The sequence below is a fragment of the Mus caroli genome, unplaced genomic scaffold (genome assembly GCF_978045245.1).
Source record: "Mus caroli unplaced genomic scaffold, Mus_caroli_1 scaffold_7, whole genome shotgun sequence".
NCBI lineage: Eukaryota > Metazoa > Chordata > Mammalia > Rodentia > Muridae > Mus > Mus caroli.
Window position 1 is genome coordinate 35,604,241 of NW_028227262.1, and position 144,179 is coordinate 35,748,419.

General features: G+C 40.3%; 2 protein-coding genes, 1 non-coding gene and 2 pseudogenes across 18 annotated transcripts; 2 read left to right on the plus strand and 3 right to left on the minus strand.

The window, feature by feature from the left end:
* Positions 1 to 7,091: 7,091 nt before the first annotated feature.
* Positions 7,092 to 81,902, minus strand: Setd5 (SET domain containing 5). 11 transcript variants are annotated; one of them, XM_021164232.3, is made up of 23 exons: positions 55,832 to 56,018; positions 54,815 to 55,039; positions 50,963 to 51,068; positions 50,428 to 50,579; positions 50,283 to 50,323; positions 50,029 to 50,087; positions 49,431 to 49,609; positions 45,946 to 46,188; positions 45,355 to 45,503; positions 44,909 to 45,026; positions 44,096 to 44,205; positions 43,391 to 43,640; positions 42,657 to 42,743; positions 41,401 to 41,658; positions 39,845 to 40,165; positions 39,194 to 39,436; positions 32,155 to 32,284; positions 21,744 to 21,991; positions 15,953 to 16,423; positions 12,321 to 12,619; positions 10,477 to 10,610; positions 9,975 to 10,063; positions 7,092 to 9,511 (listed from the first exon to the last, which is right to left on the minus strand). In XM_021164232.3, the coding sequence occupies exons 6-23, from the start codon at positions 50,081 to 50,083 to the stop codon at positions 8,903 to 8,905; spliced, it is 3,993 nt and encodes a 1,330-aa protein (XP_021019891.1). In that variant the 5' UTR covers positions 50,084 to 50,087; positions 50,283 to 50,323; positions 50,428 to 50,579; positions 50,963 to 51,068; positions 54,815 to 55,039; positions 55,832 to 56,018; the 3' UTR covers positions 7,092 to 8,902. The 11 variants fall into 11 exon arrangements, with proteins under 11 accessions (XP_021019891.1, XP_085696307.1, XP_029334601.1 ...); XM_085840181.1 differs by lacking the exon at positions 50,283 to 50,323 and adding an exon at positions 50,732 to 50,868; XM_029478741.2 differs by lacking the exon at positions 50,283 to 50,323 and adding an exon at positions 50,732 to 50,868 and having other exon boundaries at positions 50,428 to 50,636.
* Positions 81,681 to 88,957, plus strand: LOC110296227 (uncharacterized; annotated as a pseudogene). The gene is made up of 2 exons (XR_015047577.1): positions 81,681 to 82,107; positions 87,934 to 88,957. The product of XR_015047577.1 is annotated as an uncharacterized LOC110296227 (transcript).
* On the minus strand, positions 88,888 to 114,001 carry Thumpd3 (THUMP domain 3 tRNA guanosine methyltransferase). 5 transcript variants are annotated; one of them, XM_085840184.1, is made up of 10 exons: positions 113,881 to 114,001; positions 112,569 to 112,855; positions 110,909 to 110,986; positions 104,102 to 104,578; positions 100,297 to 100,427; positions 97,154 to 97,223; positions 93,646 to 93,761; positions 92,451 to 92,561; positions 91,945 to 92,068; positions 88,888 to 91,661 (listed from the first exon to the last, which is right to left on the minus strand). In XM_085840184.1, the coding sequence occupies exons 2-10, from the start codon at positions 112,821 to 112,823 to the stop codon at positions 91,509 to 91,511; spliced, it is 1,515 nt and encodes a 504-aa protein (XP_085696310.1). In that variant the 5' UTR covers positions 112,824 to 112,855; positions 113,881 to 114,001; the 3' UTR covers positions 88,888 to 91,508. The 5 variants fall into 5 exon arrangements, with proteins under 5 accessions (XP_085696310.1, XP_085696311.1, XP_085696312.1 ...); XM_085840185.1 differs by having other exon boundaries at positions 113,898 to 113,963; XM_085840186.1 differs by lacking the exon at positions 113,881 to 114,001 and adding an exon at positions 113,853 to 113,871.
* Positions 99,583 to 99,688, minus strand: LOC115031477 (U6 spliceosomal RNA). Its single transcript, XR_003837094.1, has one exon. It is a non-coding gene; the product is annotated as a U6 spliceosomal RNA (small nuclear RNA).
* A 10,897-nt stretch (positions 114,002 to 124,898) lies between the features above and the next one.
* On the plus strand, positions 124,899 to 124,994 carry LOC115031475 (U6 spliceosomal RNA; annotated as a pseudogene).
* Positions 124,995 to 144,179: the final 19,185 nt, after the last annotated feature.

A 144,179-nucleotide genomic window follows, 5' to 3' on the forward strand; every position in this document is an offset into this window, starting at 1 on the left:
ACACCCATTCATGATAAAAGTCTTGGAAAGATCAGGAATTCAAGGCCCATACCTAAACATGATAAAAGCAATCTACAGCAAACCAGTAGCCAACATCAAAGTAAATGGTGAGAAGCTTGAAGCAATCCCTCTAAAATCAGGGACTAGACAAGGCTGTCCACTTTCTCCATACCTATTCAACATTGTACTTGAAGTCCTAGCCAGAGCAATTCGACAACAAAAGGAGATCAAAGGGATACAAATTGGAAAAGATGAAGTCAAAATATCACTTTTTGCAGATGATATGATAGTATATATAAGTGACCCTAAAAATTCCACCAGAGAACTCCTAAGCCTGATAAACAGCTTCGGTGAAGTAGCTGGATATAAAATTAACTCAAACAAATCAATGGCCTTTCTCTACACAAAGAATAAACAGGCTGAGAAAGAAATTAGGGAAACAACACCCTTCTCAATAGTCACAAATAATATAAAATATCTTGGCGTGACTCTAACTAAGGAAGTGAAAGATCTGTATAATAAAAACTTCAAGTCTCTGAAGAAAGAAATTATAGAAGATCTCAGAAGATGGAAAGATCTCCCATGCTCATGGATTGGCAGGATCAACATTGTAAAAATGGCTATCTTGCCAAAAGCAATCTACAGATTCAATGCAATCCCCATCAAAATTCCAAATCAATTCTTCAACGAATTAGAAAGTGCAATCTGCAAATTCATCTGGAATAACAAAAAACCTAGGATAGCAAAAACTCTTCTCAAGGATAAAAGAACCTCTGGTGGAATCACCATGCCGGACCTAAAGCTCTACTACAGAGCAATTGTGATAAAAACTGCATGGTACTGGTATAGTGACAGACAAATAGACCAATGGAATAGAATTGAAGACCCAGAAATGAACCCACACACCTATGGTCACTTGATCTTCGACAAGGGAGCTAAAAACATCCAGTGGAAGAAAGACAGCATTTTCAACAAATGGTGCTGGCACAACTGGTTGTTAACATGTAGAAGAATGCGAATCGATCCATTCCTATCTCCTTGTACTAAGGTCAAGTCTAAGTGGATCAAGGAACTTCACATAAAACCAGAGACACTGAAACTTATAGAGGAGAAAGTGGGGAAAAGCCTTGAAGATATGGGCACAGGGGAAAAATTCCTGAATAGAACAGTAATGGCTTGTGCTGTAAGATCGAGAATTGACAAGTGGGACCTCATGAAACTACAAAGCTTCTGCAAGGCTAAAGACACCATCAATAAGACAAAAAAACCACCAACAGATTGGGAAAGGATCTTCACCTATCCTAAATCAGATAAGGGACTAATATCCAATATATATAAAGAACTCAAGAAGGTGGACTCCAGAAAGTCAAATAACCCCATTAAAAAATGGGGCTCAGAACTGAACAAAGAATTCTCACCTGAGGAATACCGAATGGCAGAGAAGCACCTGAAAAAATGTTCAACATCCTTAATCATCAGGGAAATGCAAATCAAAACAACCCTGAGATTCCACCTCACACCAGTCAGAATGGCTAAGATCAAAAATTCAGGTGACAGCAGATGCTGGCGAGGATGTGGAGAAAGAGGAACACTCCTCCATTGTTGGTGGGATTGCAAGCTTGTACAACCACTCTGGAAATCAGTCTGGCGGTTCCTCAGAAAATTGGACATAGTACTACCGGAGGATCCAGCAATACCTCTCCTGGGCATATATCCAGAAGATGTCCCAACCGGTAAGAAGGACACATGCTCCACTATGTTCATAGCAGCCCTATTTATAATAGCCAGAAGCTGGAAAGAACCCAGATGTCCCTCAACAGAGGAATGGATACAGAAATTATGGTACATTTACACAATGGAGTACTACTCAGCTATTAAAAAGAATGAATTTATGAAATTCCTAGCCAAATGGATGGACCTGGAGGGCATCATCTTGAGTGAAGTAACACAATCACAAAAGAACTCACACAATATGTATTCATTGATAAGTGGATATTAGCCCAAAACTTAGGATACCCAAGATATAAGATACAATTTGCTAAACGCATGAAACTCAAGAAGAATGAAGACCAAAGTGTGGACACTGTGCACCTTCTTAGAATTGGGAACAAAACACCCAGGGAAGGAGCTACAGAGACAAAGTTCGTAGCTGTGATGAAAGGATGGTCCATTTAGAGACTGCTGTATCCAGGGATCCGTCCCATAATCAGCTTCTAAACGCTGACACCATTGCATACACTAGCAAGATCTTGCTGAAAGGACCCAAATATAGCTGTCTCTTGTGAGACGATGCCGGGGCCTAGCAAACACAGGAGTGGATGTTCACAGTCAGCTATTGGATGTATCACAGGGCTCCCAATGGAGAAGCTAGAGAAAGTACCCAAGGAGCTAAAGGGATCTGCAACCCTATTGTTGGAACAACATGATGTACTAACCGGAACCCTGGAGCTCTTGTCTCTAGCTGCTTATGTATCGAAAGATGGCCTAGTCGGCCATCAATGGAAAGAGAGGCCCATTGGACTTGCAAACTTTATATGCCCCAATATAGGGGAATGCCAGGGCCAAAAGAATGGGAATGGGTGGGTAGGGAAGTGGGGGGCGCTATGGGGGACTTTTGGGATAGTATTGGAAATGTAATTGAGGAAATTATGTAATAAAAATATTTAAAAAAAAAAAAAAAAAAAAAAAAAAAAAAAAAGAAACCAGACCACATACTTCAAAACATTTAATGGCATAGGATATATACTACCATTCTGAAATGGAACAGAGTAAGGAAATGCTGGACCAGAGCAAAATTTAAAACTAGCTGGACAACTCCAAACTCTTCATCCACATGTTTGATGTCAAAACATTCTTTGGCTCTCCAACTCCTTTCAGCTTTGTTGGCTGCAACATACTTCTTTATCTTGGGCTGGTTCCACTCCAGAGTTGTCCTCTGCAGGTACACCACGGCTCTGGCATTTCTAACATCTTAGGGTCTCTGAGGCAATCTAGGCTTCACTTTCAGGGCTTTATGCAATGCCTCTTTAGGCTTCCATGCAGGGACACCCCTGCCACACAACTGGCCTCAGTAACTTTCTTTAGTTTTGCTGCTGGCTGGGGCTGGAAAATGGCCCCCTTGTTCAATTACATCTTCACCAGCTTTCTGGTTTCCTTCACTGCCCAAACTTGGGTATTTTGGGACTTTTTCTGTAGGCTGACCTTGAACTCAAGAGATCTGCACGTTTCTGTCTCCTGAGTGCTGGGATTAAAAGTGTGGAGTACCACGCCTGGGCCTAAACTTTTCTTTAATCCTTTTTCACAAATCAGAAATTTAGCTGGGTAGAGCTTGCCCTGATCACCATTCCCTTTATTCAACACCCAGTTTTTCTTTAATCAACTTATTTCCTTGAACACAGGATTTAGCCACATTCTTTGGATGCCCGTTTTCACTATAGTCTTTATAAGCATGACCATTTATAACCACAGGCTGTTTTGAAATCTCCTCTTCAAATGCAATTAATCTCCAACCCTTTAATTTAGCTTCAGGCAGATTTTTTGAACACGGACAAAAAGTAGTTACAAAATATCACAAGAATGATCTCTAGCTAACATACTAAAATTCTTGTCCTCTGAAACTTGAGCCAGGCCACACAGTTCAAATCACGCTCAGCACCATTGTCTTCCATGTTCCTACTAGGAACATGGCCCGCTGGGCCTCACTTAAAGCATTCAACTGCTTTTCTAATCTACATTCCCAAGGTCTAACATTCCTCCGAACACAAGCATGGTCAGGTCTATCACTCCTGGTAGCAAATTCTGTCTTGTTTTGGGTTTTATTGCTGTGAAGAGACACCATGATATAGCAACTCTTAGAAAAGAAGTATTTTAATTGGGGCTGGTGTAAAGTTTCAGAGGTTTAGTCCATTATTAATCATGAAACAAGACAACATGCAGGCAGACATGGTACTAGAGAAGAGTTGAGAGTTCTATATCCTGATCCAAAGGCATCAGATTGTGTGCTACACTGGATGTAGCTTGTGCATAGGAGACTAACAAAGTCCACCCCTACAGTCACACATATCTTCCAACAAGGCTACACCTACTCCAACAAGGCCATACCTCATAATAGTGACACTCCCTACGGGCCAAGCCTTCAAACAGCTGTCATAGGTATGGAGGCCACACCTATTCAACCCACCACTATCTGCAATCAAGAAAATGTCCCATAGACAATACCCGCAGGTCAGTCTGATGGAGGTAACTCCCCAGCTAAGTTTCCCTCTTCCCAGATATGTTGACAAAAATTAGTCACATATATATTTTTCCCCTAATTTGTAGCTTCGATTATCTTAGGTCAGCTTTTTTCAGTTGTAGCTTTTGTTGTTCTCCAGACTCCTTGGTGCTTCTGTTGAAACCCTCCTGTCAATGATGTCTGTGCTAGCTATCTTTAGTATTTGTCACTTAAACAAGCTTTATTTAAAGCAGGTTTAAATTCATGGCATAGATGATGGAAAATAGTCTTCATATTCCTACCTGATGCAGAGCCATCCCCACCAAATAGCATCCTGGACAGGTGCAGTGGTTGGAATATGCTTGTTTTAAAGAGAGAACCACGTGACCACCTATTTTCTTCTTATTCGAGGCAGAATTAAGTGGTGGATGGTGACAGGTATTTTAGGTATTCCTAAAACATCCACTCCAAAATACCCAAGGGATCCTTAGCTTCCAATTACCTTAGAAACAACACAGTTACCATGCTTGAATACCTTACATGCACACTCACCAAAACACAGCTGGTTAGAGGTATTGAGTAAACTTCTGCCATTCAAATCTACTGCCAGTTTCCTGGCATGTAACTGCAAAATATATCTGACTTCAGGTACTTTTTATCTGTAGCACTGCCATTTTAACAAAAGGTCAGGGTTCTCTAGAGTAACAGAATCTACAGAATGAGCCTCTTCTATATAGAAAGGGGATTTATTAAAACGACTTACGGATAAGGTCCAGCTAACCCAACAGAAAGTCCAAGAATCCAGAAGTTGCGCACTTCACGAGGCTGGATGTCTCAGCTGGTCTTCAGCGTACACTGGACTCTTGAAGGAGGAGGCTCTAGTGTCAAAGGATGGATCTGCTAGAAAGGCAAGGAGGCAAAGAACAAAGCTCCCTCCTTCCGTATCCTTCCATGGGCTTCCGGCAGAAGGTGTTGCCCACGTTAAAGATTAAAAGGTGAGTCTTCCTGCCTGAGTTCCAGATTAAGGAAAGGCATGCCTTTTCCCAGCTCAAAAGATGAGTTAAAGGTGTGCCTTCCTGTCTCAAAGATCCAGATTTGAAGTAGATATTCCTCCTTCAAAATAAAAGTCTCTCACAAGTGTGCCCTCCATTTTTGCATTTTAGATAGTGCCAGATGCAGCTAAGCTGACAACCAAGAATAGCCATCACAGAGGCCATTGCATTGTTTGCCTGAACAACTGTTAATGTTTGGGAATGGTTTTCTCAGTTTCTATTAACTTTTCCCTTAACAGGATCAAGACAATCTTACAGAGAGTAACTGTAAGAAAACAAGAACCAGTAAACCACACAGTAGCTCATACCGCTTTTTTGCTTAAAATCTTAACAGATTATCCCGATTGCTGAGAATATGGATTTCCCATTTAGGGACAATAAGCTACAACCTACAATGCACATCTAATCTGCTACCTGTTTTTAGAAGTGCTGTTTTACTGGAGTTGATCACATACTGTCTGTAAGGTAACACAGACAGGACTTACCCCGTCTGGTCTAGTCCACCACCGGACTTTCAGCTCCATCTCAATCAAGCTTCTAACGGAGCTCACACTTTCTGAAGTAACTGGCATCACCAGTAACGCTCCCCAGTCACTAAGGTCTCAGTTTCAGTGGCAACTCCTTGGAAACTTTTTCTGACAAACAAGTGTGGCCCTTTTAACCATAGTGACCTGTCCAGGAAACAGTAACACTGACTGAGGTGTTTTCTAATAGGGATAAAGTATATACCTTCAGTCACCTAGTCTCTGGTACTGCAACATGATGTGGTTAACAAGTGTGTTGGGCCATACTCATAGCTATCCCAGGATACATGCAGCATGCAGGGGCTTTGGATGATCCCAACTTTGCCTGTACCACCTAATAGCACCAGAGTCTGTAGCCAGTTGGCTGTTGTGCTTTCTTTTATCTGGCTTAATCGGGGTACCAATCAAGGTCACAGACCTGCTTCACAGCCAGTTTCACCTGACATTACTGCCCCTGACACTTACCATTAAAGACAAGTGCTGCCTCTTTTTCATGCAGGCTCAGTGTCAGGGGACTATGATTGCTTATTTTTCCTGGGGTGCTCTTCCAAGGCTATATGGGGTGCTTCTAGAGTGTCTTGGGCTGCTGAGAGGACAAGTGGTGACAGTTGGTTTATCTAGACTGGGGTATCCTCCAGTAATATGCAGGTGGTCTCCAAATGCAGTTGGGGTTTGGAAAGTGTTTCCACTTTATGCTTTTGGTATCACCATGGTGAAAACAAGCACAATAAACTGGAAGTGAATATTAAAACTACACACTAGTGTTTACCTCTCCCCTATACAGAAGTTCTAGGAGAGAAGAGACCTTGCTTTGTTCAGACCCATTTCTGTTTTAATCAGCATAATACCCTTTTACCACAGATAATGGCTGGCTTTGCCTTTAAATGAAAAACATCAATGTTTCATAACTGCAGAGCAGACAACAAGTCAGCTTCCAGAGGTATGTCCTAATACTGCAGGTTTGTATTAACACTGGCCTGGTATCAAGCACAGATGGTCAGAGGAAGAGGAGTCAGGGTTTTTGACCCCGTTCTAGGCAGAACTCCACTAAGAGCAACTCAGGACACGGGTCCACCTTGCCTTTTGTGAGGAAAGGTTAAATCAGGGAAAGTGATGTTCCAGAAGTGAACAAATACATTGTTAACATTATGATGATTATGGTTAAGAATTTTATTATCAAAATTATTACATCTCTTGTGAAAGTTCAAATGTTACAGCAAGGTGTAAACACTCCACTTGAGGAAGAAGCGGCGCTCCTTCCCTTCCAAGAGTCCCCCCTCCCCCCACCCTCCCCCCCAGAGGTCTGGTCTTGACAGCACCCTGCCCACACAGAGTGGCTGGGGTCTCTGCACGTGCCAGGCAGGGTGAGGGCCGCCTGCCCGCTGGCCTCTCCCCTTGGCTTTTAGCCAATGGGAGAATGCAAACCCCAGCCCAAATGGAGAGACATTTACATACGTTTTATATAATATACAAAGAAACCAGCATCCCAGGCAACATGATTTCCACTCCCAATGCTCTCCCAGACTGATGGGTTTGTGGGGAAAACAACAGAAAGTACTATGCCGAGGGTTCAGCATTAAAAACAAATAAAACCAAAACAAAACAAAAAAAAATCTCCCCTCATTTGAGCAAACACCTGATTTCAATTTTGAAAAGTGAAAATTTGTAACAGTCACACACAAAGAGAGAAGACTGTGCATATGATAGTTGTAGGTCAGGGTAGAAAAGGAGATGAAAGAGTTTAGGGAATGGGAAAGAAAACAATTAGAGGTAAGGAGGGAGACTCACAGTATATCTTGTCCAAAAGAAGTACGGTCCACTGCAGCACCAGGGATCACACTGTCATACACTCACTACCCTACCATGGTTATAGCTGAATACAAAATTAGATAAATAAAAACACGCCAGGTATTACAGTAAACAAGTGAAAGAAATAAGCTGGCAACCATATGGAATTTAAAAAGATTGTGTACCCCACCTGGGCTGGCTTCAGGGCTCCTCCAGGGGTGTACAACAGGCACAATGCACTGATGGGGAGAAGCCAGTCTGCTCTTTGTCTCTCCTACAGAACAGTGTTAGGGGTATGGGTGACTTGTTAACTCTCACCTGCTCACTGTCATATAAGCATTCCCCATAGAAACGTAGGGCAGGCATGCCCCACACACAATCACAGCCCTGTCGGTGCCACTCCGCAACCCTATCTGTCCCATTCTTACCCTGCAGTCATGAGTGCATGCTTTTCAGTCACGGAGGCCGTCCTGCTCTTAGGACAGCAACTCCTGATTAACTGGGAATAGGGAAATTAAAATTCAAAGATTACCCAGACCACTGGATGTTTCCTAAACTGGCCTGCCTCACTTCTCTACTTACTTCACAGGGCTATCATTAAACTGTGAAACAACTTGGAAGGAGGACTGGATGGTAACAGCTGGAGCCCAGTCCATCCCAATCTGCTCCCAAATACTCAGGAGCTCCTCCTCTCAGAGAGCCGGGCAAGCCTCAGTCAGAGTAGGCACCCACATTCCTCTCCCTGCCCATTTCCTGGTGGCTTTAAGACAAAGGCAGGGAGCACTCCAGGTGGACACACCTTGACCATGCATCTGCATTAGGAATGGTTGTCTCACAGCAGACATTTACATACCTACCTTTTTTTCCCTTAAGTGCATAAAACCCTAACACTACTCAGATGGCTTGGGGCTTTAAGATTGGCTCTTTCCCACTTTTTTCTTTTGAAAAGAAAAAAAATTTATTGAAAAAGATGTCCTCACTGCACAAGTGACTACAGGCTACAGGCAAGGATGGGAGACATAGGCTTCAACACAAGTCATTGCACTTAGAACCGTTACTAACCGAAACACCATTTGCTTGTTAACAATGTACCCTTAACAGCAGGGAGAAACTTCTTTATAGTCTCTGCTTCAGACAAGATTTACATCTTTCTCCAAGGCCGGAGGCCAGTCATGACCACAAGTCTCATTTCTTGCTGACCAGACCCATTCCTCTGGCACCTTGTACCCCTCTTCCCCAGCAATATGCTCGGCCTTGATTCCAGAGGCAGCTGGAAGGAAGCAGCTATGGGCTCATTAAGTTCAGTTTGCCCATATCCAGAAGCCCTAGGAAAGTCCTGTCTGAGTCTTGACTCCTGACCCTTGCAGTGGCTGGAGTCGGTACTGGTGTACACCCCCACTACCACGATGTGGGTAGTGCTGTGAATTGGAAACCGCAGATACCCTGGAGGCCTGGTAGGCAGCTGACTGCCCAGCACTGGGCAGACTGATAGTCCGTAAGTCTGATGGCAATGAAGACCTAGAGTTCTGAGGAAAGGAGGTGGAACTCAGAGTTCCTGTGCTGGACTGAGAAACCGAGTCTGAGGTCGGTGAGTCTGAGGGGCCCTGTGGGGTAGGGCTAGCAGCACTTGAAGAACAGCTCCTCCTTGGAAGATTGCTGCCAGTGCTGTTTCCAGAATGCGGCTGGCTGCTGTAATACCCTGGAGTCCCCGTAAATGGGGCCAACGAGTCTGTAGACACAGGGTGGGCAGGGCTGGGGTAGGACGTGGAAGAGAGGGAGGATTCTGAAGAACCGTGAGAGGGAGGGTTTCCAGGTCTCAGTGCAGTAGTTCGATAACTGTATCCTGGAGATTGGGTGGGATGTCCTCTAAAGGGGGATGAACTCTGCTGAAGGAGGCTCTGTGATTCTGTCCGTGGACTGTCACACTGCAGGAGCTTAAAAAGAGTTGGGAGAAAAGCATAAGGAAGTTTAACTTAGTCCCTTCAATAACTTGACCTGCTCGTAACATTCTTTTATTCTGCACACTAAAAAGGTTGTGTGTGCATGTGCATGCATGCAAGTATGTGCTATAACAGTAATGTGGAGGACACAGCATAACCAGTAGGAGTCCATTCTTTTCTTCTACTGTGTGGGTTCTGGGGATTAAACTCAGGTCATCAGGCTTGATACAACTGCCTTTACTCACTGAGCCATCTTAGCCTGGTCCTCTTCCCCCCAAAACATTTTAATGGCTAACAAAAGCAGTCAAACATCGGTTTCTGATGCACACATTTGCTTTACTAAGATCCCTGAGGTGAGCAGATGCCTGACTTAACAGGGCTATACTATGCAGACTTTAGCAGCTGACAGTGTGTCACGACTAGGAACACAGGATCTGAACTCCACAGGCTGACTTACCTGGTAGCTATATCTGGAAGGGCTGTAAACAGTTGCTCCTTTAGAGAGTGCTGAGCTCAATGGCTCTGGGCCTTCTCCATCTGCAGGGTCTGGAAGGCATTATAAGAATCAACTTGGCTTCTTAGAACACATAGGAAATAGGTATCATTCAGTCAAATCATCAATACATGCTGATCTCTGTGAAAAAATGAGCGCAGCATGCCAGAAGGGCACAGTAAGTGGTTAATTATGCGCTAAATTTTAAATGCCTCATCTTATTCTTGTCTCCTTCTTTCTCTTCATCCTTCATGAAGGTGGAGCTCCGGAACATTGGAGATGAGAGTTACAGAAAAGTATCCCTTGGGAAAAGAGCAGACAGAGAGCAAGCAACGCTAGATCTCACGTATACTGCAGCCCAAAGAGTAAGACTGAGCTGGAAGCTAGCATAAAGCAGAACCTGAGTAGGTCAGAAACTGTCTTACTTTATCCCAACATTTGCTGTGAACTGCAGACCTTAGCTCACCTGACTCTTTCTCTGTGATGTTACTTTCCCACGTTGGAGAAGGCTCTCCCTTCTGGGCAACTCTCACACTGCTTCGAAGAACCTTAGGGATGCTACCTCCTTCTCGGAGTCGTTCAACTGATGTAGGAACCATCCTGCAAAGGTGCAGAAGCCACAGAGGTTAGGGGCTAAGAGTCTGAAACAAATCACCATGATAAAGATGGTGCAGTACAGACTCCTAAATCATCCTTGCACTGTTTTCTCCAGGACCCACTGAGAACAAGGCGTTTCCTCTGCTTCACACTATGCAATGTGGACAAGCAGGGGCAGTGAGAAAGCAGTCTGTGAAAAGTAGATTAAAGATATTAACTTTTAAAAAACTCTGTCTGAATGTGAAATTTCCTCCTCTGAAACTGTGTTCTTGAAATAGCTTTCCTCTCTCTCTCCTCTCTCTCAATTTTTCCGAGACAGGGTTTCTCAGTGTGGCCCTGGCTGTCCTGGAACTCAACTCTGTAGACCAGGCTGGCCTCGAACTCAGAAATCCACCTGCCTCTGCCTCCCGAGCGCTGGGATTAAAGGCGTGCACCACCACGCCCGGCTTTTAAATATTTTTTATAGGATTCTTAGAGATTAAAGAATATAATCCTTTGAGACCTGTATCTTCTTTCCCAGGCTCATTTCAAGATCCCATGCCTGGATCCCTGGAGCTTACTGGCCAGAGACTGGGGATTAATCAGTGAGCTCCAGGTTCAGTGAGCAATCCTTTATCATAAAGTAAGGTGGTCTTGAGTCTCTAAATGTAGACACCCCACCTCTGAAAAAAGAAAAGAATGAATGCTGTACTCCTAGCTGTGATGCATATTTATAACCCTAGGACCCAGAAAGCAGAGACAGGTGGATCAAAGAGTTCAAGGCTACAGAGACCTATGCCAAAAAATTGCAAAAGAAAAACAAAACAAAACAAAAAAACAAACAAAAGAAACTATCTCATTCAATACTGAGAACTTGTCATTAATATTACTTATTTTTTATGATATCTTCTAACCTTGACAAGTCTATATATGTACGTACATATTTTATTTATGAGTATACTGTAACTGTCTTCAGACACACCAGAAGAGGGCACCAGATCACATTACAGATGGTGGTGAGGCACCATGTGGTTGCTGGAAATTGAATTCAGGATGTCTGGAAGAGCAGTTAGTACTCTTAACCACTGAACTATCTCTCCAGCACAAAACTGTGAGATGGTAATTATTTTATTTTATGTGCACTAGTGTTTTGCCTGCATGTATGTCTGTATAAGGGTGTCAAAGATTGGAGTTACAGACAGTTGTGAGCTGCCATGTGGGTGCTGGGAATTGAACCTGGCTCCTCTGGAAGAGCAGTCAGTCTTTTAAGCAGAGTCGTTTCTCCAGCCTCTAAACGAGACAACTCTTTTCAGATCGTCTTGCTGCTCTGTATATTCTAGCAGCATGGGATACAGTTCCTTTTCAATTTGAGAAACCTAGAGTCAAGTAGGGAAGAACTATTTCCTTTAAGTGTTCTCTGACCTCCATATGCATGTATGAGTGACCAAGAGTGCATACATGAACGTGCGCCAAGGGGAGGGGGAGGGGAGCGATTTGGCTGGACTGTTTACTTACCTCTCATCAAAATAAAATAGTGCGTAGACACCCCAAACCTCCTGTTCAATGAGTCTCTGAAGGGAGAAGATTTGGCTTACACTAACTAGCTGAACAAAACAGATGGCAAATTAACTGCCTGCCTTAGATAAGTGCTCCAAAAATTTTAGGCAAAACTGTAAACGAATGTATAACTTCCTACCTGAATTTAATTATAAAGCTAATTAAACATAAACTTACCACCTACTGCTGATGTTTTCTTGAGGTCTGCAGTGAGAGGAAGAAGTGCCCCTGGAATCTGACGGGCTTACCGCCTCCAAATGTGATGTAGAGGAATGAGACGGGGAAAATTTTTTGTGAGGGGATGAGGGGGCTCCGGCTGAGGATCCCTGCACACCATGGGCACCAGTGTCAGAAACAGAGTTACTGCTGCCTTGCCCAGCTCCTGAAGACTTGCTTTTGCTCTGTGAAGAGTCATTTCCCCCACCAGAATTCTCCTTAGCTTCTTGTTTTCTTTTGCGGTACTCTAGCAAGGATACCTAGATATGAAAAAGAAAATGTATCATTAGTGAGTGGCTTAGGTATCAACTGTGACAGCCTTTACTGTATTTACAGCTGTGTGTGTGCGCACATGCTGAGTGCAGGAGTTGGAACACCACTGGAGAGGAGAGCAGCAGGCAGCTGGAGCCATCTGTTGTGGGTGCTGGGAACTGAGCTCTGAATCACTGAGGGGCCTTTCCAGTCCCTATATAACAATCTTTTCTTAGGTATAAAAGAGATCTGAGCAGTGCTACAGACTCAAGCCACTCAGAAACTGGTGAGGACAAAAAATATTCTATCAAACAATGGTGCTTAAATAAGACTATATCCTTTTACTTTCTTCAGAGAAACTTGTGAGATTACTATCACCTTGGTAACCTACAATCAGTTATATACCAAAATGGGGGCATCTATAAGAAGTGTGGCAGAAAAAACAGAATGCTTTTGTATCCTGGAAAAAAGTTCTTCATTCCTTAGGAACACTTACTCCATTAAAAACGAACAAAACCAATCCACAATAAATAAGCTATCACACCAGGAGGAAAAAGCCAGTATTTCAGGGTTCTTCATAATATTCAAAATTTGAAGACATACTATGGGACTTAAGACTACCTGTATTACATATTAGGGAAGAGAGGTATTAAAGAACTAAAGTAAGAAGAAATTATTTTGTTTATATACTTCAGCAACCTGTCTACAACCTAGAAACTTTTTCCTAATCCTCAAACTACCTTCTAAATATTTACTCATATATCCTGCTATCAGAAACAAACCTTTTCCTATCCATCCACTACTGTATTCTATTGTCTATTAAATCTACTGTAGAATCTTGTTTTTTTTGGTTAATCTGTAAATTATATTATCCACTCATTCATTTTTGTGAGACAGGATCTTTGTAGCTCAGGCAGGTATTGGACTTAGGATCTTCGTACCTCAGTCGCCCGGGTCCTGATATTACAGGTATATGGTATCACATATATGCTTTAGCTTTAATAAAATTAAAGTTAGCTTTAATCAAAATTTAATTAAAAACCAAAACCAAAACAAAACCCCACTTATTAACTATTATATGTAGGTCAAAGGACAACCTGGGGAAGTGGTGTTTTCCTCTTACCGTGTGTCTTTAGGATCAAACTCAGATTTGCCAGGCATGGCAATGTGTTTAGCCCTAAAAAATATCTTATTTACCCGTAAGTATGTGCTTCCAGAGGGAAGAAGGGGATGTGGGCTGTCTTAGAGCTGGAGTTATTGGTGTTTGTTAGCTGCTGCATATAGGTGTTAGGTCCTCTGACAGAGCTGTAAGTGCTTTTTCATGCAGAGCCATCTCTCCAGCCACCCAGTCCTTAGCTTTTTACTGTTAACATTTAGTACAAAAATTTGGTATAGCACAGGTGCCCAAATATTTTAGAAATATTTCTGAAACAAATTCTAACTTCAATTACCTGTATATGTAACAAATGAAATTAGAAATGCAAAGATATATCATGTTATATAATTTCAAAGTCAGTACTGCTCATGTAAGGAGGAGCCCCATTGTCATCCCTATTGTGTGCTAGTATTTCCTTTTCCTATCCAAGGTGCTCTTAGTTTTGTGCCTAGGTGTGAAATATCACAAAAATAACAGTAAAAATAATTTTGTGTGTGCCTTTTTACATATAATATTGGAGAAGTTAATAAACTTGGATATTGAAATAAAGTCACAAGCAAGCCTTTATTTCTATGAGGATATAACTAGTTTCTCTGTAAAACTGTCATACACAGTATACTCAGCTTTGTGAATCCCTAACAATAAATTCATCCAAGTCACCATGACAACCCCGAAATACTCCCAAAACAGTATTTAAGGGGGTAAAAGCAGCTGTTAGGTTTTTTGAGTTTTATAAGCCCCAGGCCATGACAAGCTCTCTAAGGTCTGATCTACCCACTGCTCTCTGCACCTGCTTCCTGGTGCTCCCTGGCATTGTAACTGCTATCAGAACCCATCTGTACCCCAGTGTAGTGTCACAGACTGACTGCGCAGGAACACCTTCCTCTCGATGCGCAGGCTGATTCCTACTAATCATTTGAAATGTGGTTAAACCTGCCGCCTTTCCATTTCTACCCCAAATAAGCGAAATAAAAGACTTCTTGTTCATTCCTTAACTTATCCTCTGCTAGATGTGAACAACTCCTTTGGAGCAACTACAACCACTGTAATTCAGAATCTCCTATTGCAATTTTCTAGGGAGGCTCTATTAGTGCAGACTCTAGGAGGCAATCGAATCTAGCATGTAATATTAACAACTAGATCGTGTAATCTGGAATCAGAATCAGGACAGTGCCTTTACTCCTTTGTTTATTTGTTGTTGTTTAACAAGCTTCAGTTTTCTCATGTGCAAGATCAAGGACATTCCCTAATTATATAACCGCTGTGATTACAAAATGAATTACTGAAACAAAACATGGGCCTCTATGTGGCTTGGATTGACAAGTACCCATGAAGGCCAAAGAGGTCATCAGATCTCCTGGAGCTGGAGTTCTAAGCATTGGTAAACACTTCCGGCACTGGGAAGTCAACTTGAGTGTTTTGGAAGAATAGTATATGCTCTAACTGCTGTCTCAGCTCGTTGGCCTCTGGCATAGAATTTCTCAATCCTTCTGCCTCAACATCATGAATGGGTGCTGGGATTACAAACAGGAACAACTATATCTGTCTGGGAAAACACATCTGATGGTCTTAAAGCTATGCCCCAAACGGGGTTCTCTGAGTAACACAGCTTTTGGTATTCTTCCAGAGTGCTAGCCTTTCAGCTGCATACAACAGTTATGTAAAATTTGCTGTGTTTAAAAAACCTGGGATAGCTTTAGCTTTCTAATCCCACTTCAACCTCCAGAATGCTAGGCTCACAGACATGTGCCACTAAGGCAAGCTAGAGATTTGCTTTATTTGTATTTGGGATGCTAAAGATGGAAGGCCTTACTCATGGCTACACTCTTTTACTGACTACACTTCAGTCCTGCCGGCTATTCACAACACTTACCAGTTATACTAATAGAGTCTACTCAATTGATAAAGGCTGTGGCTGCCAAGACCGACAACTTGAGTTCAATCCCAGGACCCACATGGTGGAAGCAAAGAACTGATTCCCACCAGCACTCTTCTGATTTCTATGTATGTGCCTTTGGCATGTTCCTGCCCCCACTGCCATAAGCCAAAGAAGTCAATGTAATGAAATAAAAGAACTTATTTTTACAGGTCATAGCAAAGAGTAGGACAAGTGTTATGCACTGGAGCTTACAAAGTTCTGAATTATCTGAGTAGTATTCTTTAAAAGAGTAACATGAATACTTACCTTTTTCCTTTGCGGTGGGTTCTGAGGAGCAGATGGGACTCCTTCACAGGTCCTTTCACCACCAGGTGACATGGATCCCCGAGAGAGGTCTTTCATAAAGCCATGTTCATATCTGCTGGAAAAGCCTTCTGCAGGGGAACAATATCCTCCATCTAAATGTAAAGGCTTCCTGTCCCCCACCAAGGGAGACCCTCTATACAGTCCATCTGCTCGAGGCATAGCATTCAAAGGGGAGTAGGCGTACATCAAATTGAACTCTGTCCTAAACGCCTGGTCTGAGTTTCTCAGCAATGTCTGAGGACCATCTCCACTCCTGCTTGGGAAGCCAGCCTCGGAGGTGGGAACAACAGAGGGATGAGAAGCCAGGTCAGGATGATTGCAGTTGAGCAGGGAGGGCCTATCAGCGCAGCTGTGAGTGCTGGAGTCTGGGTATCCCACTTTTGTCAAATCTAGGTCTTTTCGGTGACAAAGCTGAAATAAAAATCAACAAGAGATATGGGACATGGTAGAACAGAAAAAGTCAAAGGGCAAAAAGGGAATAAAGGCATCAGGCAGTTCTGCAGACACGACTACTCTGCTCGGCCTCCATCATCATATGACAGCATATGCAGGGCTGGCAGTGTAGCCAGGGATGTATCTGAGCCCCAAGCACACACCACAGAAAGGTCTTAAGTTGCTGGCTTCTGATGGTATATATTATTAAATTAGTTTCAATGGAAGGTGTAAGGGAAGGTGGAGGAAAGCCAGGCATGGTAAATTACTCATTAGGAGAGCAGCATTAAAGGTTGCAACTAATCCATCCCTTATTCACTTGTACCTTGGATTACGTTTCTCATGCATCACCCTGTTCAATTCCGTGTCCGCTGCTGTCTATCAATCTATCAAAGAACTGCTAAAGCCTACCGCCAAAGAGCATATCAAAGGCTGAAATGCACCAGTGATAAAACCCACCCACGACTGCTTATCTGTATCGCTTAACACCAACACTTCCTTTACTAGACAGATCAAGTATCAAAGCCTTTCTATATTGAATCTTTAGCAACCAAAGACAGAGCAATCTATACTTTCCCAACAAGATGGACTCACAATACTCAGGAAGTTAACAATAAACTAGTGGAATATAATCTTTTCAGTTTCATGATGATCTATAGAATATCCTACTGACTGAGAATTTGGTGATTAGTCAGGGAGTAGGGCCCTAATTATTTTGGAAAGTGAGACTAAAGGCCAGTTAATTTCGAAAAGGTACAGAGAAAAAAAGCTCCATGTAGATTTATAGGGTTAATAATTAATAACATGTCTAAAGTTTATTATAAATGCTAACACTGAAATCATCATTTCGGATCTTTAGGGTAGGAGGGTTTCCAAGGAAAGTACTGAAATTGGTATCCTAAGAGGTATAAATCACTGCACAGAAACTGTATCCCAGCCTCTGCACAAGAGAAGGTTTGTAACCTAGAGTGTGGGCTTAAGCTTCCTTACATACTTACACCCAACTAGGCACTCCAGAGGAAATGAAGGAAAGCCAGAGAACGCTGGATTCCTAAAGGAAGCTGCTCATCTGTCACCCAAAGCCCAAACACCCAGCCATGTGACCTGTCAGTTTAACCCCAATTATACATTGCTGACATGATACTGAGACAGTGTCTACCAACTCCAGTTTCCTTGTTAACAGGAGGATGTTATTCATTACTTTCTCTAGCAATGCTCTCATGCACATAGAATCTACATCCTCTGAAGATTCTCTTTAATGAAAGTCTTCAGCCATTCCTTCTCCCAAATGACAAAAACAAAAGCAACCCCACAACATAAAAACAGCTACTCATTTCCCCATGGTCCTGTGCAGTCAGATTTTATATAAGATTCGCTCTATTTGCTGTGAATGAGAGGCCACCCTCCAGTCCAGCCCCAAGCCTCCAATTCAGGACCACCCTTGTGCACTCACTCTCAGCCTGCATGTGATTGAGATGGTATGGTAACTACCTCTGGTGACAGGGGCTTAGGCCTATGTGCAGGGGAACCCTCAGGGGAGGAGATGTTCTAGAGGAGGAAAAAGTATCTTGTTATTTATCTTCTCAGAGTCAAGAAGCAAAACAGCTAGTAAAGGTAAGCATGGCTGCTAGCCACACTTTTTAGGGAGGGTTTGGTGGTGAGGATGGTTGATGTGTAACTGCAGATCTCACTTCCACAAAGTGGTTAGTTAGGCTAAACGCTTCCTGGTATCTTAGAAAGGACTTATAATGTTTCATGCTATCAATGAACACCTCAATTAGAACTCAGGAAAGAATTAGGTGAATCATTTTAGAGGGCTCACAGTGTTTCTTATGGTGGGGCACACCCTATTCCTTACTCTTCCTAGAGGAACTCTCTTTCTTCACCCCACACTTCCTCTGATTATAATCTTCCTTTATTCTCTTACTAGCTTTAGGGGTACACCTGTGAACTATGACCAGTGCCTCTCACGTGACTGTTATACACCTGCACACATCTAACAGAGTTAAAATCCATTGTACTTACTGGATCACAAAACAAACAAAGTACCCCACAGCCTCCCGCCCCAATACCATGTATATGTGTATTTTTTCTGTGACTTTCATAGGACAGAACATTTAGCTGAGGTAATACCCCTCTAACACATGGGAACTGGAGAGTGAGCTCTTGAGGTGATGGTGTGAAGGGTAACATGAAAGTGATGATAGCAGCTATGACAAGGACTCTGTACCAGGCACTGGGGAAAAGGGAAAGTTCTCAATATACAGACTATCAACAACTGAGGCCCAGAAAACAGACATGGGCTATGCTATGATAGGATATATGTATGGAGCTGCTTCAGTAAAACAAGGTGGATAGCAATGTTTTAGAATTGGGAGGGTGCTGGGTGTACAAAGCACAGGGCTCTGTTTTCCTTCTAGATTCTTTCCCCTCCTTCTCTGTGACTTTGCACCTCATCCCCTCAGTTCTAGATATGAACACACTTCTTATTCAAGGTTTTTCCTCTCCACTTGGAGCTGGTTTTACTCCTGACATTTACTGCTATTTCACTGCTACTTTATTTCTCACAATTTTTTTTAAATACTATTTTTACTTTAGGTGTACAAGTGGTTTGCCTTCCTGTGTGCCTGTGTAAAACATGCACACAATGCCAGGAAATATCAGAAGAGGGCATTAAATCCCTAGAGACTAGAGTAACAGATAGCTGTGAGGAACCGTATGGGTGTTATGGGAATTAAAAATTGGGTTCTCTGAAAGAATGGCCAGTGCTCTTAATGGCAGTCATCACTCTAGTCTGCATTTTAATTTATTTTTTTCAGCTTTTTTTTTGTTTTTTGTTTTGTTTGGGTTTTTCGAGACAGGGTTTCTCTGTGTAGACCAGGCTGGCCTCCTGTCTCTGCCTCCCGAGTGCTGGGATTAAAGGTGTGTGCCACTATGCCCGGCTTTTTTTAACTTTTAACAGACAAGTGTATTTCAACATTTTCTTCTTTCAAATAATAATTTTATATTTAAAGAACAATATGGAAACAAATTTTGTATTACATCATCTTTCAATATAATATTTCCTTTTAAAAGACAGGGTCTTGCTAATGTAGCTCAGAGTGGGCTCAAACTTTTGGTGTCTTCAAATAATAGTTGTATGCCCAAAGCACCCAACCCCCTGCTGTAGTTTCTGATGAAAAAAAAGCTTGCAAACCAACCTTTCTGTACTCAAAAATAGGAAAGAGCCTTGCTATCAGAATGATGGTAAGACTGTTAGGATGGCGAAGCTGTTTTTATGAGAATGGTGACATTGCATTATTAAATTAGTACTTTATAATCACACATTTAAATTTTTCGCTACTTAACATATTTCTTTCCTTCCTATCTTTAAAAAATTATTTCATTTTGCATTTTTATTTTATGTATATATATGTATGTATATATGTGTGTGTGTGAGTGTGTGTATTATACCTGCATATAAGTGTCTGCACACTATGTGTCTGGTACCTATGGAAGCTAGAAGAGGGCATCAGATCCCTGGAACTGGGGTTAGAGGGTTATGAGTCACCATGTGGGTGCTAGGAATCAAAGCCCAGTTCTTGGCAAGAGCACAAGTGCTCTTAATGGCTGAGCCATTTTCTAGTCCCTAAAATACTTCAACTTACTTTAAAAAATGACGCATGAATGTGTCTTTGCACATGTGTGCAGGTGCCTGAGGAAGAGACAATACGGAGTTTCACCTCTTAAGAAGTAGTTATAAATCATTGTGACTCTCCCAACTTGGGTGCTGGCTATGGAACTCTGGTCCTCTTCAAGAGTAGTACAAGCTCTTGACTGCTAAGCTATCTTTAGTCCCTTGTTTCAATGTTTAAAATTTACATTTATTTTATGTCTATGTGGGGAAGTCACTTGTGAAGTTGGCTTCCTACCACGTGGGTTGCAGGGTCTGAACTTAGGAAGTCAGGCTTGCAGAAGTGCCTTTACTGCTGAGCTAGCCTGCTTCCTGGTGTTTAAACATTATTCTTAGACTGAGATTCACTAAAATCTATGTCCTCTATCTTAAAATACCTTTCATTTGCATGCTGTTTTATAGTTATTAAAATGCAACAATGGTAGGAAACGTATAAAACTATTTTGGAAGACTTCTAATTTTCTTGCCATGAAAAGGTGCAACTCTATCTTGATAACTGATTGCACTACAGGGACAACTTCTCTTTGGATACCTTACCATGAAATTCTAATTGCTAACAAAAGCTTAACTATTAAATCTGAATTCTTCTTTAATAACCAATTAAAAAGGACACAGAAATATGATAATTTACCTAGAAAATAAAATGTAACCAGGATGGTGTTTTTCCATACCAAGGTCTGCTCTGCAGTAAGTTACTCCTGGACTGAGTTAGAGGTAGAGCAGCACACTCGTGTATTCTCAGCTGCTAGTGCCTTTACAACCCAGGTACTGTTAACCCTCACAGTCATAAAAATCTTCAGAGAAGTGTGATCTGCTAGATATTCAACTTCATCAACACACCATCCAGAAAAGTGAAAGCCAGATGTTTAGTGGGGAGATCAAATCCTCCCCCCCCACGACAAATATCCATTTAAATGAAGCAACATACAAATGAGTTTTTTAAAACACATGGATTATATATTCATACCTGCCACTTGAACTTCAATATCAAAGTGATTGAATATAACAATTTTAGAAACAGTTAATACATACATTTCTAATGTAATCCAACAATTAATGTGTGTTATTAGCTTCTAGTCTACTCAGTCCTAATACACTGTAACAGAGAGGGGAATAAAATCAGGTGAAGTAGGAAAACAGCCACAGCACCACCACCATACTTAGAAACCCCAATGTTTCTAAGACTCTGTTTCCCTGAGGCCACAGGAGAGCTACCAAAGAACCTGGGAAAGCCACTTTACAGTTAAAGGCAGGTCTTGATACACAGATGTGAGCTCACTGTGTAGTCTGAGCTTCCAGGCTCGTGAAACTAATGGGTATCAGACACCCAAACACCTCTGTTGACCAACACAGATAATAAAGATCTTGTATGCTTACTCACTCAAATATGATTGAAGGACTGATTGTGAAAAGAAGGCTAAAGGGATCATGGCAATACTATTACTATTCTGGCAGAACAGGGGCTGCCAAGACAAGAGGCTACAGCTACCAGCCCACAGTTATCCCAGGTTAATCATTCTCATAGAGATGAACGAAGACAGTTAAAAACACCTGAAATTATATTTGAAATGAAGAGGTATAAACAGTGATTTTTCATATCAGTCCCAACAACAAAACCCCAATCACCTCAAACTGCAGAGGAGTGTTGGAACGACTAGCAGTAGTAAGAGATGTGATTGGTGAGAACATGAGGCTGTATCCATTTCGACACTCCTCTTCTCCTGGGTGAGTCTGGCCAGGTGTGGTCAGCTGGGGACTCTTTGAGCCTGAGCTGGGTGGGGGTGGTGTAACTGGAGACAGAGGCTGAAGCAACTTGGTGATATTCTGCTCCATCAGATAGCGAGACTTCCATTTCTTTAATGGGCTCAGTAAGTCTGTGAAACACAAAGCTTTGATGAGAGCTGAATCATATCTTCCTGAAGGCTAGGTAGCAAAGGCACTAACCTCTAATTTGCAACAGATCCTATACCTCATCCCATTAAATACCCTCTGCTAATTAGGCCAAAAGTGTAAACATACTTTTTTGGGAGATGTGGGGGTTTTGAGACAGGGTTTTGCTGTGTAGCCCTGGCTCTCCCATAACTTGCTTTTTTAGGTCAGACTGGCCTCTAACTCACAGAGATCCACCTGCCTTTGCCTAGGATCAAAGGCATTTGCCACTACTGCCTGGCTGCCTAAACAAACTTCTAATCACTTCCATGAATACAACTTATGAAGCATTTCATGTCCCAGAGAAACTCAACATGAATATAGACAATTTTAATGGTCAATGCCAAGGGCATTACTTTTTCTTCTGGAGTGAAATATAGGTTTCCTTCCACTGAGTTTTAGAGAATCATAAACTTGTGTTATGTTGTTAAACCCACTCTTTACTTCACTTCTACATTATCACTTGCTAGGCTGTCATACTTATACTGTCTCTTCATATTTATTGATGTACTCTTTCGGCAGCTCTTCTAGCAAACACTCATGAATAGGAGGAGACACACATGATCTTGTATCTTGTATCCTCATATAGCTCCTAGTGTCCAAGTACTGAACAAACACTAGGGTCTAGAAAAGAAAATGGTTTCTATTAAAAAAACAAAACAAGACTCCTGATTAGGCTAACTGTATTCTTTTTTTTTTTTTTAAACGCTTTGTGCTTTTTTTTTTTTTAAAGGTTTATTTATTTATTATATGTAAGTATACAGGGCACCAGATTTCATTACAGATGGTTGTGAGCCACCATGTGGTTGCTGGGATTTGAACTCAGGACCTTCGGAAGAGCAGTCAGGTGCTCTTACCTGCTGAGTCATCGCACCAGCCCCGCTAACTGTATTCTTAGGTCCCCTTTAAAAAGCAGGTTACTATATTAAGTATTTTACTGACCATATTTTATGTACTATCATTTCTTGTTTTTAAGAGGATCTTCAGGAACAAAACACACCTCAGAGGAAAAATATACTTAAGTAAAAGTGAGTAAACAGTTAAAGATCATTCATTTACTTAGTATGTACTATATGGCAATGTTATGTATGTAAGGGCTACTGCACATTCTATTTTCAAAGAGCTTAGAGAAAACATGCAAAATAATGTTTAATGTTAAGTTTCTTATTGGTTAAGCTTGACTATAACCCTACCACTTCTGAGGCAGAGACAGGATTATCTCAAATTCTAGGCCAGCTTAGTCTACATAGCAAATTCTAGGCCAGCCTGGGATTCATAGTGAGACCCTGCCTAAAAATAATTAATAAGTGGCTCCAATAGTTACAAAGAAGAGGCTTTTGGGATTATTTGACAAGGTGCTTGCTATCCAAACCTGGAGCCCACATGAAGGTAGAGAACTGACTTCCAAAAGTTGTCTTCCGAAGTCTGCATGCGTAGGGTGGCCCCTCAGGAATGATGATAAACACATAAATAACCTTCAAAGTAGGTCAAGTGAGATACAGTGTCCAAGGACTATTTTCTCAGCTACTAGGGGGACTGAAGTAAGAGGAATACTCAAGTCCAAGAGCTGAAGGCTAGCTTGGGCCTGAACAACACTATGAATTCTATTTCTTAGAAAATAAAACAAGTAAAAGAACATCACTGTTAAGGTAATGTTTACCAGGCACTGTATGGTGTGTTTGATATGAAAATTAAGGTATCTATAAATCCAGCATTTCTGTTATTAACATCACCCTGTATAAAAGATGAAGATTCTGATGCATATAGAGACACTAGACATGGTAGCACCCAGTCCATGTCACCTGCCTCATATGGTGCTGGAGATCAAATCTGGGGCATTTTATACCTTAGACTGGCACTTTTATCAATTGGCTGTCATCTCCAGTCATTTGGCAAATGGTCTTAATAAAAGCATGCTAAAGTGTAGCACCCCGGCTTGGTGGAAACAATGACAATCATGCCAGGCCTTCAAGGCAAAATGTGGACCATGATCAGGGATGTGCTTAGGAAGATTTCTCTGGTGCTGTAACTACAAGTGCAAAACTACTGGAGTTAGGAAAGTAGCCAATATAAAGGTGTGAGGCACTGATATATTTAAATAGATTTGTTTTCTTGTTTCTTAGGATTTTTCATTTCCCTACATTGAAAGAATACTTTTCCTCTTGTTCTTTATAGCATGTGTTGTTTTATCCTTTTTAACATGCCTAGGTACAAAACAAACAAACAAACAAACAAACAAACATGTAATTCAAGACTAATCTGTAAAATAATTTTTAAGCATTTCTAAAGACTTCAAACCCAATCTTTAAGAACTCAGTACTGAGGGTTCAACAATGTAACTGTTAAATACATTTTGTGTATTACTGTAGGAAAACTAGAAGGAATTACTACACAAATGAATGTGATCTATATTTGATATTCAATGAACACTTAACATGCTATACTCAACAAACCCAGCGACTGCCTAAAGGTCAGTTGGTAGTCGTTGCTATTTCTTTTTGGTATAGTTGTCAAATATGTATTAACATACACACTCATTTTTAAAAACCCCGCCTCAATACTTCAAGATTATGCAAACTCATACATTTAAACCCATGCTACCCATTATACATCAATTAAAATGATTTCCCAGAAATTTCTGTTAGTGAATAAAGTTTTATAAGTTTCTTTCTTTGGTGGTAAGCATGTTTTTGAATAGGATCCTATCATTGTAAACTGAGCTGTCCTTGAAGTGGCCATGTAATCCAGGCTGGCTTCAAACTAGCATCCTCCTGTCATAGGCATGTGTTAGCACACCTGATTTATGGATATCTTTTAAAAAATGGGTATGTGACATTAATATTGCCAAAATTTAACCTATGTTGAATTATTAAGTATTTTCCTGTATTGCAATTGTTGAGTCTACTATGATAAAAAACTGTTCTCTACTTATTTGTTAGGACAACTACAGGACTTTCCAGTCTCTCTCTCAGTCTCTCCTCTCCCTCTCCTCTCTCTCCTTTAAGGTGGGAGTTGAACAAGCTTGAGAATGTGAGTTTGAATCACCTATACTCACGAAAGGCCAGCTATAGCTGCACTTTAGCCTGTAACTCCAGTGCTGGGGTGGGAGCTTGCTGGCTGCCAACCTAATGGAGGTTCAGTGAGACAATGTTTCAAAACAGCATGAACAACAAAATACCTGATCAATTCCTCTGATCTCCATGTATGTACATCCACACTTACACATGCTTACTATCTCTGTATTTACTGTGTGAATGATTTGCAATGTCTAGCTCACACTCTATCAGTATGCTAGTTTTTAAGAGTTATAAATTGACCTTTTCAGTTTCTCTTTTTAAAAAAGGATTTATTTATTTTATGTATATGAGTACATGATCACAGTCTTCAGACACACCAGAAGAGGGCATCAGATCCCATTACAGATGGTTGTGAGGCATCATGTGGTTACTGGGAATTGAACTCAGGACCTCTGGAATAGTCAATGCTCTTAACTACTGAGCCATCTCTCCAGCCCCAGGCTCTCTTTTTTAAAGTGGCTTTTCTAAGAGAGTTTCTCTGTGTAGCCTTGGCTGTTCCAGAACTCATTTTGTAGACCAGGTTGGGTGCTGCCTCCCAGGTGCTAGGATTAAGACCTGTGCTACCACCGTTGGCTAGTTTGTTTTAAAAATGTATTTAACAGGGCTGGAGAGATGGCAGTGATTAAGAGCACTGTCTACTCTTACAGAAAAACCAGGTTCAATTGCTAGCACCCACATGGCAGCTCAGAACCATCTATAACTCCAGTTTCAGGAAATGTAATGCCCTCTTCTGAACTCCATGGGCACCAAGCAAACATGTAGTACACATTCATATGTATAGGCAAAACACTCACATACAAAAATTAAATCTAAAAATGTTTTTTTTTAATTGTCTGTTTTAATGGCTTTAATTAGCAGAATGAATCTAACTAACGAACTTGCAATTCTATCCCTGAACTACGAAAATACCGCCCATTGGCCTTTAGTTTTAACCTTTAGGTTTAACATTTAATTCTTTAGTTTTTAAAAATATTTTATTCGTGTGTGTGTGTGTATATGTGTGTGTGCCATACATGCAGGCTATGCCATGTAGTTGGAAGTCAAAGAACAACTTGGTGAGTTGATTTTCTCCTTTACCATGTGGGTCTCAAGGGTTGATTGAGCCCAGGTTGTCAGGCTTGGCAGCAGGCCCCCACTTTTTTTTTTTTTTGAGGTCTCAAGATGTAACCTAGAGCCGGGCGTGGTGGCGCACGCCTTTAATCCCAGCACTCGGGAGGCAGAGGCAGGCGGATTTCTGAGTTCGAGGCCAGCCTGGTCTACAAAGTGAGTTCCAGGACAGCCAGGGCTATAAAGAGAAACCCTGCCTCGAAAAACAAAAAAACAAACAACAACAACAAAAAAGATGTAACCTGGACTTGTCTGTAAGTCAGTATGTTTATGCTTTGTGTCTGAGACTGGTCTCTCACTGTGGCCCAGAATGCAGTCTAGGCTGCAACAGTACTCACTGTTGGTGATCCTCCTGCCAGTCTCCCAAGTTTTGGGACTGTATGTATAAAGCACCAATACTATCTTGTTTGAGGATTGAACTGAGGGACAACCACACATGCTGTGTAAGCACTCTACCACTTAGTTATATTCCTTCCCTAACTTACACTTAAGAAAAAAAAAGTGTCCATGTTTGTAAAGTGTGGAGACCAGAGTTGGTGCACTCCTTGTTGGAGCAGAGCCTCTACTGAACACCGTATTCCAGGTTAGCTGTCCTGTGCTCCTCTGGCCTATGCACTGTCTTGCCACAGCAGTGCTGGGATTAGTCACACTTACATGGTTTGGAATCTGAATTCCTCAGGCTTGAATAGCAAGCACTTTTACTCACTGAGTCATCCCCCTGACCCCTTAAATTATACTTAAACTCTTAAGGAAGAAGTATTACACAATTAACTTTAGGGCATTGATTCCTACCCCACCTTTCTAGTAGCAAATGCCTACTACCTTTGAACAACTCTTATCTTTCTTCACTGAATTAAAAAGAATCTTTTCTCCATTAGACTATTATTATACATTTTTTTGGTCCTTGTATATTTTAGGAAAGTACTTTACTACTGAGCTACAATGCTCTCCCCACTAGCTTATTCCTATTGGTTTTTAAATATACAAGCCTTGTTTCTGAAAGTTATTCTATTTCTCGTATAATATATAATTAATATTAACACACACACCCCTTTTTGGTGAGACAGAGTCTTGTAATGTTGCCTAGGTTGGCCTCAAATTTGTGTTTTTCTTTCTCAGCCTCTCCAGTACTACATTCTAGGCACATACCACATCTAGCAATACTGATATTTTGTCTTTTTAAAAATTGGCTAAGAAATGTTCCCCACTCTATTTATCCAAAATATTTCTGGAAAGACTAGCACAATATTCTTATCATTGAAATATAATAATTAGACAATCATGTGCAAATTATAAGAAAACCCCTCTAATCTCAGTACTTTGGTAATATAACTCGGAGAGAGCACCCTCACCAATGACTATGCATGATTTCTTTTAGCTATTCAAGCCTTGATTCCCTCCTCCTGAGAGCCTTCGTTTCCGGTGTTCTCCACTTTTTATACTATTGTGAATAGGACATATCTCTCCATTTGTCCATCTTAATGTTATAATGAAATGTTTACATACTGTTCCAGCCAATTTTCTCAGCTGTTCTAGGAATCTAACTGTATTACTTGCATATGATGACAGCCACCCCTCTTTACTAGTACTTACACATCCTTTCCCTTTGGAAGTGGCAAGTATGCTTATAGCTAAAAACTCCAGAATATGTTAAATAATAATAAAACAGTGGAGTAACCTGATAATTCACATATTGTTTTTTAATTTTGGTAGTGTGTGGCATATGTGTGTGCGGTAGTGTACCAGTACATGCAGAAGCCAGAGGACATTAGATGTTCTATGTTAGTGCTTCCACTTTGTACCTAGAGACAGTCTCCCACTGGATATGAACCTCACTATTTTGGCTAGCCAGCAAGCTCTGTTTTTGCCTCCCAAAGTGGTTATTACAGGAATATGGATCCATGCCTGGCTTTTTTAAATATGGATTCTGGGAATTCAATTTGTTCAAATGTAGGTCCTTAGGCTTAAAAAGTGTTCTTGCCCACTAAGCCATTTTCTTAGCTTTGAATAGCTTACTTCTGTACCCCTCTGAGACAGGGTTTCTGAAGTCCTGGCTGTTCTAGAACTTGTTCTGTAAACCAGGTTGGCTTCCTTCCAGAGATCTGCCTGCCTCTGTCCCGAGTGCTGTGATCAAAGGCCTAGCTTGAGAGCTCATATTAAAGATAAATTCATTAAAAATTATAAGCATGACAACTTATTATCAAATTCATGAATGGCTGTTACATTCTTCTCTCCATTTCAAATGTTAAAAAAACAAATTATCAAGCCAACTTTATAGTTTTGAGAGAACAGGTCATATAATTATCCTTTAGTTCTCTTCAAGATTCAAGAAGATAAGTAAATCTAATTTACATGTAATGCTATCCTTTTTTTGTGGTCTTAAATCAATTTGATAAAACAAAGGTAAACTATTTAAAAAACTGTGGAACCAGAAATCAAACCAAGGGTTTTCCTCATGTTAGGCAAGTACTATCATTGAGCAACAACCTCAAATTAATAATACAAATTAAAAGGGCCCATTCGATGGCTCAGAAAGTGAAGGCTTGCTGGTAAGGCTGATCATGATTACTTAAGTTCAATTCTCAAGACCTACAAGATAGAAGGTTCTGTCAGTTATCCTCTAAAACCTATATGAAATATCAAGTGTATAAATGTGTGGGAGTGAGCAGGAACGTATGTGCGCGCGCGCTCACCCTCCCACCAAGTACACGCACACTCAATTTTTACAAATGCCAATGTCAGTGTAAACTATCAGGATCTTATATATGAACAAAGATCAAATAACAATTTCTATTACTCTCTTATCAGTTAGATTTCTGGCTTTAAAAAATTATACCTAAATATAATTTTATAAAATTTTATAATTTAAAACATTTAAATTATTTTATAAAATTTTATATAAAAATATAACTTGGAGCTACTAGTAATTATAAATATTTTTGTACCTAAAAATTTGGTTTTTATATCTTGTACAATATCTAGAACTAGTGAGCTTAGGAATAAATTTTTAAAGCACATAATGAATCTGAATAGACAATTGGAATATTGTTATATATATTTATATATTACATATATATTACATACATATATATATATATATATATATTATTTTTTACTGAAAATCCTTTTCTTACTATATTAACTCAAAGTCAGCATGATCACAGAAACAAGAGTTAATACTATTTGAATTAAGATATTGGGTGTGGTGGTACATGCAGTTAGGAGAGTGAGGCAGGAAGATGGCAAGCAAGCTTGCCAGGATTACATAGTGAAAACCTGTCTCAAGAAACAAACCTGCCGGGCGTGGTGGCGCACGCCTTTAATCCCAGCACTCGGGAGGCAGAGGCAGGCGGATTTCTGAGTTCGAGGCCAGCCTGGTCTACAAAGTGAGTTCCAGGACAGCACAAAGAACCCCAAAAATTGTAAGAAAAAGTATTTGAGTTCACTTAGAATTTGCATTGGCAAAAGATCCAATCACTTTACAGTCTCCCAAGTAACTGAAAACTTTTTTTAGAAAGCAATTTTCTTTTTAGAGCAATTTACCACGTCCCTATTTCAAAGCCTAGTCTAGCTATTCCGTTCCGTAGAGCCACTAGTGTCACATGAAAACTAGGTGTGTATTTTCAGCACTTAGTATTACCCTTCCAAGGTTTATTTTAAAAATTTTAGATAAACTTAAAATCAAAATTTTAAAGATGGCTCTAGGAAACCATAGGAGTAGAAAGAATATGGATGTATATCAGTTATTCTTTCTATTATTGAATACAGAATTTCCTTTATACTCAAACTTGCAAAGTATTTCTCAATAATAGTTTGCATCACATGTCCAAGTATGAAAATTCTCAGGTAGTTTCTTAGCTTTGCTAAAAATGAGGATGAGAAAAACCTGTTTTCATTCACTTTCTTAAGTATTTAAGGGATATTTGCTTCTAACCAAGGATTTTATTCAACTGTTATTAGTTCTGAATTTTTCAGTTGATTATTAAGGTATTTCTAGGGATATATTCATGTTATTTACAAATGAATATCTGATCTCTTCTTTATGTCAATGGTAATACATCTTATTTTTATTCAATTTTATCTTTTAATATCCTTTGACTTTTCCTTTTGTGATAGCCTTACTATACAGCCCAGACTGGCCTGAAAACCAAGATTTTTCTATCAGTCTTGATTACTGGTATCGCACACATTAAGCACAACCACACCAGTGGAAGAATTTATCATCTTTAATCTAGGTAGTTCATATGTGACAAGAAAGAGTATTCTATGTAGAATGACAGCCATAATTCAGATATGGGTCTGATACTGAACTAAGCACTTAGTAAAAATTATTCAATTTCTTATTAACCTTATGAAGCAGGCACTTACAGGTGAAATTCAAAGACATTTAGTAACATCACACAGGATAGAGAGCTAGACCTCAAATAAAGGTCTATTTGATTTTTTTATCTGTGTCAACACATCTCTTCACTTTCTTCATCAACTTTCCTCCATATTGTTGTAAACAAAACTTTTAAAACTCAACAAAGTAATTCTGTACCATTGATCTCTTTATGTAATGCTTTTCTTTGGTTTATATTGATACTTAAGGGCAAGGTGTTTTCTGACAATGTTTCTCACAGCTTGCTAGAGAGGAGAATAGAAATGTAATACAAGTTGATGACTAACAGTGCTAATTCTATTCCACTGAGAGTATGTGGTAACAAGGACAACTTCTCTCTGAGTGTGTGACAGCCAGGACATACAGTCTGTTCTCCAAATCAACTGTATATGTGTGCAACACACACACACACACCATAGTCTAATTCAGCTATTCTTAAAGTTGTCAGTAAGTTGACACAATTGAAAGCTGCCTTAAAATTTTTATTAAACTAAACCCGAATGAATCTGTCTCATTAGGTGAACAGATTAAAACCTAAAGAATTTTAATATAAAGCAATTATTTTCAAAATTCTTTTAAATTCAGCTTCATAAATACTCAGCAAGTCAAAAAATGGTGGCTTAAAAAAAACCCACAAACACCTCTCTTCATCCAATAAACCAAAGCAAAACTACGTGAGTTTTAGTAACTAATCTGTGTTGGTAAATTTTGTTGTTGTTTCCTATTGAGACAGGGAGGGTCTTGCTTTTTGCCCCAAGCTGGCCTTGAACTTGCAGCAATCCTCTTGTCTTATTTTGTCTTCCAAGTACGAGGATTCTAAGTATCATTGTATCCAGTTACGGCATTTTTTAATTATACAATATTCAGAAAACTGATCTGAATTTGAGTACCAGAGAGGGTGTTTGATACCAGCTTAAACAGAAAAACCCTGTCTAATAAGGAAACAAACAAATCAGATATCATAAGTCAATATACCAATAATTTCAGCTAGAAGCCTGAAATAGAACACTGTAAAAGACAATGATCAGATCCTTTTTTTTCATAGCCATTTGGCTCATATCTTTATGACTTAGTCATGTTATTTCAGAAATTTTATAGTTCTGGGAGGCAAGTTCTTTTGAAAAAACAAAACAACAATGATTCCTCAAGGATGCCATTATTTCCTGCCCCTTTAGTCAGGTCCCACCCAACAAGCCACTTAACAGTTCCAATTGTTCCCCTTGAAAGTGTTCCACCACTTTCTTCTGTCTCCCCTTATAAATACAAATAAATATTTCCTAAACTTACTACGTTAAACGTTATCTAACCTTTTTTATAACCATTTCTGCTGTTATCTGTACACTGTCTAGTTCCTTCTTTGTCGTCCTGGGAAAACTGATCCCTGACTCGAGATCTTTCTCTTCCTCTGTAAAGACAGATGTAAATTAACTATTTAGAGAAAACACTATTTGTTTTTATATCAGAGAACCAACACTGAAAATTTCACTGTGAACCTCAAATGATGACTGTTCTTATCAAATTTAGAAAAGGATCAGATACGTACCTGCATTGTCTTTACAGATACTAGAAGAATTACTAGTCTCATTACTTTGGTATAGGTGCTGTGTTCTAGTCTCTTGGGGCACAGATGAAGTCTGAGTCATCCCTTCTTCCAAGGCTTGCTTTATCCAGCGCTACAATGGGAGGGAAAACCCAGAGAATTTTCAATAACCATTTAAAAGATATCTATTTTCAGTGCACTAACCAGATCATTACAAATTAATTGGTGAGAAATACAATACAAATATATTCACACAGTTTCATAGTGGTTCTCGACAGGGTCAGGCCTGTGCAGCCACGGCTATCTTTGGCTGGTCTTTCCTTTCTCTTTAATGAAGATTAGTTTTGAAATAGTCTCATGTAACCTAGACTGGCCTCAAACATCCTAAGTAGCTAAAGATGACCCTGATAATGATGCTTCTGCTTCATCCTCCGGGTAGGTTTCTACCACAATATCAAGTTTATGTATGTGGTGATAGGGACTGGACCAAGAGAGGCATTCTACCAACCAAGTTCCACCCACCACAGTCAAGTTTTCTACTAGGCAAAGCTCCCAAAGCTGTGGGATCCTATCTCAAGTAGTCTGTACCCAGTAACTGCAAATCACTGAGGAGAGAAGGAAAAAAAAAAAAAAAAAAAAGAGGTTCTGGAGAAATTAAAAAGTGGAAAAACTTTTTCAAGAATTCTCTCCACTTACTTTTTTTACTTGCTAATGTGTAATCTAGATGGATGAGAAATAAGAACGTTTACAAAAATCACAAGGTAAGATTCTATGGAAAAGAAATTATTATCTGTGATTTTTTTTTTTAAAGACACACAGTTGTAAGTTGCTCACCATTCTGTGGCTCTCCTATCCTGACATAAGACACTTCCAATTTTGATAAACATTAGTTTTAGACAGACTGTCTCCAAATAGGAAAAGGTAAATTAGTACAATTTTATACCTTTAGAGAACATAGATCAGTAAATATTCTCAACAGAGTAGTTCTAGGAGATTTGTGGCCAGTGGTTAATTAGAACCTGGGAAGCCTTCAAGGAAATTTTACTATGAAAAATTGTCGATTACATAAGTATCTGTGGTTTACTAAGTTGAAGGAGAAAGTAAAGAGAGGTAACTGAATATGTGTATGTGTGTGTATATATATATATATATATATATATATATATATATATATATGTATATATAAATATAAATAAAATTAAGAATCATTTGAATCACATCAATGTTCTAGAACATGACAAGATGTCTAAAAAGCCAAGACCAAGAGTGATATGCTCTCTTACACAGAGTCTTAACACACAGGTCATCAAAAGCACAGACCCTCTGAGGTCATCTTGGTCTAAAGCCCTTTCTCACGGGTAGGGGATATTAGCCTGGAAAGACAAATGAAAAATCCTTAGTTATGAATATGCAAGTTTTAAAATTTATATTATATACAGGTTATTTTCAATTTATTTTTCCACTTAGAGCAGAAGACAGGAACTCAAATTAGAGATTCCTATAGTTCCCTCAAAAAAAGGAAAAGAGAAAAGGAAAAACCACTTACACTAAAATCTTTTTAGTGTAAGAAAGCCATATAAGCGTTTATATTCTAGATCTTAAGACTAGAAAAAAAAAAAGAGCTTATATAAAAGCAGATGGGACATTGAGATGATGTTGCCAGTCTTGTCTCTAAGGCTAAACAGAGTCAAATCAAGTAACCGTTTTTTATGTGTCCTCACGTTCATTTTTTTTTTAAACAATATTTAAGATTCATTAAAAAAAGGAACATGACCACTTCTTTCTATGGATAAAAGATTACTTTCAAATTCCTATTCTGTTCACCTATGCAAATTCTATTTAGAAAATATATAAGTCTGAAAACAATTCTGTTTTCTGTAAAATACACTGAAAAGTTTTTAGGAGGCCTAAAAGGCAGGTGAGGCATTTTTGAAAGGAGGAGAACAGTGGAATAACTAAGCTTTGGAATGTAAAGACCTAGTAGGAAACAAGCTCTCCCCATTACTAGAGATGCTTCACTTAGGGCAAGTTTCTGAACCCATTTCTGATCCAGAGACAAAAAGACTTGGTTTATACACAGTAGCCAATGATTTCAACACTCCAAACTTTTAACGTCTTCCGTTAATGATTTAAGTGCATTTGAATATATTATCTATTTTAAATATACCCACTCACTTATCTATTACTCACCTCTCCCCTGCTAATTTTAGCAGTATGTTTATGTTTAAAGGAACAAATTATAACAAACCTTCAAAGGTAAATAAAGCAATAATGCAAACAATAGTAATTTTCTAAGCAATCTTGATACCAAAGATCCTTTACATATGTTCAAATGACTTTATACACAACACAAAGGGACACTGACTAAAGGCTCACATGTTTATTATAAAACAAAACAGGGCTGGAGAGATGGCTCGGCGGTTAAGAGCACTAAGTGCTCTTTCAGAGGTCCTGAGTTCAATTCCCAGCAACCAAATAGTGGCTCACAACCATCTGTAATGGGATCCAATGCATTCTTCTTATGTGTCTGAAGACAGCTACAGTGTACTCATATAAAAAAAAAAAATCTTTAAACAAACACAAAGACAAAAAAACCCCAGGAGACATGAATTTATTTGTGTCTGTCTATCCATCTCAAATTAATTAAATTTAGACACTCCTAGAAGATTAATAAATGTCCTCACAAATGAACAATCTGGGTATAAACATATAGACACAAACTTGTCCTATACTGCTTTTAACTTAGGAGGTTTTTCTAATGATATATGAAACAGTAGGTCTGTCTATTAGTAAGAATATATACTATTCTTTGGAGAAATGCTCAGTGGTTTAGAGTGCATGTTGCTCTTGCAGAGGACCTAAGTTTGGTTACTGACACCCATATAGAGGCCACCTCAAACTCCAACTCAACTCTGGCCTCTGAATGCCCAGGCATGCATGTGGCAACACTTACACATATGCAGGTAAAATGCTCACACCCAAGAAAAAGTTGACTCAGGTTTCTAGCTTAAAAAAAAAAAAAAAAAAAGGTTTGCCCCACCCACAAAATGTTTATATTGTATAATCTAATCTGGATTTTTTTCAGGAAAATTTTTTTAAAAAGATTTATTTATTTATATGTATGTAAGTACACTGTAGCTGTCTTCAGACACTCCAGAAGAGGGAGTCAGATCTCGTTACGGATGGTTGTGAGCCACCATGTGGTTGCTGGGATTTGAACTCTGGACCTTCGGAAGAATAGTCGGGTGCTCTTACCCACTGAGCCATCTCTCCAGCCCTTTTTCAGGAAATATTAAAGCAGCAATTTAAACTGAATTCCAATGTAAATAGGGGTTTTAGGAAGGGAGGGTAAGGTGGTCTTATGAGACTGGCCTCAAACTTCTGATCTTTCTGCCTCCACCTGTCCCAAGGCTAAGACAACAAATCTATACCACAGCTACTCTAAGTTTTATGAGGACCCCCCCCCCCCCACACACACACCATTGGGAATGGTATGCACTCTTCCAGCTGAGCCACATCACTGGCCATAACAATTTTAAGATTAATTTTAATGAGGCAGCCTTGCTATGATAGTCTCTTTCTAAAAATAGTGATTGATGCATAGCTGAAGATATAGCTCGGTGGTTAAAGTGCTGCTTATCCGGCTTGTAGATGAACCATGGCTGGATATCTAGCCCTGCTTAAAAAAGGAGGTGTGGGAAACAACTAAGTATGAGACTGGTCACAGTCTTGAAGAATGCAATGTGGAATTCAGTTAAATTCAATTTCTTTCTATGGGTTGCCAATGGAGATACTACATATATAACTGCCAAGTGTTGTGGTCTATGTCTTTAATCCCAGCATTCAAGAGATAGAGGCAGGCAGATCTCCATGAGTCTCAAGTCAGTCTATTCTATGTAGATATACAGATAAGCCTGGATTATTTTGATACTTTAAGTAACTAAACAAACAAAATACAAAATATAGCCAGATAAAAGGGACTCAAAGACAGCTGGTGAGAACACTCATTAAGTAAAAATGTTCGTTGCAAAACCTGATTATCTCAATTTGATATAAAGGTCGGAGACAATGGACTCCAGACCTGTTCTCTGACATCCCTGACCCGATGAGAATCACCTCCCCCTATACATAGTAATGCAACAACAACAACAAAAGCTCAAGCAAATACATTTTCTATGTAGGTTATACTTTTACACAAGCTTGTTAGCTTGGCTCTCTGCTAGTTCGACAAACAAGAAAGGAAAAAAAAAAAAAGACTGCAATTCTGTATAATTACCAATAAGGCATTTCAAATGTTAGTTCACTTTATAACGATCTTTACATTAATCCCTACTAAATTACCATCAATCGCTCCTTTTTAAAAAGATTAATTTTATTTATGTGACCGTTTTGCATGTATGTATGTATGTGCTTGGTTCATCAAATCTTCAGGACCTGGGATTACAGCAGTTGTGAACCACCATGTAGGTGCTAGGAACCAAATCTGGGTCTTCTGCAAGAGCAGCAAGTGTTCTTGATGAGGCATCTCTCCAAAGCCCCCAGGAACTCTTCTTAAGACATCAGAATAGATTTTACAACCTGATTTTACTGCCTTGATAAAAATGCTTTACAGACTATCTACATTCCAATATTCTTTTTAAAATTTGTTTTTTGAGCGGGGCAGTGGTGGTGCACATCTTTAATCCCAGCACTTGAGAGGCAGAGGCAGGAGGATTTCTGAGTTTGAGGCCAGCCTGGTCTACAGAGTGAGTTCCAGGACAGCCAGGGCTACACAGAGAAACTGTCTTTTAAAAAAAAAAAAAAAAGTGCTTTTTGGGGCTGAAGAGGTGGCTCAACAGTTAACACTGCTTATCCAGAGATCCTGAGTTCAATTCCCAGCAATCATATGGCGGCTTACAACCATCTGGGGTCTGATGTCCTCTTCTGATGTCTGGAGAGAGCTACAGTGTACTCACATACATAAAATAAATAATTCTTTTTTTAAAAAAGTTGCTTTTCTTAGCACATAGTATGGGTCTCATACTTTTCTATATACACATATCATGTATTTTGACTATATTTATGCCCTTTCCATTCTTTCTTATTCCTCTCCCATTCACTCTAATCTTTCCCTTTTATAACCAATGACTCTACTTTCTTATTTTTAAACCTAATAAGCAAAGTTTCTATTTGGGTTGTTCACAAGAGTATCTTACCAGTGCAGTGCCTCTTACCACTGAAGAATATATCCTTCCCATAATAAACTGAGTATATAGCCTTAGGGAGAGACAGGGTCCTTTCTAATTCTCAACACTCCTCATAAAAGCAGTTAGGATTCTGCTATTACTTAAATATTACATCTTAAGAAATCATTATTTTGCAGGGGACTACAGATTTCATGCTGGTGTGGATGTTAGAGGACAACTGCATCAACAGGTCATCTTCCACTTTTACATGAGTCAAGGGATAGAATTCAAGTGTTTGCCTAATTAGCCATCACATCAGCTTCCTGTTTTACTCTTACTGAAGAACTCAACAATGTTTATTCTGTAGGTAGACTGAGTCTGTTTTGCCATTCTAGATTTTGAGATGAGATTTTGCAGCCCAGGCTAGTGATATAACACCCTTGTCTTGGCCTTCTGAACGATGTAACATGACTATCGGACCTGGTTATCATGGGTAATAGTGTTCTTGTACAACAAACCATTTTCTTTTTCTGATAAATACAAGGTCCAAGAGAAGCTAAGTGAGTGGTATAAGTGAATTCCCTAGAGACCCAGCTCTTCATTACCTAGACAAAATTCCTACAGTGATCAGATTTTCAAAATCTTTCTACTGTTGTTACTTATTTCACCAAGTTACTTACTGCATCATCCAAAATCCCTTTGACAAGGATCTTGAAATCAAATCTCTCAGAAAATCTTCCATTTGGGAGTTTTCACCACACAAACCAAGTAAGTGCAATACTTTATAGGACGTGCTACTTAGGCTTCTGCAATGTACTACTGACTCAGCAGCACTGCCTTTCCCTATGCAGACTCCTGTTTCCTTGCTCCCCTTCAATAGGCCATGCCATTCTGTTATATTCCTGTCCCCAAGAAGTAACTTACGATCTTGGGGAAAGAAAAAAAATCTTTTAAGTTTGGAGGAATCAGGGAAGACCTGCCTGGAATTGGAAACTTCATCACATCAAATAAACTACATGCAGCATCCTCATGTATGTGATGCCTGTGGAAGAGGGCAATGCCAGACAATGAGGGCGGCAGCCTGAATCCTGATCTGAGGATCAGGGAAAAGGGTGGTCCAGGGAAAAGAACCCTACCTAAAGGAAGAGCTGGTAAAGTGTGTTCTGTGTTTCTGAAAACATTGAAGAGCATTATAGGCTTGAAGAACAATCTATTCCCAAGACACCCTTGGAACATGTGTACAAATGTGGGAATTAATAAAGTGCATTCCCAAAACAACTACCAAACACTGCTGGTGCTAGACCCAAAACAACAACTAGAGTCCCAGAAAGGCAGGGAATAAGTCTTGTTATTGTCCAATAAAATTCTAAGATAATTTTTTGTGTAAAATCCTTTAAGAAATAATAGTAATTGATTATATAGTTACAACCACAATCTTATCTGCTTTTATGAATATAACTGTTCTCTAATTATTTGGGGTCCAACATACAATAGTCACAAATTACCATGCTAACCAGCATCCCATCCCATCAATTGCCTTGTGCTCTCAGTAACGAGAAAAAGCTTCTAGGTATGGACAGGTAAACAAACAGTCACAAGTTTGAGCACCAAAAAATGCGGTATACATTCCAACTTGACCACAGTGACTTCTAAAGAGTCTACTTCCATGTTTAACAACACAATATAAACTCACAAAGTTATCTAGAGATTCTCGAATTATCTAGACAATTATGTAAAATATGCTACAACTATATGCACCCTACAATATTAAACATATTTTCATTCATGGACAGGTATACACACACAGACACACCTGGGGAAGGGGTGGGAGGTAGAAGGGGAGATAGATAGATAGAGACAGACAGAAAGGCACATACCTTCTTACAGGAGCTGAATGTGCCATCAGGCAGAAGGGGCCTTCGACGCCTCTCGGGCATAAAGGGTGAGCCAAAGCGAATGTAGTGTTTGGGGGTGGTACAAATTAATGGGGAATGAATAAGACCCGGTAGCATGTTCAGGGTTGTTGCCAACACAGTTGGGTCAGTGGTGATACGCAAAGGACACTCAACAGGGCATTCTTGCTTCTCTGCCTTGTCATTTAACCATTCTGTAACTAGATACTAAAGGTTTAAAAAACAAAACAAAACAAAAACCATTAGTTATCACTGCATTTGTAACAGCTGCCAGAAGCAGTAGTGTAGTTCACAAATCAAACTTCACCTAAAACTAGAACAGATCAGCAACCATAGTGAAGATGAGCTGAGCATTCAGAGTATAAGGGTATCCTTCCTTTACATTTTCCATGCTCACAAAGGAAGATAAAAATACTTTGTTTTACCAGTGATTTAAGTTCTGTCTAAAATCAAGTGAACAAAAATAAGTAGGATGGTTTCAGCTTCCAGCACAAACAACTTTTTACCTAGAATGTTCAATCTAATAATTCTAAGATTACTTCTTCCTTGGGGATTATAGGCCCTCTTGCTTTACTGTGATACTCCTTACCATATGAAATTTATATCGTCGCTTACCTTTTTGGTTTTGGGGTATTTAGATGCAGCACGGTTGACATGGGATCCAGTAACTGATATCACAGTTGGGTCAGACCCTGTTAACTGTCTGTTCTCTCCTGAACTGTCTGTATTCCCAGCTTCAGGAGGAGTTACTGAGTTGTTACTTCCTCCTTCTTCCAAGGCAGCTTGTGACAGTTCTGCCTGTTGTGCAATGGCCTGCTTCTGGCGTTTTAGTCTTTGGGCTGAACTGGTCCGGTACCGAGAAATTCTACTTTTCGGTCGGGGTCTAGAAGGCTTAGCTGGAGGTGGTTTGGGGATTGGCTTTTCTGCAGCTACATCCTGTAACAATATCAAGGCCAAATGTTTACTAAAAATTTCTCTTCTCCTTTGCAGACAGGTTGGCCTCTAGCTTACAATCCTCTTGCCTTAGCTTGCCTAGTACTAGGATTAGACAAGGTACCTCTCACCTAGCATCAGAAATGTCTTACCTGTTTCTTAGTTTTCTATCTATTTAAAGTATTCTAAATGATAATGGTGGGGGGGAAAAGGATTTTCAATTAATCCTTGAGGCTGGAAAGATTAATCCCTAATTAACACCACTTAGTGCTCTTGCAGCAAAGACCGGGGTTCAGTTTTTAGTGTTCACAAACTCCTCTAACTAGGAGTTTTAGTTTTAGATGGGGATCCAATCCCATCTTCTAGCCTCTGTGGGTAGGGTACATACATGGTACACATACATACATGTAAGAAGGTGTGTCTGTCTGTCTGTTCACACATAAATATAAAAATAAATCTGAACTTAGCACCAAGTCACCTATCTTTAATCTCAGCATTCAGGAGGTGGAATCAGAGGCAGAGGCAGAGGCAGAGGCCAGAGGCAGGCAGACCCTGTGAATTTAAGGTTTATCTGATCTACAAAGCAAGTTTCAGGCCAGCCAGGAGGACTATATGGGAAGACCCTGTCACAAAACAAATTAAAAAAAAAAAAAAAAAAAAGATAAAAAATTTTATAGACTTTATTACCTAAATAGACCATAGACAAACATCTGGCTTGGTTAATTCTATTTCTAATAAACATGTATAAAATAAAATAGGCCAAAAGCCAATTAAAGCTAGGTACCTAATATTAAGGTTCTTAGGCAAGATAATTCTTGTTTCTTTTCTACACCAAGGAGTTCTATGTTAAACACTAGTCCTGAGAAGGCCCTGGAAGGTCAGTCATGTACCTGAGCTATTCAGAAAATCAGTGAGAGAAACCCAAAGATTTGGTTTCTTTCCTTAGGGATGGAGACTGAGCTAGGTGAAGCCTTCATGTTCAGTATGCATTCTCCCAAACGAAAGGATTCTATGAACTTATCACAGTGCTTATCTGGGAGACACTTAAGTGCTAAGGGACTTTGTCATTCAAACGTTGACCTCACCTGTCTCTCTGCATCCCACAAACCAGCTGTTGAGATCAAAATAGCTTTGCTTATTCTGATACAGAGCAATGTTGAAAATACTAACTTCTACCATTCTAGAAAAAGACAACTGACATTAGCATACGCAGGACTTTTCAGAGCTTTCCCTCTTACCCCAGCATGGGAAGACCTCCGAGTATTCACACCAGTGCTCTGTGGGGTGCTTGGGATGGCAACATTTGAAACAGGGCTGCTAACTTCAGACTCAGGGGCTGCAGTTTTTGTCTCTTCTCCAACTACTATCTCTGAACTGCTAGTAGTAATCTCTATGTCCGAGTTGCTCTGTTCTACAGGCTGATCCCGCCGTTTCTTTCTCTTCTCTAAAGATTCAAAAGCATGCATGATGGCTTCAACCTTTCGGTCTTCTCGAGTCTGGGGGTAGGAAAGTATTAAAAACAACAATAAAAAAAGCATCAACCAGAAGCTATTTCAGAAGTAAAATTAGTGGGGTTTACAAGAATTTATTCAAAGTATTATTAAGATAGCATATGCATCACTAAACTTTAAGACAAAGTTTTAAAACAGGTGAGCTACCTCAACACATTTTAGTGCATAAAGCACCGACAAGCAATTTCTGTCCTACTTTCTGAGCTCAAAACCAAAGTAAATTGTCATTAAATTTTTTCTAAGCACAAATGAACACAATTAGCAAATGTTTTCAATCAATCTGAAAAAAAAAAAATTACTACAGTTTGGATATGAATGTGCCCCAAAGGCTCAAGTTTAGTTAAAGGCTCAGAACTCATGTGATAAGTGCTACTGGGAGGTTGTGGAGACCCCAGGAACTGCACCTTCTTGGAGGAAGCAAGCCACTGGGTGCCATGGAAGAGTATAGAATATACTCTTCCATCTTTGGCCTCTTGGTTTTTTTCCTCTCAGCTTCCTGGTAGCAACGAGGTAAGCAGATTTCCTTTGCAGTGGACTCCTACCGTCTTATTTCTGCTTGCTCCGAAAGCAATGAAGACAACAGACCTGAACCTGCGTAACCTGGCCTCCTCCAAGTTGTTTTTCACAGACATCTCTGTCACAGGGATAGAGGGCTAACAGTGCTGATTATCTCCCTCTTCTCCCAGTGATTTGGGATCGATCTCAAGACCTTGTGCTTGCTATACAACTGTGCTATCAGCAGCTCTTCTTGATTTTAGTTTTTAATATAAAAACACAAAACAAAGTAAGAAAACTAAGCCAACAAACTTTGGTCTTCATCACCAAGTTTTAGGGAAATCCAGTTGTTAGAAGGAAGTATCTTAAAGCCACTAACAGATAGTTATCATAAACGACTGTGAGCATGCCTATATGTAATGAAACGTACTTTATGGCAAAACCTCAGCGTTAGGAAAGTACAGAGACATCTACTGGACAGGACTTACCCTTCTGCTCTGAGCAGAGTTCTCCTGGTCGTCTGTAGCCTCTTCTTTTTCTTCTTCTTCTGGTTTTTCTTCTGGATTGTCAACTTCCTTTAAGACAGAAGCACTATTAGATCATATTCAAACACTGAGCATCAACCTGCTTTATTCTGGCATCACTACCTCCCCACTTCTTTCTATGCTCTACAATGGGAATTAAGCCCAGGTCCTTATGTGATCTATGAGTCAAAGGATGCTATATTTTTGTTTGTATGTTTCTTGAGACAGGGACTTATTATACTGCCTAAGCTAGCCTCAAATTCTTAAGCACCCAGCCTCAGCCTTACAGAGGCTGGGATTCTATGTGAGTATCACCTTACCAGGCCCTAACAGGATGGTTTTTGATATTATTATTTTTCTTTCTGAATCAGGTCTTATGCTTTTCTTTTTTTTTTTTTTTCTTTTCTTTTTTCCTTTCCTTTCCCTCCTTCCCTCTCTTTATATTTTGACAAGGTTTCCTTGTACATCAGCCTGGGCTTTCCTAGAACTCTCAGAGATCCACCTGCCTCTGTCTCCTGAATACTGGAGCAGTGTGCCACTATACCTGGCTTTGCTCATGGTTCTGAGTATCATAAAGTGAAAAGAAAATCTAAATCAGTATATTCATGTTGATGTGTATAATAGCAGTTAATGTTTTAGTATAGCACTCTGAAACAACACATGGGATCAGGCCATCCTGACTTGGTTACAGAGATTACCTCATGCTCACTGGATACAGTTACTTTTTCTGGAACTTCTTGTGGTTGTGGGTCATGATTCTCTTCTGGAACCTCATTTTGCTGCTCCATCTCCAGCTCTTTCCGCCGTGCTTTTCTACGTCTGGTCTCTGCTCCAATGGTGGGAAAGCTAGGAGGAGGTGGGAGTGGCAATTCTGCAGCATTGGGATTTCTTTTCTGTATAGGGCAATTCCGGTTTCCCTTGTGACAAGCACAGTCCACTTTGTAATTACTGTGCCAAAGAAACAACCATAAATATCTCAGTATTCTTGTAAACAGAATATTATGGCATACTAACTATTCACTTTATTGAAACACTGGTATAAAAATTTCCTCTGATGTTATTATTGAATAAATTAGAATTGGTATAATACTTTTAAAATATATTCAGTTTTTCTGTATATGTCTATCTCTAACCTACGCAGCACAGAATCTGGAAGAAAACAAACCTCCACTAGTTCTTTCTCCCTACTGCTTTTATTTTTCTTTCAGAGACAGGGCCTGGTTGGCCTGGAATGCCTTAGTGACTTAAAACTCATACAGATCCACTTGCTTCTACCTCCTATGTAGTAGGATCAAACAGATTCTTGGCCAAAAAAACCAGTAATTAAAAAAAGGGAGGGCAAGATTTGAAAACAATTTTAATATTAAGGCCATCTATGCTTATAAAAATTTCTGAGGTCTTACCAGTTACTATATTCATAATCAAATGCAATGGTGACTTCTGCATCCTTGGTGATAGCAGATACGGCATAGATACACAAGTGAATCATCCCATCTGCAATCATGTGTCTCACCTATATGAACAAGACATCATTATGTTTGCCTTCAAAACTAAAACCAAGTTTTCTATAAATGGGAAAAGCATGACCCAAATAATTTCTGCCTATTTTGAGTAATCTGTTATTTTATTTACCTCTATCACTTCATGATAGTACACTAGTGAACAAATCTGTTAGACTTCTTCAAAATAGAAAAGTCTAATGATATTAGATATCAGGGTGAAACTATTATTTTATTGTTAAAAGTATCTGCATTCTGCTAAAGAATTAAAAATTCCTTAGCCTGCAAACAAAGCTGTGTTAACCTTACTGCACTTACTGTGAATACATCGACTAATGAAGTTTAGAAATGTTTACAAATTTTTACCACTGTTTCCCACAACAGCAAAGACAAATGGCTTAGTTGGAGTTAACGACAACTATTACCACATGACATTTTAATTTTTTTCCAGTTCAATTCATAGACTTCTTATGCAGTCTGTTTTACTTCTTTTTTTTTTGTTTGTTTGTTTCATTTCTGTCCTCTCTAAAGAAAACCTATTTCTTGTCTTTATTCCATCTCCATAAGGCACCACACTTTTACTTTTTCATCTCTGCATTAAAAATCATACAACTATTAGCTACAGACCTTTATCTGGGTGAAGTTTTCAGATTGTTTCTTCAGTAAATGTGTCCTTTGATGGCTCCATTGAAAGGGAAGTTGCTAAAGATAGCTTACCTCTGCATTTGGTGTACATGATCTTCTGATGAACCGAGCATCGTTACCGAAAGTACGAGCATCGACACACATCTCTACACCATTGAATTTTGAGTAGAAGAGCACAAAGGGATATGGTCTAGGGATATAATTAAAATTCCTGTAATTCTCAACACAAACAAAAGGGCCACCCCACAAATGTGATGTATACACTGACTCAATAAGGAACAGTCATTTGCAATACCTAAGGTAGCAAACACTACAGACTTGTCTGCTTTTCATTAATGAGTAAGCAAAAAGCAAGGAATGCTGGGCTTGGAAAGGAGTCATCACTAGTGTACATACATGTTTTGCAGATTTATTTGTCCTTTTGTACCAACAGCAAACAGACACAACACGAGCTTATTTGAATGACTCGTCAGTCAGAACCATGCAAGCCCTCAATGCTCAACAAATGACGTTCTTACTTTTTAAAGAAATGCCCATTGACCTCAAATTGTTGTCGTAACATGACTTTCCCACGATATTCTATTATAAGAGTGTCCAAAGCCAAATCTCTTGCAGCCCTCAGGATTTTCCGGTGCTTTTGAACACGAGTGACTCTTCCCAGCTGTAACTGAATAAAAACAGTGTTAACGTTTAAGAATAGCAATAGCAGTGTGGTAAACATTTACAGTGTTTCATAACTGTTAAAAAGGCACCAACACTTTCAGGTTTTATCAGTGTATTAAATAGCTTGACGATCGGAAAATTTTCTTTTTGACATAATCTCAAATTTTCCAGGAAACATATTCCAACTAGTGGTCCCAGAGAAGGTAAGATCAAAGAAGGACTTAAGGTGTCAGTGGAGCTGTGTCTGCTTTATGAATTTATAGCTTTTATTTCTCAAACATGTGCCTAGACAGTTTAGTTACTATAACCTGATTTTGAACAGAGATTATCAGCAGGGAGGTAGCTCATTTGTTATTTGGTAGGGAATAATAATTTTGTTCCATTCTGATTCTTTGGTTATTAAAGTAATTTCAATCTCTTAGTGCTTTTAAAGCTTTAGCTCTTACCTGCATTTGGGAGCCAATTACTGTATTATTACAGGCCAGTTCAGTTTTATTAATAGTGTCTAAAATGGCAGGTTTGCCCACAAATTCCTTGTTAGAATGGAGATGTTGCTCAAGGGCATTCTGTACATCTGCACTGTACTGATTAGTGAAAGCTTCTTCATACTGATCAGTCCATAGTCTTATCCGATTTTCCCAGCCCTCAGTGGTATTTTCATCTAAATTCTGTGCTTCAGAGGGAGAATTCTGTAGAGAACAAAGGTAAGTGAATTAGTAAGAGACCATTCATGAACATGGCAGGATAAGCAAGATACTTGTTTTTACTTGATAGTTGGTATAGTGTAAGAGCAATGGACTGAAATCAGGGGTTTTGGCTTCTACTATCAACGAATTGTGAGGTCTTGGGACACCTTCAAATGCTTTCCTCATTTGTCTAATTATAAAATGAGAAAGTAATCTGACTTAGTATCTTCATCTACTACTGGTTTCATGACCAATTTCAGTAGTAAAAATCAATCTATCAAGATTGACATCAGCCGGGCGTGGTGGGGCACGCCTTTAATTCCAGCACTTGGGAGGCAGAGGCAGGCAGATTTCTGAGTTCGAGGCCAGCCTGGTCTACAAAGTGAGTTTCAGGACAGCCAGGGCTACACAGAGAAACCCTGTCTTGAAAAACCAAAAACCGAAAAAAAAAAAAAAAAAAAAGACTGACATCAAATTCCTTGGGGAGTCATAAAAAGACAAAAAAGAATTTTAAGTTGTCATAGTGCATAAAATTTCAAAGTAAGTTGATATTCGCTGGGTTAGTATGGCAGTACAAATGGTTTGTATTTGTATTAGGAGAATGAGACACCTATTATTTCTAATAGCAATACCTAGTACATAATGTTAATACTCACAGGGAAAATTACCATTTGGAACCATTATCAAATACACGTTGAATAATGTTCCATCATTTTATGTAAATTACCACACAGAATTCCTTATCCAAATGTATTGAAGATACACTGGTTTACTTATTGTTTTATTTTTAATATATATTTTGCTGGTATGCCTGTGCCACAGAGGACAGCTTGTGGGAAGTCTCTTATTCCACCAAAGGCGTTCCAGGGATCACAATCAAGTTGTCAAGCTTGGCAGCAAGTTCCTTTACCTGTTCACTCACTCACCTTGCTGACCCAAAACACTGACAAAGAGTTGTGTCTTGTAGGAAAGCTCTTGGTTTTGAGATTAAAAATTCAAATGCTATTCTCTTTATATTCCTATAGCTACTACCTGTATCTTTATGAAAGTTTTCATTAATTCCAAAGACAAAATTTATAACCTAACTTAAAAATTATAAGATAATTAAAACCTTTTTTTTCCTATTTAAATTTTAACGTATCTACAAGGCTCGGATGAAACTGTAAGCAAAAAGTGTATATAAACTTCTCTGAGAGAAAGAGATGGCTTTCATTTTGCTTACAGGTATCGAAAGTTGAGCTAGTTATAGTATTAGTTGATAGCAGGAAAAAAGAAAAAAAAAAGAGGGCCTTACAGTTTAGGACTAAAGTTAGTCCCCAAATTCTATGTAAGGTCCCTGTTAGTAAATGAAATAAAATGAAACGAGTAGTTGAAAATACATGTGGCAACTTGTAGATTTATCTCGTTAAAGAATCTCCCATCCACATAAGAGGTCAGACTTTCAAATTTAAGTTAAAATGTCACTTGACATTTAACGACAACATACACTGGTGCTCCAACTAAATACAAAGTAATCCTAATAAGTTTATCCTAACTCAAAGAGTCACTGTTTATTTAATGGCCAACTTAATATGAATACTTAGAAGAACCAAAGTACAATTCAAATTCAAACTAAAGCTCTTAAATCCTAAACTTTTAGGAGGTATGTCAACTTACTCATGGGCAGGACAAAAGAAGATACAAGAAACAACAACCAAATCTCCTTTGACTTTGAACACTAACCAGTACAACAAAACCCAGCCAGTATCTAAAAAGCACATTACTTCTCCAAACACATACACACCAGTCCAGTCCTATTTGATAAGCAGCATTACACAAATCTCCACCAAGAAAAAGATGCCAAGAAAAATAGTGCTTTTTCACTAAGACTATCACATATTAACAACACCAATTTTCTACTAAAGAGTTATCCTTTCAAACAATAATTCAAAGTCAAAGTTGTCAAGGAGAGTTTACGAGAGAGCCTAGCTCATCACCAGAAAATTCTCACTCCTGAGGTTGAGTCCAATCGCTGGAATAAAATAGACTAGCCTCGTTTTGTTTTTAAAAAGTGTGACTCATCTCCCACACCACCACAATGAAAAAGAAACATGAAAATATTTCATAAAATAGACAAGAAAGTCCACTCTGGAGAAAAGATTTATGAAAACTGAATGGCAACATTACAACCTTGTGAAAAGCAGACTCCAAGAGTCTCAGACCATCAACATCAGGAAAGAAGCCATCAAAATGCAAGATCAAATGTAAAATGCAGCATCAGGAAAGGTTTACCCCTTACCTTCATCCGCAAGGACTTCCGGGATCCCTCTCGAAATGCCTATCCCAAAGAGGAAAACAAGTAGAACAAAACAACACTTGGTACCAAGAAGGACAGTTATACCCTTGTGACTAAAACTAAGGTACTAACCAGCATCCTATGCTGTCTCATTTTCAGTGTAACAAATACAACGGTACATCAAACCATGATCAAGAAAAAGGACAGTTCAAAGGCTCATGAACACGGACATGAATTCCAATATTTTGATGGAATGAGACAATTAATAGGTAAGAGCATGCACCACTTATATACTATACAAACTGCTGACACCAAGCAGAAAGTAATTATAATCCTTAAGTTGCAGATTATTAGTTTTGAAATTAGGAAGGAAACAAAGACTGATCCCTTTCACAAAGGGTGGGCAAGTGACCTAGGAGCAACCAAGTTGCTGTGATGGGGAAGAAAGAAAGACAAATGTTTCTTCTAGAGACCCTTTATCTAAGAGTATAGAAAAGTGACCAAGACAATAAGAAAATCTAGACCATTCAAGATAAATTTCCTCATGTTATTGTTCTGTTTAGATATAGGACAATCAATCAGCCTAATGACATGAGGTCAGCCATGTAAACAAGACAAGAACTTCAGACTTCTTTGTGACAGAGAAGTAAGGAGATGCTGCAAAGATAGTGGAAGCTTAGATTCAAGGCTGTATCTCACATGAGATTTTACCAGCAAGGGCTGGTGTTCCATACCTGGGATGGTGGTTGAAGTAGAAGAAACTGAGCCTGTGGTGATGGTTACGAAGGTTAGAAGAGAGTTTGTTCTGTTTGTATATATTGATCAGCTGACTTTTTGAAAGTAGAAAAAAAGTGGCCAAACACTGGCATCAAATTTCTTCAAAGAATTTTAGAGTATTTTTGCTTGAATCAAATGTTTGAGCTATTTCAGACATACTTGTATTCAAGGTGTTTTTATACACCTTGCATACCTTGATCTTCTTCGTCTTTGGTGCTGCACGACCCTTTTCTGGACTCTTTTTCCGCTTCTTGGGTTTGGTTCTTCTAACAGTTAAGGTGATGCTTGTAGGTGTGTGCTGTGTTGCTGTGTACAACACAGTGGAAGGAGAAAGCTCCTCATCCCAGCTTTCTGTTGCACTGCTATCCCCACCTGAAAAAAAGGATGATCACACAGCTCAGGCACTAATATCTTCTTCCTCCTTTCCATATGCCCTACATCTGGTAAAAATTTAACTCTACATAGACCCCCACCTTTCTTCTGAAAACAAGATTTTTTTTTTTGTTGGCATGAAGTAAGATTTAGTCTGTATTCCATCAAATTTTCCCCTTCAAAGTAGTTTCCACACTCTAACACTTTAACTATAAATGGGTAACTTAACAGAAAAAAAAAAAAATACTTCTGGTGTTTACAAAGGATAATTTGACTGTTACAGGTCTAAGAAACATTTCCAGATAGAGACAGTGGTTTTGATGGAACTTCTTTGTGTGAAAATAGCTATGTACTATAGGAGAACATTTAAATCAAAATATTTACAGTCAAAATGTGGGTTTAACCCACCTTCTGCTCACCTGATATGTTGTCCTGCTTCCGCCGATGAAGTCTAATAACCTTCCCCCTGCTCATTCCCCTAAAGAGGGAAAATAAACTTAAAGTAGTCCTTCCAGCAGCATGCAGCACAGCACATCATACATGGGAGAAGTGTCTCTGCGTATAGACTACCCCCTCCCTCCCACCTACCAAATGTTTCCAGGACATTAAATTTCATATCAAATTCAATAGCTTTAACATCAATCTCTCATTCCTTGTTGTCAGCAATTCTCACCTAGTGCAGAGAATTCGAGCCAAGGAGCACTAAGGAATCATCTACATTAACAAACACAAGAAGAAATACTTTGAGCTTTTCCCTACTGATAAGAAACCCTAATCCCAGCAACCCAGGCTTGAATTTAGATGAAACAGGATCTTACCTGCACTTGTCACAGTTGAGAAGGAAGCCATCCTGAGAAAGACCACAAGGACACCAGGTAGGAACAGTCTCTCCTTCAGAGTTCGGGCTGTCTCCACAGCGTTCCTCTACGGGCGACGGCAGGCCATTCAGGTCAGAACGAGGGATGATCGTCTGGACAGGGGGAGAAGCAGGAGGTGTCGGAGGAGGAGGGGCTCCGTAATTATGATCCTGAAAATAAGATTTTTTAAATCAACAGTGTCCAAACACTGGCCCCTCTCTCCCCTAAAGTATGGTACATATGGAAAGAAAGAAGAAAGTAGTACCCTTCGTTTTTTGGCTTCAACCAGGAAAGTGATAAAACAAAATGCCAAGGTCAACTGGGACATAAAAACAAGAACAATGATGCAGGGCTAGACGTCCGCTGGAGGCAGGGAAGTGCAAAAGGGGCAACTTCGTCATGCTGCATATAAACATTTCAAGAAAGTCACAATGTATAAGAATGGATTACACTCCAAGAAGATCACTGCTCTGGAGAGAAACAAGTGCATACTCACAGCATAAGGCAGTCCTCGACACCCATGCCTCTGAGTGGTCCCATAATTATGAGTGGAATACACGCTCTTCTCATTAACTGCTGGACTAGCCTCCACAGATTCAGGGCTGCACAAAGGCGAAAAGCAATGCATGATAGCATAACACCTACTCTTACCTTAAACTAACCGTTCACTTCCCATTCTAATCCCTTCTCTTTACACAACCACCAGCCACTAGAATAAGAACTTAGTGAAAGTCTGTTTAACATAACTGCGCCTATAAATAATAGTGTTATTGAATGTGGATTTGTGTGTAACATGAAGCCAGTACAGGCAGATGTCTCAAGGCAGGCACCTGGGATACAAGGTGTCCCTAATGACAAACACAAACGTACCAGCAGAGCGGGGAGTTTCCCCTAGAGAAGCCACTCTGGGCTGGTTTAGACTCAGAACTATTCTTCTTAATTGGATCTCTTAATACTTCCATGAAACCTCACATGACATTTGCAGTGAGTGAGATGATGAAAGTGCCTTCTGCACTGCCCCAGGGACCAGGCCCTCTTCCATTCACTACCAAGACAGGATACCCTGAAGAAAGTACAGGCAAAAACAATGGCATCTTATATTTATCACACCTCTCATCTTGATGAACCCCCAAATACCTTTCACATATTAGAATTTCTCATCCACCAAGGACATGCAAGCATATTCAAGGACACAACTGTTTAACAGCTGCATGACAGTAACATAGAACTTCAAAATAAAACTGAATTTGGGAGTTAAATTTGCTTCATACTAAATAGTAACCATGACTACCATTATGAATCATCTATTACTTGGGTCTACATGTATTAAATCATTTAATATCTGTAATTATTAAGCATGGTCACCCCCTTTTTATAGAGAGGGAAGTGAAGCTAAGGTGGTGAGATTGCATGATTTTTCTAAGCACGTATGCTGATAAGAGTCAGGATTTGAAACAAAGATGTTTGCCTGACTCCAAAGCCTCTTCCTTTCCCATTATGCATTGTTTGAAAGCAAGGGTAACATTCTATCTATAAACTGTATTGAGGCCTTTAAGCCCAGAATCTTTTTTTTTTTTTCACATTCAAGGTTATAAATTTTACATAAGTTTATTTGATTAAAAAAAAAAAAAAGGCATCCATAGCCAAGGATAAAATAGGTTTTTCCTTGTTTCTTTACTTTTGTTACCTGGTTCGGTTTTATAGACTTTTGAAGAATAATTAAGGAATGTATTCTATGACTTGGGAGAAGAACGGATTATCCGTAATGTATATTAATCAGAACAAATTCACCTATTAGCAACACCAGTGTTAACACAACTCCAGAGATCAAAGGGTTTTAGCTAATCAATTAATTCAGTTTGTTCCAAATAACTACCTTCCTGCTTCAAGATATATAAAACACACAAAACTAAGCAGGAGTAAACCGTGCAATTCAATGTAGCACATGAACTGAGATATGAGGGATGAGAGAAGACTCTGAGATATGTATTGAACTCACCTAGTTTTATGGTCCACAACTGTGAGAAGGGGTCTTATTAATAACAGCAAAGGTCATTTCTAGGTGAGGAACTTAGACAGAGGAAAGTATTCTCTGTTAGTGAGGTGCATGCACTTTAGGGACTGGCAGTGGGGTGGCTGGAGGGGACATATCAAGAATGCAGGGAAGTATTCTTGAGAAAAGGATGATTTGAACATGGGTCACTGAGGCAATTGGCTGAGTATTAGGAAACAGGTAGGGTTTCCTAAATGAAACCAAAGGCAGACAAGCATTAATAAAATGAAGGTAGAATTTAGTTTCTATGATGGACAGTTAAAAGAAAGTAATGGATTTATACATTGTTATTGACTATGTATGTTACTAGGTAAGTAATTCAAAGGGCTGTACATATTTTTATGTAGGGGATTTTATACCATTAAACACATGGGGTGAAATAAGAAAGTTGTTTATTAGAAATGAAGCTTTTTGTGGGACAGAAAAAAAAAGTTGCATGAAATAAAAGATGGCCATGGAGATGGAGCTATGTTGGTTATATCTTACCCATCTCCAAACTGGGTAAATATGAACATATGCACTTCATGTGCAAGTCTAGGGAATAAAAATAAAACGTATATTGTGGAGGTTAACAGGCCATCCTACTGCTCCATAATATGTAGTCAAGCTCAAGCACAGCCATTTAAAATATTGTTATGCGTACCTAATCTAAAATTTAGATTAAATGAGGAAACTTTACAATGTCTACATTGGTTAGAAATTATACAATGATTTTTATGAGTATTTTTAAATATAGATTAAAAATGTATAGTATAGGATATGGGGAAGTAGCTCAGTCATAGAGTGCTTAGTCTGTTTGAGGACCTGGGTTCAAGCCTCAGGACCACAAAAAAACAAAAAACAAAAAACCAAACCACACAAAAAAAGAAGTATTAGTATTGCATGTCTTTATTAGACAACCATTTTATGCAAATGATTATCCTTTTTCCTCCTGTGACTAAAATGTCTTAAGAATTGGGCATACACAGAGAAATTGGGCTTACAACAGATATATCCCATCAATTATGTTCAATGAGCAATATGCAGCCTCTTATAAGGCTACCTCTTAGAAAGTAACTGATTTTTGGTCATGCAAGAGATGCAAAGATCTTTTTGTGGTCGTTGTTATATCTACAAGTTTTCCTACAAGTAACCTGGTATATATAATTGTAAAATGTAAACTACTACAATCAAGAGTTAATAATTTCAGAAGGCAAGGTATAGGTTTCTTCCTTGGTTAGATATGTTGCCCTTAATACCACATTTAATCTTGAGAATGCTTGGAACAATGGTTAGACATGATGAAGTAAGGACAAATATCATTAATAATTAGTAAAAGACTAGCAAATAAGCTGAATAATTGACATCAATACCCTTTGTAAAACTAATCAACAAGAAATGTGAAATTGGTTGTTGACCATAGTTATCAGAACTTTGTCTGCAGACAATGAATGAGAACCTTAGAAAGTTCTAGGACACAGCACTACAGTCGTAGTACAGGCCAGGCTACTTTCATTCTGGCATTATTCCTTGATTCCCCAGACCATATGTGCAGCTACTGTTATACTTTAAAGAAATTATCTGTTTAAAAATAACTGGTTTAGGTTTTTTCCTTACCTACCAATTCCAAACTTACTTGTTTAGCCTCTTTATTTTTCATATACATTAATACTTTCTACTGATACATCATTTGGTAACATTGCAGTAGGTTATTTTCTGACTTTATATAGACCTATAACCACTGTACAATTGAGCTGGCTATCCAATAACACAGAAGAGTTTTAAGTACTTTATTTTAGAGAAAAATTACACAATTGGAAGTCTCAGCTAATAGTATTTAACTAAATCTTGTTGGCATGCAAAAACCATAACCAAAACCAAACCACAAAAAACAAAAAAACAAAAAACAAAAAAAACAAATGACAGCAACAAAACAACAACGACAACAACAAAAAAAAAAACACTATAATAAAGAAAGACAACTAGTCTTTCCTATGCCCTCCCTCCTCCCATTGTATTATGGGAATAAGCTTAAAAATGACTTTCAATTCCAGACTACCCCAGAATATCATATATTACTTCCTAGGGTAGTTTCATGTCTTCCTCTTTAAGGAACACAATAAAAATCAACATTATGTAGTTTTATGAAGAAATATACATGCTCTTTAATAATATCCTCAGTTTTAAGGAAACCACTATTAACAAGGGACGCCATTCAACCCAGAATTCTGGAACAGTCGCTTTGCTTTGCTGAAGGGGAAAGAATTCCCAGGGACTGAAAATGGCAAGAGAAACGGGAATTAGAGCAACACCCACCTCACTCAAGAAGTGGCTGTGGGATCAAGAGTCTGAACTGGACCTGAACATATTCAAAACACCAGGATTTTTCCAGCCCAGACCCTAATCCCTGGTACTGCCTGGAATAGACTTGGCTTCTGGGGGTGTGCTGCCCCCTAGGCCCCTTGGGTCTCTTTCGCTGGACTTTCACATCCTGGTGTAGTGCCACTTCGTCTTGAAAGGTAGGGGGCTTCCACTTCCTTTCTGTAAGCAAGGAAGATTGGGTACAAGGGAGGTAAAAGGACAAGAGGGGGGAATCTGTGAGCGGGGGCAATCTTGGACAACTTAAAGAGAAGGGATACAAAAGGCTAAAAAAATTTAAACTGAATAATATATAGAATTGTATAATGAAGGCCTACCTTCATTGTCATTTGGCATTTAAATTCTTCAAAGAACTGAGTCTATTTTAGGGATTGGGCCTTTCGACAAATTCTGAATTCCTAACGCTGCTCTTAGCTGAAAAACAAGTTTGGTACCACTGACTTTGAAGGTCCTCTTTCTAGGCAACGAATATTGTAAAAACAGATGATACAGCTCTCCATGCCTTCTACCCCACAGTGAGCTGGTTAAGCAGTCTGCCCATATAAAGTTTCAGCCCCTTTATTCTAGAATAATGACAAGTACATAGGAAGAGGCCTTCAAAGAAAATCAGTTGGAAAGAAAACCTACCTCTCTTCATCAGAATTAACTCTTTAGAAGGAGGTGGTAACACCTACTTCATTACAATCTTCCCCACCCATAAAACAAAGGAAAATGTAACCACTGCTTTGCAACTTTGATTCTATTTACCCAGAAATCCCTCCTTTCCTCCTTTCCTCCCCCTTCTAATTTCTTTGTCCCTTCAACTAGGGGGTGGGGAGGGGGAGGGTAAGCCTAATGTTTTCTTTAGTGGGATAGGTTTTAAGAAAATATTACATATAGCTTATGAACTGCCCAGAAGAAATCCATCCTCACACGAACTTGTAGCAATCCTATTATCTAGGAAATACCACTTACTCTGATCCAGCAGCCATATCTGAGTAGGAAGTATCTGGTGTGGTGACTCCCAGAGGGATTGCAATGCTCATGACGTCCAAGACAGCAGAGGGTGGGAATCACGGGGTCCAATTAATGGAGACTGACCACTCAAAGAGTGGGGGTGAACTGCAGAGCCTCAGCCAACATGTTACGGACATGAGGAATCCTGCCACAGAAAATGAAAATAACCACTGACCAGAGAATTTTTTAAATTTATCTTAAATGCTGTAGGGTGTTTTATATTGTTAGGATAGTACTTTTTGTGTTTGTGGTGTCTCTGCACAGTGTATGCTTGTCAAGTGTGTGTATTTGAGAGTACTCATGTATGCACATGGAAACAAGAGGATTCTGGCTGTCTTCCTCTATGGCTCTCAAATCTTATTCCCTTGAGAAAGGGTCTCTTACTGAACTGCAAAATCACCGTTTTGGCTGGGTTAGCAGGCTGGCCAGTTAAGTTGGTAGGATCGACTTATAGGATCTATGCCTACCAATATTGGTTAGAGGCATGTGAAGCAACAATCTTCTGTCCTTTGCATGCATGCTGGAAATTTGAACTCAGGTCCTCAAAGTTGTACAAGTGCTTTTTATACAGTGAGCCATCTCTCTAGCTCCCTGAATAGGTATAAGGTTTTAAAAAAGTTGTCCGTTGGCTTACTATGTATTTTAATTTACTAATGTTCTACAAAGGAGGTTGGTAAAACGTTACGATTATTTTTAAATTTCTATTTTCATTATTTTCTTTTCTGCCAAAGTGAAAACAATGGTCTGACTGGCTTACTAAAAAGCACATGTTCCTCCCTCGTTAGCTGCCCAGCAGACACACTTTTCTAGTAGTCTAGGATATTACCAAACAAATTTTAAGATTCAGGATGGTTATCAGAAGTACCCTACAACTATTATTCCTTAATAATTTCATTTAAACTTCTTCTAGGCAATCAATACGCATAGTTTAATCAACACTCAGTTATCCCTTCTAAAATAAACCGGGTAGAAGATATCAATTAGTTGTTTGATCAGATAGCCATTTCTTATGCCCCAACTTGCTGTGTTTAAAAAAAAAAAAAAAAAAAAAAAAAACAAACCTATGTGTTTCACTTGCATGCTGTACATTAAATGTATGCAGTACCCACAGGGGCCAGAAGAGGGCACTGGATCCCCTCAGAATGGAGTTTTGGACAGCTGTATGCTGCTATGTGGGTGCTAGGCATTGAATCCAAGGTACTGTAGAAGAACAGCCACTGGTTTTAATTAACTGCTGAGCCATTTCTCCACCCTCTCTGACTTCTTTTAACTAGTCTTAGAGATCATGTAACTATCTAAAACCCACAATTGTGCAGCAATATATACTGATAGATATGAAGAGAAACGTGAGTGAGAGGGGTGAAGGGAGAGAGCTAAGTATGTGTGGATATAGAGGACATACAGAAATTTGTACCTCCTGCTCAACTTTGTTTTGATTTAATAACCACTTTAAAAGGATGTACACATGTACTTTTTCTCTTTGAAAGGTAACAGAAATCCTAAACAACATTGTATGACAAATATTATTTTGCATAAAAAAAGCAATGAACATACTTTGATTTGGTAACCATAAACTGGTATTATTTAGGAAGAAAAAAAAATCAGTGAGTAGTAAATATGGAAAAAATCAGATTAAGGCATTTGGAGGTAAAAACAGAATTTGCATGATTCACATTAGTGGTTTCATACTAATGTAAAAAGAGTCACTAAAAGATGAAACAAGCATTTTATGTGTCTAGAAGTCAATATAATGTCAAAGACCTCTAGACTAAAAAGACTCTCGTGAACACAGTAGGTCAAATAATTATCAGTCAGGTGGTGGGGGTGGCATAAGCCTTTGATCCCAGCACACAGGAGGCAGAGGCGGGGGTGGGGTGGGGGTGGGTGGTTCTTGAGTACAAGGCCAGTCCAGTGTATATAGTGAGTTCCCAGGACAGCCAGACCTACCCAGAGAAACCCTGTCTCTAAAAACTGAAAAAGAAAGAAGTAAAATTATCAATACTATTAAAAAATAGCTAAATAAAACAAAAAGTATATGATACCAACTAAAATCAAATAACGAAGATTTTAAATAGTTACTGATTTGAGTCATGTGAATTTCATTTTGATAAATAAGACATTAATGTGGCAAAAGAAAGCTAATTCTGAATGGTCAATTAGTCCAAAATTAAGACCATATAAAGGTATTACTTTTGCACCATTACTTGAGAAAGCTACCAATGTGATAAACTAAAGCAGCTTTCTGTAGCACCTGGGCCTCTTGAAACAGGGTATGCCAAAATACCTGTTCTCATCCAACTCAGGGTGACACTGTTAAAACTAAAACTAAAATGCAAATGAAGTCAACTTTCCTATCGACTTGACACAATTCATGAACAGTGTGACTGCTCCACTTGCTGTCTTTGTAGCAACTTGCAAATAAATATCCATCCCCCCTCAAGTAGCTAAACAAGAATTCTCAAAAAACAATTGGGGAAATGACACAAAAATCTTCAAATGGCAAAACAAAGAGAACACTCACAAATAAACCCAAAGAGCATTTGAAGGGTACTTCTTCTAATTTTAGTTAGATAATTTGCATTAAGAAAAGCCTAGAAGTTGTTTGACCAGATAACCACCAGAATCTGTCAGATGATCATTATTAGTCAGAAGAATTCAAATCATGTGTTCTATGTCAGAAAAGGCCTTAAAAATTACTCAACAGTATTAATGATTCTTTGCTATAGCCACCACTAACATAGATTCATAAAAATAATTATTACCCATCTAACTACCTATCATCTACAGACACACATAGTTAATTTTCTCCCTCTGATAGTAACTTGAAAAAAAGATGTATTACAAGGCAAAAATGAAAAAGTTATTTCAGATAGTACCTCCTCTCTAGTGAATAAATTATTTTTACATTGCCTTATGAAATTTTAACACAACAGCTAGGCACACACACCCAGTAATCCCAGCATTCAATAGGCCAAGGCAGAAGGTTCAAGAGGGACCAGCCTGGACTACATACTTGTCTCAAATGCAGTGGTGAGATATTACACCAGCTATCTGGACAGTTGATACACAACTTTAAGAAACAAGAAGTTAGCTTATTAACTTCTCTTTGTAAATTCTTTTTCCTCTTGCCAATTGTTATATAACTGTACTACTGCTACTATTCTGATAAAGGCAATTTTAATAGGCCAGCTTGACCATGTTGTCCTAAATCATAATAATGGGGTTTCCTTTTTAAATGTCTGTTTTGTCTGAATGTACATCTGAAAAGGGTATCAGCTCCCATGAAGCTATAATTATAGATGGTTATGGGTGCTGGGAATTAAACTTAGGACTTCTGGAAGAACAGCCAGGGCTCTTAACTGCTGGGTTTTCTCTCGAGCCCCAATGATGAGGTTTCCTAATTCAAATTCTGATACACGAAACTCTCTTTATATAGTTCCTTCACTGAAAAATGATGTGAAATATAGCTATTTAAATGATAAAGAACTTTTACTAGATTACCCATATACAATCTTTTATTATAATATCTCATGTAAGAAAACATTTACTCTGGTTTATCAAGCTAAATTTTAGCTAGAGTAACTATTAATTTAATCTCCTAATTTGGAGATGTGTAAGAACTATGTCTAGACAAAAGTAATTTCAAAATATAATTTATTTCATTACTTAAACTCTTATCACCAAAACACAAGTCATGGCAGGGATTAAAAAACAAAAACTTTTTTTTTAAACCACTGCTGTAGTTCCAATGATTAAATACTATGCCTGACATATCAAGAGGAATCAAGAAATGTTTACTGAGTGATCCCATCATAGTAACCAAGTTCAACATTTACTAAAATTCAAAATATAACAAATGAAAAGGATTTGGGACAGTCACCTTTGAGGTCCCCCAATTATCTGCAAGTAGCTCTGAAACCCTAGAAAAGGCTGAGACACAGTTTAATATATGAAGAAACACTGATGTGCTCAAAAAGTGGAACACTACAGATCAATAATTTTATTTCTGTATTACTTGTTACTTTCCATTTACAACTAACATAAAATAACTTAAGGAAGGGAAGGAATGACCTTGGTTTCCAAGGTGATGAGATACTGCCCTTCTCTAAAAACTGTTTCCCTCAGGATTCTCAAGTTTTTCTTGTCTTTCCACGGGGGTTCCAAACTCAGTAACGTTTACGTTTCTGTTTTGTTTTGTTTGTTTTTAAGCAATTGCTATAGCCCACATCAGACTTAAACTTGTATCCTCCTTGGCTGACCCTCCCAAGTGCTATTATTGGCACACACCACCACATGGGGCACAGACCTCTTTTCATCAAATACCAGATTTACTTTGGATACAGGCCTAGCAAAACATTTAAATTATGACTCCTTTCTTTTCCCCATTCCATTCCTTATAAAAAGTGGGGGCAGGGGTATCGGTTCTACCTGGGGTCAATTCCATCAACTTATTATATCCCCAAAAGGAAAGGAAAATAGGGAACCTATTAAATTTGGGGAAAGAAGATGAAGAAAGGGAAGGGGTAGGTGATCAGAATTTCTTAAAGTCATGTTTTTATTTCACAAAGTCAAATATAGTACTGACCAAAATGAGCTCTCAATATCCAAAATAATAACAGGCCATAAAGAAGGAAGAGAGCTGTTCAAAGTCACCATCCTTTAGAGGGCATGCCCTTTACATTTATGTGTGTGGGTGTGGGAGCGCACATGTTTCCAATTTTTAAAAATCTGGAAAACAAAGTAATCTTTAGAAAAATATTTTCAAAAGTATATTCACAATTTTGAAGTAAAAAAAAAGGGTTGAAGGTGACAGTAAAAGAACTAAAATAGTCAAGTATTCAGCAGCAGCAAGTAAGAGAAAGGACAGAGGCAAAGTAAAAATATAGTTTCACTCTGCCATCAATTATCAACCCACCAGATCTACAAAATACTGGAACCACTAACAAACCCAGTCTGTCTTCCAATACTGAGTACTCTTTTGAGAGTTACCATTTATATGTAGTTTCTAGACTTTTAAGATTTCAGAAGAAATGTATCAGACAGGTGAGGCGGAAGCAGCTGGGAGACAAGAGACCAGTAAACAGTCAACCCAATGAAAGAAACGCACAAGTCAGCTTTAGCAATCCTGTGAAGAGGACTGGCAGGAAGAAGAGTGCAGCTTTAGAAAGAGAACAGGCCTCGTATGCTTCAGACAGTCTTTGTACTGAGGCTGTGGACCTTGGCCACTCTCCCAGAGATGATGCAATCCTGATGAACAAGATCTGCTGCCAGACAAGCGATTGTTAGCAGCCTTTGCAGACAGCAACTCAGCCAAGAAGCAATCTCTGAGCAGCTCCCCATAAGCCATCAGAATGTCAAATTTCTTCCATTTCAGTCTCTGATAAAATAAAGGGAATATCCCTACCCCACACATCCCAAGCCCTTTGTCTTCCCCTGCTTTTCTTTAACTGTGTTTAAAGTCTCCACCACTCATAGTTATATTTCAAATGAAACACCAAAAATATTTTTACTTTGATAAACAGAATTCTCTAAACATATTAACGATAAGACCTTTACAGTAAAAATTTATACTAGTTTCCCTCAGTTTCCCAAGAAAAACCTGGAACACAATAGTTTCTTGTATAAAAACTGCTATGAAATCTGATACTAAATTATGAGTCACAAAAATAAAGATAAATATTTAGACTAATCTAGGGCCAGAGAGGTATATTTTGTATTCTGAAATTACATGGAACTCAGTACATAAAACAATGTCATCTAGGAGAGAAAATTAGGTCAATATAAACATTAACAATGTGTCTTTACAATGTTAGGTACAACGCCTCCTTTTCTAGGGGCAGCATGACTTCAGATCTTACTAGAGTTAATGATTATAATCCATTCACTTAGACTCCAACTTAAATATATATTCAATTCAAAAATCTTCCCTAGAATTGTCATCATAGGCCCAATTTCTTTTCAGTTTAGGTACTGGGTTTTTCATATACAATATTGTTTGTCACCTTGTTAAAGACTTAGGTTAGGGAACTTCAACTATAGGAAGCCTCAAACCAAATTTCTTTTTAAAAACAACCACCCTTAAACTGGGACGCAACTCAAAATTCAGGTTTCTTACACATATATATTTCTGAAAGCATTATGTTCAACCCTGTATTTAGATAATGGAAATTAACACATATAGCACAGCTCTGAAAATTCTTTAATAGGCTAATGAGTAACTGAGTTAAGAGAGAAATTTTGTACAAAAAGAGATAATTTGGTAGGGTACTTGCCTGGCACCACAAAGCCCTGAGTTTTCTTAGCCTTGCACAAATTTGGCATGGTGTTATGAGGCTACCTATAATCCCAGGACTTTGGAGGTACAGGTAGATCATTATCAGAAATTCCAGGTTATTCTGGGTTACATATAGCAAATTTTGGGCAAATCTGGGATATGTGAGTGAGCCCTGTCTTAAAAAAACCAAACCAAACAAAACAAAACAAAACAAAACAAAAACCCTTCAGAAAAACTGCAAAGGGGTTGGGGGAAAAATTGCAATTTTATGATTTGATCTTTCAGTCTGCATATCTAAAGTGCTATACATGTGAGTTGAATTTTCTCTTAAATCAGTTTTTCTTGTGACTATAAAATTTAAAAGGGGGGATTGAGAGAGTGGGACTGGGAGGAGAAGAGGGGAGAAAAAATGAAAACCTTTTTTTTTTTTTTTTTTAAATGAAGTAGAAACTCTTATGAGGACTTTAAAATGATGAAGTTTCGCAGGGTGTGGTGGCGCACGCCTTTAATCCCAGCACTCGGGAGGCAGAGGCAGAGAAAAAAAAAGAAAAAAAGATGTAGTTTCACTTTCCCATCAATAAACAACCTACCCGATCTACAGAATACTGGATCCACTAACAAGCCCAGCTTGTCCTTCTGCTTTACTCCTTTTGTTTGCTTGCTTGTTTGTTTTTCGAGACAGGGTTTCTCTGTGTAGCCCTGCTGTCCTGGAACTCACTCTGTAGACCAGGCTGGCCTCAAACTCAGTAATCCGCCTGCCTCTGCCTCCGGAGTGCTGGGATTAAAGGCGTGCGCCACCACACTGGACTTTACTCCTCTTTTTATACTTCACACACACACACACACACACACACACACACACACACACACACACACACACACCAGTTCAAAATGTGGGTTTTTAACACACACAATCAGCTTTCTGCAGAACTCATATACCATCTGAATTATATGCTTATCTATTTCTAGCCAAAACCCAACTCTCCCAAGGGAAAAAACTAGCAGTACTACTGTTTTTGCTTTGGGAGAAAAGAGTATTAGGACAAATGATTACATAAGGAGCTAGAAGTGTTGTGATATAGCCCACAATTTAGTTCAACGACTTCAGAAACATTGTATTACACAGATGACTTCTAAATGTATCAAAATAAAATACTTATTTTCTTTTTTCCTGCTTCATATTTTCTGTGAATCCTCAACTTGCCTGGCAATTTATGTCTCAAGTAGGTACAACAGAAAGAATACTGTCCCGCTCTAAGAAATACATGGAGAAGAATCTGCAGCAGGATATTTATGAAGCTTGTGCAATTAGAAGAATCTACGAAGAAAGAAGTGCCACACTAATAACTTGAATGTGGCTAAAAATAGCTTCCGCCTTTCCACACCCAAAAAGTATAGGAAGAGGAAATGGGAAAAGTATGACAACGAAGTAAAATACCCCACAATAAAACCCAAACAAAACCCCAAAAGATACAGGCTGGGTGTGGTGGTGAAAGCCCTTAATCTCAGTCCTAGAAAGGCAATCCCTGTGAGTTCCAGGTCAAGCTGGGCACACAGTGAGACTGTCTCAAAACAAAAACCAACAAACCAAACAGTAAATGGGAGAGAAAGGATAAATACTACAGGAATATTTATAAATATTCAGAGATCTGGTGAGATGTTCACCTAATTTATACAATAGTAAATTGGGCTTAACTGTGAAGATAGTGAATACAGGCAAAAGATCCAGGAGCTGTAGAAAAAAGAGAAAGAGAAACAGATTGGCATAAACTTGAAATATGTGACTTAACAATTCAAGCCAAGATAAAATTTCCTTTTCTTCTAACTCTTGTTTATCCTTTGGTTTCTTAAAATTGACATTCTCTCTAGGGGATTCTGGAGCTGGTAAAATGTCTGTAAAGCTTTGCTTACTATGAAGCAATTTTAAGACCAATTAAAAAGAAAGTCTTACTTATAATGGCTATGATAGAGGTCAAACCGTACATTTACCTTTCCTAGATAGTTATTTACACGTACTAGGAGGCATACCTCATAATTGTACTGGTTTAAATAAATCCAACTTCATAAAAATAGTTTTAGGACTTAGAACATGGTTTTAAAAAACCTCTGTGTGGACACATGCTCATGTGTTCATTACGAGTATGCCGGTCAGAGGAAGACTGACTGATACCTGAAGTTATCAGTCCTTGCTTAAGGTAGGGCTCCTGTTCACTGCTGTGTATACATGCTAGCTGGCCTGCATACTTCAGGTGATTCTGATGATTTTCCTGTCTGGACTCTCTTACAGGCTGGGATAACAGACCTGAACTGTGTACAGCTTTGCATTGGTTTACTCAAACCCAGCTCTCATGCTTGTAAGGCAAGTACTTTTAATCACTGAGACATCGCCAAGCCTTGATTATTTTACAGACAAAAACATAATTAGAAAAAGATTAACTCAGGGAACTGAAGGTATAGCTGAGTGGTAGAGTGCTTGCCTAGCATTCAATAAGCTCTAGGTTGTATGAGTAACAATGAAAGAGGGAATTTACTCACAAGAAAGTCACAAATATAGCAGATTTCAAAAGAAAATTAAGATTTTAATGTGTAGCTTTTATTTATTAAACTAATTACTTTGGGTAGCAATATCTAAATTAAAAGTGTGTTTATTAACAAGTCCAGAATCTTCCAGCTCTTTGGGTGAATTTATATTATATAGCTTTACCTTGAGTTTTATATTATGCAGATTTCCCACTTCTCCCTTTATCAATGACAACAAACAACTACTATGAACATAAAAGCTATCTGAAGGTGTGTCTTCCATTTTAGGTACTCTGTAGGCTGATTTCAAACTCCAATTCACCTGCATGCTAATAATAGGGATGTACCAAAACACCCAGAGTTTTATATGGTGGTAGGAATCAAGTCTAGGGCTGTTTGCATGGTAGGCAAGCACTTTTACCAACTAAGCCACATTATCAGCCCTGAAGCCTTCTTTTTTTTTTTTTTTTTTTTTTTTTTTTTTTGAGACACTTGGTCTCACTATGTTGTCCTGGCTGGCCTAGAACTCCTCAAACTTCAAGATCCTGCCTCCTCCACCGAAATGCTGGATTTAGGGTGTGGAATCATCACCTCACCCTGCCCCTGAACATGTTTAACTCTGTAGGTTTACTCATGTAACAAGCACTACATGTTGACCATACAAGAAAAACAAAATCATACCAAACCAAAACCCTCTGAACTATGTTTCTTCCTATAACTGAGTCAAATTCTGAGGGGAAAGTAACCCTCCTGTCTGCTTAAAAGCCAATCCACTGCACTGTTTACCAGGGGAGTTTCTTGTGTAAGTAGTTTCTCAAATGACAGCTAAGGACAGTCAGACCAAAGAAACCTTAAGCATAATACTCTGATGTGTACAAGAAGCCTCCTCACTGCAGTTGTCTGGCTCTATTACAAAGATGCTTATAAAGTATACAATCATAATCTGGGTGTGGTGGGCAAACGGCAGTAATTCCAGAACATGAAGAGACAAAGGCAGGTGACTTTTTCTAAGTTTAAGATTAGTCTACATACCAAGTTTCAGGCTGACTAGAGCCACATAGTGATACTATATATTGCCAAAAAAAAAAAAAAAAAAAAAAAAAAAATCAGAAGTAAAATTCTCGTGTATCCTCTTAAAAGAGAAAAGGAATAGCTTGACTGGTTTTGTAAACTGGTTTTGACATTTAACGTGACCATATTTAAATATGTACTTCTTCAATGATACTGCAGCACTGTTCTATTGATTCATTATAATTTAAATGATTCTTCAGCAGGCAGATACTCATTTTTGGTACTCTGCAGTGTTGCACTGAGCATCCATTCATGTACTGAGAACTTTGTTTACACTATATATACAAGTCTTTACTCAGACAAGAACTGCTTCATAGGTGGGCTTCATAATAGTTTGTTACCCTTTTCAGACCAAAAAATTAGCTGAATCTGGTATATGTTGCTTTCTTAAACAAATTCTAGGATATCTTTAGTTCTTATACTTTTCATATAATCAATGGAATAATGGAAAACAGGTGCTGTTAAGGAGTGGCCATTGATATCCATAATAACCTGATAAAGACCATACAACATTTCCTCAAAAACAAACCAAAAAAATCAAAATAGGATCTAAAGTATCCAGAAACTCAAGTTTTTGCTCTATATACCCTCTTCTGAACTGCAACTAGCCTGGAATAAAGGAGGCTCAAAGCGACTTATGGTGTATAGATATCTGGAAGCTTTGCCTCCCATTACCAGGAAATAAGAATTTGCATTCACTATATTAAGGGATAACTCTCAATAACTTCCCATTTATTTCCTCTTCTGACAAAGCAGCCTGAAGGAAAAAAAAACCTCAAAATATATCTAAACAACAAATGGAAGAAAGTGCAGATTTTAACAGCAGTCAAAGGTTCCAGAAATCAGAAGAGTGACATGGTATAATGAAAAGATCTTGAAATCGACAGATTTGATATACTATATTATTTAGCTGTGTGGTCATTCTAATTAAATCTATTATAATTCACCTAAGTGCATGGTTCTAAGAACTTAGCACCTTACAAATTTTGATATACAGCTTTACAATACAAAAAGGAATAGAATAGGAGCTAAGATGAAAACAAACAAGGAACTCCTTCTTCTAAGGCAACCGTTTCCAGTGAAGGTGAGGAATGGACAGTTTTGTTCCATGTCACTAGTGATGCTAAGGCCTGAGTAATAAACAGGCTTATTTAAGTACCAGGCCAGATTTCTTTGGTAAGGCTTCAGTATTTAGCATGAACCTGCTATTTATAAGATGCTTCACCAAAAATTCAGCCAACTCAAAGATCTGCTATATACTGAACGTATTAATAACTAACAAATTTACCTCCTCAATCTTCCAGTCAAGAAGGCTTTCCAAACTTCGTAGACTTCTTTAAAAATTTAAAAAAAATTGTGATATATCTCAGTGTGGTCCATAAAGGAAGTTCCAAGACAGCCAAGACTACACCCTGTCTCAAAACAAAACCAGAAAAACAAACAAAAAATCCCTATACTCTATATAGGCCACTATATTTTTATTGAGCCACTCCATTTCGCTGTTGGCTGGAAATATGTGATGGTCAAGAGATGAACTTGGCTCATAGTACATACAGTAAACAACAGGGAGAAACCAAACCATCTGGTTCTGTTTGGAGTTTTGTTTTGAGAATGGACCCTATTCTGAAGCCCAGGCTGGCTTCCAACTCTAAAGAGTCTGTCTAACCTACATCTACAAGTATTCAGATTACAGGTATACCCGCTGATTCTGCTATTGTAGTCTGCTTGACCAGGTCCCACCCACTATGGTCAACTTTTACTCTAAATTTAAAATGTTTTATAAGGAAGATTTTTAAATAGGCACAAAACTGAAATAATTCTAGTCCATATAGTTATTAGCCAGTTTTAACAAATCCTACAATTGATTTTCATTCCAAAGCAAATCCCAGATAACCTATCATTTCATAAGCAATACTTCAGCATGTATATACAAATAATAGCTGTCTTCAGACACACCAGAAGAGGGTATCAGATCCTATTACATACAGATGGTTGTGTGCCACCATGTGGTTGCTGGGAATTGAACTCAGAACCTCTGGAAGACCAAGACAGTGTCTTTACTGCTGAGCCATCTCTCTCGACCCCATGGGACAATCTTTTGGGAGCTGGTGCTCTCCTTCCAACGTTAAGTGAGCTCTGGAGACTGATCTCTGGTTGGACACCACAGCAAGAATTTTTAACATATTTATAAAATGAGAGACCTGCCTAGTATGATAATGAAAACATGTAGTGAAACTTAGGCGTTGGAGGCAGTCAGATTCACAAGTTCAAGGTCAACCTGGGCTACAAAGACTTAAAGGAAGAGGGACTGGGGATATAGCTCTGTGGCAGAACAACTGCCAAGTACAGGCAAAGCCCTAGATTTGAATTCCACCCAAATCTCTCAGAAGCTTCAAATTTCAGCTAAGTACCAATTACTCCTTAAAAAAAAAACAATTAGTTATTTTCATATAATCAATGGAATAATAAAAATCAGGTGCTATTTACAAAATTATGAACATAATCCTAAGTAAGGTTGATTTGGAGTTTAAAAACTAATCAGATACGCATAGCAGTAATACCAACTCTCAAATTAAAAGCTACCTTTTACTGATTATTCTGTACCAGAAAGTTTTTCTATATTCCATTTCCATGTAACATTTCTAATAACAACTCTATGAGGAAGGCACTATATATATTAGGGCAAATTAAATTTGCCAAGACACTTGAATTAAAAAGTTAGAATCAGGCCGGGCAGTGGTGGCTCATGCCTTTAATCCCAGCTCTTGGGAGGCAGAGGCAGGTGGATCTCTTGAGTTTCAGGACAGCCAAGGATACACAGAGAAACCCTGTCTCAAAAAAAAAAAAAAAAAAAGAAAAGAAAAATGTCTGCTGAGGAGCTACTGCAGCAGCGGTGTCCACCAGGAACAAACACGACCTAGCATTTCAACACACATTTTTAGAAGAAAAAGGCATATTTCTACCCCAAATAAGTTATACTAAGTCAAGAAATCCTGGTTTCTAAGAAACTCTATGCCACTACTTTTATGGTATAAAACTATCTATTGAAAATCTAAAATGAGATAGTTTGTATTAACTTACTTTTTAGACACTTAAAACAGAAGTATCCTGAGAAAATACCATCGTGAGTTAGCAAGATGGCTCACATTTGATCCCCAGAATACATATGCCAAGAAAACTAACGAGTTAACTTCTGACTTCAGGCATGTAAATGTGCATGCCTCCCCCAAAATAAATGTAAATGCAAAAAATACACCTCTTCTTTATAAACATATATATATTCTTTATTTAAAAATATGTTTATAAAGAATAGGTGAAGTCTGAGTGTGTGACAGAAAGAGAACAGGGATGAAGTCCTCAGGGCTAAAAGCAGGATTTTTTTGATCATACTTTTAGCTTTCTATATTTTACACAATAACTAGAAAAATATTTTATTTACTTGCAAAGCAAAAGGTAATCCCTGAAAAATCTGAAAGTGAAATAAAAATTAACTTCACTAAGTTTCTAGCTGGTGGTGTAATCACAGAGCACACTCCAAAAATTTAAAATGCTGTAATTTAGATGACTATATTCAAAGGAATATGTTTTAAAGAAAAGTAAACAGAATAAGGCAAACCATTCAACTTTTAGTAATCATATTGTTCTACTAATCTGAAACTGTTTCAAGTATACTGTGGCAAAAATAAAGTGAAGAAATATGTTGGTGTCACTGGAAATGGGGAGTTGTGCACAGAAAAAAGATCAGTTTACATTAACTATGTGATACTGAATTTGAAATATAAGTGGTTAGGTGTTTTAAAAACAAATCATTTTTAAAGCTTTGTTTATTTAAAAGATCTAGAAACAGATCAATTAAAGAGCAATGAACATTCCTTGTCTCTAAGGATCATTTACCATTAAAACAAACCAATACTGTGTGAGACAACCAAAGTAGAAAGGAAGACCTGAGGTTCTAGGCAAGCCTGTGCCCAAGACCCTGTCACAAAGGAAAATGAAACACCCCCATTCCACACATGCACAACCACACAACCCAGCAACTGTTTGGGGGTGAAAAATGGTAAAAATGATCCAAAAACATTGGGTTATAATAGAACACAAGAACTAGAGAGCAATGAAACAAGCAAAGAAGCTACTAAGATGAATTTAAAGGATTTATTTAGCCAACAGCTAAAGGCAGTATAATCTGAATATGTCAAAAATACAGCAGAATGCTGTATTAAACATATTCAAAACCATGAGCACAAAACAGTAGTACTTCACGGCTAGACTCCCTCAAGGGGCACCCTGAGTTTCCTATTTTCTGACTGTATATCCACGAGTATATGGATATCCTGTTTTCAGCTTATTGTGAAAATTAAAGAAGCAGTTTTGAAAAAACAGCTGTCTTCTATTAAGATACTAAAGAGATTTGCAAAATTGTAAAATAATGTAATTTAAAAAATAGAAAGTTATTGTTCATATCAAGCTGGGTGGTGGTTGTGAAAGCCTTTAATACCAGCACTCAGGAGGCAGAGGCAGGCAGATCTCTGTAAACTAGGTGCCAACCTGGTCTACAGAGTGAGTTCCAGAACAGCCAGGGCTACACAGAGAAACCCTGTCTCAAAACAAACAAACAAACAAACAAACATGTCAACAATACTCCTTGTTTTTAAAAACCTTGTTAGTGGGCTGGAAAGATGGCTCAGAGGTTAAGAGCACTGGTTGCTCTTCCAGAGATCCTGAGTTCAATTCCCACAAACCACATAGTGGCTCACAACCATCAATAATGAAATCTGATGCCCTCTTCTGGCCTGCAGGCATACATGCAGGCAGGATGCTGTATATGTAATAAATAAGTCTTTTAAAAAAAATTCTTATTAGTAATTAAAAACTTTAAGGATTTATCTCTTATGTGTACAGGAGTGCATGCCCAAGGAGGCTAGATGAAGGCACTTGTGAGCTACCTGCTTGAGTGCCTCAAACTGAACTCTTTCTCTAGAAGAGCAGCATATTTTCTGGATCACTAAGCCATCGATCCAGAATTATTCTGGTTTTAACTTCAAGTACTAAATCTTAGTGTAGAGAACCACTCAAGCACTAATTCTTTGGGAACTCATGGGAACTCATGTTTAACACTTTAAAGTGTGAGGGTGGTTAATCTAGGCCACAAATATCAACAATTGTTTAATATCATAATTAGGCAAATACTATGAAACAACAAAGGACATACTACCATTATAAAGTATCCCTGCAATCTAACTCATCACCAATTCATATGAAATATAGGTATAAGGATATCTCTCAGTAAAATATACTAATGACAACCTAGCCTTTAAATCCAAAAATTAGAAACTCTGTAAAACAGCATTTAAAAAAATATACACAAGACACAAAAGGAGGTAAAACCTACAGACTCAAACCAATCAAGCCCAATATATTGACCTTACCTTAAAAAGTTATTTCTCTCTATATGGGGTGTTCTGCCTGTATTTATGTGTCAGAACCACAGGTGTGGCTGATGACTGTGGAAGCCAGAAGAGGGTATCAGATTCCCTGGAACTAGAGTTACAGAGGGTTGTATGTAAGCCACCTTCTGGATGTTGAGACCCCAACCTGGATCCTCTATAAAAGCAGCAAGTGCTCTTAACTGCTGAGCGATTTCTCCAGTCTCATTATGGCCCTTATCTTAACCAAGTGAATTTGAGTAGGGTGTGGTAGGAGAATCTAGGGCCTGGTGTATGCGAGGCACACATTCTACCATTGAGGTACATACATACACCCTCAATCCCCAAACAGGCTATTATTGTTTGGGGGCAGGGTCTCACTGAGAGTAGGCTTGGAACTCACTTTGTAGACCAGGTGCCTTGAACTCAGAGATCTACCTGCCTCTGCCTCTCAAGTGCTGTGATTAGGCTTTTACCACCTTCCCTGCTCTAAATAAGGTATTTTAAACAACAATTTTATAAAGTCCAAAGGAAATACATTTTTCCCAATCTAATCTCTAGCTACTTCTTGCCATATTATTAGATAAAAAGAAAATACATTCTAAAAATTGCTTACAGGGGAGAAAAGACCAACAGACAAACTCTACAAAGAAAACTGGTTTGTTAGGTAGGACTAAGAGTTCCCTCCACAGTTGATGGTCTGTTCTAGGGAAACTAAGATGTGGCATGGTTAATCCCAGCACTTGGGAGGCAGAGGCAGGTGGATTTCTGAGTTCGAGGCCAGCCTGGTCTACAGAGTGAGTTCCAGGACAGACAGGGCTACACAGAGAAACCCTGTCTCGAAAAAAACCAAAAAAAAAAAAAAAAAAAAAAAAAAAACCAAAAAGAAAAAGAAAAATTATTTTGGGTCTAGGGTGTAGTGATAGCACACTTGCTTCCCCCTCCTCCATTGTTCTCAAAAAGACAATCATCTGAGGTGCTGGAGAGGACCAGAGTTCAATTCCTAGAACTCAAATGGTGGCTTATAACCATCTGTAAATTCAATACTAGAGGATCTGGCACCTTTGGCCTCTACAGGTTATCATACATAATCATGGTGCACAAACACAGATGCAGACAAAACACCCATAACTAGAAAATAAGTAGAACTTTAAAAAAAAATGTAGTTGAATCCTTTGCACAGTTACCTGCAACATAAATGCATTACTACTATTACACATTTAGGCAAAACTAACTCATTCCACAAAAAATTACTTTTCACCTCTCTTGTTTAGAACATTGCAACTTTGTGAAAGATTTATTTTTAAATTGTATGCATATGAATGTGGTTCCCTTGGCGTCCAGAAGAGACCATCAACTCCCCTTAAGCTTGAGTGTGCTAGGAACCAAACTTGGATCCTCTATACAGTGGTTTTCAACATGTTGGTTTTGACTCCCTCAGGTAGCCTTCAAGACCATCAGAAAACACAGATACTTATAATTCATAACAGTAGCAAAATTACAGTTATGAAGCAGCAATGAAAATAACCTTATGGCTGGTGGGTCACCACATGATCCATTAGGACTAGCAATACTGTGAAGCCTAATGACCTAAGCATCAAGTATGAATAAAATAAAAACATTTAGTTTAAGTCAATTAAGCCCAAGATCCCAAAGTAAAAGTACCTTGGAGTTAGCTTTCTTATTTACTTGTTCTAATAATTATATAGCAACACTAACTTCTGAGCAATATACCTGATGTTAGCAATGTTTACTTGTATTGATTCTTTGATACTTCTGCTTATTTACTGTGCTGTCAATAAAGTGATTGTTAACCTGGGAAGATTTTGTTTTAAAGATTTTTAAACATAGACACTCTTTCAATAAAAGTAGCCTAAACACAAACATCCTAACAATTTCATATATTTTTAGCTTCATCTTAAGATGTTCTTTGACATAACCAACCTGACCTTGTTTTGTACTTTTGTTGGGTCATGAATTAAAGTTTTATTTGGTATAAATAAAAGTAAATTTGTCTAGAAAGAACAGAACTATTTTAAAAGAGCCTACAATTTTAGACTTGCTCTTACATTTTTTCTAGATTTGTTCTTTAAAAAAAAAAAAAAAATCTAGCTAACATTTTCAGGCTGTGGGCACAGAAACACACCTATTTCCATGGCTGAAGTTGTTTGTGCCACAGAATTGAAAAATAAAATTTACGTGTTAATATAGCAATTTAATGTTACACTCACCCTGTGGTCAATCTCACTGCCTCAAAAACCTATCTTTGTTCTGCGTTAGGTGGTTAAATACTTGTTTTAACTATCCTTCTGAGCTCACTTACCAATACATGCAAGGTCCTGGGTTCAAGACTCAAAAACCACAAAAAAAGCACTCTTTTGAGTCTATCTCAAATGTCACAATAACCACATTTATTTTTAAAATAAATATAACTACCCCGTAAAAACAAGACAATTCTCAACAGTCCATTGGAAAAAGAAAAAAATAATAAATGAAGAAAAATGTAATACAAATAAATGCAGAGGAAAACTAATTGCTAATATATCCTTTAAGGTTCTTTTTCCTAAGTAAAACCTTTCTTGGATACCAAGAGTGTTCAGTTGATTGTTAGCTGTAGATTGCATCACACTCCTTCACAGAAGCCATGAAGGCACAAAACTATATGCTATGGTTGGTGATAGAAAATAGAATTTTTCAGTATGGGATACAAATCAGAACAAAACAAGAATAAATTTTTTTTAAAGAGTTATATACATTGGGAGAGAAAACAATAACTTCCTAATACAAATCAACAATAAATGTAAACATAAAATAATGAAATCCCTGTGGATTGATTTGAGCACAAACCTAGAAAATTCTAACCAGATCATAATGTCTAAGAATTACAAAGTTTCCACTCTTACTCTTACAGTAGCACACATGCACCATATGAATTATTGGGGGTAGGGGTGGGGTTCAAGTCTCCACATTTCAGGAGTGAAGAGGGAGAAAATCTGAGCACCAGAATACAACAAAAATGGCAAAAAATAAAAATTTCAGTTTAAGTAATATTGGAAAAGGCTTAAAATAATTCAGGCATGAAATTTTCATATTCAAACAGCTATTTAATTGTTAGAGAGGCATATATCTTTATCTATCTATCTATCTATCTATCTATCTATCAATCAGTAGATAGATAGGTTTAATGTTAAAAATCTTAATTCTAGTCACAGGCCCAAGCTGCAAACACTGGTAATCTCCAATAAAAACTACAAATAGAGAATGGATTTCACCTTATAATACAGTGGCATCTGGTAGTGGTAATAACTATAAACAGCCAATGATATTACATGCTTTAAAAATCTTTCTGTAAGCTCAGAATCTGAAACAGTGTACCAAGAGTGGAAGATATAAAAGTTATTTGTCACTAGACTTTAAAGTACTAGCTTTAGAACATATAAACAAATCCACAACCTAACATAATATATAAACTATAGCAGCCCATTCAATTTCCCCCTTTGTCCTAGTTTCTTTTTTTGCTGGGAAGAGGCGTAGTGGGATAATAATAGCAGGAAGTAAGGTGGAGCAGCTGCACAGCAAGATGAGGTGCTGTGTGTGCTTCACCTCCATGCTGGCCTACTGCTGCCTCGATCTTATAAAAATGAAATTAGCTATTTGGGAAGCTACACGTTATAAATATTACTGGAATCAAGATGTAATCTCCTACTTTCTCACTTTTGTCAGAATCTGTTTTAGGTCTCTAGTTTGATTCTGTTGAAGCAATAAAAGCCACATTTCTAGTATTTTGCAAGGGAACTCTAATGCTAGCAATAGATATTTGATAGAGAGACTGAGGCTAGAAAAACCAGCTTCCTTTTAGTCCCCACAAATTTATGGGAATAATCCATGTTAACAGACTGTACAAAGAAGAAAAGACCATCTAAATTTCTATTGTAATGTATGATGAGGTATCACTAAAGTTCATATTAAAATTGTTGCTATTTTGCTGATGAGAAATTTTTCCCAGCAATGATAGTAACACAAACGTACTTTCTTGTTTGGGCATGTGTGAACAAGGATATGCATGTTCAGGCCAGAGGACAACCTCATTTCATTTTTCAGGCATTCTTTCCCCACAACTCTTAGACAGGGTCTCTTACTAGCCTAAACTGGTCAAGTAGGCCAGGCTGACCAGTGAGTAAGCCCTAGAAACCTGGCATCTGTCTGCCCAGGGCTGGGGTTACAAGCATCACACACAATTTTACGTGAGTTTGAGAAACTGAACTCAAGTACTCTTTTTACAAATACCTGACCAACTGAGCCTTCTACCAGTCTTTTAATTTTTTTTTCAGATCAAAATATTCTGTGTACTGTAACTGCCAAGACTGCCACACTTAAAATAAAATGTTACATGGGCAACATGCTGTACTTCTTTTTACAAAAGAGAGAAATGATGCAAAACAAAACAACAAAAACTCCATCAATGTACATTATATGCAGCATTCTGGTTATGTTAGTCTACAACAATGTCTTCTTTGCTATACAAAGTAATCATCATTCCGATTCTCTATCTCATTCAAGCAACACATGTGCTCTTGGAAAAACAGTTCAAGGATTTCTAAAAATTAATTCTCTTAAAGCAAAACATTCGTTCGTGGAAATGAGCTGTCTTTATAAGGAAGAATCTTTTGTAATCTAAATAACTACTGTCTAATTTGTGAGTGTAATTTTTAAAATGAACTAGCATACATGTAACATTTGACATTTCCTTTAAAGTACCTGAAATGATTCAGGATAGAGTCTTTAACATTTTAATGACACCTTCAACAGGAACCTAATTTTGGCAGTATCTCTCATGGCTTTGCCTATAAGAGATACAACTTACACACCTCGAACACCATAATTTTCATTAAGTAATAAGCTAGATGCAATCACCTTTTGCTGAGAGCCAAGCACAAACTAATAGGATTAAACCTAAACTAAAAGATGGGGACAGGTAGTAATCTCCAGTGCATATCAGATTCCGCAGGAAGTAGGAGGAAGACTGAAACAATAAGGTAAGTTCTCCTTATGTGTGTTGGGGAGGGGGGGGGGTTCCTGTCTGTCTGTCTGTTTGTTTTTTGATACAAGAGTCTTATTCTATAGCTTAGCTGACAGTCTTTGGCTCAGTCTCTTGAATCAGTTTCCTGAGTACAGAACATACAGATGTAAGCTAAATGGCTGTTATAAAAATCCTTTTTCAGTTCACATTTTACATAATGATCAAACATGTAAATATTGCACAAAGGAAAACAGTACACCTTGTCAAATCTAAACCCAACTAAACAGACTGCATATACTGAAATACAAATTTACTTTACACAGAAGAGGTCATTCCAATCATTACTAAAATCTAGATGCTCTAAGCCTGGTCCACTAAGGAGGCAACTTACATTTATATGGAACTCACTTTAATCCATACAAAGCTTTAGGGTCTCCCCACTCCTCAGAAGGTAGGATAGGTTCTTTCTGATTTCTAGACCGTATGAAATCTGGGTTTTAAAAGTATGTGCTTGACATAAATTAAAGGCGTAAGTGAAAACTAAAAACAGTTTCTTTAATTGTAAACCAAAGTGAATAATCTCCTAGGGGGAAAAAAAAATCTCTTGCCTTCCCTACCTCCGGCCCCTCCCCCACCAACACTGCTTCCCTGCTGTGCAAAGAGCCCTTTGTCCTGCCCCGCACTTATCTAGCTGTTTGGCCATATTGACAGGCCTACTGGAGGCATAATAAGGGAGTCAGTCTGACATAAGCAGCTGGCGATTTCAAACAAAAATCTTCCTTTTCTACTCACACAAAATCCTGCTGCAGAGGTCTGTGGCTCCTCCCATACTTCCACCTAGTTCTCAAATAGAGCAGCAAGGAACTGGCATTTCCCCTCGATTCAGTAGTATAAATCAAAAACTTGATTCTCTAGCCAGAATTCTTACAGCCACTCATTTGTTGCTGTTTTGTGTTGTAATCCCTAAATTAGGTTTCTTCATCTCTGGTGTATACATGTATGATTATCACTTCAATGTGCCATGAAAACTCTGGGAAGCCTCATACTACAAGACAAGACAGAAGAGACATGGAAGTGGCAAACACACACACCAAAGAAAACTGAGCAATACTCTTAGGGTTTTGAGAATACCAATGATTTTTAAAAGATTAAAAAAAAAATCATTTTCCTGACACCAAAGATACTTTATGGAAATTTCATTCAGGCATTTCCCTAGATACTCTGAAAAAAAATTAAAAAAAAAAAAAAGAAAGAAAGGAAACAGTAATGGAAGGAAGGGGTTGGGGTTTGAGAACCCTTACTCATAAGAAAAACATAGACTGTACTTCTGTGTACCTCACAGCTCCTTTCTTCAAGTACTGAGTAAGAACTTGTCCAAGGGATGCTTTCTAAGAGAATCAACTCTCAGGGTTACTGGCATCTCTACCCAGTTTGTAACTTAATATAGAGCAGGACAATTTCACTAAGGTTACATGATTTAACAAAGTATGTATCGTTAAGTGAAAGAAAGGGTACTCCTTTTACCTTTTGCAATTTCCCTGAATTCCAGCCACTAGAGAAATGAATCACAATAGCAAATGAAGGTCATGCCATTTACTAGATGTGTTAGAATCTCTGGGCTCCAAGACTTATCTACCTCATAGGTGCATTGCTCTTCTTTTCTAAGTCTACCTGAAAGGACACTTTAAACCAAATTATAAATGGCTACCAGTTTAAAAAAAATGACTACCAGTTGAACTATTATACGCATATTTTTCAGTCTAAGTTCACCACTAGTCAGGCCTCCTAATTTCAAATTAAACTGAAAAAAAAAAAAAACCCACTAGTTTAGCCAAAAGTTGTAATAAAATTTTATTTTACTTATGATCTAATTTATTGTAGATATGTAGTCAATAATTACTGACTACTACTGCCTTATGTTTCAAAGATCCACCTTCATCAAAAGGGTCAGAATAATTTCTAAAGTGTGCAGGCTTCTAGATGCTAAGCAGTATCAAGATGTAGGCATTTTTAAGTGTGTCAGTTCAAGTAATCCTTCTAAGAAAAAAGCCTCTTGATCTTCCAGAGATTACTGTGAGACCACAATCAGATCCAAAAACAGGAAATAAAAGTGGTAGTCATTATTTTCTAAGGGAACTTGTATATTATAATTAAGCTCAAAACACTTGCACCTTAACTGTAAATACCTTGAACTGTAGTATCAGTATGAGTGATATCATACTTATGGGATACAGCACCTAATCTATGTAACAAAAATATCACAACCATCTAAAACAATCATTAAGAGAGTTTTGTTTTATGGACTTGCTTTTAGCACTGGAAAAACAATATGAACTATATTTGTGAATTCAAAATACTCTACAATGTTTCTTCATTTTTTGCTATAAATTCTAGAACCATTACTACAAATTATAAATGTTTATGGGATCTAAATAAATTTGTACAAAATTAAACAAACAGACTCCCGAAGGAAAAGGCATTGGTTGCAGTAATAATCCTAGGGAGGAAAAACCCTACGATTTTATGTGCTGCACATGCCTGGGTGATGGTTCAGTTTCAAATATTCCTTGCCAGACAAACTACTTAAAAAGGCTTAATCAAAGATCACCCTGGTTCTGTTTGGTTAGGGGTAGAGTGGGCTTAGAATGGACTCTTGCTGCCTTCTTAGTATCTTAAACTAAACTTACTCAATTTCTGAATATTCCTTCTGTGTTTCTGATGGATTACTGCCAAAACACATCTTTGTTCGGTGGAAAGTCTATAATCCAACACATACATGATTAATCCAATTTATAGGTCAGATTATCAGTAAGTATATCTAATCTGGAGAGGTCTACAGATTAATTTAGAAATTAACAACAAACCAAGCATTAATCCAAAAGCAGCTCTTTTTAGTTTAGGCACCCAACTATATAGTAAGATGTTTCAAAGAACATCGATCTATTCACAAAGGTAAATACGGCCTAATACGGAGAGACAAATACAAATCTGAAATGACTCAAGCAATTAAAAGATGGAGGAATTCATGTCACTTGCATTGGGAAAACAAAACAAAGATCCTCCTCACCCTATTTTTGTTCTCAGAAAAACCTTTACATTACTATTTTTAGGTTTTTTAGGGGTTAAAAAAGATCAAAACACTAATGAACTTTAAGTCCTGTGAAGGGTAAAACCTCAGATAGTAACAAAAAGCTTCCAACCCCTCCCCAAACAAAAAACCCCAAGTCTTTAACTTTGATCCAGTTTTCAGATGCTGATATCCATAAATGGATACAGTTATGAATTGCTAATTCTGGTCTCTTCACTAGCAAAAAGCAAACCAGCTCAGCAGTACAATTTCCCAGGAAAGCAAGCAAGGTTTCTTTCCAGCCTGAGCAGCCATCACTAAGTGCAGTTCCCTGCAGCCAACAGCATTAATGGACGCTGCACTGCTGTCCTTCCCTGGAGACAGCAGCCAGCACTACTCAAGCTTCTCACGTAGCAACCAGAGCTCCAGAGCCAGCAGCTGCTGCCGCCTTGTATACTCACTCCTGTGATCCAACACAGGAGCAACCTTTTCTTTACCCCACCCCCACTTCTTAACACACTTTTTTTTTTTTGGACAAGTGCTCCACGCTGGAAGGATTGGAACTATGCTTTTAGAAAGGAACAATTCTAAGGTCACTTTTAAATTGAGGTCTTTGATTTGAAAAATCAACAAATACCAAATTCCAAATATTCGTTTTAATTAAACCAGCAATGTGGATGTAAGCATTAAGTTTTAGTTTTAAAAAGGTCAATTTTCCAGCTAGGAACAAGAGCCTTGGGTCATGTCCTACCAAAGAACATAACCCAATATTCTACACATGACAATCTGAATAACCTTAAAGCCTCTAATCCCATAACAGGCCACAAATTCTGGCCAGAGAACTAATGATCCTCCTGAGAAAACTGGAAGAAATCCAGGGAAAAGAAATTCCTGTGTCCTCCAAACTCAGAAATCTCTAATTATGTCAGTATTCTCTGCTTAAGTCCTAGGTCAGATTGCACACATCAAAATAACCTCTTAAAGCTTTCCTCCTAGCGACCTAAACCATTATTAATATCAAATTAACCATCAAAACACTTTCCTCTCAATATGCTGCACACAAACCTCCTCCTGGAACCTCCTCCATCTGGATCCTCCCCAATCAAAAGTATAGGTATTTAACATATAAGCAAGGAAGTAATGTAAACATGACCTTGGTCACAAATATGTCATCTAAAAACAATTTAGTCAAGGTATGGAGGAAATTCGAGAACCCTGAATCTTTTTAAGTATTTTGAGCACAGGAACAATTGGCAAAAGGAATCCAGGTATAGACAAAACCCAGAGCCCAGAGCTCTGGGCGAGAAATGAGTTGCTGGTGAAGATGTTACACAAGTAACATGAGAAAGCAGAAAATGCAGGTCATCCACGCACCCCTGACCCAGACCAGCAGGGCGGGCTGCAGCATCAGTACACAGGAGAAAGATCCCTTATTCCTAAGAATGAGAAAGGCAAAGGCGCCCGATAGAATAAATTAGCATAGAAGGGGCTTTCCCAGGAGTTGAAACTTTCCTTCAGAGCGATTCACCTACTAAAACCAGGGCTTTTGCCCACTACCATTTACCTAGGATCTTGGCTTGCACGGATTCATAGGGGCATATCCCTCCCCCTCTTCTTTAGAGTCGTTCTTAAAAGATCGCTCTCCACGCCCTAGGCAGGGAAAACGACAAAATCTGGCTCAATTCCAGGCTAGAACCCTACAAATTCAACAGGGATATCGCAAGGATACTGGGGCATACGCCACAGGGAGTCCAAGAATGTGAGGTGGGGGTGGCGAAGGTAATGTCTTTGGTGTGGGAAAAGCAGCAGCCATCTGAGATAGCAACTGGAAGACCAGAGGAGAGGCGTTCAGGAAGATTATGGAGAGGAAGGCTGGGCCCCCACGAGCGACCAGAGTTGTCACAAGGCCGCAAGAACAGGGGAGGTGGGGGGCTCAGGGACAGAAAAAAAAGTATGTGTATTTTGAGAGCAGGGTTGGGAGGCCTCTCCTGAAAAGGGTATAAACGTGGAGTAGGCAATACCCAGGCAAAAAGGGGAGACCAGAGTAGGGGGAGGGGAAGAGTCCTGACCCAGGGAAGACATTAAAAAGGTAGTGGGGTCGACTAGATTAAGGGGAGCCTTTCTCTCTGGGCAAGAGGGGTGCAATGGTGTGTAAAGGTAGCCGAGAAGACGAAAAGGGCAAGCATCTTCCTGCTACCAGCCTGGGGAGGCCCAGGCCCACGACCCCGAGGAGAGGGAACGCAGGGAGACTGAGGTGACCCTTCTTTCCCCCGGGGCCCGGTCGTGTGGTTCGGTGTCTCTTTTCTGTTAGACCCTTACCTTGACCCAGGCGCTGCCGGGGCCTGGGCCCGGGCTGCGGCGCACGGCACTCCCGGGAGGCAGCGAGACTCGAGTTAGGCCCAACGCGGCGCCACGGCGTTTCCTGGCCGGGAATGGCCCGTACCCGTGAGGTGGGGGTGGGGGGCAGAAAAGGCGGAGCGAGCCCGAGGCGGGGAGGGGGAGGGCCAGGGGCGGAGGGGGGCCGGCACTACTGTGTTGGCGGACTGGCGGGACTAGGGCTGCGTGAGTCTCTGAGCGCAGGCGGGCGGCGGCCGCCCCTCCCCCGGCGGCGGCAGCGGCGGCAGCGGCGGCAGCTCACTCAGCCCGCTGCCCGAGCGGAAACGCCACTGACCGCACGGGGATTCCCAGTGCCGGCGCCAGGGGCACGCGGGACACGCCCCCTCCCGCCGCGCCATTGGCCTCTCCGCCCACCGCCCCACACTTATTGGCCGGCGCGCCGCCAATCAGCGGAGGCTGCCGGGGCCGCCTAAAGAAGAGGCTGTGCTCTGGGGCTCCGGCTCCTCAGAGAGCCTCGGCTAGGTAGGGGATCGGGACTCTGGCGGGAGGGCGGCTCGGTGCGTTTGCGGGGACGGACGGCCGCGGCAGGCCCTCCGAGCGTGGTGGAGCCGCTCTGTGAGACAGCCGGGTACGAGTCGTGACGCTGGAAGGGGCAAGCGGGTGGTGGGCAGGAATGCGGTCCGCCCTGCAGCAACCGGAGGGGGAGGGAGAAGGGAGCGGAATAGTCTCCACCGGACGCGGCCATGGCTGGGAGGGGGGCGGAGGAGCGCTTCCGGTCGACGTCTCGTCGCTGATTGGCTTCTTTTCCTCCCGCCGTGTGTGAAAACACAAATGGCGTGTTTTGGTTGGCGTGAGGCGCCTGTCAGTTAACGGCCGCCGGAGTGCGCAGCCGCCGGCAGCCTCGCTCTGCCCACTGGGTGGGGCGGGAGGTAGGTGGGGTGAGGCGAGCTGGACGTGCGGGCGCGGTCGGCCTCTGGCGGGGCGGGGGAGGGGAGGGAGGGTCAGCGAAAGTAGCTCGCGCGCGAGCGGCCGCCCACCCTCCCCTTCCTCTGGGGGAGTCGTTTTACCCGCCGCCGGCCGGGCCTCGTCGTCTGATTGGCTATCGGGGCCCAGAAAACTGGCCCTTGCCATTGGCCCGCGTTCGTGCAAGTTGAGTCCATCCGCCGGCCGGCGGGGGCGGCGAGGAGGCGCTCCCAGGTTCCGGCCCTCCCCTCGGCCCCGCGCCGCAGAGTCTGGCCCCGCGCCCCTGCGCAACGTGGCAGGAAGCGCGCGCTGGGGGCGGGGACGGGCAGTAGGACTGAGCGGCGGCGGGGCGGGTGCAAGCACGTTTCCGACTTGAGTTGCCCCAAGAGGGGCATGCTGAGCCAGACCTCCATCGCGCACTCGGGGGAGTGGAGGGAAGGAGCGAGGGCTCAGTTGGGCTGTTTTGGAGGCAGGAAGCACTTGCTCTCCCAAAGTCGCTCCGAGTTGTTATCAGTAAGGGAGCTGCAGTGGAGTAGGCGGGGAGAAGGCCGCACCCTTCTCCGGAGGGGGGAGGGGAGTGTTGCAATACCTTTCTGGGAGTTCTCTGCTGCCTCCTGGCTTCTGAGGACCGCCCTGGGCCTGGAAGAATCCCTTCCCCCTCTTCCCTCGTGATCTGCTGCAACTCGAGTCTTTCTAGAAGATGGGCGGGAGTCTTCTGGGCAGGCTTAAAGGCTAACCTGGGGTGTGGGCGTTGTCCTGCAGGGGAATTGAACAGGTGTAAAATTGGAGGGACAAGGCTTCCCACAGATTTTCGGTTTTGTCGGGAAGTATTTTAATAGGGGCAAATAAGGAAAATGGGAGGCTAGGTAGTCATCTGGGCTTTTATGCAGCAAAACTACAGGTTATTATTGCTTGTGATCCGCCTCGGAGTATTTTTCACCGAGGTAAAGACCTGCTCACCCGAGTTTAATACTCTCCCGCTTGAGATCCTTACTACAGTATGAAATTACAGTGTCGCGAGTTAGTATATATAAGCAGAATTTTAAGCATTTTTAAAGAGCCCAGTACTTCATATCCATTTCTCCCGCTCCTTCTGCAGCCTTATCAAAAGGTATTTTAGAACACTCATTTTAGCCCCATTTTCATTTAGTATACTGGCTTATCCAACCCCTAGACAGAGCATTGGCATTCTCCCTTTCCTGATCTTAGAAGTCTGATGACTCATGAAACCAGACAGATTAGGTACATACACCACAAATTGAGGCTGTAGCTGGGGCCTCAACACTGCAGTTCTTTTATAACTCCTTAGTACTTTTTGTTGATTCTTTGCCTTGATCCTTGATTTTCAGTGTCTATCACCACCCCCCTCAGGTGGTGTTCCACATTTGGGCCTATTCACAGTCCAGGGAGTTTTACAACAATAGATGTATTGAGAATCCAACCTAAAGCTTAACTTTCCACTCTCATGAATGCCTCTCTCCTTTTTCTCCATTTATAAACTGAGCTATTAACTATTAATGGTTTCCAGGTGGATGTCTCCTCCCCCAATATTACCTGATGTATCTTACATATTGCTAGACTGAGATTTTAAGACATTAAAAGGTATATTTCATTATTGAGCCACATAGTATTGATTACTGCTTACTAAAATTTTGTCATTGTACACATCTGTAAAAGGTGGTTCCTTCTGAAATGCAAAGTTCAGGTGTTTGTTGTCTTTCCTGACCTAAGGTCTTGTGAGCTTGTATTTTTTTCTATTTAAGCAGTGCTTTCTCTTGGACTGGCTTGACTCATGGCACTCTTCATGTTATTGCTGGTCTAAATGTGATTTTGCCAAGCTTCTTCAGGACCTATAATTTTGCTTGACTTGTAGCCAGACACAAGTAAAATGATTAAGCAACAAATGTATTTGAGAAGCTTGGTTTTTAGGTTGTTGTGTTGTGTGTGCTTGTGCTCTATAATAATACTATCCAGGGGCTGGAGAGGTGACTCGGAGTTTAAGAGCACAGACTGCTCTTCCACAAGTCCCGAGTTCAATTCCCAGCAACCATCTGTAATGGGATCTGATGCCCTCTTCTGGTGTGTCTGAAGACCACAACAGTGTATTCACATTAAATAAATTAATCCTTTTTCTTTTTTTTTTTTTTTTTTTTAAAGAGAATACTGTCCAGTAGAATTTACTATAGTAATGAAATACTTTGCGTTTGTTCCAATATGGTAGCCAATAATCAAATTACTCTTTAAGCACTGGAAATGTTACCAAGGAACTAATTTTTATTTGAGTAACTATGGACAGAGGAGCCATAACTGCAGACTTGTGGGATACAGAAGACCAATGCAGACTTTAATGTTTTTTCTCTTACACTAAGCAATAAAGAAATAAAAATTGAACCTCTGGTATCCTATTTGTTTAAGCTGCTGGTTTTACAACTTTTGTGCTTCATCTATACTAAGCTGAAAGCTAAGTCTGCAGCCATTACTAAACATGAAAGCAAGTACTGATAATTTTGGATTTCAAAAACTTAGGGCCAGAGTTTAGCCACCCAGGGGTGGTGCACGCCTTTATGCCTTTAACCCCAGCACTCTGGAGGCAGAGACAGGCAGATCTCTGAGTTTGAGCCCAGCCTGGTCTACACATCGAGTTCTATCTAGGATAGCCAGGAATACACACAGAAACGGGGGGGCGGGGGGGGGGCTGAGATTTCATAAAATTGTAATTGAAGCATTCCTTAGTGAGCCACCATGGAATGTGGCTAAATCCGTCTACCTTTCTGTTGAGATTTGGGTATTATTTTTTCTGTCTCTGCTGTTGGTTGGGTCTTTTGACACTGTGGGCTTTCTTTAAAGCCTCCTTCCTGCCATGTGGTCTCTTGTTTCCTACTGTCTAACTTCCCATGGCTTAAATGGCATGGCTTTTTGCCTTCTAAGGGCAGCTGCTGAGATTTGCAGCCTGATTTCCCGGGTGGGGTTGGGAATTCTTTCAAACACTAAAATTGTCCTTTAATTTTTTTTTTTAAATAGTTATGAGGAGTGAGGTGGGACTAATATTAAATGAGTCCCTCCCCTATAAAAGAGCTATTAAGGCGTTTTGTCTTCTACTTAACATTTTTTTTTTTAATATGGTATCTTTAGAACCAAGGGTCTTAGAGCTTTAGTATACAGAAACTATTGCATTGCTTAATTGGATTTTCTAGTTTCAAATCTAGAGAATCCAAATTCTGCACAGCTAAAGTCAAATTAAAAATTTCTGTCTTTTCATGTTAATTTGCTTACTGTGAATATAAAAATGATAGCTTTTCCTGAGGCAGGGTCTCACTAGGTATCTCTGCCTGATCTGCAACAAGATATGTAGACTAAAGTTCTGCCTGCTTTTGTCTCCTGAATACTGAGGTTAAAAGTTGACTAGTACTAACAGCTCAGCCTGAACTGTTTTTCTTCCTTCTTAAACAACCAAACAATAACAAACCCAGAGTGAAAGGGAAAAACAAAATGTAGTAATACTTTTGGAACTTGCAGGTCAGATTCTTTTATAGGGGACACATTAAGGGGGCTTGGGTGATAATTGATAAAATGTGTTTCAAGTGATGAAAACTTAAATTATTATCACTGCAACCTACTTTTTTAAAAAAGCCAGGCCTATTAGAGCAAGCTTAAGGGATCCCTAGGACTTGCTGAGCACACAAGCCTAGTTACTTAGCAGGCTCCTGGTGAGTGAGAGCATATTTCAAAAACCAAGGCAGACAACTAAGAAACTAGTTAAGGTTGCCTGTCTTTAAACCATCTGCATACACACAGGGAGATTAAAATATTCCAAATAATATTTCATTCACGTTTTCCCCCATCAAATTGGGACGTGGATTTCCCCAGTGAATAGGCAGAGTTGGAAACTAAACAAATGTTGGTTTTGTGATTTGTGAAATTGTTTTCAAGTAATAGTTAAAGCCCATGAGATACAGAACAAAGCTGCTATTTTGAGGTCTCTTGGTTTATACTCAGAAGCACTTCTTTGGGTTTCCCTGCACTAACCATTGCAGCTATCCTGATCCTGTGCTAGGCTTACCTTAGGCTGATTATTGTTCAAATAAACTTAAGTTTCCTGCCAGGTGATGCCATATGATTTTATTTATCAAGGCAAAACATGTTATATATGTTAAACATTTGTACTTAATGTGAAAGTTAGGTCTTTGTGGGTTTGATTTTTAATTTTCAAAACCTGAGCTAAATAAGGCATTTTCACATGTCTTACGTTTGGTGGAACTGTATAATTGTGGTTTGCAACTGTTGGTGTAGAATGACAATTGGACACAAGGGCAAGACTCTAGCAACCCTACCTATAGAGCACTTTGCTGGGTCACAAGTCTAGGAGTCAAGCATTTCACCTTGAAGTTGAGACGTTTTGTTAGTGTATACTAAGTTTATATGTTGGAGGACATGTTTATCCAGAAGATATTCAGGACTATTTTTGACTGGGCTAAGGAATTGATTCTGATTAGCACTGTTAGTGAGCATTGAGTGGCCTTTAGGTTTGAATTGGAGTTACTTGTATTTCTCAAGTAATGCTGGCCTTTTTTAAAAAGCCCTTGTTCTTTATCACCCTGTTTTCTACATAATTTTTGTTCAAAGAAATACTTGTTTGGATCTCCTTTTGGCAATAGTAGCATGTTTTCAAGCCTTTTTTTTTTGTTTGGTTGGTTGGTTGGTTGGTTTTTCGAGACAGGGTTTCTCTGTATAGCCTGGCTGTCCTGGAACTCACTTTGTAGACCAGGCTGGCCTCGAACTCAGAAATCCGCCTGCCTCTGCCTCCTGAGTGCTGGGATTAAAGGCGTGCACCACCACACCTGGCTTCAAGCCATATTTATAAAGTTGGATATTTTGTTATATAACCAATACTAACTCCACTGGGTGGATTTTTAATTCAGTCAGTAGTCTTAATTGGTCTTTATTGGCCCTTCATTAAAATCTACTGTTCACTCTAACAGAGGCTGTTGGTACCAGTGGCACTTAAGCAACTTCCCAGGGATATACTAGCAGATTAAGGGTCAGGGATAGAAACTAGTCTAGTGTTTTGTATACCTACCAGCTTTATACTACCTTGTTCTGATAGAAATATTATTTTAGGACATCTAGAGTGTACTATAAGGTTGATGGTAAGCTTATAAGGAACTTGAAAGTCGAGTAACTACTCCATTTCTCTGAGGGGAGAATTAAAATTTTTGACCAAGTGTTGTTGAGCCACTGAGAATGGTCTCAGAACATAACTTCTTAAGGAACCTTCCCAGATTGCCCCAACCCTGCACCACATTTGGTCCTGCTTGAACGTTGCCATGGCTCTTAAAGTCTTAATTAAGAATAGTAATTGTGTAATTATTGTTTTTCCTCCTTTAGATCATTCCTTGAGGACAGGACAGTGCTTGTTTAAGGCTATATTTCTGCTGTCTGAGCAGCAACAGGTCTTCGAGATCAACATGATTTTCATAATCCCAAGATGTTGCCATTTATGTTCTCAGAAGCAAGCAGAGGCACCATGGTCAGTGACAGTAATGTCACTGTGTTAAATGTTGCTATGCAGTTTGGATTTTTCTAAGGTAGTTTAGATAGCACATATGTGTTCTGTATGAATTAAACTCTTTAAGTTACACCTTCTATAATCCATGCAATGTGTTATGCAATTACCATTTTTAAGTATTATAGCTTTCTTTGTACATGAGGATAAAGGTGTTTGTCATAAAATGTTTTGAACATTTCCCCAAAGTTCCAAATTATAAAACTACAACGTTAGAAGTTATTTATGAACGATGGTTGTAGTTTCATGCTTTTAAGATGCTTAATTGTTCAATTAACACCATTTGTGTTATATATCTGACATGTAGAAGTGTTTGTCCAGAAACTTTTAAGAAATGTATACTGTTTAGAGAGTTTAATATAGCATGTCTTTTGCAACATACTAACTTTTGTGTTGGTGCGAGCAATATTGTGTAGTCATTTTGAAAGGAGTCATTTCAATGAGTGTCTGATTGTTTTGAATGTTATTGAACATTTTAAATGCAGACTTGTTCGTGTTTTAGAAAGCAAAACTGTCAGAAGCTTTGAACTAAAAATTAAAAAGCTGAAGTATTTCAGAAGGGAAACAAGCAACTTGCTGTATTAGTTGAAGGAAAATATAATAGCTAAGAAAATTTAAAACCATATAGTTGACATTGCTGAATATCTGGCAGATGAACAGAAATATTCAGTGGTTCTTTTGAGCAATATAACAGCTTGTTATATTAAATTTTTTCCCACAGATATAAGCTCTATAACTCATAAATGTTACAAATGGATGAAGCTTACAAACATGGCTTGACTTGTCACTGTGCTTGTTTTATTTATGTGAAAGCTTGGCAATAAACCTATGTCCTAAATAGTCAAACTGTGGAATGACTTTTTAATCTATTGGTTTGTATAGAACAGTTATGCTGCCATTTGCCCTAATGGTGAAAGAAAAAGTGGGGAGTGCCTTGGCACTGTTCATTTGTGGTGTGAACCAAAGAGGGGGGCATGCACTTACACTTCAAAACATCCTTTTGAAAGACTGACAAGTTTGGGTCTTCACAGTTGGAATTGGGCATCCCTTTTGTCAGGAAGGGAGGGAGGCTGGCCTGTTACGCTGACAAGTGTGATTAAATTCAAACTTTGAGGTAAATTGGAAGAACTTGTACATTGTTAGGAGTGTGACAATTTGGACTCTTAATGATTTGGTCATACAAAATGAACCTGGACCAACTTCTGGAAGATGTATATAATAACTCCATGTTACATTGATTTCACCTGACCAATACTTATCCCTTATCAATTAAATACAGAAGATGACAGCCATCTGGGCCTTTTAACCCAGAAATTTAGTTTCAAACTCCTAGGTTAGTGTTCTCACTGAGCTACATATCCTGATCTAGTCTTGAAAATAGGACCACCATCACCCCCCAATAATCTCAAATAAGATTTTTTAGGAATAGGTAAGATTAGAAAGTTTTAAATTTTGAGAAATGGCTTCTCTAGAAAGCTGTACATGGTGAACACTGAATGACTCCTAAAGAGCCTAGAAAACTGGTACTGAGCACACTGGACTGAGAGGTTTTACTTGAGAAAAGTATGTATTGCTTTAAGTGGGTCACAGAAGGCAGGTAGGAAGAACTTGGGCTGAAACTGGTGTCTTAAGTGGCTAACATCTTCACAACTGATGAGCAAGAACTTTATCCTGATGCAAAAACCATCCAAACAAACAAACAAAATAGTGAAAGGTGGCAGTGGATCCCAGGCTGCTCTAGAGGAGGACTTGACCTCACATCCCATCACCCACACCAGATAGCTCATAGACTGCCAATTAACACCAGCTTCTAGCCTCCACAGGCACCTGCACTGGTACACATGCTTTCACACAAACACAATAAGAAGCCTTCCACCTGGCTGGCATGGTATTGCATATCTTTAATTCCCAACACTGGGAGGCAGAGGCCAGCCAGGGCTATGTGACAAAACCTTGTCTAGAGGAGAAACTTCATAGCTTATTTCCTATTCACGTAACCAGATTAGCAAAATTTACCAGCCAGAGATGAAGCTAACAGTGTCCACTATATTTGCAGTGTCTTAAGTCAATGTTTTAATTATACTTAATAGAATTAGAGCCATGGTGAACCAAGTACAAACCTGGTGTATTAACTTGAGAACTTAGCATAAAAAGTAGTTCATTTGTTCAGTAAATATTAAATGCTTGCTGGCAAAGATTATGTCAGGAACTTGGTAAATGGTGATGAAACAAACAATCATAGTTGTTCTGTGATCACCTTGGTTTGAGGTAAAAGTGGTTCCTTTGATCAAGGATGGAATTTTAAGTTTATGTTCAATCAATAATGTAATATTTTGTGATTGCAAAATTGCCTATCTAGGGTATAAAATCTTTAAAATTTACATAATACCAGTTCATTCTCCAGTTAGTAGTTCCAAAAAGCCACTGACTATGGTGCCAATGTGGATTCTGTTCTCAAAGGAAGTACTGTCTGTGCCCTTTATTCTAATAGAAACATCACACTGAAAATCTAAGCTGAAAGAAGTCAGACTTTTCCTAAATAAATAACTTTCCATAAAGCTCAAACAGGGATTACTTTTAGGAGGCACTGTTAAGGAACTGATAAGTAATGAGGTTACTTATATAATGATAGTCCCATAGGACTATCTGAAGAAAAATCAGTACAACTCGAAAACAGAACAACCAGCTAGGCAGGAATAACAGGGCTCCCAAGTCAGGAGGTCCATCCAACACCCTCTTCTGTTGAGGGCACCAGACCTACATGAGTATACAAACAGGGAGGTGGGTGATTTTAACTCTCTTGAGGTTGGTAAATCTTTGTCCTGAGTAAGCAGTACAGTGTACAGTTTACATTTTCATTTAAAGATACATTAGCTCCCTCTACGCCCTAAGACTGACAGGCACTTTGGGGGTGGGGAGGGCTTTGGAAAATAACGCTTCCATATACTAAAAGAGAAATTTCTTTAATTAGGCTTGTTGGTTCCATACCTTATCTACTGATGTTTCTACTACTTAGTAATATCTTATTATAATAGTCACACAAGCATCTTTGCTCTGTTTAGGTTGTCTATTTATTTTAAGGCAGATGATAAACTGTAGATCTTAAGGGATGCTTCTGTTTCTGAGATGAGACAAAGAATTTAGACCATAGAACAGTAGGTTGCACAAGCAATAGAATATGGCCTAAAGTGTTCTGACACTTAGAAGCCAAGCAGTGTAGGCTTCTTAAGAAATACCATTACAATCACCTTGCTAAAAATCTAATCATTCTGGAGTGGTCAAGCAGTGTAACCTGTACTGTAAGTTACTTTTCTGCTATTTTTCTTCCAAAGCAAGTTCTTTATGCTGATATTTCCAGTGTTAGGAACTACAAATATTATTGTCTTCATTCTTTTCTTTACCAAGGAGGGTCTCTTCCTTCATCTTGATCTGAAGGATGAACAAAGGCTTGAGCAGTGCGCTTTAGAAGATAAACTGCAGCATGAAGGCCCCCGATGTTCACCCAGACTGTATGGACCTTTCGCCACACATGTCCCATTCCAGATAAGGCCTGGCACACACAAAAAGCATAAGTCATTAGGCTACCAGTCTGCTTCTAAAACAACCTAATATCTTCCCACTTAAATGCTATGAGTGGTGGGTTGGAAAGTTGACTCAGTAGAGCACTTGCTGTTTTTAGAGAGGACCTGGGTTCAGTTTCTGATACATTGTGGCTTACAACTATAACTCCAGTTCTAGGGGGTCCATCCAACATCCTCTTCTGTTGAGGGCACCAAATAAATGTATTGTGTACAAACAGGGAGGTGAGTGATTTTAACTCTCATGTATAGTACCTTGGTAAAACATTTCTTGTCCTGAGTAAGCAGTACAGCTCTGCCTGTCCCTGGTCTACAGACACGGCTCATTTCCCGAAGGCAAGCTGGATATAGATTCCAATTTCTCTTCTTGGATCCCATCCTATAAAAGAAGGTCAAGTTTAAACGATTGCAAAAGGTAAATAGGTAGTTTCTTACATGAGACAAGAACAAATCTAAGGTGTGAAGAAGTCATCTTTTACAGGCCAGAGCCTCTATTCTATGCCAGTGAAGGAAACTGTTAGTCAAGTGTTTATAGAGTTTTCTATCAGAGCACTTTTTTTTTAAACAACTGCAACTTAGCTTACTGAAGACAAACCACGAGTAGAAATCCAAGAAGCAAGTGCTCCTTGGCCTGCAGTGTGGGATAGGCCCATGTAATGTACGATGAGTGGAGTGAATTATGGTGTGGTTTTCTGACTAAGACAGGACAATAACAGGTAAACTCATGGTATTTATTTAAAAAAGAAGAATCCAATTTCTACCTTTTTCCAAATGGCATATCTGTTACAATAATATCCACAGAAGCAGTTCTCAGTGGGAGGTTGCAGATATCCCACTGAACAGCATCAATGGGCAAACCCCAGGATGTTTTTCTGTGGAGACAAAGGTAAGATATTTCAATATATTTTCCCAAGCTAATGAGATGGCTCAGCAAATGGTACTGGCCATTAAGTCTCATGACCTGAGCTTGATCCTCAGGGACCATGTGTTACAAGGAGAGACCTAAATCCTTCAGTTGGACTTCTATCTTCTACCCTCATGTCCACACACAAATAAATACAATATAAAACATTCTGCAGTCTGAATTTCTAAAGGTTGTTTTTCTAAAAAGAAATGTTAAAGTAATATAGGAAGAAATATGTCCATAACTGAAATACAAGTTTTTTAAATGGTTAAGACTGGTTTTCAAAGGATGTATGGTTAAGAAAATACCAGGGAAAATGAGCGTACATGTAAAAAAGTGTCTAAAAGGCCAGAGAAATGACCCAGCTGGCAAAGGCGTCTGCCCTAAGCCAGACAAAAGGAATTTGATTCACAGGGAGGAGGAGAGACCCAACTCTCACTAGTCATCCTCTGACTTCCACACCATGACACAGCTCCATAGCACTCTCAGGCCCCCACACATACACAGATAGAAACAGAAACCTAATCCAACAGCCTTCAGAAGCAAAGCAATTGGAGGATTAAACAGGCCATGGCTACTAGTATAGATAACCAGTAATTTAGAAGTTATGGTAATGGCTTTCATGCTTCTTTCAACTCACATTGTTCTAAATAATTAATTTGGTTTTTCAAGGCAGGGTTTCTCTGTGTAGTTCTGGCTGTCCTGGAACTCACTCTGTAGACCAGGCTGGCCTTGAACTCAGATCCATCTGCCTCTGCCTCTGGAAAAAAGGCACATGCGTGCCTTTTCTAAATAACAAAACCTATACCATACTGTACTGTTTTGGGAAAAGACAAAAAAAATAATGAACAAAAAAGGAGAAATAACATTTCAATAAAGTATGGAAATAGTTAAAGTAATTACAAATGTCTTTCAATAAATTAGATGGTGACTTCTCATACTGTTCATTTGGTTATAATGATACCATAAAGCACTGGGGGTGAATAACAATTCCAAGTCAGTAGGGAGAGAGACTTGAAAAGATGCAAGGCAATCATTGAAGTTAAACTTACCCATCTTTAATCTGGCTCTTAGTCAATAGAGATGAGATGTTATTTGCTGCTCTGTTCACTGCCAGTGGGTTGTTGTCCCCAGCAATATGGTAACAGTGAGACCACTCAGTAGCCCCCTATGAGACAGGAGTGTTGGTTAAACATGCCACAAGAGAAAAGGGGAAAAGTCACTATGGCCAACTCTCGGTAACATGGCAATCCGTGCCATTCATTTCCTTGCCAGAAATGTCCTCCCTGTTCTTCTGCCTACTGAACTTTCACCCACTAGAAATGTGGCTCCAATGTCATCCACTATGACATCAATGTCAGCGCTAGAAGCACTTTGTACACCTCTGTTGCTGACTTAGCCCATTTGAAACTATGTCTATCACCTCTGCCTTCCAAGTAATCCAGCAATTCCTTCCAGATAGGTCTAGTATTTCCTTCCTACCCGGCAATGGCTGGCACATATAAGGGACTGCATTCTCTTAATTAACATGATTTTTAAAAATTTACCAAACTAACCAGACCTGTGCTGTCTTGGATTGTGAGTTTAGCTTTTAAAAGATAACCACATTTCTGAAAAGATTTTGTAGTTAAGTAAAAAATGTCAGCAGCATGTAAATGCCAAGCAGTGACATATTTGTGAAACAAAGTGACATACGATGGTACTGTTTCTGCCACAAAGACATGCATGCATGAATACAGCACTTCATAACTATTTTGCCCTTTAGGACCCTTTAGGATGATGACATTCTGGTCTATTCTATAATGACGGCAAACAAAAGCAATGTCCAAGTATGCCATAAACTGGGTGTGCAGGGATACAGAAAGAACTCACAGGCATGATCTGTGCTTGCCAACCTTTTTTTTTTTTAATTATTATTTTAATGTTTAACCCAGTATGGATTTCCTACCTTGGGCTACATCTACAGTACTTCTAAATCTCAGTGTCTTCTAGGACAGGTATTAGATACTTTAATGGGCACATCTGTACACAGACCCTTCAGTTTCCATCATGACTCAGCTGAAGTTTCTACACTGGTACTCTCATGCCTACTTTTATGTGGAAATGGCTCAGTCTGGTTTCCCCACCCCACCCCTTTTATTCTGATGTCTACTTTGATTGTGTGTTTCTTCATCATGGTCAGTTTACCTGCCATTTCACAGGTAAGTCATGGTTTAATGATGGAGAACTACAGTTTGGTTTCCAGAATTCTTTTTTTTTTTTTTTTAATTACATATTTTCCTCAATTACATTTCCAATGCTATCCCAAAAGTCCCCCATACCGCCCCCCACTTCCCTACCCTCCCATTCCCATTCTTTTGGCCCTGGCATTCCCCTATATTGGGGCATATAAAGTTTGCAAGTCCAATGGGCCTCTCTTTCCAGTGATGGCCGACTAGGCCATCTTTCGATACATATGCAGCTAGAGACAAGAGCTCCGGGGTACTGGTTAGTTCATCTTGTTGTTCCGACTATAGGGTTGCAGATCCCTTTAGCTCCTTGGGTACTTTCTCTAGCTTCTCCATTGGGAGCCCTGTGATACATCCAATAGCTGACTGTGAGCATCCACTCCTGTGTTTGCTAGGCCCCTGCATAGTCTCACAAGAGACACAGAATTCTTGACTATACTAACTCAGCTCCTGTTCAGATCTCAAGAAGTAGTCACTCACTAGCCACCGCTAGTGGGACATTCAAACTATGTGCATTTTCCTCTTGGATTTTAACTCCCAATCAAAGTTAGACCATAGATTTCCTAATTACACTGGATTATTTTTTCCCTTTGTGGGTTGCTTTGGGCTTGCTCATCTGTCCAATTTCTGCCCGCTCAACACAATCTGTGGTACTTCTGTGAAGTTTCTTTTCCCTGGCTTTTGGTATAGTCTGGAACATTTCACTGCGTTAAACACAAAAACTTGAAATGACTTTACAGTGAGCTCCTGTATGGTCCCTTACACAGGTGTTGTGGTTCAATCTTGAAAGCTCTCTACCTACAAGATCCCTTTTTCACTGTGTATTGTGGCTCATGCCGAATACCAGCACTTGGGGGAGGCTCAGGTAGGACTACCATGAATTCAAGGTGAGCCTGTGCTACATACAAGACCTTGCCTCAAAAGGATTAAAAAAAAAGAAGAAGAAAACAAAGAGAAAAACATCTTCCCATTTCTTATTTTGCCTTCTGTAATGTTTTGTTTTGTTTTTGTTTTTGTGACTGGCTTTCTCTGTGCAGCTCTGACTGTCCTGGAACTCACAAGAGATCTGCCTGCCCCTGCCTCTCGAGTACTGGGATAAATGTATATGCCACCACCACCACCTAGTACCTTCTGTAGTTTTTTGAGTGTTGTAGCAATTCTGAAAATTATTGATGGTCACTGGGTATGTAGCCTTGTTAGATTTCCTAAAATACATTTAAAAAAAGAAAAAAAGGTCAAACGGCCAGGTAGTTTGTGCCCTAGAGGAGATGGGTGAATCCCTGTGAGTTTGAGGACGGCCAGGGCTACATAATAAGACCCCCATCTCAAAACAAACATAAAGAATACTTAAAGGTATTCTTTTTTTTTTTTTTTCTTTTTGAGACAGGGTTTCTCTGTATAGCCCTGGCTGTCCTGGAACTCACTTTGTAGATGAGGCTGGCCTCGAACTCAGAAATCCGCCTGCCTCTGCCTCCAGAGCGCTGAGATTAAAGGTGTGCGCCACCACGCCCAGCAACTTAGAGGTATTTTTTTTTTTTTTTTCCCAATAGTCTGACATTGAAGTGGGCCAGGACAGGAACTCACACAGGGCCAGACCTTGAAGGCAGGGGCTAATGCAGAGGCAGTGGAGGGGTGCTGCTTGCTTACTGGCTTGCTCAGCCTGCTTTCTTTTTTTTTTTTTTTTTTTTAAGATTTATTTATTTATATGTAAGTACACTGTAGCTGTCATCAGACACTCCAGAAGAGGGAGTCAGATCTCGTTAAGGATGGTTGTGAGCCACCATGTGGTTGCTGGGATTTGAACTCCGGACCTTTGGAAAAGCAGTCGGGTGCTCTTACCCACTGAGCCATCTCCCCAGCCCCTTATAGGTATTCTTATGGGTTTGTTTCTGTCTTTGTTTTGCAGTGCTGGAGATGAAGCCCAGAACACCTATTTTGCATGCGGATGCCCTGGCACTGAGCTGCAATGCCGTGGTTTCTCCTTCCCACTTATTCACTCCAGGAAGCTCTAATTATGTGGACATTTATGATCCCCTCAGTTATCCTCTGCTGTTCAATCTAGTGCCTCGTCCATTCATTACAGGGAAAAAAAAAGGCTTCTCAGTTTGTCGTTCTCAGCTAGCTTCGCTATCACTTCAGCTTTCACATCTAATCATGTGGTACTTGGCTGTTTGAAATAAATGCTTACAATGCTTTAACAGAAGTTCTACCCTGACTATGAGAATTTTTTTCAAAATTTTGGGTTTTTTCTCATTGGATCCAATTTGCCCACTAGGTCTAGAACATTTTGAATAGATCACTTGCTTATGTAAAAATAAAAAGGTGTTATTACCTCTATTGGTATTGCCCCTGTTCCACACATTGGGTCCACTATTACATCAGTAGGTTTAGGTTCACAGAGCCTGGAGGGAGAAAACAATGCGGCACATGTGAAAACTAAGACTGGGATCATCTACTGCTGGCATAGGATCGGCACACCAGCGTGAAGGATCAGCAATTTATGGTTTGAAAGTCAGCCTGGGGTTGACACTCAGTGGCAGCCCTCGCCGCCTATGCATACAATGCTTCTGGTGGTAGAGGAGAGAGAGAGAGAGAGAGAGAGAGAGAGAGAGAGAGAGAGAGAGAGAGAGAGAGAGAGATACTGATTTGTTATCCTAGCACTCAGGAAGCTGAGGCAGGGGGATTTTTAGTGGGCATTTGCTGACAACCAGACATTCAGTATCCTTTCATTTTGGATTTAACTTTGGAGATACAGTCCTTAACATGAAATAACTGCTTTAAGTTTATACACTTAAAATGCTTTAAACAACCCTATTACCATTTAACAGACAAAATGATCCAAAGAAACATTTTTCCTAGGACACAAAATAAGGAGTCAAGACTACATGTGACTAGCTTTAAATGTTACTTACCAGTCCTCAGGTTACTAAATTTCATCTGATTAAATCTTTTCTATTCTGTTTGAGACCTTGTATCATGCATGTTAATGAGCTCCCTCATAAGATGGATTCTTGGGCAAGCCTGTAATGCCAGTCATTGTTAATGGGCCAGAATTGGGCACTTGATCAAATTATGTCACTCAAATCCTCTTAGGAATGTGGAATAAAGAGCAAGTAACCCTGGGTCATTTGAGCCAGTCATGTGCAACTGGAGGACAGGCAGTCAAGTGCACAGGCGAGCTAAGCCAGAACACACAAGCTTTTCGGAGGCAGGAAAGCAGTCCTTTGCATTTTCTACTATCTAGTTTCTGCGCTTCTTAATCTTTAGCCTTTATGTATATGGATATATTGCTGACATGTATTATCTGCATCACATGTGAGCACTGCCTGTCAAATCAAGAGGAGGACATCTGACCCCTTGAGGCAAGTTATTAACCATTATGAGCCACCATGTCAGTGCTAGGAATTGAACCCAGGTTCTCTGGAACTGCCATCTGTCTAGCCCTATAGTTTCTGCCTTTCTTGAGATTCGCCCAAGGGTTTTTTTGTGGACCTGGTATAATCTTTGCTCATCTCTCCAACCACTGCAATCCTCAGCATAATTAATTATCACTTCATGTGTATGTACACTTGTGTTTGCCACATGCACGTGAAAGCCAAAAATCAGATATCAAGATCGGGCATCCCAATCCCACCCCCGCACCCCTTGACTCTCGTTTTGGTGTTTTGAGAGAGGGTCTCTACAGAGCCCTGGCTGTCCTGGAACTCACTATGTAGGCCAAGCCCAAGCTGGCCTTGAATTCACAGAAATCTATCTGCCTTGGCCTAAGTGCTGAGATTAGTTATGTGCCACTGCACTCAGCTGGGCACCTTTCTCAATTGCTCTTTACCTCACAACCTAGAGCTCACAAATTCAGTTAGAGTGGCTGGCCAGAAAGCCTCGGGTATCCTCCTGTCTCAGCCTCCTCAATGCTAGGATTATTGACAATAGCGATGCTGTGAGGCTGGGGTTAGGCTTGTGCGGAGCATGCACCAGGCTGTCTCCTCAGCCCAATCATTACTTTTTTATTCTATTTAGTTTTTTAATACCAGCACCCAAATAACTCTTTGTATGCTGGTTTCTATAATCATGGTTGGAGGCAGATAATAAATATCTGTTTAGTGAAAGAAGCTTAGGAGTGTTTCTCTTAAGTTTTCTGTTACTAACTTAATGTGTTCCAGTTGTGAGGAACTGTGAAACCACACATGATCATGACAAAAGAGGAAGCAAAAATTGAAAAGGAAGAAAATGTAATGATGTAACTCACTAGATCATGCCAGGAACTGTACAGATTAAGATACTCTGACTGTCTGCATTTAGTCCTTATGAACAAAACCTTTTAATAAATATTTTCACATTTTATTTATACATGTGTGTTAGTACCTCTGTGTGTGTACCCACAGATCAGAAGAGGATATTGGAAGAGGGTATGGAGCTGGAATTAAAGACTGTTGTAAGCTGCCAGGCATGGAAGCCTAGAACTGAGCTCTGGTCATCTGGAAAGCCAGCATCAACATTAACTGTTGAGCCATCTCTCTAGCCCTAAAGTCAGCCACCACATTTTTTAAGTATACATATGTGTGGGTGGGATTTTTAAAGTATGTATGTGCTGATGCCTACAGAAGACAGGTGTTGAATCCCCTGGAGCTGAAGTTGCAGGTCGTTGTTATCTACCAACCTGAATGTTAGGAACCAAACTTAGGTCCTCTGTAAGAGCAGCAGGCATTCTTAAACCTCTGAGCCATCTCTCCAGCATGAGTAAACCTTTTCTTTTTCTTTTTTGTTCATATGGAACTCTTCACAAATCTGTCTGTCATCTTTATGCAGGGGCCATACTAATCTTCTCTATATTGCTTTAGTTTAGTGTATGTGCTGCCAAGTTGAGCACATGAATAATCTTTGGCATCCCACGTCAAGCCATTTTGCAGTACTGAAATCTCAAGTGTAGTGGGGGTGGGGAGACTTATTTGAGAAAGAAAACACCAAGACTGACAACAGTGGCAGGCTGCTTGTCTTGCACTTCTCAAAGTCCCAACACGATCCCTAGGTTACTGCTGGTGTAACATTTAAAACTATGAGTAAATGGGGTGTGGTGATATGTACCATGATCCCAGCACTTAGGCTACCAAGCTGCATGCCAGCACTGTCACTCAACAGACAAGTTCTATACTCACTCACACATCACAAGGATCTCCTTTGCTTCACTCTATTGCCTAAAGCAGCACAGCCTCTCTCGACAGAAGCAGCTCCTCGCTGAAGACACACAGCCACCACTCTCACATGTATAACCACGAATACTAATAAACCATCCACGTGGTGTTGTCTGCATCAAAAGCTGACAGCAGTAAATACTGAAGAGAAAACAGGTACTTTGTAATTCTAACTAAGAAAATGGTTTTTGGGTTTTTTGTTTTGTTTTGTTTTTTAGAAAATGAGTGATTTAATTCAGAGCAATGTGTTCATTACAATATGGACAACAAAATCCCCTTCTGTTACCTGAGCATCCCATAGGCAAGAGTTGATCTAAGAGTTGTAGGTCCAAAATGTGTAATATTTCTTCGATGGAGACTCTCTTCTGTCAGTGCAATAGCAACAATGACTTCATTATCATGGATGTTTAGGAGAACCTACATCAAATGAGAAACAAACGAGAAAGTCAACAGTCTTCCAACTGTACCTACTAACAAGACCCTTAAAAAGCTTCAGGGCCTTCTCTGGCTGTGGCACTACCGCCCAAGTGCTCTGACTAATCCCAGCACTTAGAAGGCAGAGGCAGGCGGATCTCTCTAAGTTCAAGGCCAACCAGGTCTACACAGTGAGTTCCAGGACAGCCAGGACTAGATAGAAAGACTGTCTCAAACAAACAACAACAAAATAATTAAATAAATAAATTTAAAAGAGTAAAATAAACAGAGCCTTGAAGCCAAAATTGGCTTGAATTCTTAGATAGGCTAGCTGGACTGAAACTCAAAATCCTCTTGCCTCTGCCTCATAAATGCTGGGATCACAAGAAAGAGATACATGTCTGCCTTATTAAGACTTTGAATTAAGATAAAAACAACAAAACCAGGGCTAGGTCTGAGGTGAGCCAATGGGAAGAGTACTTGCTTGGCAAGTATGAAGATCTGAGTTTATATCCCTGGAACCCAAGTAAAAGCCAAGCATGGCTTATTCATACATAACAGCCACCACACAGAGAACTTTCTTTTCAGAACATTTTTAATTTTTATTCTATGTGCACAAATGTTTTGCCTGAATGTCTATCTGTGCACCACATGCACACTTGGTGCCCATGGAAGCTAGAAAGAGGTGTGTGATCCCTTGGAACTAGAGTTACAGGTGATTTCAAGCTACCTACCGTATGGGTGCTGGGAATTAAGCTTGTATCCTCTGAAAGAGGAGACAATTCTTTTAACTGCTAAGCTATCTTGCTAGCCCATACAAACTTTCTGATTGAATTATACTTTACAGGTTTACTATACAGTACATAAAATTCAGTTATTTGTGTATTTATTTGTGTTTGTGTATGGATTGGGTGTGGGGATCAGAGGACAACTTCTACCATGCATCCTAGGAATTGAACTTAGGTCAGCAGCCTTAGTGGCAAATCTGTCTACCTAACGAGCCCAGAGGTATGTAAGCCTTGTGCATATACATTTCAGTGAGCTCTGACCTATACTCAGTACCCTTTACAAAGTTCTCTTTTGTCTCTTTCCTGGGCAATCATTAATCTAACCACTATTATTATAAGTTAGTTGTATCAGTTTTTGGAGTTAACAAAAATGAAATAGTATATATACTATTTTCATTTAATTTTAAAACATTTTATTCTTTTTACTCCCCCCTCCCCCCCCAGGTTATTAATAAGTTATCTCCCAGTTTTTATTATATGAACATATTTTGATGGTATAGATTTAAAATATGTATGTATGTTTTGGGTTTGTTTTTTTTTTTCTACCACTTTTTATTTTCTCAATACAGGTTTCTCTGTGTAACTTTGGCTGTCTTGGAACTCACTCCATAGACCAGGCTGGCCTCAACTCAGAGATTCATCTGCCTCTGCCTCCCAAATGCTGGGATTAAAGGTACGCACAACCACTGCCTGGGTGTGTGTTTTACTGTAGTTTTAAGACAGGGTTTCACTGTGCCCTCTGGCTGGCATGGAACTCACTATGTAGACCAGGCTGGTCTTAAAATTAGAGATTTGACAGTCTCTGTCTCCTGAGTCTGGGATCCAAAGCATGTGCCACCACATTTGGTCTACATATATTTTTTAAATTACTACATTTTTTTTGAAGAACACTTTAAACACTTTTACAGTGGCCTCTCAAAATATACCCTTTATCCATAGCTGACACCATGTCATGTTTGCTTTTATCTTGTTTTCCTAGTAGTTTTTATTTTGTTTTTGTTGTTGTTGTTGTTTCTTTTTTTTTTTTTTTTTTTTTCTGAGATAGGGTTTTTTCTGTGTAGCCTTGGCTGTCCTGGAACTCACTCTGTAGACCAGGTTGACCTCGAACTCAGAAATCCGCCTGCCTCTGTCTCCCAAGTGCTGGGATTAAAGGCGTGCGCCACCACACCCAGCTCCTGGTAGTTTTAAACAATGCCTGATTATAACTACCTTTGTCCTAATTTTCCTAACTCACAAACATTCTAAGAAGATAAAATGTTCCCCAGTATTCCCCCTAAAATATCCTCATCATGGCCTTACCAAAGGCAGAGGTCTAGAGCTAACTCTCCAACATGCAAGGCCCTGTCCTACATATCTTATTCACATGGCCTCATTTCCTAGGAAGCCCTCTGAGCCTGGGACACAGAGACACCAGTTCATACAGGATTTGTCTTCTATGCTACTTTGCAGACTTCTGGACATGGCCTTTGTTAACCTCTTTGTTCTTACAGCCGTGTAAGAAAATATGGAATAGAGAATTGTTCTTGTCTGACACTAAAAAAAAAAAAAAAAAAAAAAAATGTTACAAAGAGAGTGACATGTCCCAGGTTTGAGTATCCCAAATGAAACAAAAACTGACTTCTTGGTAAAAATGTTAACTGCTAAGGACCTACATAAACCACCAGAAATTTAAAGAACTCCAATTACCATTATCAACAAAAGTCACCCAGTAGTCACAAGGATACCCAAGCTAACAGGAGGAGGCATTTGGTTTTAAGAGCCTAGCTGACTTTAAAAAGAACAAAGCTATCTCTAGATGAAGATTAGCTCTAAAACCCTGATACAAGGTTCTGAAAACTATATTCTATTATTGTTTAGTAGCAGAATTTCCAACTAAGGTAGAAGTAAGTTTATTTTAGGTAAAGTTACAATCTAGAAATCCATATAATGTAGAAAAATACTAGATTAGAAATAAGAAGACTGGGATATAGTTTAGAAATACATTGCTTGTCCATATGTGCAAGGCTGTAGGTATGACTCCAGCACCTAAATTTGGAAGGAAAAAAAAAAAAAACGGGACTCCTCTTTCTTCTGCTGGACATAGCGATGCCAAGGTCAGAGACACACAGCACAGAGACAGAGCACACCTGAGGGTTTTGCAAGACAAGGTCTCTACATAGCTACTGTTCTGGAACTCACTATGTAAGCCAGACTTGCCTTGAAAACACAACAGATCCTCTGCCTCTGAGTGCTAGGATTAAAGACGTGTGCCACCACTACTTGAGTTCTGACAGAATCTACCCATTGAGTACTTATCATATACCAACAAACTCTACCAAACACTTGAAACCATTTCATCTGCCCTCCAGAGTATAGACCTTAAAGGTACACACTAGTATTGGCTCCATTTGAAACAGAGGCTCAAAGAGACAATCTTGTCCAAGTCTAGAGAGTTACTGAGTAAAAATTTCAATCAATCAATACCTATCCATCTATCTCCACAAGTCATGCTATTCCTAACATCCTTCTAGCTTTACAGCTACTGTTCAATGGCCCTTGTGCTAGCTTTGTCTGGAAATTTTACAAATGTATGAGAACCTTTTTTTTCTTTTGTGGGTGACTGTACAAAAGGCAGGAGTTTACATTGTCTTTCTACCATTCTACTTTATTTCTGAAACAGTCTCTCACTGAACCTGGGTCTTGCCGTTTCAGCCTGTCTACTCCAGGACACTACTTGTCTCTAACTATCAGTGCTAGGATTAACATGCATACACTTACTCTGGCTTTTATGTGGATTCTAGGAATCTGAACTCAAGTACTCAAGCTTGCTCAGCAAATACTTTATCCACTGACCCATCTCCCCAGCCACATTACAGATCTTTTTCATCATCAATAAAAGCTAATACCCACCTCTACATCAAAGTTGGTCATATCAGCCTTCCACTTAAAGTACTCTTGAATAGCACCCCCAAAATCTCTCGCAGCCTCATTGGAGGTAAAGCAATGTTTCTCTCCTGCTCTGTTGCAGGTGACTCTAAACTTCTGTACCTGTGGTTCAGTTTCTTCTCTTAAGTTTTGACCAGTTTCATCTTTGCAAGATGACAAGACATCACCTACTAAGGTTGATATCTCTTCTTTGATGGCTGGATTTTCGTAATAGTCCAAGATTCGTGACTCGGAGGTGCTGCTGGCGTGCTTTCTCTTTCCATCTTTCTCATCGGCTTTGTCTCCTTGTCCACAGTCAGCCTTCTCTTTACCTGCACTCTGATTTGCCTTTCTGCGCTTTGCTTTCTTCTTCTTGAAAGTGGTGTTAATTTGCCAGACTTTTAAAGGGTCTGACCATGGGAGTTTTCCAGCCAGTTCTTCAAAGTCTCTTAGAACTTCTTCCTGCAAATGATAGAGAGAGAATGAAACCCTTTTGTTTCTCACCATTGTAACTGAACAAGTAAGTGCCTACTTTCCTTGTAGGCAACTCTGGTCCTTATGATGGGGATGGTGGGAGAGTACAGACCAAAGGATAAACAAAATAATACCTGCAACGAAGGAAATTCCAGTTTCAATGGTGAGGATATATAAACATTATGCTACTAAAGAAGAATGGAGCAGAGGGCAGATCAGATGCACAGCATTGGGGAAGCAGGTGAATAAAAGGCAGCAGACAGAAAGAAGGCAACATGTCTAAATGACTTCCTTTCGGATCTTCTGAATTTGGGCAAAAACTATAAGAAGTTTAAAAATATCATCTGTCTAGATTTTAAACAGTATGATTAATTTTTTTGTTTTGTTTTGTTTAGGACAGGATCTCTTCTTTATAGCCTCAAATGTCCTAGACTAGGCTGGCCTAGAACTCACAGCGATCCACCTGCCTCTGCCTCCTGAATGTTGGATTAAAGGCGGGCGCCCTGCCCCTGGCTCCCATGATTATCTTTTTAAGAAGTAAATGTGGAGGTGCTCCCTCCCCTATGCCGTTCTCCCTTCACTTGGACTTCATTTACAGTACTAAGTATGGCCTACAGTTCCTAGGCTTACGCACGTGCTTACTAGCAAGGCCACTCCTCTAAGTCCATGGTGAAAAGACCTTAACTACCTTGACCTTTGCTACAGACCATACACCTACAATAGCAGAGGCACATAAAGGGTGGTTAATATATAGCTGTCAGGCTAGGTTTATTGGCACAGGCTTATAGTCCCAGTTTCTAAGGAACCTGAGGCAAAGTTGCAGTTCAGGCCTTCCTGAGCTACAGAGTGGGTTCAGAGCCAACTCAGATAGCACATTAACACCATATCTCAAAATAAAAAGTAAGAGGGCCAGGGATGGAGCTCAGTGGTACAGTGCACGGGGTCCTAAATTCAACTACTAGTACTCCAAGAGTAAACAACAAAGACACAGTTACTGGATGGTGTGGTTAAATATTTAAATGCGAAGTACGAAGGACTGCTATCTATCTACAGAGCAAGCCCTAGCTAAACAGAGTTATACAATCTATATAAACATCTACAGTACAGACGTTAAATGACTTAAAGATCGAGAAGCCAGGTGTGGTGATGCACACCTTTCCTTCCCAACAGAGCCACATGGGACTCTGTGAGCTTGAGGCCAGTCTGGTGTACAAAACAAGTTCCAGGCCAGGTGTGGATGCAGTGAGACTCTGTTTCAAAATAAACCAAACCTGTAAGAAATTAAATACTCAGTTTCCCAGTCACTTCAGCCACATTTTACCCTCTAATCTAGCACTTAGCATGCTAGATAAATTCACGTTTTAAAATGGGGACCTGCGGGCAGCCACCAGTACATCCCAGGTGCCAGAAAAGCAAGAGGCTCCCAGAACCCAACAGGGATAAAATTAGCCGAAATGCCCAACAAAGGGGAGGGAGAACCTGTAGAGACCATATCCAGAGGTTAGGCAAGGCCCCTGTTGGAGCATGGGGCCACCCACTCATCTCCAAATTCTTAACCCAGAAGGGCTCCTGTCTAAAGGGACAAACTGTGGAACAGAAACTGAAGGAAAGGCCACCCAGAGACTGCCCCACCTGGGGATCCATCCCATATACAGTCACCAAATCCAGACACTATTGTGGATGCCAAGAATTGCTTGCTGACAGGAGCCTGCTATAGCTGTCTCCTGAGAGGTGCTGCCAGAGCCTGACAAGTACAGAGGTGGATGCTCTCAGCCAACCATTGGACTGAGCACAGGGTCCCCAATGGCGGAGCTAGAGAAAGGTTTGAAGGAGCTGAAGGGGTTTGCAGCCCCATAGGAAGAACAACAATATCAACCAACCAGACCCCCCAGAGCTCCCAGGGACTAAACCACCAACCAAAGAGTACACATGGAGGGACCCATGGCTCCAGCTGCTTATGGAGCAGAGGATTGCCTTGTCTGGCATCAATAGGAGGAGAGGCCCTTGATTCTGTGAAGGCTTGATTCCCCAGTGTAGGGGAATGCCAGGGCGGTGAGGTGGGAGTGGGGTGGGTGGGAGGGGGAACACCCTCATAGAACCAGGAGAAGGGGGAATGAGATAGGGGGGTTCCAGAAGGGAAACCAGGAAAGGGTGTAACATTTGAAATGTAAATACAATAAACAAAATCACTTTTAAAATACCTTTTGTCTCTATAGCAGAAGTTAACGTGCTTTCCTTGATGACTCACTCTCAAGTCTGATGCCCGAGGCCAGGGAGGAAGTAAAGATTATAACAATTCACTTGGTGGAGCAAAAATTATACTTCAATAAAACAATAAAAATAGGACAAAGTGAGGAGGAAAAGGCCTGTTTATCCCCAGTCATTCCAGGGAGAGCTCTTCCTCATGGTCTCACCCTCAGGAGCCTAAGAGAAACTGCCTCATCCCAAAATTCCAAAGATCAAAACTTTATCAACACAGAACTTACAAAATAAACAAAAAAAATACAGGGGAAGGAAGCACCTGCAGGAAAGAACACTCGCCAGAAAACCGGCCATAGAACTCTGTTAAAAAGTATGATTTAGAGGCAAAACAAACAAACAAAAGACAATGACATCAAAAATATAAGAAAATGGCTGGTAAATAAGGCCTCACAGCAGACTTAGAAGCAGAGATGAAATGTGCCGAGTCACCAGGAGATGGAGTTTACAGAGTTTAAAGAAAACGTAAACTAAACAAATAAATGCAGGGAGTTAGGCGGATGCTGAGTTGGTACCACTACTGTTGCACTAGTACGAGGACCTGAGTTCAATTCCTCAGCACGCATCTGAAAAAGCAGGAGGGCTGGTGAGATGGCTCAGTGGGTAAGAGCACCCGACTGCTCTTCCCAAGGTCTGGAGTTCAAATCCCAGCCAACCACATGGTGGCTCACAACCATCCGTAACGAGATCTGACTCCCTCTTCTGGAGTGTCTGAAGACAGCTACAGTGAGTGTACTTACATATAATAAATAAATAAATCTTTAAAAAAAAAAAAAAAAGAAATGGTTTGCGCCTCAGACCATCCCAGTGCTGGGTCAGGGGAGATAGGAAAAAGATCCCTCAAGTTTTCTCACCAACCAGGTAGATTTCAGTGAATTTGAGGCCAGTTTATTCTACACAGTGAATTCTACGACAGCAGGTCTGTATAGGGTCTGCATAGTGAGATTCTTCTCAAACAAAAAACCCTTAAAGCTCCAAAAGAGAAAACACAATGCATGAAAAAAATGTTATATAAAGAGAAGTTTAAAAGAAAAAGAATGCACGATGGAAATATAACAAAACTAAGACCAAACAAACAGGAAACCATCCTGAAAACCCCTCTCTAAAACACTGCAAAAACCAAGCAAATAAAAACACAAGACCAACCACACTTTACCCTTTATTTTATATGTTAATTTAATAAGAATCAAAATTAAATTTTATTTGTATTATACATGTGCATACTTTAAAAAAAGAAGTAGTAATGAGATTTCACTGGGGGAGTGTGTGCAATTTACACTCATAATCTGAACGGCTTAATAATATTTCATAGTCAAGACAGAAATTTCCTTTGTATAGACTTGAAATTTATCTTAGACCCTACTCCTTCCTTTGAAATTTATATCAAAAATGTTGTGTGGGTGTGTGGTACATGTGCATTTGCCATGTACACATTTGTGTATTTTTGTTTGACTGGGTTTTTTGTTTTGGGTTTTTTTTTTTTTTTTTTTTTTTTGGTTTTTTTCAAGACAGGGTTTCTCTGTGTAGCCCTGGCTGTCCTGGAACTCACTCTGTAGACCAGGCTGGCCTCGAACTCAGAAATCCGCCTGCCTCTGCCTCCTGAGGGATTAAAGGCGTGCGCCACCACGCCTGGCTGTGTACACATTTGTATAAATGCATGTGCAAGTGTGGTAGCCAGAGGTCAACGTTAGTGTCTTACCCTGATTGCTTTGCATCTCATTTTGGGGAGAGGGGGGCACAAGAGTTTCTCATGTAGTGCTGCTTGTTCTAAACTTACTCCATAGCCCAGGCTAGCCTCTAACTCAAGAGATCTTCCTGGTTCTGCCTCACAGTGCTGGGATCAAAGGTATGAGCCACCACTGCTGGGCTGGACTCACTTTTTGATCCAGGAATTTGGTCTGGTTGATAGTAGTGGCACCTGCCTTTAATCCCAGCACTCAAAGGCAGGCATAGATTTAGTGATTTCTAAGGCAACTTTGAAAGATTAACTGATGTAGACGTCTAGTACATCAAATTCACCTCTTATTAGAGATCAGAACTGCCTCAACTATACAAACTTTAAGATAAGCTAGGGTGGGGGGGGGGCTACACACACCTTTAATCGAAGCACTCAGGAGGCAGAGACAAGCAGAGCTCTGTGAGTTCAATGACAGCCTGGTTTACATAGCAAGTTCCAGGACAGCCAGGGAGCTACCCAGAGAAATCCAGTATCAAAAAAACAGAAGAAAAACAAAAACAAAAAAAATTAAGATGACAAAAATCCAAGAATTTAATAATGTCTGGTAATTTAAGTGGGAGAGGATTTAAGATAGGATGCCCAATAACATTTACTCATGCATAAAACTGACCTTCAAAATTTCCAAATACTTAGCAGTATAACTTTTCAAAAGACTGCCTCTAAAACTGTTTTTGGTATCATTCAGTTGGTAGTAACTATCAGAAATCTTCAGAGTTAAGCAGGGGATGTAGTTCAGTGGGAGTGCTCACTTAGGATGTAAAGGTCAAGGGTTCAAACCACCAGGACATCACTAAGGAAGAAAAAAATGAGTATGAAGGACTATAATACTAATGTTTCTAATGCTGAAGGTATTTTTAAAGATTTATTTATTATTTATTTTATATGTAAGTACACTGTAGTTGTCTTCAGACACACCGGGAGAGGGAGTCAGATGTCATTAAGAATGGTTGTGAGCCACCATGTGGTTGCTGGGATTTGAACTCAGAACCTTCGGAAGAGTAGTCAGTGCTCTTAACCGCTGAGCCATCTCTCCAGCCCTGAAGGTATTTTTATAGACAATACAATTTTTAGCTATTTTCAATGGATATTCTTTTAGAGCTGTTTGAGTTTTTAGTAAGCTGTGGGTTCTGTTAGCCTTTTAGTTACTGTTAATTTTCTTTACTAGGATCTAACGAAGAAAGTGCTTTATCATTAAGCCCCTGATCCCAGATCAATTTTACTGATTTGGGGATACTTTGGCTTTCCAAAATAATCTGGAAAATTAATAAAAAACAGAATTAGACAGCATACCACAGTTCTTTTAAGAAAGATTAGCTCTAAATTAGGCATTAATATAACATTGACAGGAAAAGTTTTAAGCACTTGATTCTGGAAACTTGGCCAGAAAGAGGTATAGGGAAAAAACCTGAAGTGTTACTGAGGTCTGTTTGCAACCTTCAGATGAAACAGCAGCTGAATATTTAGGACTCAGATGATAAGTACAGGCTGGAGACAAAGCTGTTGTCCTAACAACTGAAGGGGTATTAAACGTTGCTTTGGCTTCATTTCAAAACATGAAGCTAAAACAGGACAAAGGCAAACTGGGGAGGGAATGCTATTTGTGTTCTCTGTTTTGTTCACATGCTGGAAGCAATTCTAGCTGCAAACCATCTGTACTATCTGTCGAGCTACTCGAAGACTTTTCCCCATAACTTAGGGTTTTCTTTAACAAGTGACTTTTAAAAGCAGCTTCTGGGATGGTGTCTTAGTCAGGGTTTCTATTCCTGCACAAACATCATGACCAAGAAGCAAGATGGCGAGGAAAGGGTTTATTCGGCTTACACGTCCATACTGCTGTTCATCACCAAGGAAGTCAGGACTGGAACTCAAGCAGGTCAGAAAGCAGGAGCTGATGCAGAGGCCATGGAGGGATGTTCTTTACTGGCTTGCCTCCCCTGGCTTGCTCAGCCTGCTCTCTTATAGAACCAAGACTACCAGCCCAGAGATGGTCCCACCAACAAGGGGCCTTTCCCCCTTGATCACTAATTGAGAAAATGCCTTACAGTTGGATCTCATGGAGGCATTTCCTCAACTGAAGCTCCTTTCTCTGTGATAACTCCAGCTGTGTCAAGTTGACACAAAACTAGCCAGTACAGATGGGCTCTAAAGAGATTTCTGGATTTTCGTGAAAAGGCTTACTGTAATCACATGCTTGGTTCTTGTTATATTCTCAACATTGTAAAGAAATAAACCAACAGCAAGGCTAAGTGACAGTGTGACAAGCAGGTAGTACACTGCAGAGAACAAGCTCTCTGGGAAAGACCGTGCTTGGAATACCTCACCTTCGTAGCTTTGAACTGGTAATCTTTAAACTCCTGAACAACCACAAACAAGTTATCAACTGATCTCAGACAATGAACCTAGGGGAGAGAAACAAATGTTAGAAACAAATTTCTGAACATACTTGTAAATAACACAAGCTACCTACAGTTAAATATTTAAAAGAAAAGAAGTACAAAATTGGTTCATTTTTATCTTTTTGAGATAGGGTCTTGCTATGTTGCTCTGGGTTGCCTCAAACTCACAATTCCCCTGACTCAGTGTCCTCAGTACTGACATTACAGGAGAAAGCTACCATGTCTAACTAAGTAAAATAGGTTTAAAGCAGCACCTCCTGTCTGTATTTTATAGTTAACATTTTTCCCATCCCAAGTGGTCCATTTCTTTGGTTACCCATCAGTTCCTGCTTTTCCCAGGAGAAGGGCCACTGTGATAATGTCATACAGGCAATAACATTGGTTTAGAGAGGGGGGAAATATAAAGACAAAATTTTCCCATCCTGAGTGTTCCATCTCTTTGGTTACCCATCGATTTCCACTCTTCCCCAGAGAAAGGGTCACTGAGATCAAAGTATATAGTCCGAAATGTCATATAGGCAGTAACATTGGTCTGGGAAGGGGAAGGAGCGTAACACAAGTGGGGCTTTATTGTTGTTCTTCTCTCATGTCTTTTGGCTGTATACGGCAGGGGCAAAGAGCATGGATCTACCAGCAAATGCCTACACTCCCAGCTCTTGGGAGGGGCAGCACACTTAGCTATATAGTGAAATTTAGGCTAACTTGGCTACATCCGACTCTGTCTCAACCTATCTCTCCCCTCCAAAAAAGCAACCACATACAGTTTAAGCTCGAGTTCTGTGACAGCTGAATTACTGCAAACAAACTACTTTTCCTCTTAAACCTAATGGCTGATGACAACAGTGCCCAATCTCCGAAAACCTGCTGAAGGCATCAAGAAAATGCTTGCTTACTTACATGTGTCTATTGCATGTCATATGCTTCCAGCTTGGGATACACTAGCAAGACAACAGTTAACAATCCATACCCTATGCTACTTGTGTAGTAAAGAGAAATCTGGTAGCTTTTGTTTCAATGCGATGGCAGTTTGCTAACCTCTGCTTCTCACCTGCAATCAGGTACTTTTGATCAAGAATGTCTTTGAAGGGGCTGGAGAAATGGCTCAGTGGTTAGGGGCACTGACTGTTCTTTCAGAAAGACCCAGGTTTAGATTCTAGTTCCAGGGGATCTGATTCCCTCACACAGACATATATGCAGGCAAATGCCAATGCACATAAAATAATAAAAATCTTTTAAAACTAACAATGTCTTTGACAAGGATAAAAAGGAAACCTCAGCTTTTGTGTGTTTTTTGTGCTAAAGTAAATTTACGTGTCATAGACATTGGTAGGTATTTCATTTCGATGCTACGATCACTTCTAAACCATATTAAACTAACACTGAAATGTACTAAACTGAATATACATTACAAAGACATTATAAACAGCAACAGAGTAAACTAGTCAATTTCATAAATCAGTACACAACAGAAAATGCAGCTACTTTAAGCAGAACAGAGTAAAGGATTCCCAAGGGGGGGGGTCTATAAACCAGAAAAATAATCATAAAATAACCAAGACTAATTTAAATACTGTTTTGTTCAAACCTGAGCCAGACTTTCCACTGCAATATCAAAATAGATCTTTCCGCGGTCTTTGCTGATTCTGCAGGCCGACTTCAGTTTCTCTCTCACTTCCCCCGCAGCCGTTTGTTCAAAGCCAGTGGGTACAGTGGCTCCAACAGTGACTTGGAGATGCTCCGACTCACTTCTGACGCTGCTTTCTACCAGAGACACAGGCTCTTTGTTCCCATCAAGGTTCATACCCAGGCACTCTCTGGTAGCTTCTTGAGTGTCAGACATGATGGAGATGTTTCTAAAAGGACCAACAGTCTCTAGAGGCAATACAGGAAAGAAAAGGGGAAACAATGCCATCTCTTTTCATATTTCAATGTACCTATCGAGTTAAAACTGTCGTATAAATAAGGGCACGGATTACAGGCAGTGAAACGTGATTAAACATGCAGACTCATCAGGAGAAAAGACAAGAGTATTTCCACTGCATGCAGTGCTTGGCTTAGGCTCATCTGTGTTGGTAAGCACCATCTTACATTTGCTAACATGAATAGAGAAGCTCCTCTGTTGCCCTTTCAGCTTAGCACTTCAGGATGTGAGGCTGTAGTGGTTCCGGGTTAAAAATTCTTGCTTCCCACACTCGCGGGTCCAAATGACCCTAAAGCAAGTTACTCCTGCCTAGTTTCGAACTGGAAACTAACTATATCTCTCTTTCCCAAAGATGGAAGGTTTTAACGCGAACAACACAATTCTGAACTAATGATCAAAACTTTTAATGTATGGGTGAGGTATCTATTTTCCGCCGTGTAGACAAGTGGGCAGTGAATTTATTAAAGATGAACTCAACTTCCACTATCTAAACAATTACAAATATCTGAAAGCCTACTATGTGGTGACGCCGAGATCCAATGACGCGCATGCAGGGGACACCTTGGAAATGTCTGAAGCTAGTAACACAGACGTCCTGTGGGAGTGTTTGTGGAGGTTGAAGGGGCTGGAGTGGTGTTACCGTGATGGAGGGCCCACACCTCCCACCAGCTTTTCAAAAGCGCGGTGGCTTAAACTAACATCTTCCCTGTCCCTAATGCTGTGCCAACCAAGGACAGGCCACAGAGGTGAACGCGGTTCCACCGTGTCACCGTTCGCCTCTGTGAACACAACTCCTACGGACAGGGTGGAGAGCGGAAGGGCTGTTCGGACGGGAGGGCAGTGGCTCTCTCACTCCCACCCTCTGCTAAGCCCAGCGAGAGTCCAGACGCTCAGCCCCAGCACCGACCTACACGAAGCCACCGCCGTCCTCCCCTGCGTCCCACCCACCCGGCCACTCCCAGCCGCGGCCAGTTACCGGCGGCAAGCACAGACCCTTCCGGTCGCCGAACCGGCGGGCTCGGCGCGCTCCGAGCTCGCCGCCGGAAGCCAAGGTGCCAGCCCGGAAACGGAAGTCAGGCCTCGGAGGTCACGGTGCTCCCGCGCTCCGGGGTGGGTGGGGGAGTGTGCGCGGAGAGCTGTGCGCAGTTGGGTGCAATCTGACCCGGAACAGGAAGAACGACCAGCAGGCCGGTCACCTGCCGGGAGGGGACCTCTGTGGAGGGCGCTCTCCTAGCGAGCGCTGCATCCGTTGCTCGGTTGTTCTACTTCCTCTGCCCTGAATGTCGAGCACTGGGGGTGAGACTGGGACTTGATTCCAGTCTCAAAGCCAGAGAAACCGAGACTAAAGAAGAGATTCTTTTTTTTTTTTAATTTTTAATATTTTTATTACATATTTTCCTCAATTACATTTCCAATGCTATCCCAAAAGTCCCCCATAGCGCCTCCCACTTCCCTACCCACCCATTCCCATTCTTTTGGCCCTGGCATTCCCCTATATTGGGGCATATAAAGTTTGCAAGTCCAATGGGCCTAAAGAAGAGATTCTTTTCCCCCATTCCCGTCTTGCACAACACTCTTTTTTTGGAATTTCTTTTTGAGATTGGAGTCTCACTATGTAGCCCTGACTGGCCTGCTCCTTTCGTCGATCGTTCTGTCCTGGAAATCACAGATATCCGCTGTCTCTGCCTCCGGGATGCTAGGACTACAGGTGTGCGCCACCATACCTGGCTTGGATTCTGCAGGGGCCGGCAAGCTGTGCTGTAACTAGAGTATAGCCCCTAGCCTAGCCTGCGGTTTTCAGACTGCTTCTTTTATGCTGGCTGCTTTTACACTATCATTTCATGTTTCTCTCTATATATGTCAAAGGTTACATTTCCTATATTTTAGTTTTATTTCCTTTGTATGTGGAGGGAGCTTGTGTGCCACACCTGAGGTCAGAGGACAACTTGGCAGAAGTTGCTTCTCTCCACCACGTGGGTTCCAGTGATCCAGCTCAGATAATCAGGATGGGTAGCAAGTGCCTTTACCCTCTAAGACGTCTCACCAGCCCCAAATGTAACATTTTAAAAGAGGAAACTTAGGACTCAACAGAAAGAGACAGCCGGATTTAAGGAGGAAAAAAAGCGATGGTGGAGAGATGGCTCGGTGATTAAGGCTTGCTTTTCCAGAGAATACAAGTTTGGTACCCAGCACCAGCACCCACCCACCTCAAGCCGCTCACAATACCTGTAACTTCAGGGGCTCTGACAACCGCGTCTGGCTCCAAGTCTTACACTGCATGCAATCGTTCTCTCTCTGCCTCTCCCCTCACCCTCACACACACACACACACAATTGTTTAAAGTTTCAGTGGTGGCAGCAGCAGAGGCATGGAGCCACGCTGTCCTTATCAGCACGGACAATGAGAAAGGTAAAAACCGGATCCTTGCCTTGGATGCATCGAAGAGGCTTGGGAGCAGCCAATATAATAGAAAGCAGTGTTGTAGTTTAGTAAAAAAAAAATAAAAAGGGGGTCTGACAAACGGCCCAGCAGGTAAAAGGGGTCTGCCATCAAGCCTGGCCATCTGCATTCCATCCCCAGGACCCACACTGTGGAAGGAGAGAACAGACTCCCATGGGTTGCCTCCTGACTTCCACAAGTGTGCCGTGAGAGCCTCACCTCCATAAATAAATGTTTGGGGGGTGGGGCTTACCATCTTTAATCCCCGCACTTGGGAGGCAAGAGCAGTTGAGTCTCTGAGTTTGAGGCCAGCCTGGTCTACAGAATGAGTTCCAAGACAGCCAAGGCTGTCTTTAAAAAAAAAAAAAAAGCTGAAAGTGTAGCCCTCACAAAACAGAACAAACTTTATTAAAGACAGTGTTAGCATAGATTTTAAGCCTAGAAATTCAGAATAACAACTCTTAGTGGCTCTGAAATTACATCTCAAATGGAAAAGAAAGCTTTATTCCTTCTTTATTTTTCATAAATGAGATTATAGGATGTTTCAGAAGTACCTTGGATGGGATTACATGCTAATAAAACCGGAAGCTACTAGGGTTGTACAAAGGGGTCAGGACATGCCCTTTACTAAATAGAGTTTCTGATGAGAGTTCTAGAAAATTATAGGTTCTGAGATGAGAAAGGAGAAAGGCCTCAAGCAGTTGCTAAGTGTTTTGGAATCTGTGATTCTCAGCTGTTGAGAGAGCGGCTCCTTTTGCTTCTCAGGTCCTTGTAATTTCTCCTTTCTATCCTGCTTTACAAAGGACTTGCATCAGAGCTTTTGGAAAAGGTACATGAAAGACCAATATAAGTACATGAATCAATGGTCACTATCACCAATCATTAGGGAAATGTACACTAACACTAACTTGATGATAACTATTCAAATGGCAAGTTTGAAAAGCAAAAATCATCTCTTATAGGAAGGATGTGGAGCAGTGAAATCTTGCTGCTGTCGATGCCAAATGTGATAGCCACGTTAGAATTCAGTTTAGCTTTTCTGAAAGAGGCGTAACATATTCACCATATTACCCATTCTACCAGCAAGCATATACTCAGAAGAGGAAACATTCAAACAAGTTGTTCACAAACACTGCATATAGCCTCCAACTAGAAACAACCTGAAATCCATGTGGTATTTTCACAACAAGTTAATATTTAGTCTTTAAAAAGTTCTGTTGAAACTTTTATTTTGTGGTGCCTGATTGCAAACCCAGTGCTTTACATGTGCAAGCTAAGAACTCTACCATAAGCTACCTCATAAAAAGTACTGAAGTACAGGGACATGCTACAACACGGTCAAACTTGGACGCCATGTTAACTGAAAGAAGCCAGATGCAAAAGACCACATATAGGCTGGGGATGTAGCTCAGTGATAGTGCCCTTTTAATCTTACCATGTGAGAGGCCATAGGTCCAGTCCCTAATGACAGAGAGAGTAGGGGAGGGAGACGGGGGGGGGGGGGAGAGAGAGAGAGAGAACACAAACACAGAAAACCACAGGTTTCAATTCCATTTATATTCAGTGTCTAGGAAAGGTCAATCTGTAGAGTCAGGAAACAGGATTGCTTAGGGTTAGAAGGAATTGGGGTGATGGGTAATGTTGCAGAAGATGTGAAAGTTCTATCGTTAGGTAGTGATGATAACTTACACACCACTGCAAATGTACTAAGGGACACTGAAGTATACACTTCAATAAGATTGCAAGTTTTATGTGAATTTTATCTTGGTGGAGGAAGCTTTGGATCTTATGGGAGATTCATTTACAGCTTCTTCTGCAAAATCATACTTCCCTCCTAGAATTGTTGGGAGACAGTAGCTGGCGAAATGGCTCAGCATGTGGGGGTCGTAGCCACCAAGCCTGATGATCTGAGTTCCAGCTTCTGGACTTATATGGCATGGGGAGAGAACCAACTTCCACAGATTGTCCTCTGATCTCCAGTGCTGATGGAGCTATGACATGTGTGGGCATGCGTACACAAAATAATGAAAAAAAAATCAATGTAAATAAAATTATTCAATTACCATCAAATATTATTCTATGTAAAAGGCATTTATGTTTATTTTTTCTAAAAATGTATTTGCTTATTTACTTTTATCTTAGGATTATAAAAGGCTTTCAATAGGTGGTGAGGCTAGAGCTCCTCACTCCCTAGTTGTGGAGATCAGTGGCCAGGTCATAGAGACAACTCAGCACTAACAGAGACCTTCTTAACATACTGAAGGATTAAAAGACTGAAGAGAGAGTCTCTGGATATCATTTAGTGCCATCTCATGTGTATCTAATGTGTGTCTTTATACTGTCTAACAAGGTTCCACCAGTTGTATTTTGGGCCTGTCAATTTAGCAACAATGTATTGACCATTTATTGTATGTCAGATATTTTTTAGGCTCTGGGTATACAGCAGAGGGCAAGGGAGAGATCCTTATATGTCCTTATATTCTCGATATATTCTGATAAAAAAGACAGCATAGGGCTGGTGAGATGGCTCAGTGGGTAAGAGCACCCGACTGCTCTTCCGAAGGTCCAGAGTTCTAATCCCAGCAACCACATGGTGGCTCACAACCATCCACAACGAGATCTGGCGCCCTCTTCTGAAGACAGCTACAGTGTACTTGCATATAATAAATAAAATAAATCTTTAAAAAAAAAAGACAGTATAATAAACAATATGCAGTAATAATGTTCTTTGAGGATCTTATGAAGAAAACTATCAGGGTTGGAATGGTGAAGATATAGGGAATAATTCAATGTTATACCAGCAGGACAGGAAAGGTCCCTTTGGTAAGGTCACAGAGCAGAGTCTGGAGGAAGAGAGCAGGTTGTTTAGCAATCTGGAAGAAGCATATTCCAGGGCAGGTTCACAGTGAATTAACTAAGAGGCCCCTTAGGCTGTAAGGCTGGGGAAAACGAAGGAATCAAGTGTAAGATGAGATGAGCAATAGTGTACAAATTCTCACCATGGCTTACAGTTAAAAGCACACCGTCCTGGGGTTAGAAAGCTGGCTCGGTGGTAAGATCTACTTGCTGCTATTATGGATCCAGGATCAGTTTCCAGTGCCAACATTGGATGGCCTACGGTCACTCATGGCTCCAAGGGGCCTGATACAGTCTCCTGGTCTCCATACACAGCTACATACATTAGATACACACATGCATTTTATATATATATATATATATATATATATATATATATATATATATATTTCTAAAAATTCAGCACTTTGGGACTGAGAGTATAGTTTAGTTGGCTTATAGTTTAGTTATAGTTTAGTGTTTGCTTTGTATGCAAACTGGAGTTCATCTCCAGTATATGGTGATGGTATTGGCTTGTAATCCTAGCGCTTGGGAGACAGAGGTTCAAGGTCATCCTCAGCTACATGACAAGTTTGAGGCCAACCTGAACTATCTGATAACCTTATTTCAACCCCAAAAAGCAAACAGCAAAAACTACCACTCTGGAGCCTGTATGAAAGCAGTAACTAGACCATTTCTGAGGTCCAAGTAGGAGGTGATGATACTCAAACTATAATGTTAGGGTTGGGTATCGTGAGAGGTGTCAAGTTCTGATATGTTCAGAAGGAATAGCAGTCATTACTGATAGACTGGATGTGGTTTTCAAAAGAAGATAAAAAAGGAAGTGTGTGGCCAGGCCTAACAAATTTGCTGCTGTAGACCAACCACATTCTGCTGATAGGTCCAAGTGCTGAGAAACTTGTACCAAAATGCCACCAATGAAGCCAATAGCATATTTTATCTCCAGTTTATTAGAAAGATGAAAATAATTTTAGTTCGTAGCATAGAGAACCCAAATATATGCTGTGAAAATATTGACATAAAATGGATCTTTAGTAGAAAATGCCTACTTTGAATGTTACATATATGTATGAAAACTGTAGCCTCTAATTTGTAACTCACAGTAGTGGTTCTAGTAAGTTAAAGCCATCTCCAAGTAAACAAGTATGTCTTAAAATGCTTTATGTCTGTGCATGTGTGTGTGCATGCACACGCAAGCTTGTTATGTCATACTTGTGGAGGTCAGGGGACAACCGGCAGGGATTCATTCTCTCCTTCCACCATGTGGGTCCCAGCAAAGGAACTCGGGTAACCAAAGCTGGCAGCCAGCCTTTACTCCCTGCGACATTCCCCTCTCCTGCTTAAATGCTAGATAACTCATGTTAGATGCAGAGCATCAACTTTAAAGCTCAAAGGAAGCTGTTCCCAGAAACTTGGAGATCTGTTTTACACTGGTATCTTTCTGCCTTTTCTTTTCCTTGAGTCCAGATTCTCATCTATGCTCTGCTCTGCCATTGAGCTACTTCTCTGCTCCAGGATCTTTGGTCAGACTGTGAACCCTAAGATTGTGTTACTTGCTGGGAAAACTTTCTAGTTGTGGTGTGGCTTAGCCCTTAGTTTTAATCCCTTTGGCTGGAATACAGACACATCCTTAGTACACACCTTTAATCCCAAAGGATGAAAGAAAAGTCACTTTTTAGAAGGATGCATATTTGATGTTAATTGAGTGGCAAATAGTGATGAATCAGAGAAAGATTTGACAGAATAGGATATGCCCAACTCTCAGAAGAGGAGAGGAAAAAGAGGCTACTTAAGGGCTGGTGAGGTGGCTCAGTGGATAAGAGCACCCGACTGCTCTTCCGAAGGTCCAGAGTTCTAATCCCAGCAACCACATGGTGGCTCACAACCATCCGTAACGAGATCTGGCGCCCTCTTCTGGAGTGTCTGAAGACAGCTACAGTGTACTTACGTATAATAAATAAATAAATCTTTTAAAAAAAAAAAAAAAAGAGGCTACTTAAGAGAGCAGCACAGAGAAAGGAGGGGGCAGTTTTACCGGGAGATTTTTTTTTTTCAGGGACAGGTTGAAGAAAGAACAAATAGACAGAGGTTAAGACTGGGTGAGCCAGGGAACAAGAAGGAGCTAGAAGAGTAGATTGCCAGAGTTAATTTGAGGCCAAGCAAAGCTATTCAAGAGAAGCTGAGAGAAGTTAGATCGAATCAGTCATCTTGGAAAGGAGTTTGAGCCAGAACAGCTGATTTGAACCTGCCAGTCAGAGATCAGAAAGAACAAGAAAGGGTAAGTTTATTCAGCAGCAAGTCTTAGAGGCTGAAAACATTTTAGGTCTAGATAAGATTGTGCGGAGGCTAGAAGCTTCCAGGATTAGACCTAGGATAACAGATGGAGGTAGTAAGTCTGGAGAGAACAATTCTTCAGGCAAATAAAAGTTACTTTATGGGCTGGTGAGATGGCTCAGTGGGTAAGAGCACCTGACTGCTCTTCCGAAGGTCCAGAGTTCAAATCCCAGCAACCACATGGTGGCTCACAACCATCCGTAACGAGATCTGGCGCCCTCTTCTGGAGTGTCTGAAGACAGCTACAGTGTACTTACATATAATAAATAAATCTTAAAAAAAAAAAAAGTTACTTTATACCAGCCTATTCTTTAAATACTGTGTTGTTATTATTATCAGAAAGGAGGAGGGAGAAGTCGGGTTTCTCCTTCCCCTTTTGTGTAGGCTCAGGGATTGAACTCATGTTTCTAGACTTGCTTGGCAAGCACTCTGCCCCATGAACCATCTTACTGGCCCTTCACCCATTCTGTCATTCTCTGAGGGTGGTGGTGGTGGTCGTGGTGGTGTGTGTGTGCGTGTTCTGGCCTGTTTGGAGGCCTGAGGATCATTTTGTAGAGTTGCTTATTCCAGGGATTGAACTCAGGTTGTGAGGCTTGAGTAGCAAGGACTTTAGCTTCCAAGCTGTCTCTTACCCCAGCCCATTCTTAAGGTAAAACAAGATGGTGGTTAGGAAACCACACAGTACCGCTTACTCTATTGCCTAGTGCCTCCCTCCGTTGTGTAGACACAAGAACTTTGTGTTTTCAGGGTTGTTGTTGGGTTGGGTGGTTTAGCTTAGTTTTATTTTGTTATTACCTTCATGCCTCAAAATAACGTTTCCTTGTTTATGAATATTATTCCTTGCTGGTTTGGTTTTCCATATTTTCTATCGACTGTGCTGTGGTACCTAAGTTGACTTTAACTTTTCCTTTTTGCTAGTTTGCCTCTCCCTTCTGTCCTTCCAGCTACAGCCCCCAAGGATTTGTATCTTAACGTTACATTTAACTTTAAATGATATATATGTTAAAAACTTGTCTGTTTATTTTTACAGTCTCAGTAAGTAGCACTGGTTGCCCTAGAACTCATGATCTTCCTGCTTTGGCCTTCCAGGTAATGGAATTGCAAATGTGCACTACCACACCTAGCTGTATGTCTCATCCCGTCAACTGTCTACAGCAGTTCTCCGTCCTTGGTGCTGTAAGACAAGGGCTTTATTAGCATTCTTGGCCTTTGCTCCACATCTCCTCCCTTCTCTGTCCCTCCTAGTCCATTTTGTTAAGAGTTCCCACCTGACGGGTTGGATTCCTGTGGGGATGTAACTGAAGGAAGGATGTGCCTGCACCTGCTTCTGTCTCAGGAAGCAGCCGAAATTCTATCTCCTCCAAAGCAACCTTCTGGGAACCTCTCTGGGAAAGGAGAGATGGGGCCACAATCCCATTAATGAAACAACAGCCTAATAGTCCATGAACCTTAACCTAAAGACCTTTGTCCTGCTGGGTGTCGACAACTAAAGGGAAAACAATCGGCTCTGGTCGTGTGCTCAACAAGCACTGGTCTATTTGCTTTTCCCACGCCTTTTTAAGCTGAAGGCAGTAAAACTTCTGCAGTAATCTGACCCCTGTGAGAACTCCGAAAGGAATTAGTGACATCACACTCCGAAAGGAATTAGTGACAGTACACTGCTTGATTCAAGGCAAATAATTAGGACACTCAAGTTAACAATTAGTGGATTTTCAGAGTAAAGTATGTGACTTTTCTTAGTTTTTCAGCAGTTGCGTAGCAGTAAGCAAGTTGATTTAAAAGCAACTGATTCATTTTAAAGAAACTGTATTTTTGCTGCAGTTGATGTATAGACAGGAATAAAGAAAGCGATGAGCCAGGCAGTGAAGCAGCCCTGCCACCTAGTGGTTCCTCACGCTGGAACATTTTGGCTATTTCAAAGCACGACAAATGCAGCAAATGAGCTAACCTGGAAACTTCCATTTCCTCTTCCAATTGTCCAGTCCGAGCTGAAAGAGACTGGTAAAGGAAGTGATGTAAGTCAACATGGATGGCCACCAGGGCTCTAGCACAGATAGATAGCTGCAACAGGGATACGAAGTGCAACGAAAGAGCAGACAAGGGGTCAACCTCGTGACAGAGTTCCTTGGGAGTAGTCACTGCAGCAGAATTGGGGTCAGAGGCAAAGCTGACTGAGGTAGTGTCCATAGAGACGATGGGACAAGGACACAGTCACAAGGACTTAGTGTCAGTAGGCCACAGGAGCTCTTGACACAGTGGTCTTGAGGCTGAAGTACACTGCTTGATTCAAGGCAAATAATTAGGACACTCAAGTTAACAATAGTAGACAGTCCTTAGGTGTAGTAGTAGATTCATTTCAAGTGCCTCAATAGATTCCCAAATTCAAAGATACTGAAGTTTCTATATAAAGTGGCATAGTACTGACTTGTGAATATCTGCTTGTATACTTTAAGGCATCCCTAGATTGTCTTATAACTAATAGAATGTAAATTATTCTATTAGTACAGGTGTAATTTGAAAACATCCCTTCTTTCTGACTGAGTCAATGAATGTAGAGTCCATGAGAAAAAAGAGCTGGCTGCATGTGTCCAGGCAGGGTCTTATCTCACCATTGTTTTAACTGTACATATTATCAACCCCATTATTAAGGTGGTGAAACTGAGGCTAATTAGCCCAAGTCATGGTGACGATGAATTAAAACCAGCATTCAATTACAAACCAAAGTGATTTGCACTCCAGCATCTGAACTCTTCAGTACTTTGCTTTCCTATCTCTTCAGAGAAGAAGGAACACTGGGTTCTGGCCATCTAACCACTGCCCTCTACTTTGAAAGTAAAGGGGAACTCTGCAGCAGTGAAGAGCCACTCCCAGATATGATGCCTGTGTCACAGGGCTATTTAGTCAACCCAGTCTGAGTTTCCCTTACTTATACAATAGGGAGTGAAATGGTGATTGTCTCATAAGTGGCTGTGGATATTCATTGAAGTAATATAAAGGTTCTACAAAAATAGCTTCCAACAATTCTGGTATCCTTGCTCTCAACAAGGGGCATTGTCTGGGCTGGGTTTATGGCTTGCTTTGACCTCTGGATTTGATTTGGTTCTCTAGAATGTGGCATTGTGGCAATATGTCATGACTGGTTCCAAGTGTCGGTCATGAGAGGCCTGGTAGCTTCTACTTTTACTCTTTGCACGGTTTTTGCTGCTTACTATGTGAGGAAGTCAAGCCTAAAGAGCCTGTTTTGAGACAGGGTCTAATTTCCACTAGATCCTCTTCCCTTGTGTTGATAGGGTTTTCGTCAATATGGAACAAACTAGAATCTTTTGGGAAGAGGGACCCTCAATTGGGGAATTGCCTCCATCAGACTGGCCTATAGCACCTCTTTGGATTCATTTTCTTGATTAATGATTGATGTTGGATGAGTTCAAACCACTGTAGGTGGCACTACCCCTGCAGAGCTAGGCTTGGGCTGTATAAGAAAGCAGACCGAGCAATACATGGAAAGTAGGCCAGTAAGCAGCACTCTACCATGGCCTCTGCTTCAGCTCCTGACTCCAGGTTTCCTCCTTGAGTTTCTGCCTTAGCTTCTCTCAGTGATAGATAATGAGCTTTAAGATGAAATAAGCTGTTTCCTCCCCAAGTCACTGTGTTATTACAGCAACTGGAGCAAAACTCAAAGATCCCTCAGTGTTTTTTCTGTCCTATATATTTGACCCTGTTTTTCTTTTCTTTTTTTTTTTTTTTTTTTTTGGTTTTTTTTCCGAGACAGGGTTTCTCTTTATAGCCCTGGCTGTCCTGGAACTCACTTTGTAGACCAGGCTGGCCTCGAACTCAGAAATCCGCCTGCCTCTGCCTCCCGAGTGCTGGGATTAAAGGCGTGCGCCACCACGCCCGGCTGACCCTGTTTTTCTGTTTCTATGTATGGTTTTCCTCTTCTCTTCTCATTTCATTCTCATTTCATTCTTCACTCTCTTTTCTGCTGCCAGAGATCAAACCAGGGCTTTGTGTATGCTGAGCACACATTCTGCCACTGGACTGTACCTTAGACACTCCTGACTTTCCAATCTCCATTTCTTTCTTTGTGTGTGTGTGTTTCTTTTTTTTTTCTTTTTTTATTTAGTTAGGTATTTTCTTCATTTACATTTCAAATCCCAAAAGTCCCCCATACCCTCCCCCCACACACACTCCCCTACCCACCCACTCCCACTTCTTGGCTCTGGTGTTCCCCTGTACTGAGGCATATAAAGTTTGCAATACCAAGGGGCCTCTCTTTCCAGTGATGGCCGACTAGGCCATCTTCTGATACATATGCAGCTAGAAACACGAGCTCCGGGGGTACTGGTTAGTTCATATTGTTGTTCCACCTCTCTCACTTCGGCAGCACATATACTAAAATTGGAACAATACAGAGAAGATTAGCATGGCCCCTGTGCAAGGATGACACCCAATCTCCATTTCTTATTGGGACAATGAAATAAGCTATCCCCACTGAGAGGTAAACTCCAAGAAGGAGGAAATTTTCTTGTGTTTTGTTCTCTTTCTTTAGAACCATGACTAACATAGAACATGTGCAATGACTGTGTTGAATTAAACAATGGGGCAGAGCAATGTTTAACATAGATTATGCTCACTAGCTGAAACAATCCAGTACTGGAATAAACCATTCACATTATCTCTTAAAATGTTTGCTTACTTTTAGCCTGATTTCATTTAGTTTCTTTCTCTTCCTCCTCCTCCCCCTTCTCTCTCTCTCTCTCTCTCTGTCTTGCTGTGTAGCACAGGGTGGCCTCAGATTCATTACATCACTCAGCTTGGCCTCCTCTTCACAGTTCTCTGTCAGCCTCTGAACACTGGGATGACAGGCATGCACAGCTACACTTGACTTTCCCTTCCTTCTCTCTCCCTCTATCGTTGGGTATTCTATCTTTTCTGTGATCCAAGAAAAAAAAATGCTGTAAATATATCTATCTGTAAATCATGGTTGCTTGTAATTTTATTGCATATAAAACTATATAAAACTCTGCTGTTTGGAGCCAGAGATATGGTCCAGTGGTTAAGGGCACTGGCTGCTCTCCCAGAGGTCCCATATTTGATTCCCAGCACCCACACAGCGGCTCACAACTATGTGTAACTCCATTTTTAGGGGCTATGACACCCTCATCTGGTCACGTGGTACAAAGACATACATGCAGACAAAACATCTATACACATAAAAGAAAATACAAAATTAAAACAACAACAACAAACCCTCTGCTATTGAGTGGAGGCCTGTTCTAGTGCTTGGGAATACTTCAACCAGAGGTTTCTGTGAGTGGAATGGCAAGCTGGGAATGCCTGACAAGGACCTGACTGTACATGTCTGTTTGCGTGTGGGTGTTTCTAGTGTCTGTTGGTGAGTAACTGCTCCTCTTGGCAGTAGAAATGTGTACAGTTGAGTAGGATTAATTAGCCAATCTTCTCTCCTTTTTCTAGATGAAAGAGTGGAAATGTGCTGATGTGCTGTGCAACAGTCCTTTCTTAGGCAGTTTCTGTTAAGAACCTCTTGAAATGCAAGCTGGGTTGGCTGAAATCAGACTTTATCTCCTCTCCTAGGCTGTTTGTCAAAGTAATCATAGATGTTTTAGAAGCATAACTTCTCAGGCTAGGTGGAAGAAGCCGGATTGACCTGATAGCAGGAACAAATTGCAGATATCTCTATTTCCTTGGATAGGCACTGGGATAGGAAGGCCTTGCTTATCTTTCCTACTAGTCTTTCATCTTCAGATCCACACTATAGTGACTCTGCTGGCCAGAGACTGCAGATAGCCCATCCCAGTACTGAGCGGTATTATTACAGTTCTCAACACAGCCGAATTAGCCCTGCTAATGTTAAACAAAGTACCGCATATATTCTCCTGTCACCTAAGAACTGTGTTTTTGAAGTCAAGGTAGAATAAAGGACAAGTCTCTGACCTTCCCCTATCACCTTCCTGAAAGATTGCTTTTGGCTCCTTCCTTCCCCCAAACACCTGATCATCTTAGGGGTCAGACTTCTTTATAAATAAACTGACCTAGTTTCAGGGAAGGGATATTTTGAGTCATTCAGACTATTGGTTCCAACTTACTGGGGTCAAAGGACCCTAAACTATACCTGCTGCCTCCATTCTCCCTAGGCTGGCTCAGAACTTGGTAATAACAGAAGACCAGAGAGAAGCCAGGCATGGTAGCACACCTTTATTTAGCGTTAGCACTTTAAGTCCAGGAGGCAGAGGCAGGTGGATCTCTGTGAGTTTGAGGCCAGTCAGGTCTATATAGTGAATTCCAGGACAGCTAGGATTACACAGAGAGAGGGAGAGAGAGAGGGAGAGGGAGAGGGAGAGAGAAGAGAGAAAGAGGCCTAAGTAAGAATATCATGGCATTTATGCATGAACAGAATGTTCAAAAATAGGAAAACAAAGTTATTTGACATGTGAACTAACACACAGAAGAGAGCTGTGATGGATACTCACAACACTGAAGTACTAAAGGAGGACGTGGGGAGGAAGGGGAGAAACAGCAGTGGAGAAGGCAAAAAGATTCTTCTGAAATGCTGGAAACTCCCACAACCCATGTTCTCACATGTGCAACAGAAAATTAGCGTCATTGCCAAACTTCCTGAGCAATCCAGCATTTTAAACACTTGGCAGTACTTCTTTTTCCCTGTGAACATAAATGCTTAATCACCCTTAATAATTAATGAAGGAAGCTATTAAATACTTAGTCATGTGTAGAAAATGAAAGTCCTTGGTCTTACATGCTGTTTGCCTTAAGAATCAAAATTGGATTATTTTAATTTGGGTTGGGGGCCTAATCACAGGGACTCGTGCATACATATAGGCAAACACTATTGAGCTATATCCTACCCCCTTTAAATTCTTTTCTTTTGAGACAGATTTCACTAAGTGGCTGAGACTGGACTAAAAGCCCTCTTTATTCCAGACAGGTCTTGAATTTTCAATCATCATACCTTAACTTCCCAAGTAGGTGGGATATATAGGCCTGTACCACTAAACTTGGCTGTATTTTCACATTAAATTTTTTTCTTTCTTTTTTTTTTTTTTTTTTTTTGAGACAGGGTTTCTCTGTGTAGCCCTGGCTGTCCTGGAACTCACTCTGTAGACCAGGCTGGCCTCGAACTCAGAAATCCACCTGCCTCTGCCTCCCAAGTGCTGGGATTAAAGGCGTGCGCCACCACTGCCCGGCTGCATTAAAAATTTTTTTTATCTACATGTATGTGTATGTGCCTGCCTGCCTCTGTATGTCCTATTTAGGGTTACCATTTTTGTGGTAGACCACTAGAACCAAAGCAACTTGAGAAAGAGAGGGTTTATTTGGCTCACCGCTTACCCCTCCACATCACAATTCATCATCGAAGGAAGTCAGGATTGGAACATGCACAAGGCAGGAACCTGGAGGCAGGAGCAGAGGCCATGGAGTAGTGTTCCTTACTGGCCTGCTTCTCATGGCTTGCTCAACCAGCTTTCTTATAGAAACCAGGACCACCAGCTCAGGGATGGCTGATATCACCCACAATGGATTGAGCCCTCCCCCATCACTAATTAAGAAAATGCTTCCAGTAGGGCATTTTCTTGATTAAGATTCCCTCCTCTCAGGTGAATTTAGCTTGTGTCAAGTTGACGTACAACTACCCTGCTATGAGTATATACATTCAGGTGCCCAAGGAGGCCAGAAGAGGGCGTTGGATGCCCTGGAACTAGAGTAACAGGCAGTTGTCAGCCGCCCAGTGTGGATGCTGGGAACTGAACTCTATAATGGAGACATTGGCCTGAGTGTGTATGGATGCCTTATTTCTGAGCCTTCTCTGCTTTTATGTACTTGAACCTATAACTTTCTTCCCAGTTTTCAGCAATAATCTAAGTTGCACATTACAGTGATCACTCACAGTAGGAATGTAGTAGGATCAAGCCCTTCTGTCAGAGTGTTTCGTGACAGCTTCAGAGTTTTAAAAGTAGGCAGCATCTTTGGCTTTTCTGATCCCCTAGGGGAAAAACATGGATAAAGATGTTTATTACAGTGTATTTTTGTAAGATTAGGAAATATAGAAACTTAATGGTGCTAATAATAAGATGGTACATTTTCATTAATAATAAAAACAAAGAGACCTACTGACATAAAAATTATTCACAAGACTAATTTTAAAAATAGGGCATACACTCGGGAGGCAGAGGCAGGCGGATTTCTGAGTTCGAGGCCAGCCTGGTCTACAAAGTGAGTTCCAGGACAGCCAGGGCTACACAGAGAAACCCTGTCTCGAAAAAACAAAAAAAAAACCAAACAAACAAACAAAAAAATAGGACATACAAGAATGTGTGTAATATAATCCTTTCCATATAAGGAGGTATGCCTATTGAGGGAAAATGGCTGTAATGCATAATACATACACACATATATACATACTTACACTAACAACAAACATCTGTAACAATATTTTTCCAAGATGTCTATAGCAGATGTTTATTACTTCAACAAAAAAAATTTAAATGTTTACTAGCAACAAAAAAACCCCAATGAAACAAAAAATACTTTCGAGGAAATTAGAAGAAGCTAAACAAGGGATGCTGGATTACAGCAGTTCAGGTGAGAGAAGCACTGCGAGTGAGAAACAAGGATTTGTGGAGGAGATTACTCAGAAAGCTGATGTGGACATAGCCAGTACTCCTACCTATGAGATCAGTACTCGAGTGAGAACAATAAACATAGGCCACACCTGCAAGCCAGTGATAAAGTTAGTCTTTCAAAAGAGGGAGTATGATTCACAGTCATCCCTGCAGTGCTCCAAAGAAGTGTTTAAAGAAACATAGATACCTTTGATGATTTTGGCTTTCAAGCATGTTTGAGTGAACTGAGGGAGATCCAGGGTCATGACCAGAAAGAACATATGAGGAAGGCGGGAGATGGAAGTCATAAATTCAGTTTTAGAAACACAAGGTATAAGGTGCTTGTGGGGCCTGTCCTAAGCTGGCAGTGTCTGGAGCCCAGGTGTCTGCTCTGTAGGCACAGAACACAGAATCAGCAGCCTATATAATTGGTGCAAATCATAGTTAAAGAAAGTAGTTAAAACTGAGGTGACGCTCAGGCTTCTTGGAAGTCCAGGGAAAGGAGCTGTGCGGGAGAATGCTCCTGCTGAGTGATAAATGCTTAGGGCAAGCCAGAGGAGACCACCGAGAAGGCCAAACAGAAGTAGGGAGCTTGGCCAGCCTGTAGTCGGCTAGTCTGGAGCTAAAGCTTGGCAAGACTGACCAGCCGGGCCAACTCAGTGTCACTTTCCTTTCAGGTCATTAGGACACCTTCAGGTTAGCTCTACAGCAGACACAGGGACCAGTGCTCAGTGAAGAGAACTGCAGTTCTCACATGGAGCTGTCACCACAGTCTACAGCCAGTGCAGTCCCTTCTGTGTCTGACCTTTATCCACTGCTTTTCAGGGTGGGGATGGTTCAAGTGTCTAAGTGCTTAGGACAGTTCCTGGTAGCGCCACAGGTACATGTGTGGTTTTAAAAATTCCTGCCTTTGTATGTGTGCCTGGCTTGACAATGGTGGACCAACAGTGGCCAGAGAGTTGAGAGGAAAAAGGGGGTCACCAGAGGAGAGAATGATAAGGAAATGTTCTCATAGCAGATGTTGAATATCAGGTGCCACAAAGATGAAACCTCCCTACTTGGACACTTGGAGGCTGTTGACAGTTGTTTACACAGGCTCCCACCAAGTCCCTTTCTTTCTCTCTCTTTCATTTTTCCTTTCCTTTCCTTTCCTTTCCTTTCCTTTCCTTTCCTTTCCTTTCCTTTCCTTTCCTTTCCTTTCCTTTCCTTTCCTTTCCTTTCCTTTCCTCCTCCTCTCCTCTCCTCTCCTCTCCTCTCCTCTCCTCTCCTCTCCTCTCCTCTCCTCTCCTCTCCTTTCCTCTCCTTCCTTCCTCCTTTTTTTTTTTTATAAAAAAAGGTTTATTTATTTATTATATGTAAGTACACTGTAGCTGTCTTCAGACACTCCAAAAGAGAACATCAGATCTTGTTATGGATGGATGTGAGCCATCATGTGGTTGCTGGGATTTGAACTCAGGACCTTCAGAAGAGCATTCAGTGCTCTTAACCACTGAGGCATCTCTCCAGCCCCCCCTCAAGTCCTTTTCATGTATGTGTTTATGGTATACATGTATGTGTTGGTACAGATTTTGCATACATGTATAAGCACCTGCACGTGTTCATGGTGAGGCTGGAGAGTGGGTTATCATTCTCACATGCTCTTCCATCCTATTCATTGAAGTCTCTCAGTCAAACCCCAAACTGACCTAGATGGCTAGTCTTGATAGCCAGTTCACTCTGGGGATCTCTGTCCCCACCTTCCACAGCGGCAATTACAGGCAGGCCACCATGCCCTCCTGATAGTCACTTGGGTTCCGGACATCCAAACACTGGTCCTCACACTTGTAGAGCAAGCACTTAACCACAAAGCTGTTCCACAGCATCGGTTTTCATTTTTGTAAAAGAGAAGCACTATTTATTTTAGCTTCTCAACTTAACTTTAAATTTAGACAGAGAAAATGCTACTATTGTTAGCAAAGTGTTGAGAAAATCTGTATTTAGAGGCTCGAACGGTTTGGGAAAAAGGACTCCACCAGTGTGTGCTCTATAGGTTGACGGGAAAACTCAGGTAGCGCACATCTTTTGGGCTCACTGGTGAATATAAGTGTGACATTTGTAGCCATACTTCAATTGATGATTAGCAGAAAGCCTGGTACCCATTCTTCTTTTCTCAAAGGATTCTCTGAATGGGGAAGGCATGTGTTAGAAGCACTGAGAGGGGAGGGATGGCTCTTGGGTGTGATTGGAACAGCAGACTTTCTGCTTGGCGTCTCCAGCTTCTGCCATTTGAGATTCCCCTTGACTACAGGCATAGTGCTCCATTCACTTCCACTGTCATTCTCAGCTTTCACTGGGCCACGATTTCCAGACTGCCCATCATCACTCTCTGACCACACTGTCTGTTAGCCTCCTCTACATGCTGATCAGCACACAGCTCATTGGCTACAGCCTGTGTTGGTGGCAGCCTCTTCCCTCAGAAGACCATCTCCAATCTCCTTCATGCTCTCAAGCATCTGAGAGACACTTTCTCATGGGTATGTTCTTGTAGCTGAGCTCTGAGCCCTAGTGACACAGCTTCCTGCTTTACGCTTTTCTTTCATAGAGTTAAAGAACACTTGCACATGGGGCTTGGGGGGAGGGTGGGAGTTGTACTGGGTTGTGGAATAACCAGGCAATGTCCCTTTAGCATCTACAGCATGCTGCTCGGACTAGTTCACTACTATGACTTGTCTGTCTCCCTCCATGTTCCCATTCATATGGTGAAGTCCTAACCCCCAATGTGACTCTCTTTGGAGACAGTGGGATTTTTAAGAAAGTAATTGTTAAGTGACATGAAATGAGGTACTAATTGTGTGGGTCCCTAACCCTATAGAACTCTTGCTTTAAGACAATGATTCATATTCTGTCTGCCTATCTATCTATCTATCTATCTATCTATCTATCTATCTATCTATCTTCACTAGTCCTTTGCAAGCTAGAAGAGAGCCCTTACAAAAACACTAATCTCCAGAATTGTGAGAAAATAATTTTCTCTCATTTGATCCATTTGGTCTATGGTGCTTGGTTACCGCAGCCCAGTCTGAATGAGACATTCATTTGCAAAACTTTTTCACTCATGGTGGTCCCTTTGATGCTTCTGACAGCCTAGACTTTTTCTTTTTGAAGAATTTCTCAGTCTATCACCTAAGGTTATATATTCCAATCATGAACTGAGTTCAGCACCTCTTTTATAGGACTCACGTGTCTCATGCATGTCAAGGAATGGGTACCAGTGTTATTGTCCCATACTCTCCCAGTACATGAGAAACATGTGCTATCTCAAGTCACTTGATAGAATCTGGGAGAGTTGACTGACACTCGGGTCTACAGGCTGACATGGTCTTATAGAATATCCAGTTAATCTTACATGGGCTGAATACAAAGAAAACTTTGAAGCAGGTTGTACAAGCACAGAAGTAGACTTACTGGGTTTCTATGAAGCCAAATGAAAGCATTAGGAATGCTTAGATGCTTCTAGAAGGGATGAGGCTGCTACATTCTTGTCTGTTAAGTTAGCTTCATTTAGGGCTCCACACTGAAGCAACACAAATATCCCTCTCTTCTCACATCTGCCGTTGTTTATTATGGATTTTCCATCTGCCCTGCTCTGAAGCAGGAGGAGGAAGCGAGGACAGAGGGGAATCATGAGCTCTTTTAAAGGATGGAACCAGATATTAAATCCATAAAGTGGAAAGAGTGAGTCGGAGACGATGAAAGCAATGAGTGTCACCCTGGTAGAGGACCACCTTACAGGCACCACCTGACTGCTTGTCTATATATGTGGCTGTCTCTCAGTGGATACCTTCAAATCCAATCAGCATGATTGGATTCTCGACCTGCTTGTGCTTTGCCGCTCTCTGCTGTGTCCCCTTCCATTGTTTGCTCCCATCTATCCCTTATAGTCATTTACACAATGCAAGCTGATGACCCGTGGTGAGATTTCCCTTTCCTTTGGTGATAATGACCCTGTCACTCCAGGTTCCTGTTTCAGTGGAGCGTGAAGAGAGTTAGGCTGATTGATTGAGCCTGAGCTGGAGTGAAATAGGATTTCACTCAAGGGTCCATTACCTTTTCAACATAATGTCTCAGAGAGAATGAAAACCCAGAGTTCCTTGAGGACACTGCCTTCTCTGGGTCAGCTGCAAACCAGAGAGATTGTATTTGGCCCACACTAGGCTTGAAACATCTAAAATAGGGATTTTCCCCTGCTTTTCTTTAAAATTGAAAAAATTCTAGATCCATATCTGTTCCTGGGACAGTGGGCTGGTGTTCAGTCGCCTGTTGTCCTTTGGTGAGGACATGGCCACTACACTTATGCTTGTCCGCACAGTTTTACTGCTTCTCAGGCTCATGTTGGCTACCACAAACACTTGGATCTCTGTGCTTTGATTAATCAAAAATAAGGAAAACAGCATTTATTGAGTGCCTTCTACACATGAGTGCCTTATAATTTGCACAAAGTATCTCTACTTCTTCTTAAGAATCCAGTGAACTATTTTTTTAGGGGGGAAGGTATTTTGTTTTGTTTTGTTTTGTTTTGTCTTTTGAGACAGGATTTCTCTGTGTAGCCCTGGCTGCCCCGGAATTTGCTCTGTAGACCAGATAGGCTTCTAACTATCAGAGATGTCCCTGCTTTTGTCTCCTGAGTGCTAACAGTAAAGGTATGCACCAGCACTGCCCCACCGAATTAAGTGAGATTTAATCTCCATGGCTACAGGGATTATCTTTTGCCATTGTGAGAGGTCACTCTGCCTAGCATAAGTGGGGCCATGAGGCAGGAACTCAGGAGCATTTGTTGCATAAATGCATACATAAATAATAATAATAATAAAGACATTTTCATAAATAAGGAAGCCAAGGCCCAAAGTAATTAAACAAGTTGATCAGAATTCGGACAGCTGGTGGGGAAGCAGGGCACAGCTCAGATTCAGACAGAACAGAATGGAGGAGGGGAAAGGCCTTGGACCACTATGGCCTTGCACACAGAAGGCACATGGGGAGGACTCACTGAACTGATTGAGAGGGACGCCCTGCATGCCCTTATTAGTATATTGAGAAGGTGGCAAGGTTTTGTTTTAGTTTATAAAATCCATCTGAAAGCTGATGGTTTTAGGTACCCAGGGCTTTGAGTTTTCCCGAAGTGAATGTTCTGTTTTTACACGCAACAGGAAGAGTTAATGTTTCTGTCCACAGTCAACATGGGCTGCATACATGGAGTCGGAGGCTTCCTTCATTGAAGGGTAGTGCTTCGTACTGCCACAGTACACAGAGGTGTATTAGAAGGCTTCTTTGTATAATTCATAAGAGGCCCCAAGACTGGCTCAAAAAGCATGGCCTTTTCAAGAGAGAAGGGATTGTTCTGGTTGAAGGAAAGAGGGTAAAGGTGACTTAGTTTCTGACTCTGTGCTGATGAGTCCTAAGCTGGTGAATCATTTTGATGTCTTACAGACAAAATCTCAGAATTCAGATAACTGCTGTATATTTCTTACAGCCCCATGTCTCCAGTGACCCTAAAACTGCACATCAAAAATTGAACATATCTTGTATGTGTGCATGTGTGCAGCTGTGCATGTATGTTGGGGATGTTGGGGTCAAATTCAGGGCCTCCCTCAGATAGGCACATACTCCACCACTAAGCTACATCCCTAGCCTAATAAGCCACACCTTTGTCCCCAAACCAGATTTTCTTTCCTTCCTCACACCCCATCTGTGGCTATTTATTCTTTCATTTCATAGGCTCCAAAGTTTGGGATTTTCTATTATTCTTTTCTCTTTATGAAATATGTATTCAAATACTTTTCCATTACATATCTCATCATATTCCTTTTCTCCCCCCTTCCCACTTAAGAACAGCTTCTATCGCTTCAGATACGGCTGGGCTCTTTGTATCTAGACTCTTTCCTTTAATATCATGGTATACTACCGTCAGATCCCTCTAAAACATCATGCCCCAACCCACGTTCCAAATCTGTGTTATCTTCTCATGGCTTGGCATAACATTTCCCAATATGTGCTGTGCAACACTTTAGGTCCGTGGGAAATGAATAGGTGTTAAGTAAAAAACAGATTCTGGGATCAAACGCTAACGCTGAGAAAGTTGTGAGTCACTTCTCTCCCGAGGGATGATTCATCGCTTTGATATGTTAATGTGCCTTAGTACACAGCCTTCCTCAAGACTTGTGCTTTCACAGAGGCCTTTTCGGTAGAAAATTTCACTGGCCTAGATCCTCATGCACAGCATTTGGGAAACCCTGGTACACCAGTCCAAGTCCATACTCCCTGTGATGATTCATTTTATGTGTCAGCTTGACTGGGCCATGGAATGCCTAAATATTTATTTAGCCGTTATTTGAGGTATGTTTCTAGATATTATTAGCATTGAAACTGGTCCACTTAGTAAAGCATATCCTTCTACCTAAACTGAACAAAGAGACTAACAGGCGACTTTACTTGCCTGGCTACCTTTGGACTGGGATTTTTTTCTTCTTCTTCTTTTTTTCTCTCCAAACATCTGTTTTTCTTGGGCCTCCAACTCCCCATACAGATCTTTTATTATTTATTATTATTGTGCAGGTTTTTTGGTGCAGGTGTGCGTGCTACAGCATGCATGTGGAAGTTTGAGGACAGCTGTGTGGAGCAGTTCTCTGCTTCCACCTTTATAAGGATTCTAAGATTATACTCAGGTCATTAGTCTTGCATGGTAAGCCCTTTCCCTGCTGAGCCATCTCCCTGGCCCTCACCTTGCAGATCCTGACCCTTGGTGATCATGCAAGCTAATTCTTGTGAGTGTGTATACACACATAGACTGTCTCTGATTTATGAGAATTAGGCTTGTGATTGTTTGACCTTAAGATGGATTTATCAGGATGTACTCCCATTGTGCCCTATGGAAGATAACTGGAAATGAGCTGTTGCAAGAATGAATCTCTGGCTGGGATGTAACTCAGGCCTTGAGTAGCCTGTGGGAGGCCTTGAGTTAGATTCACAGCACTGGGGCAGGGGGATGGGATGGGGAGCTGGGTGTTTCCTAGCCTTTTAATCTCTCTGTACTTTCCCCCTGGGACATCCCTAGCTCCCTAATTCCCTTGCATTCAACCTTGAACTCAAGGTCCAAGTGAAGTCCAATCACTGCAGCTTAGAGTCAATTGCAGAGCACTTAAGATCTTGCAGCTCCCAGGGTATGTAAGTCAGATTCTCTGAGAGTGGGGCTCTGGCATTGGTAGTCTATTAAGTTCTCCAGGTGTTTCCAGGAGATAAACATAGTTTAGAATCATCCCAGGTAGTCCTGATGCCTGAACCCCGTCCTCAGTTGTCTATATCAATAGATTTGGGGCGGGCCCAATAATTTGCATTTCTAACAGTTCTCAGGTGCTGCTGGTCTTGGGGTCTCACCTTGAGAGGCTCTGTCCACAAGGATCAGGGGCCCAGGTCATTGATGTAGACTCTGTGGACTGAGGAAAACCTGATAGGATGCACCTTAAAGGAGTAGCTGAAAGCATTACTCTGCATAGTAGCTACCAACTGGTGGCCAGGCTTGATGGCATGTGCCTTTCACCATTGGGTCAGTTCCATACAATGTTTTCTGTTAAAAAGTAATCTTTTAATTTTTTTTTTTTTTTTTTTTTTTTTTTTTTTTTTTTTGGTTTTTCGAGACAGGGTTTCTCTGTGTAGCCCTGGCTGTCCTGGAACTCACTCTGTAGACCAGGCTGGCCTCGAACTCAGAAATCCGCCTGCCTCTGCCTCCCGAGTGCTGGGATTAAAGGCGTGTGCCACCACGCCCGGCTAAAAAGTAATCTTTTAAGATCAGAGATTTATTTATCCATGGGTCTGGGATTGTAGCTCAGTTGGCAGAGTGTCTGTGGAGCGTACTAGAAACCCTAGGTTTAACCCCTAGCCCCGCATAAAATGGATGGAGTGGTACACGCCTGCAATACCAGCACTTGGGAAGTAAAGGCAAGAGGTTCAGGAGTTCACAGTCATCCATGGCTACAATGCAAGTAGGAAGTCACCCTTGCCTACAGTGTTTCAGTAATTAATAAACAAACAAATAGATAACACCACAAAAAAAGGCCTAGGTTCCAGTAAACCTTCCAAATGAAGGTAGTAATATCAATTAATACAGAAAAACTGTCTAAGCAACTAGTAAAATAGTGGAAAGTGAAAGAAAAAATATTGACTCAGGACCTCCAAGACCAAATTCTCAGCACAAAGGAGATTTCTTTGTCCCAGAAGGACAGAAGGCAGGGAATCAGAGACAGACACAGGAGATAGAGGACAAGGGAGAACAGGAAGGAAACAAGGGAGAAGGGGGAGGGATATTTGTCTCCAGGGGACAAAGGACTACCTCTGGGTAGAGAGGATACAGACTAGGCAAATAGGAAATTGGCAGTTTATAAAGGTACAAGGAGAAACCCCTTGTTAGGATGAGGTGTTTAACTTTAATTGGGTATGCTAATTAGGTGAGCCAGAGGGGGCTTTTGATTTGGACTTTGGTAGTCAGCCTCAGGAGGAGGAAATGGAGAAAGAGAAATAAGGGAACAGACCTTGGGGGCTGGCTTTAGGAATGTGATCTTAACAGTTTTAGTAAGGCAGAGGGAATGGGGGGAAAGGGCAAGGTCTGCCAGAGCCGTGTTCTCCGTGCTTGGGCTGGCCAGGGTCCCTTCAGAAATAACATACTATTTTGATATCAGCTCTTATGTTGTAGGGTAATTTGTTATGCAGCAATAGCTAACTGATAGAATCAGCAGAATCCTTGTGTAACTACAGTTTTTATGGCAAAAGTCAGGGTTCTAGCAGCTTAGGCAGGCTAAGATCAAGTCAGTCATTGGTAATGAGGGGACTCAGCCCAGTACTGTACCAATAGCCTGAGGAATTTTCCCCTTAGAGACCGCCAATAAACAAATTCTTGACTACATTGAAAAAAGAATTTCAGGACGAGCCAGTGTGAAGCCAAGATAACAAGTTTATTAGATAGAAACGATAAATACGTACTTCAAGTTTAAGAGTGAGAGAAACTTCAGGGCAGTTCACATCCTCAAGAAATAGGTGTGAGCTATGTGTCTTCACAGTGATACTATTTATACAATTTGGTGGTTTTCTAAGTTACTTAAGTTAATTTAAATAACTAAGTTTCTGAGTTATTTAAAAGATGTAATTTAAAAAACAATTTCATTTTATTATTCTTACATTATACATATAAGTTTGTGTCCATACATATAGGGTCTGTGCCTGTAGATGCTACTGCACAGAGTCCAGAAGAGGTTGTCAGGTCGCCCAGAGCTGGAGTTACAGGTGATTTGGAACTGCCAGGTGTGGATGCTGGGATCTGAACTCAGTTTCTTCCTTCAACATCCAGCCATCTCTCAGGCTCTCAGGAGGATGTAGTTTACAATGAGGTTTAAACATCAAAGTTTGAAAATTAAGTAAAAATATAGAAGCTGATTTAATTATTTTTCTTAAAGAATTTTCCTTAGTAAATGAACTGATAAGGTGTTTTGTGAGGTATCTATTGGAACTTAGGATGAGAGAGGAAGGCTAGAACAGTTAAACTCATGGCCACAAGCATTCAGATCCTAAGCCAACACTTCTGTTTTCACTGTGTTTATTGGGCTTATGAGGAGTGTGGATAATCCTAAAATAGCTTCTTTCGGGTGTGTTGACCCCCAAATAGCTTCTTTAGTGAAATGTCCCATCCTAGCCTGGAAGATGAACTCCCAAAAGCTGTGTAAATGCCCCCCTCTTCAGTTAACTGTGCTTTGTATATATTCTCATTCCTCAGAAGACCACGTGCAGGGCTGGAGGTAGGGGATGGGGAAAGGGCAGACGGTGGCAAGTGTGGTGCATGGCTAAGGTACCTTAGTTGAGAGGCTCTTGCTGACTGTCAGTCAGTGAGCAGATCAGTCACCAGCCTGGCCTTACCTTGGGGACACTGGGTGAAAAATAGTAAAGCTGTTCTTTTGTTTGTTTTCTTTTCTTTTCTTTTTAAATTATTTTTGGATGTGTGTGTGTGTGGCTTGCATGTATGTTTGTGCACCACAGGCATGCTTGCTGCCTACGGAGGTCAGAAAGGGCATCATATCTCTTGGAACTGGAGTGATGCATGGGCGTAAAACACCATGTGTGTGTGTGTGTGTGTGTGTGTGTGTGTGGAGGGGGCTAGTGAGATGGCTCAGCAGGTAAGAGTACTGACTGCTCCTCTGAAGATCCTGAGTTCAAATCCCAGCAACCACATGGTGGCTCACAACCACCCATAATGAGATCTAATACCCTCTTCTGGAGTGTACTTATGTATAATAGTAAATAAATCTTTAAAAAAGTAAAACAACAAACTATAAAAAACAAAACAAGTCCACAAATAAAATGCATTCTTTATAAAACAAAACAAAACAACAAAACAAAAGTGAAACCATACCATGTGGGTACTGGAAATCAGAAATAAGTGATCTTAACCACTGAGTCATCTCATCAGCCTCACAAAGCAAATTCTATAACCATTATCCCAGTGACCCTGCTTGTCAGGTCAGGCGGAATTACATTCCCATGGCGCCCATGAAGAGTCTGAGTATCAGAGAGTCAAGAGACATCGTAGAGTCACACAGTAACAGAGGGGACAAGTCACTCTCTACTTAGTCTGGGGCTTCCTTCCTTCCATCTGGGCAGCCAACTCTTTTCCTAGGCCAAGAGACTTGATGGCCACCAAAGCCCAACTCTGTAAATCAGTGAGCTAGCTGTTTTCAAGAACATCCTTGGGCAGGAGAGATGGCTCAGCAGGTAAAGGTATTTGCTGCATAAGCCTAGCAACCTAAGTTTGTTCCTACTGACTCCACTGATCACAGAGTGGACCTCTGATCTCCACACATGTGCTCACATACACACATCATATCCTCCATGTAAATATAAAGCCAGTGGCATGTGCTTACACATACACACATATATTAATAAATATATACTTATATATAAATTATATGTTAATTAAATATATTATAATTATACATTACATAAACCATACATTTAATTATCATGTTAATATTATGTTACAGTGTTAATATTATATAATTATATATTGATTAAATTATATAATGAACACACACATATATATAATATATGTATGTATATATGTATGGAGATCAGAGGGCAAGCATGGGAGTCAGTTGCCTTTCCACCATGTGGTCCCAGGAATCAAATGCAGAGCAGCAAAGACCTTAACCATCTCACAGCCACCCTATTTCTTTTAAGATTTATATACTTATTTACATATAATAAATATATTATTATATATAAATGCATATATACAATATATTTACATATGTATATATACACATATGTATACACATACAGACACACACACACACACTTAAAAAGAAGGGGACCCCTCTGTCCAGCGTTTCTCGTTGAGAACCTTACTTGTCATTTGGTGGACATCTGACTAGCACACAGAAAGCCTTACTGAGCCAGTGCTCCTCTGCTATTATGTTCTATTTCCAGAGCATCCCATGCTGCTGCTCTCCTTCCCAGGCCTGGGATGTATAATCTCTGATCTACCATCTGATATGGCGTCTGTAGCGTTGCCGCAGCATGTCACACCATTTTCCATCTCTTCTGTGTCTGTCTCCATTCCCTTAGATCTTTGGGTGCTTTATTTCAGAGCACATGGGTTTCCCTTTCCTTTCTAGTCTTCAGTCTAGAGTGAATCTAGAGTGGCTTCAGTCTAGAGTGGCTGAGGGAATAACCGAGTAGAACTGAAATTGAGTGATACAGTTGCAAGATACATTCAATTACACTAAGGTATTTCTTTTAACTCTTTTACTTTGCAGTAATTATAGACTCTCAGGACTGTGCAATCTAAACAACACACATGTTCTGATTTGATCGCTAGAGTTTTAATGCTGAGAAGCAGGTGTTGTCATCAATCTCATTATCTTTGTATTTAAATAAGTACCTGAGAATTTCTTTCCCATTGGAGATACTGAGGTAGGGACTATAATTTACCATTTTCCACCCAACAGCTGACTGTTGTTTCTGTAGTGCTGGGATGGAACCCAGGGCCTTGTGTGCTATGCAAGAGTTCTACTATTGAGCTATGGCCCCAGCCCCTAACAAACAGCTGGTGGCTATTTGCTTGTCTTTCTTTCTTCTGACATGTTTTCTCTTTGATGACAGAGCCCAAATCTTATGCTAAGACCTGGGGTGTGGTAAACATTCAGTAATTGTGGATTTAAATTGAATTTATTCTTTAGTATCTTAGAAGACATATATAGGACTACTTTCTGGAAGAATGTTTGAAAATGTCATTTGGAAGTTGTGTATGGGCCGGCAAGATGGCTCAGCAGGAAAAGATACTTGCTGTGCAAGCTTGGTGAGCTGAGTTCGAGTCCCAGAACCCATGTAAAGGTGTAAGGAGAGAGCTGACTTTACAAAGTTGTCCTCTGACCTCCACACATGAATCCTTTTCCCCAGCCACTAATAAATAGGTTTAAAAGTTGTCTGTGAGTTGAGTGTGGGGTGTGCTCAGTGGCAGAATGTTTGCTCTGCATTCCATTAACCTCTCCCAAAATTCCTCAATAAAACCCCCGTAGTTACCCAGGATTCAGATTACACTCAGATTGGTGATCTCAAGACACATTTGGTGGCAGGGTGGGAAAAAGAGACAGAGGCAGAGAGAAACAGGGTGAGGCAGAATCAGGAGTCTTTGAGAAAAAGAAGTGAGTGAAATTACTGCGCAGTGGACCCTGCCTGAGAGAGGCCTCCCTCTGTGCCACCAACAGAGAAAAGCAGGCTGTCCTGTGGGGAACAGCTTTGCTCAAGGTGTGGGGCAAGGCAGAACAGGGGTGGGGGCGGGGGGGGGGCGAGTCCAGAAGAGGAGAAACCAGAGGGGCCAAATAATGGAAACCAATGAGGAAGCAAGCCTAGAAATAAGAAAAATAGACCAAGGAAAGACCAAGAGGCTGCTGGGTTGACCCGAGGGGCTGCGGAAGTCCCTACTGAGGCCAGCGACCCCAGGGTCTCATGATTCATCCAAGCTAGGTCCAGAGTAGTTTATGGGTGCTTTTATCATCGTTGCGCTCCTCTTTTATAAAAACCAAGGTAAAGAGCTTTTAAGTTAACGATGCTTTAATTTTTAAGGCTATCATGAACGACACAATATGCTGCTATTCTATAAACTGACCAAAGCTGACCAGCCACTGGCAAGCAAGAGTTTCTTCTTACTGTTGCACTTCCTGATTTTGGGATGGAACTACTCGTGTGGAAGCCGCATCTCCTGGAATGAGCAGTGGGTTCTGAATCGTGTTTGGAGTGAGCAGGATTTCCTGGGCTAGAGCCATTCATAGCTGATAAGCCGGGCAGCTCCAGTAACAATCTGTCTCCTGCTTCTTGTACCAAGTTCCTTTTGCTTGGGAGTGTGTTATTGAAGTGACGTTTCATTGTAGGTAAATGACCCTTACCTTCGGTCGTAATTGAAACTCGGTCTGCTACAGTTAATACATTTCACAAGCCAGTAAATCTTGAGGGGCAGAAACCCAATATGCTGTGACGACAAAGGGGGAAAATGGTTTCTCACCGGTTTTTCTATACAAACAGTTCACTTGCAAGCAGAAAGAGCTCGTTTGATACAATTTTTGTTTCTTGTAGTTTCCTCTTTCTCACCAGAATCTGTTTAGTAGTAGATTGTTCCCTTTAGAGAAGAGGATTTGGAAGGGAGCGTGAGACTGTGTTCCTTCTCTGGGCATGGAATTTGGTCTAGATTTGTGCACAAGGAACACTGCAAGGTTTTAGACCACATCGTGTTACTTTGATAAACATGCGAAACCACAGGCATCTCAGTGACTTGACACCTTGCTCATAGGTAAATTCAAGCTCTATCTATTAGATAACGCTGCATAATAAATCCCTTCCCAGTTTACTGGCCTCAGTCAACAATCACTTGTCACTGAGTGGTGCAGATGTATTCTGAGAAGTTGTTTTGGTGTGTGGACATCATTCTGTCTACGTAACTAGTTCCCTGGGTAATGAAACCTTTTGGGGCCACATCCTATGCGTCTTTTGCGGTCTGAGGCATCATCAAGTGGTGCATGTTTACAGTTCTTCCCGTTATTTTGTGGGTTCTTTGGGTAGATTTTTCTGCCAGTTTTCCATGTACTCATGACTGCATTCACTTGGAAGGTTACCAAGGTGCTGGCTTTATTTGGGTTGCAAAGGATGACTGAGCTCTGCCTCTTCAGGGTCTTTCATTTGGGGACTTTGTCACACTGTGGTGGTCTTGGATTTCAAACATAGAATTCTGTCTCTTAAAGGTAGAATCCACAAGTCCCCTGGAGCTTACATAGCGAAGCGTCCTGTCTCTCACAGTCTGTCTGTCAAAGCAGATCTCGAGGCCAGCTCAGATTTGAGGAATGGAAATCTCCTTCTTGAAAGAAGGGACCCTGGGAGCTGGAGAAGTGGCTCAAACCACCTGAAGCTCCAGTTCCAAGGGATCTGATACCCTCTTCTGGCCTCAGTGGATATCAAGCACACAGATGGTACACGTATATACATTTAGGAAAACATTGATATACATAAATAAAAACAATAAATAAAATTGTAGAAAGAAGGAAGAGGAGGAGCCCTAAAGCATTGTGGTTAGTTTGTTCTATCTACTATATAACTAGGTAACTAAGAGAGCATTATTATTAGGATATATGGGGCTGGGGCAGGTAACTATCCCGAGATTTGAGGCTTAAATAGCTGCCACCTCTGTCTGTTATCCTTAGGGTACAGTGTATATAAAGGTATCCAGGCATTTTTGTACACATCTGTATAATTGTATTCCCTAGTCCTTCAATCCATTTGGCCTGAAGCCTCATTTCTTCATTTTTCCCATTAATTAGTTAATTAATTTGCTTTACATCCCAATTACAGCCTCCCCTCCCCCCATCATTTCTTCATCTTTAAAATGAGCTCAGCAATAGCATTTCTCAGACATTGTGAAATTTAAATGAAACCTATCATGTATGGA

Bases quoted from the DNA above. Each gene is read 5' to 3' on its own strand.
- Setd5 (XM_021164226.3), bottom strand. From the start codon at position 51,428: ATGGAAGTATTAAGAGATCCAATTAAGAAGAATAGTTCTGAGTCTAAA. The intron at 16,424-21,743 runs GTGATTGGGGTT...TTTTTATTTCAG, and splicing joins ACACTCCTCTGCAGTTTGAG to CTTTGTCACCGAAAAGACCT. The intron at 10,611-12,320 runs GTAAGTTTATGT...GCACCTTTGCAG, and splicing joins GAAAACATCAGCAGTAGGTG to GATGGTTCCTACATCAGTTG.
- Thumpd3 (XM_085840184.1), bottom strand. From the start codon at position 112,823: ATGTCTGACACTCAAGAAGCTACCAGAGAGTGCCTGGGTATGAACCTT. The intron at 110,987-112,568 runs GTTTGAACAAAA...TCTCTCCCCTAG, and splicing joins CAGTGGAAAGTCTGGCTCAG to GTTCATTGTCTGAGATCAGT. The intron at 97,224-100,296 runs GTAACAGAAGGG...TTCTCCCTCCAG, and splicing joins CTTGCCTATGGGATGCTCAG to GCTCTGTGAACCTAAACCTA.